This window comes from Schistocerca nitens, chromosome 6 (assembly GCF_023898315.1).
Source record: "Schistocerca nitens isolate TAMUIC-IGC-003100 chromosome 6, iqSchNite1.1, whole genome shotgun sequence".
NCBI classification, from domain to species: domain Eukaryota; kingdom Metazoa; phylum Arthropoda; class Insecta; order Orthoptera; family Acrididae; genus Schistocerca; species Schistocerca nitens.
This window is the reverse complement of record NC_064619.1, coordinates 193,485,121-193,629,299: the sequence shown is the minus strand read 5'-3', so window position 1 is coordinate 193,629,299 and position 144,179 is coordinate 193,485,121. Positions and strand designations below refer to the sequence as shown.

At 42.7% G+C, this 144,179-nt stretch overlaps 1 non-coding gene across 1 annotated transcript; it reads left to right on the top strand.

Annotated features, from left to right (window-relative positions):
• The first annotated feature begins 53,285 nt into the window (after window positions 1-53,285).
• Trnas-cga (transfer RNA serine (anticodon CGA)) lies at window positions 53,286-53,360 on the top strand. Its single transcript has one exon. It is a non-coding gene; the product is annotated as a tRNA-Ser (tRNA).
• The last annotated feature ends 90,819 nt before the right edge of the window (window positions 53,361-144,179 follow it).

The window sequence follows — 144,179 nt, the reverse complement described above, 5'->3', positions numbered from 1 at the left end:
GCATTGTGCTGCCACCTACTGCCAGGTACTCCATATCACTTACCTCAGTAGTCATTCGACATCGTGAGAGAGCAGAATGGGGCGCTCCGCGGAACTCAAGGACTTCGAACGTGGTCAGGTGATTGGGTGTCACTTGTGTCACACGTCTGTACGCGAGATTTCCACACTTCTAAACATCCCTAGGTCCACTGTTTCCGATATCATAGTGAAGCTGAAACGTGAAGGGACACGTACAACACAAAACCATACGGGCCGTCCTCGTCTGTTCACTGACAGAGACCGCCGATAGTTGAAGAGGGTCGTAATGTGTAATGGGCAGACATCTATCCAGACCGTCACACAGGAATTCCGAACTGCACCATGATCCACTCCAAGTACTATGACAGTTAGGTGGTAGGTGAGAAAATTTGGATTTCATCATCGAGCGACTGCTCATAATCCACACATCACGCCGGTAAATGCCAAACGACGCCTCGCTTGGTGTAAAGAGTATAAACATTGGACTTTTGAATAGTGTAAAACCGTTGTGTGGAGTGACGAATCACGGTACATAATGTGGCGATCCTATGGGAACGGTCTGAGGCGCTGCAGTCATGGACTGTGCGGCTGGTCCCGGCTGAAGTTCGACTCCTCCCTCAGGCATGGGTGTGTGTGTTTGTCCTTAGAATAATTTAGGTTAAGTAGCGTGTAAGCTTTGGGACTGATGACCTTAGCAGTTAAGTCCCTTAGGATGTTACATAAATTTGATTTTTCCTTAATTCTGAGAACATCTACTGTTTTTGACTCGATGTTTGCTATATGAGTAACACGGCGTTCAAATATACCTCTGCAAAAGATAATTCTGAATAGGAAGACGTGATTAATACTGTTTCATTAGTACTGCCCCCCAAGATGAAACATAAAAGCCCGCGCCATAAGAAAAGAAGGTGAAGAAGAACAATTTTCGGGAAGGAGGACGTTATAAGAGGTAAAACAGAAACAGAAATCATCACCTAACTGATTCCTTTGTCAATATGGCTCAAATGGTCGAAATTATCCCACCAGATTTAAATCAAAAGAAGGGTATCTGAAGTAACAAACAGATCATGAGGAAAGGGCCGCATATGTCCATACATTTCTCTGTTATATAATACATAAAATGCAATCACTGAAAATTTCGTAGACTGATAAAATAAGGAATGAGGATGGTCTCTGCGGAATCGGCGAAGAACGAAACATAAGGAAAATATTGACAAGAAGGGATAGGATTATAGGACATATGTTAAAGCACAAGGGAATAACTTCAATGGTACTATAAGAACCTGCAGAGCTTAAGAGCTGTAAAAGAAGACAGAGATTGGAATTCATAAAATAATTAGGACGTGGGTTGCAAGTGCTACGTTGAGATGGAGAGGTTGGCAGAGGAGATGAATTTGTGACGGGCACGTGAGAAGACTGATGACTGAAAAGAAAAGAAAAAAGAAAGAAAACAAGGAAGAAAGGAATTTCTTTCAAGTAATGTGTCATGGACTCCGTATTTACATTTAAACAATATTTTAAGATCAACGCCATATTTATTTTTTCATTAAGTTTTTCGTTTTCGGTCCTGTCCACCACAGATTCCTCAAATCGTTCATCGGTTTATACAGAATGATTTTTAAAAAATAATTATGGGTAACAAGAGCAATGATGATAATTGACAAGAAAAGTGAAGTCAACTTTTATACGAATCGATGCGACAGTTGCGACCAGTAACATCACGAATCTGCCTTCAGATCAGCTCAACAATGAACCAAACGCTACTCCAGAGATTGTACCGTTGGCTTGCCTTCCATGTTTTCCAATTACGAACAGTTCTTTTCCGCATGCGATCTATCAAATATGCAGGCACCAATCGATGCCTCTCAGCCCCCAGTCCCGGACTTACGTGGCCTGTACGAAAAGCGGGTTCTCAATGAGGATTGCTAAAGGTTCATCAGAATCCTTTTCAGTGAAGGGGCAGGTGGTGGATATAAAGAATAGAAAGTAGTTTCTGTAGCGACACATGTATCGTACGCTACTCACTGCCCATTGTAAAACTAAATACTGTAAATCATTTACGTATAAAGTGAGTTAAATTAAAAATTTATTACGGTGCTACTTGTTCAAAGTAAAATATAATTATTATGTTACAACAGATGTGTGTCCTTTAAAGTAACTAACACTCGCCCCTTTGGTCCAGAAACCTCTCTAAACGAAGTGTTTTATCTGTTTATATCGGGCAAAGCTAAGAACATGCCAAAATTTCTTTTGAGTGATCAGCTCATTTTCTATGACATTTCGTAAATAGCATATGACACTCTCCATGATTAGGTATTTCGCTGCAGATGTTCTGCCTACAGATCTTTTCGCAGTCTTTGCATCTTTTTCTCCTCTCAAGGAGCACACGAGTAACAATAATTTATTCGGTATCGCTCAATTTTTCTGCACTGTCACACAAGGTTTGGCAAAAGACTAATGGTTACGTTTAGATTTGAACTGTACATGGAGAGAACGCGACGCGACGCTAGCTTGCTTGCTTCATTGTTGTTGCTGCTACCTGCTGCTGATTGCAGGATTAAATAGTGTGTGTTTTGCAACGTGCGTCAGAGATAGTTTCTGTAAATATTCAATGGACTGACGCCTGTGATATAAGCCTATAGCTGTGTGCATCACAGTCTGAGAAGTACGATTTTGCCAGTGGACTTTGGATAACTGGTCCTATAAAAATATGGAGTTCCTCTGTATAGTACGTATAGAGGATACAGATATCCCAGAAGTCCAGTTGCGGTTTCTCTGTTTAACGACTGTAGCCAACTTTCTGTTCTTCGATCGCTTCTCTCAGTATCTGTTACTGCAACATCTGTTCTGATTGGAAGCAGAATCTTGCGACAATCTTCTGGACTGAAATAATTAGGGGACAGGAAATAATTAGGGGATAGGAAGACAGTAATTAGACATTCTCTGTATCGTATTTCGTTTCGCTTTATATTTTATCGGAAATTTCTTTTATCGATTTACTAATCATACTTAGCATCGGTATTTGGAATCTGTCGTCACATCTGTAGGAAAAGCAGACTTTTTCATTCACTGTACGCTTCTCACATTGCTCTCTTTGGGTACATTTGGTTTCGTTCAGTTTCCGTGTACCAACAAGGATTTCACTTAAGCATATTTTCTAACAAGGCAATGGAACCACGGAGTTTCTTACCTGTCCCTCACACTGTGTGACAAATACACTTAATAATAAGAATCAGATATAAGGAACACGTTTGGGATCACGAATATTACATTCATATGCACATTTTCAGTGTGCCTAATACAGAAATTACACAGCTAACGTGTGACCAGACCATCATCTAACCCTCTGCTCAGTGTGATAATAAAAAGATGCATGGCAAGTGGGAGACTGAACCAATGTGTTATTTCAGTGAACATACGGACTTTTACCCAGAATTAAAATCTTGACAGCAAACAGTAGGTAAAATAATACATTTTAATTTTAAGCAGTAATTCTTTCATTCTGTAGCTGTTGTAACCTATGAAATCCCTTTCATCTCTGGGTAATCACTGCAACCTCCAGAGGGTGGACAAAACACGAGAAACATAACACTTTACCCAGCCTGATACGGTGCAGGAAGACTTTTGGCACTCGAAACAGCTTCCAGTCTTCTCGGAGTGAATAAATACAGATCCTGTATAGTTTACAAGGAAATCTTATACCGTTCTTCCCGCAAAATATTGACAGATTCGGGAAGGAATGACGGAGGAACAGACCGATCACGCACCCTTTTCTTCAAAGCGGACGACTAAGATCTGGTAACTGTGGTAGCCAGGAGAGATGCCACACTTCATCCTCGTGTTCACAAAACCACTGTTGGATCACGCGAGCTATGTGAACAGGGGCCATGTTGTCTTGGAACACAGCACCACCACCGAGGAGCGAACATGGTACCGTGAGATGTACCTGATCGGCCAAACACTCACATAATCCTTGGCAGTAATACGACCTGAGAGAGTATGTCTGAGTCTTGTTGAATACCACGATATGTCTTCCCAAACCGTCACCAAACTCTCGCCGTGTTTCACTCTTATCTTGGCGAGAAGTTGGAAATAGACTCATTCGACTAAATGACTTCCTTCCATTGCTCCACAGTCCACATTTTATCCTATGGCACCACATTTTCCTGTTACGGGCATTTTCATCACTGATGAGTGATTTGGAATTCCAGCTCGCCACGTAGTTCCATCCGTCTGGAACTTCCTTCACGTTGTATCCAGTCTGACATACAGTTCTGCAGTGATTATTGTCGTGACTGTCGTAGTATTACTTTTCGTCACAATCCTCTTCAGTGACCGACCGTCACGATCGCTCAAGACACGCTTTCATCCACACTGTGCTTTGTGGACAATGGTTCCCCACTTACCATATGTGTGGTATAAATCTTCGATGCGGTACCCCTTGAAACACCAAACACTTTGTATCCTTTGGCTACAGAAGGACCCACCATATGACCACCTGCAACCTGACCTCTGTTGAATTCACTTAACCCGGACATAACGCACTCACAACTGCACAGAACACTGCTGTGACCATGACTGTCACTTGTAACGTACTGGGGACATTGCATAGGTGCTATTCGTGGTCAAATATAACAGTGCAACTTGCAGGCTTGGCCAGCATCTACACACACCAAAAAAAGTTTTGCATCACCACGGGTTCCCAGAACACCTGAAGATAAATGTTGACTGTGGATATTATATCACAGACACAGTCCCTAAAACAATGTTGACTGTGGATATTGTATCACAGACACAATCCCCTTGACTGTTCAGAGATGTCACTAAATCCGTCCAAAGATGTAAACAATCATGCATGAGCAGCGCCTATTAGACGCAGTGTAACTGGGTGACCTCTTTTGATGCTAGTCAATTGTCAGGATGAGCATTACAGCAAAGGGCATTTGATTCTGAAGCATTATGTCAGGGTGAAAAACACTAAATAAATTACTTTTTCTCTCTTAACAACATGTGGGCGGGGTGGGTTCTTCCTTGGCTCGGGTATGAGGTAGAATGAAACAGCATTTTTACGTAAGATAACTTTTATTGAAAGAATTGTACAATGGTTTCGTTACTGGATTGTTCTGGCTGGGAGAGCGGCAGCTGTGTCGTTTGTGAAGCCTTCTGCTGCATGAGCAGTGTCATCTGATTTTCACCTGGCAGTGTGTATCTCGTGTTGCTGTTTCGCCCAGTTGACTGGAGATGCGCATCGTGAGGTGGCCCGTTTAATTATTGAGAACGAAGTCGTGAATCGGACGGTGATACCTTGGATGTGGCGTCCCAGTGTTTCTCTTCTTTATGCGGTCGCGTGTGGCAGTGTTGAGCGTCGGCCAGTGGAGCGGCGTGGCGGGGGAAGGCCAGTGTCCCGGACTCGAACAACGGACTCCAGCTTGCCAGCCTTCGGCTGTCAGATTTTCATCACCAGTTCACAGGTGACTGCCGATGTGAGGCCGCCTCCTTCCCATCCTGACGAGTCACCCGGGTACGTGAAAATCAGTCTTCAAATGCCTTCTAACTTCTGTCTTCAGGCGGTGAGGTTGCTGCTTGTTCCATTACAGCGGCGACTTGGTGCGTCTGTGTACGATGTAGTCTCTTCCTGCATGACGGTCTTCAGCACCGACTGAACTGTACTGGAACTGAACTCGAACCGAAACTGAACTGAAAACTACTGTCGGGTCCACTGCGTCTCGCGTATTTATTTACTTCAGTTCACTGGCGGTGAGCGACTTCACAGACATTGCCTCTTCTGTCACGTTGAAAAGCTTCTCGAAGAATCTTCTTAATGTTGGTCATTGGCTCTTGGAATGTAGGCGAGGGCCTTTGATCACATGTGACAATTAAGAAACACGTGAGTCAGTCGGGCGATGCCCTGATGGCTGAATCGACAGCTTCCGCTTATGTGGGAAGTGCGATGGTTTCTCCTGAACGTGCTGACTTGCAAGCGCCGGCCGTTGCCATTGCTGCCCTGCCTGCTGTTTGCCAGGGTGTAACTCTTCTAAACTAAACTAAGTTTTTCATTTACTTTCTAATTTCTACTTCACTTCACATTGATTTTACTAATTTACCACTCACCGCAGGGGGTCCGACAGCCCATCACTTAAAGCCGTTCCACCAAGAACGAGGTACATGGCTGGTGTTGTCTGTAGTTCAACAATGCCTCGACGCTCAATACCGAAGTTCTCTCGCATCTGCATTGTTGCTTTGTGCCAGGAAGGGCTCTCAACAAGGGAAGTGTCCAGGAGTCTCAGAGTGAACCAAAGTGAGGTTGCTCGGAGATGGAGGAGATATAGAGAGACAGGAACTGCCGATGAGATGTTTCACTCAGGTGAGGTCCATCTTTGCAACCACGGCACCATGAACCGCGGTACATTTGGGCTCAACAACATGCCGAATGGACCTCTCAAGATTCTCTTCACAGATGAGTGTCGCATATGTCGGACACGTGTCTGGGGGCAACCCGGTCAGGCTAAACGCCTCGGACACATAGTCCAGCTAGTGCAGCAAGGTGGAGGTAGCCTGCTGTTTTAGAGTGGCGTTATGTGGGGCCGAGGTATGCTGCTGGTGGTCATGGGAGGCGCCGTAATGGTTGTACAATACGTCAATGGCATCCTCCGACCGATAGTGCAACCATATCAGCAGCATACTGGCGAGGCATTCGTCTTAATGGACGACTATTTGCGGCCCCATCGTGCACATCTTGTGAATGACTTCCTTCAGGTCAACGACATCGCTAGACTAGAGTGGCCAGCATGTTCTCCAGATCTGAACCCTATCGAACATCCCTGATTGAATAGGGCTGTTTATGGACGACGTTACCCGCCAACCACTCGGAGAGATATACAACGAATCGCCGTTGAGGAGAGGGAGAATATAGGTCAACAGTGCCTCGATGAACTTGTGGATAGTATATCACGACGAATACAGGCATGCAACAAATGCAAGAGGACGTGCTACTGGGTATTAGAGGTACCGGTGTGTTCAGCCGTCTGCACCTCTGAAGGTCTCGCTGTATGGTGGTACAACATGCAATGTGAGGTTTTCATGAGCAATATAAAGGGGGGAATTGATGTTTATGTTGATCTCTATTCCGATTTTTTGTACAGGTTCCGGAACTCTCGGAACCGAGGTGATGCCAAGCTTTTTTTGTTGTGTGTACATTTATCTTCAAGCAAGAATTTCTCCTAGCGTTCCAAATTGCTGCCGAAACCTGTGCATTCCTGTGACACAGTTTACTGCATTCATCACTTCGTTTTCCTCTAGAATTTTTAAGCGCAACACGACTTCCTTATCAAACAGACGATTCCTTGTTGTTTCAGGATGTGTCTGATCCCTTCTTTTAGTGAAGTTGTGCCATGAATTTCGTTTTCTCCAGTTCGAATTAGTACCTTCCCACTAGTTACTTGAGCTACTCATCTAATCTTCAGTATTATTCTGTTGCATCGCAATCCAAAAGCTATTTCGTTCTTGTCTGAACGTTCAACTTCAGTTCAAGGCTGCACTCGAGACAACTAACTTCAGAAAAGGCCCCATACATTTAAATTTATAATCGCTGTTAAGAAAACCTCTTTTTCAGGATTGCATTTATTCCTACTGAAGGTCTCCATTTTATATTCTCTCTACTTCGAACACCATCAGTTATTTTCCTGCCCAAATAGCACAGCAAATTCACTACTTTTTGTGTCTTAATGCATAATCGAAGTTTTTCATCGGTATCTGATTTAATTCCACTACATTCCGTTAACCTTGTTTTACTTAATACTACTGTAGAGCTCTGTGTGTTAGTATACACGGATTTTCAGTAACATTTTAGGACATGAACATATAGTTTGAGAGTTCCCTGTTTTTATAATGACTTCGCTGACGTATGAGAAAGCGATGGGACACGTTGTGTTGCAAAATAGCTAGGCAAGGAACTGAAAACCATATGTCAATACTATTAGAGCTAAATGAAGAGCTACAGAACGGGCCAAGATAGTAAGTACATACTTTCGATTGTATGTGGGTACAGGTTTCTTTTTCGACGAAGCACTAAATGCTTTGTAAATATAATGACACAAACTGCATCGTCGCAACAAAAACTAATGTAGCAGCAGTTGTGACTAACAAAGTTTAACTTCGTAATGAAATGTGCTTCACTTTTTTACCTTGTATGAGCTTGTTGATAATAGATATTGCAGGTATTTTAAAATTCCAACAGGCCAGAACTGGTCTGTGATGTACTACCTTGTTCAGTGAAGTTAATAGCATAAAAATTTTTGGCAGCCTACAGTGGGCATTCAGGAATAAGATGAGGGTATGTACCCACACATGAGGAAACTATTTGTTTTATTTCTTGGTTACCACAAGTTTTCATGACTCTTCTTTGATAACACAATCTGAGCAGAGGCACTGTACGGGACGAGAGCATTCAACACTCATCGGATGTAATTAGGATTCGACGAAGCAGCTTTGCACAAGACCTCTTTGTCATAAGACGTTCCGTTGTTTTAATATTAGCATTCTAACTGCACGTGAATCCAATGCAAACAGATTAGGAAGGATGCCTATTAAGATATCCATTTGATGAGCTCACATGCAAGTATGGTATGACCGAAATGAAAACGGATTGATGATTGACCACATCAGGCCTTCGTAGGACATTTCCATATTTGCCTCGTTATAGGAGGGGATACAAAACAATCAATGAAAAAAGAAAAGAATGTTTAACTCTCCAGCAACAGTGAATCACTATTTCAGTGGATCCACACCAGCTGATATGCAATAAGAAAAGAAAATATATCTGCGGGAATCATAAAACTGGACAGAGTTCTAAATTTCAAAGCTTTGGCTTTGAGTGAGGCAAAAGAGTAGCCGTCTATGAACGCCGAAAATAAACGATGAAGAATTATTCGCGAGTATAACGCCTCCTTGGAAATGAAGCACTATAAAAGGGCGGTAAGGCGTTGCAGAAACGCATTGCAGGAGGAAGCGAAGAAGGATAAGAAAGAAATGAGTTGTTGCAAAAGAAAGGGCCTGGTACTCCACAAAAGCGTGTTCGAGTGGCTCCAAACAATAGCAAGAAAATCTGTTCCTCCTTGGAACACTGAGCGAAATTCGGTAGAGAAGAACAAGATGCCGTAATTAGAGCAACAAAAGGAATGCAGCTACTTCCCGGAAGGCTGCTGATTAAAAAATTCCTCGCCGTTTTTTTTATAATCTCGGCTTTTTGCGTACGGTTCATTCGGGCCATACAAAATGTTTGCAAATTCGGAAGAGTTTCTTACAGTACACGTCCGCGAAATTCCAAAGGCTACTAATAAGCGAACACTAATATCCACGCCAGTTAAATCGGAGCCATAAAATAAATTCGGCCATCCAAATGAGGCGACCACCAAGGGAAACATTCACAAAATTCATGACATGGCAATGCAAGACAAGAAAACGGTGAAATTGTTGAAACTGTAGGCATTTCAGCTGAGCGAGTGCATAACATTTTGCCAGGGGAACTGGCAATGAAGGAGATGTGTGCGAGGTGGTTGCTGTGATTGCCCACAATCCACCAAAAATGCATCCGACACAACATTTCAACACAATGTCTTAATGTCTGGCGATGTTTAATCACAAACCGCAAGACTTTTTCCACCGATTTGTAACTGTTGATGAAGTCTGAATCTGTCATTACACGCCAGTCAAAACAGCAGTAAAAACCATGGGCAAAGGCTGGTGCAAGTGCACCAAAGAAGACAAAGATCATTTTGTCGGATGGCAAGGTGATTTCCACTGCTTTTTGGGATTCCCTAGGTGTAGTCCTCAGATAGTATCTGGAAAATGGCAGAACTATTACTGAAACTTGCATTGGTCGATAATAGATCAAGGTTGGGAAGCAAGCAACAGCTCCTTCAACAGGGTAATGCATTATCCCATACATCAGCGTTAACAATGGCACAAGTGCATTAGTTCGGCTTTAAACTGGTTGCTAAACCATCCTATCTATCAGACTTGGTCCAGACTGACTTGTTCATCTTCCGTAACTTGAAACTTTGACTTGCTTGGGAAGGAATTTTCATCAAGTGAGTGAGTGGTAGTTGCAGTCAGCGAGTATTCTGCAGTACTTCAGAGAAATTATTTTTCCCATGGGGTGACAAAAGCTGTAGGATTACTGTTGTATCCCACATGGGAGACTATGTAGAGATGTAAGGTGAGTTATATACAAACTAAACTTTTTCCTTGCATTTTTAACAGACTTAGAAACCAACACTCGGACAATGAATTTTTTTTTTTAATGTATTCTTGAAGTTGAAGGCTTGGGTCAAAAATTTCGTTTGGAGGAAATTCAGGCAGAATCCAGTCACTAAGCACTCTTCTGCAACAACATCCATGCGTCAGTGAGTTTTCAGTGCAGCTGTTCTGAGGCTCGAGCCGTTAGGCGGTTGTACGACAGGGGCTTTTATACACTCCAGATGTATGAAGTCCCAGATCATCTCGTAAGTAGCTCCACAGGAATCTGGTTATATTTGACGGGCAGCAATTTCAGGGGGGCGCCAAATTCATACACTCGAAGAAAGAAGAAACTTGTTTTACAAAGCGCCTACCATGCAGTGCACGTTGATCTATCGATTATTCCTATGATTTTGAAACGCATTCCTGTTTTTTTTTGAACATTTTTGAACACATTCTAATTTGATTCCTGAACTAATCATAAGTTGATTTTTGAATACGTGGATAATGTACACAATGTCTCTGTCAGGGTAACTTCTATCGCATCAAGAAATAAAAAGCTTCCCGCAGACAAAATGGGACGGGGCTATACGAGCTGAGCCGAATAAATCCGAACGGGTAAATGCCAGTCGCTGCTTTTTTGTGTGGTTGATTGGGTGTGCGAATGATAAGCGTTGTTATAAGTACGAGAGTGAGTTAAATGAAAACCTTAAATTTGTAATAACAAATCGAAATTTCATGTCGTTATCCTGTAAGTTGGTAAGTTTACTACAAACAGCGTGCAGAATGGCCTGTAGGTGGCAGCATAGTGCAGATGCACACATAGCCGGCCGCGGTGGCCGTGCGGTTCTGGCGCTGCAGTCCGGAACCGCGGGACTGCTACGGTCGCAGGTTCGAATCCTGCCTCGGGCATGGGTGTGTGTGATGTCCTTAGGTTAGTTAGGTTTAAGTAGTTCTAAGTTCTAGGGGACTTATGACCTAAGATGTTGAGTCCCATACTGCTAAGAGCCATTTGAACCAAGATGCACACATACCGTCGCAGTATCAGTATAAAGATGGCCGTCCCACTTGCGACTTGCACAAGGGAAGAATAGCGTTCTATTATTCGGTTGTTGCGTAGTGAAGGTGTAAACCTATTGAAATTCATCGAAGAATGAAAGTTCAATACGGTGATGCATTGTTTGTCACAGCAGTAAGTCTACGAATGGAGTAGGAAGTTCGCAAAAGGCGTGACTTCCAGGTCAGGCACAACGAGTTGTGACCACAGAATATTGCAGCAGCTGAAGCCATAGTGAAGGAAAACCGCCGAGTGACACTGAATGACATTGCAGCATGTTTACAGATTAGTTCAAAAATGGCTCTGAGCTCTATGGGACTTAACATCTGTCATCAGTCCCCTAGGACTTAGAAGTACTTAAACCTAACTAACCTAAGGACATCCCACACATCCATGCCCGAGGCAGGATTCGAACCTGCGACCGTAGCGGTCGCGCTGTTCCAGACTGAAGCGCCTAGAACCGCGTGGCCACACCGGCTGGCTGCAGATTAGTCATGGGTCAGCAGACTACATTGTGCATGATGTGCTCCAGTTTCACAAAGTGTCTGCAAGATGGGTGCCACAGCAGCTGACTCCTGAAATGAGAGAACGACGTGTTGTTGCTTGTGAAGAACTTCTTCGGCTCTTTGAACGAGAAGGTGATGGCTTCCTTGCAAGAATCGTTACTGGGGACGAAACCTGGGTTCACTTCCACCAACCGGAAACGAAGAGAGCGAGCAACCCAGACCTTGCCCCAAGTGATTTCCATATGTTTGGACCACTCAAAGACACAATGGGAGGAAAAAAGTTCCGTTCTGATGAAGACGTACGTCACGCGGTGCATGAGTGTTTGCGCGGACTACCAAAAGAATTTTTTTTCCTAAAGGAATTTATGCACTTTGTAAGCGCTGGAGGACTTGCATTGAACGTGGGGGAGATTATGTTGAAAAGTTATACAGCTTTGTACCACTTCTGCACAGTAAATAAGATTTTTTAAAATATTTAAGGTTTTAATTTGACTCACCCTCATATTATCGAAATCAATAGATACAGACTCCCTGAGGGGGGGGGGGGGGATAAACGACTAACAAGGATAACAGGTAAGAAAGATTACATTATATTCTCGGTGTATCCAAGAAAATGAAATTTTGAGAGAAAATTTAGCGAGAACGCTAGAGTCCTAAGGGCCATTAGTATGGTCCCCGGTTAGCAGCAACTAAGTTCTACTCTTGAAATAGCGCGGAAAACGCGTTGTGCGAACACGTAGTAGCGCCTAACCAGAAAATAAAAGCAGGATAACTGAACTGATGATTCTGGCAGGGTTAGGCGAACTTAACCCAAGAACAAGCTTCTACAATGACAGGAATAGTTACAGAATTAGTGTAGACGAGATTGTTCGTTAGAACGAGGAAGGGGAGGAAACGGGACATCGCACAAATTATATGGAAGAAAATGACGATTCCCGATTTATATAAAAATTTAGTACTACTACTACTATTTTTCGATCTCGTGCTTGAGAAACTGGAGCCTGTGACTGAAATGTGAAACTATTTCCTAAAATTAAGAATTTTGCTTGAAGTAGGCCTCGAGTGAATTTGATATTGGCACTTCGTGAATTATATTTTATCGTATTATTTATGTAAATGAGGTGAGTAAAAATAACCACGTGTGCCAAACTAGTCTCGCTTATTTGGCGTGTGTTTCAATTGCTGCAATACTGGGAAGGCCTATTTCGTTTTATGTAGCAGACAGTGACAAAATAGACGTATTCAAATCGAGAAACCACACTAGTCTTGGGTACTATTCGTTGTTTTCAGTATTAGCCAACGACTTGTTGATTTTTAATGTAGAAAAAAGTTTGACGAATTTTGGTGAGGTAATAGACTCTTTCACAGAAAGGAAAGAGCGCCGTGTAAAGCTTTAGCAAGATTAGAGAGAAAGATATCCTGGGACCTTAGGATTGAAGAAATGTATACTGTCTTGCTTGTCTTTTGTTTTTACTTGTTTTATGTTCCCCATATTTAACTTTACGTCAAACAAAAGAGAATGTTATTAGCTAATAGACAATAGAGAGTGCAAATTTTCTGAAGAATTATTATTCTCCTGGTCACAAATAATCCCACCCAGTATTAACTGCGAGATTTTTTTAGGGGGGTATAGGAAAGGTCCCACAGTACATTAATTTCCACTGTCCTAAATAAAGTTTGACGACTTCCATTACAAAATACGGAAGTTTGAATTACACAGGGCAAAATACAGTTGCGTGAGATAGGGGAATACTGTGTGAAAAAGCATGACACTGTATAGCCAATTACCAAAATGAAAAAAGAACCGACACATGCCTAAGGCTCAGGAAGGAAAATGGGCCCTCACAACTTCCCCGCGGAACAGTTCTCGAAGACCGTATCCCCAGTGATACTTTGGCACTCTTAGCCCAAATAACATGTCTTACATTTTCTCGAACATATATTATTTATATATTAAACTGTTCAGAAAGATGTGCGTTACAAAATGAAGATATTTTAGAAAAATCGATATTTTCTCAAAATTTTTATGTCCTCCCTGAAACGCTCGAGTGGGAGATGGGGGTGGAGGGGATGGGGGCTGTAGGGCACCCCTGTCAAGTTTTTGCTCCAGTTCGCAAACAACGTAGAAACGGCGCTGATTAAAATTAACATATATCAAAACCGCGTCGAGCGGTACCTCTCGTCTATTTTCTTTGCATCTTTTTACAGACCAGAAGTTAAGTCAGCTTTCAGAGTTGCACAGGAAGCGGGCAGTTAATCACGTTATATGTAACACGATTGCTTTGTCTGCCAATTTTAAAATTCCCACGTAGAAAGGGTAGCTAATAGACTGGGCCAAGCACACCAGCTGCACGTACCTTGGCTTGAAGCTCGGTTACTTACACGTTATTGATGTTAGCTCATGAGCTTATATTTCTTAGTATTCTGGTGGAATTCACTCAAGTGTCTACTTACCACCGTCGTAATTACGTTGGGCAAAGTAAGCTCTGCTGTTCTTCTCCTGCTCTACTATTTTAAGATGTGTAATCAGGTAGCATTTTTATCGGATTTCATGTACCTAAACTTCATATAAAAGAAGGAAGTTCATTCAGGGCACATTCTCTCATGGACTCCGAAGAAAAAGAAAAACAGGAGGCTTAAAATTTGACAAACCGTAGTATCGCATTTTTTAAAAATTTTTTGGTAAGTTTCTATGGGACTGAACTGCTCAGGTCATCGGTTGCTAGGCTTACTCACTACTTATTCTTACTTTAACTAACTTACGTTAAGGACAACACACACACCCATGCCCAAGGGAGGACACGAACCTCCGACGGGGGGAGCCGCTCGAAACGTGACAAGATTTCGTAGCAGTACTTTGAGGTTTCCTTAATGAGCGAAATACAGTTTTTCGTTTTCTGCTTTGGTTACACTTTGGCTGTACAAAAGAAAGCAAACAACGCACCACACAGGATACAAACAAATCAATAAAATTCATTCTGTTCATCACTATGCATCATTTCTGATATAATAAATGTGCTAGAGCAAAAACGTGGCAGCTAGAAAACTGCATGAAGTATTTTCAGTGAAAAATTTACCGTCGATAATTGTATGTACCTATAGAACGAAGTTCTAATCATGGAGCTAAGTGTCCGCTATTTGAAACTTTCTCTCATTGAGCTGCCTACGCACGACTGACGCATGGCCCGCCACACACTAACAGTTCTGCCACGTGTCTCTCTCTCTCACTTATAACGAGAACAGACGGCAATCGCACATTTGTAATTTTTTCATATTTATGGTATGTGAAGTTCGGAAATCAAATATCAATATCCCAAAGCAGTTCACTGCAACTTTCATAAATTCTGGAGGAAATCAGGTTCGACATTTTTCGAGCGTCTTTAATACATTGAGGTAAGGGTAAAATTTCAACATGCTGCGTGACTCTCTGGTAGAGTGCTGGGTTCGAATCCCAGCAGAAGTAAATTTTTAAACAAAGGTGCATGTTCTATACCCATTTTTATGACGAGTAAAATACGTAAATATGAACATAAATATTTTTTCATTTTAAACAATCTTTAATAAACCTCTCTATATATAAAACGGAAGGTCCTAACTGACTGACTCATCATCGACCAGCCCAGACCGCTGAGGACAGAGACTGGAAATTTGGAGAGTGTGATGATCTTATATCGGAGGCGCCGTTAAAAAAGGGGTTTCTCGAAATTCCATATCTAAGTGGGTGAAATAGTGTATTAAATATTTTTGGAAAAATGTCACTATTACGGAAATTTGAAGATAAAACTACCAAATTTTGTATTTCCCGCTCAGAAATAAAGAAATACGTGTTTCAGCAATTTTGGAAATTTTAACCCTATGGAGAAATAGTGGATGAATCTTTTCTTAAAAATAAATCATTATTAAAGCACTACGAATGCAGTTTTCGAGCTACATCTTTCAAAATTGGCAATTAACTTCTCGAATAGAAGTAAAAACAGAAGCGTTTTAGTGGGTTTAGAAATTCCACCTCTCGGGAGGTAAAATAAGGGATGAATGTTTTTAAGGAAATATATCGTTACGAAAACCTTTTTGCAACTAAATCAATGAAAATTGGTATTTGGACTCTCAGTTAGAAATATACACACATGAAAAAAGTTTTGCATCACCTCGGTTCCGAGAGTTCCGTAACCTGTACAGAAATTTGGAACGGAGATCAACATAAACTTTATTTCCGCCATTTTTATTGCTCATGAAAACCACACATCGCATTGCGGGACCTTTAGAGGTGGTGGTCCAGATTGCTGTATACATCGGTACCTCTAATACCCACTAGCACGTCCTCTTGAATTGATGTATGCCTGTGTTCGTCCTGACATACTATTCATAAGTTCATCAAGGCACTGTTGGTCCAGACTGTCCCACTCCTCAACGGTGATTGGGCGTAGATTCCTTAGAGTGGCTGGTGGGTCAAGTCGGCCATAAAAAATCCTTTTCAATCTATCCACTCTATTCGAGCGATGTCGTTATTCTGAAGGAAGCCATTCACAAGATGGGCACGATGGGGGCGCGAATTGGCGTCCATGATGACGAATGCCTCGCCAATATGCTGCCGATATGGTTGCACCATCGGTGGGAGGATGGCATTCACGTATCGTAGAGCCGTTACGGTGCGATCCGTGACCACCAACGGCGTATGTCGGCCCCACATAATGCCACCCCAAAACAGCAGGGAACCTCCACCTTGCTGCACTCGCTGGACAGTGTGTCTAAGGCGTTCAGCCTGACCGGCTTGCCTATAAACACGTCTCCGGCGATTGTTTGGTTGAAGGCATATGCGACACTCTTCGGTGAAGTGAACGTGATGCCAGTCCTGAGCGGTCCATTCGGCATGTTGTTGGGCCCATCTGTACCGCGCTGCATGGTGTCGTGGTTGTAAAGAACGTTAGGAGTTAAGTGTCGCATCATGCAGCCTACTGCACACAGTTTGAGTCGTGAAATGACGTCCTATGGCTGCACGAAAAGCATTATTCAACGTGGTGGCGTTGCTGCCAGGGAATCTCCGAGCCATAATCCGTAGGTAGCGGTCATTCACTGCAGTATGAGCCCTTGGGCAGCCTGAGCGTGACATGTAATCGACAGTTCCTGTCTCTCTCTGTATCTCCTCCATGTCCGAACAACATCACTTTTGTTCACTCCGAGACTGCTGGACACTTCCCTTGTTGAGAGCCCTTTCTGACACAAAGTAACAACGCGGACGCGATCGAACCGCGGCATTGACCGTCTAGGCAGGGTTGCACTACAGACAACCTGAGCCGTGTACCTCATTTCTGGTAGAATGACTGAAACCGATCAGCTGTCGGACCCCCTGCGTCTAATAATCTCCGCTCACTTATGGTTGTTTACATATTTGGGCATGATTAGTGACATCTCTGAACAGTCAAAGGTACTACGTCTGTGATACAATATCCACAGTCAACGTCTGTCTTCAGGAGTTCTCTGAACCTTGGTAATGCAAAACTTTTTTCCAGTGGGTTTGGAAATTCAAACACTAAGGAATTAAAATAGGAGATGAATGTCTTATGGAAATATTCCACTACTAATGCATTTTTGAAACAAAATTTCTGAAAATTGGTATTTAACTTTATTGTTGGAAATTTAAAAAGTACTTGTTTCAGCGTTTTACGAAAATTCAACACCTTAGGGAGTGAAGTAAGGGATAAAAATTGTTATGATACTGTTTCTTGGTATTAAAACACATTTATAGCTAAATCTATGAAAATTCGTATTTGACATTAAAGAAAAATGTGCATCACAAGAATTCAAAAGAAAGTATTGACAAAGACCTCAGACTGCAGCTACAAGAATCGCTGTTTGGTCAGAAGTACATTCGGAAAATACCGTGTTCCTTTGGCTTTAATTAACGTGAAAAACTTAGACAAACCAATTAGTGAACATCAAAATTCCATTAATGAAAAATAATAAAAATCTGTGCATGCCGTACAGTCTATGCGAGCGAAGCGTATGCCACTAAGCTAGTCTTTGGTCAAAAATCGGTAAGTACGAATTCCTATTAGCAATCAAAACTGGAGTTTTGTGTGGAATATATATTTAGAAATAAGAAGGCGTACGTTTTCCTTAAAAAATTCTTGAAACAGTCATCCAGCACTTACCAGTTTGGAGTGCTACCGATTTTTTTCCATCTCTGTTTCTTTATGATGTATGGATATGCTCGTAGAACGTACAGCTTTGTTAAAAAATTAGCATCAGCCGGGAATCCAACCAAGGTGACAGCTTCACCAGAAAGGTAAGCAGCGTTTTAGAATTTTGGCCTTACTTTAGAGTATTAAAGACGCTCGGGAAACCTCAAAGCTGATTAAGTCGACAATTTCTGTGAGTTTTATATAAGTGCTTTGGCTTATTGATATGCACACTATAAATATAAAAAAATACAGAAATCCATTTGTCGTGTGGTCTCCGTGTCAGCAAATATACAGATCTCTCCTGTAAATATCTTTAGCAAATTTCGCAGTATTTATCCAGTATTTCATGCTAGATTAACACTCCTGGAACTGAGAAATAGCTACGTGCAGAGTTCAAACTTAGGGTCCATCGTGTGTGATGCGGTGACAGCACTGATGTAAGACTTGTTGTCCGTAAAAGGCAAGATTCTGGCTTCGCTTCACGGTAAAGTAAATAGTCTTAATACGGTAGCAAATTTTGTAAGATTCTGTTTCCAAAGAATATTTTACAGAAAATGTCTGGAGAAGATAATTTTGCATCAACAGCAGTGAATCATACTTGTGTGAAAGTAAAAGGAAGATGTAGTTTTCTGAAGGTGATGACTTCAAAGCATTTTAATGCAGGTCTGCAGTAAATGCTGACGTAAGAATTGCGCTTTGTAGAGCGTAAAGACAGTTAACTCACTTTCATACTGACTGAACAATTAGGACTGGTAGTCTTAAGTGTATCACTTGAAGACAATAAATGAATAAAGTGTCGATAGTGGAGATAGTACCTGAATGAGGTTTGCCTGAGCGTCGCCAACGTTCCACTATAACTGCACTCGAAAATTGCTTTTATTTCTCTCGTAAATAACAAAAACGATATAAAATTCATTCCGAGCTTTTTTGTTTTTCACTGCAGAGAGCGAAAACGAATACCGAAAATCGGGACGCAATGGCGTATTATGCGCGGCACACGAAAAACGTTTTTCTGTCAAACAAATGGAATGATCGGAGGGCGCGCTATTTGGGGTAAAATTTTAAATCAGCTGCCCATTGTTTCGGTGACCGTTCAAAATAATGCGGCGAAAATCCAGTGCGTGCGGATCAGTTCACATGCAAAGAAACAAACAGCCCTGAAATAATTTACTGTGCCTATTTATGGAGAGTTGCCAATATTTTGCCGAACTTTGGCGCTAATGAGATTCGCTCGCCAGCGTTGGTTCCAGTCGGCCGCATTCCAGCCGATACCGGCCGAGGGCTCGACTATATTCGCGGCGCCTCTGATGTGGCAGTATTCCGCCTAAAATGGTCCGTTATGGCTTTTAATTAAGCATTTGGAGCGATATATGCAGCGTGTATTGGCTCCTCAAATCTGAAAACAGGTGAAGTGATGCGTAGGTGTTGACATCATTTTCATGAGATACAACGGGTTAACAGAAGTGAATATTATTTGGCACAATGATTTGTTATTGAATACAATGGATTTCTTTAAAATTTTCTTTTAGTACGAACGTCCCCGCAAATCATTAGCGTAACTGTGACTGCAGCGTCATGTCGAACGCGACAGAGGTAACCGTTACTACAATCACTTTACGCAAATTATCTAAATGGTTGTCTTTCTCGAAGGAATAAAAGATGTTTACAAGACCTCGGAAAAAGGTCCAAAGGGGTTACAAGTTCAGTACAAGCAAAGCAATAAGCAGTTCTTCACCTATCGTCTGTGGCGAATATTGTTCATTAAGGTAATATTGTATCGGCATGCCGCGCGGGATTAGCCGAGCGGTCTTAGGCGCTGCAGTCATGGACTGTGCGGCAGATCCCGGCGGAGGTTCTAGTCCTTTCTCGGGCATGGGTGTGTTTGTTTGTCCTTATGGTAATTTAGGTTAAGTAGTGTGTAAGTTTAGGGACTGATGATCTCAGCAATTAAGTCCCATAAGATTTCACACACATTGGAACATTTTTTTTTTCCATCGGTGGGTTATGTGGTTGATAAACAGTTTGATAGCAATTTATGTAAAAGATAACGGTCGCAGGAAGTTCAGATAGTGGTCCTTCATAATGCTTTTTTCCAATGGTACAGGGTTCTAGTACGTGTATTTCATTGTACTTTGCGCCAGTGTTTAACTTCCTTCCCCGTCTGAAATTAAAGATAAATTATTATGACTGAATAATATCAAGTTACTTGAATGAAAACTTTTGGGCGACGGAAGTCGCTTCCCCAGTATTTTCGCATAATTATATCACGCTCTTCCAGTGAGTGTTACTCCACCTGCAATAAAGTCTCTGTGGCTCTATTGAATTCCGGCGATCGTCGACTCTGAAAATTCTTAAAATAATCGGAGGCACAGTCTTACGCCGTGGGGAAGCCATCTTGGGTGCCATGACGTACTCATTCTGCAGAACGGGAATCAGTGTCCCAGTTGTGTATCAGGATAAAGTCCGAAACTTAATGTCTTAAAATAGAGCTTACACGGTTGTGGAGCCGACTCTACTGATTTTCCAGGATACAAAGTTCCCTACTAGTTATGCCACACAAAATAATGTTCCGAGCCACAAACAAGGGAGAAGTTAAAATAACAAATGAGTTGAATGTATCTTTCCCATTCATTAAATTATAGTTTTCCATAAACGATTTTCCTGGCCACATTTCAGTTCACGTGATCCTCTTGAGTGTGATGAAATGTTATCACAACTGATCAAATTTCATTCCGTATTCAGATAGCAGCTTACAACAATGCGAGCCTACTCTCCCAATTCTCAGTCAGAAGTAAGTCCATTATAGACGTAGTGTTCCACAATATATCCACAGAGTTTTTATATCACGAGTCAGAGATAATCGGTCTCTCGCAGTCGTAGTAAGTCAGTCAGCAATATAAATTACTTGTAAGTAGTATACGTCAATATAGTTTCATCCACTATTACTCTCCACGATAAAGTAATTCCGGATTCGCCTTATTTAGAAGGTCTAGTCGCCATTTGCTACGATGGGACGTCCTTGCAGCTGCACTCATTATGTTACTAGTTCCCTCGTTGGGTTTAAAGTAATTCCGAATTCGCCTTATTTAGAAGGTCTAGTTGCCATTTGCTACGATGGGACGTCCTTGCAGCTGCACTCATTATGTTACTAGTTCCCTCGTTGGGTTTCTAATGCTTTGCCACCAACCCAATATTATATCAAAATTTTTGACAAGCACTACACTTCTCTGCCCCAATACTTAAACTGTGTTCACAAGACTGCTGCCGCAGTAAATCTTAGCCGTAATGAGAGCGCATGATGAGAATGACATATGTGTGTGTGATAATTGTGCCGTCTCTAATAACGCCGAAGTCGACAGGACGTTAAACCCTAAAACTCACAAGAAGTGAGTGATCATGTATCAATTTAAATTTATTTTTGTTTTGATTACCGCAGCACATTATGCTGATTACTAATTTATTTCGTGTTTTACGTGGCAAGACTTGGAATATTTACAGTTTTTGACATTCGAACCAACCACAAAGCTGACGACCGTTTTACGTTACACTGAGGTCATGCGATACCAATATGCACCTATTCATACAGCTGTAGTACAGCATACGTAAGGTATAAAAATGTAGTGCATTGGCGGAGCTGTTATTTGTAGTCAAGTGATTCACGTAAGGATGTTTCCGACGTGCTTATGACCGCGGGACGGGAGTTAACAGACTTTGTTCGTGGAGTAGTAGTTGGAGCTAGACGCGTGGGACATTCCTATACGGAAATGGTTAGGGAATTAAATATTCCGTGATCTACAGAGGCAAGAGTGTGACGAGAATACCAAATTTCAGCCATTACCTCTCACTGCATACAACGCATCGGTAGAAGCGGAGTTTGAATAGAGTTGTCACTGCTAACAGAAAGCATCACTGCGTGAAATAACCGCAGAAGTCAATGTGGGACACACGACGAACCTATCTGTTAGAACAGTGAGGCGGAATTTGACGTTAATTGGCTACAGCAGCAGACGAGCGACTCGAATGCCTTGCTAATTGCACGGCTCGTCTCCTCTTCTCGTGACTATATCGAATGGACCCTAGACGATCGAAAACCCACGGCCTGGTCAGATGAATCCCGATTTTGATTGGTAACAGCAGATGATAGGGTTCGAGTGTGGCGAAGCTATGGACCCTAGCGATCAATAAGGCACTGTGCAAGCTGGTAGTGGCTACATAACGGTGACGGCTATGTTTACTTGTATGCACTGGGCATCTGGTACCACTGAACCGATCATTGCCTGAAAACGGTTACGTTCGGCTACTTGGGGGCCATCCGCATCCATTCATGGATTTCATGTTCCCAAACAACGATGGAGTTTTTGTGGATGAAAGTGCGCCAGGTCACCAGGTCACAATCGCTTGCGATTGTTTTGAAGAACATTCCGGACAATTCAAGCGTGTGGTTTCTCCATCAAGATCGCCCGAAATGAATCCAATCTAACATTTATAATCGAAGGGTCATGAATCCCATCTAACATTTATAATCGAAGGGTCAGTTCATGCACAAAATGCTACAGCTGCAACACTTTGGTAATATTAGAGGCAGAAGGTGAAATATATTTGCAGGGTACCTCCGACAACTTGTTGAGTCGAGATGCTGCTCTAACGCCGGGCGAAAGGAGGCCCGACACGTTATTGTGAGGCATTCTGCGACTTCTGTCATCTCAGTGGATATTGCCTGTGTGGTAGTTAAAACACAGCCTCGAGTAATGCCCCTTCTGTATGTAATGGCACCTAACACACCCAGGGTTGTAACTACTGTGCAGCCAACCCCAGTAGCCGCAGGCAACGTTACGTAAGCAAAGCGTCTCGGCATCTGCGAGACTTTTACACACAGAACTTCCGCGAGTCGACTGCCGGGACACTGATCAACCTTCAGGAAGCTTTTCAAAAAATGACTCTGAGCTCTATGGGACTTACCTTCTGTGGTCATCAGTCCCGTAGAACTTAGAACTACTTAAACCTAAGTAACCTAAGGACATCACACACATCCATGCCCGAAGCAGGATTCGAACCTGCGACCGTAGCGGTCACGCGGTTCCAGACTGAAGCGCCTTTAACCGCACGGCCACACCGGCCGGCCAGGAAGCTTTTGCGGTACGGCCCACTGGCGTATGGCAACAGCCAGACCTGAGTCACTGGTCCCTTTTCCAGACATTTCCACGTTACCCAGAAACACGATTTCTTCTGCGGGGTAAGCAGCATACAGAGTCATATAAACCTGCAGGATCAGCCGATCACCATCAGTACAGCTGGACCACACATGACGCTCAATCGGAGTCATTCGGGAGTGCACTTAGGATGCAGATGCTACCACCATCCCCAGGTCGCGAACTACCGACCTCTGTCCTTGTCTCTTGGCAGCCAGTCCTCCATGGCTCCCACGTGGTCCGATACACGAAGTGAGATCCGGACAGCACAGCGCCGCTGCTCTGCAGTCTGTGGATCCGTGTTCAACACGACGGGTAGACCCGCTGTTCGAGCTTCCCTATTTATGGTCACCGGTCGTCACGTCCCTGCCCCGCCATCGTAATTTTGCAAGTAGCCGCCTGCCGCTATGCAGAGGCAGCTAAGCTGTACGCTACTGACCGCGAGGAACACCTGCCTGCTCGCATCTATGCCAGAATGCTCGAGCCTAAGAGTCAATGATGCTACTTGCGATCTGCTACTACTATGATTCTTCATAAATGGTTTTAGCAATAGATGGGTTGCCCAAGTCGTCTGCACCACCACCCTCCTACAGCAGGGAGCCACTCGCCCACAGTTTCCTGTCGACACCTGCTACAAATAATATGAAATCACTTTTTTCCGAACGTCAACGGCTTTGGCGTTGTGGTAACAACGGTTCCCGTCAGGTTAACGAAGGGAAGCGCTGTCGGGCTTGGTATGATTGGGGTGGACGACCGTCCAGGCCCGCCAAGCGCTGTTGGCGAGTGGGGTGCACACAGCCCTTGTGAGGCCAATTGAGGAGATACTTGACATGAGCCGTAGCGGCTCCCGTCATGAAAACGAACAACGAAGAGACATCAGTGTGCTGACCACGTGATCCAACAAATCCACATCCAGTGACGCCCCACCGTCTGACTATGACAGCGGTCGGTCGGTACCGTTGTGCCCTCCGAGACCTGTTCGGAAGGACATAATTTTCCAAATATTTTACGGATATTAGAACAATAGGTGCATATTATACAAAGTGCTCCTTAGCAAACGCGAATCCACAATTTATTGCCCACTTGGCAATCAATTGGAATGCTTATAGTAGATATCAACTCTTCCGCAGTTTTGTCACGGACTTCCGTGATGAAATAAATTCGATTGTTGTTTCGTCCGGAGCAATAAAGAAACCGGCGCACCAGCCTTTTACGTGATTCGCCTCAAATCCCTTTCGTGCAGCAGCTAAAGTGCATAAGGGGAGTCTCGATTATTTATTGCTTCCATTTCCGAAACTGTCTTATATCACCTACGTCTAAATCTGTAAAACGCAATCCAACATATGGTGTGTGGCGGAGGGTACTTTGTGAGCCACTCACTCCCTACCTCGCTTGTTCCAGTTGCGAATGGTACGCGGGAGTAACAGTCGTTTGCAAGTCTTCGTGTAAGCTCGAATCTCTCTAACTTTGATTTAATACCCTTGTTGGGGCCGGTCGTTGTGGCCGAGTTGTTCTAGGCGCTTCTGTCCGGAACCGCGCTCCTGCTACTGTCGTAGGTTCGAATCCTGCCTCGGGCATGGATGTTTGTGATGTCATTAGGTTAGTTAGGTGTAACTCGTTCTAAGTTCTAGCGGACTAATGACCTCAGCAGTTGAGTCCCATAGAGCTCAGAGCCATTTTTTGACTGATGACCTCAGATGTTAAGTCCCATAGTGCTTAGAGCCATTTGAATCTTGTTGTGGTATATTCGTAGGAGCGAGCAATACTGACTCTTCTTAGATCGTGCTTTCTCGGCATTTCAGCAATAAATCACACCGTGATGTGCAGTACACTCTGCCACTGCAGTTGGTTGAGCGTCCCATAACACTTTCGCGTTTAGTAAAGGAACCTGAACAGGAACGCACAGAAGTTTTTTTGGATTTCTTCTATCAGTCCTTTCTGGTACGGACTGCAGACATACGAGCGATAGTGAGGTATTCGGCGAACGATTGTTTTGTAAGCTTCCTCTTTGTGGATGTACTGCGCTTAAAAGGATTCTTCCAATGATCCTGTCAGGAGGCATCTGCTTTATCTGCGATTAGTTTTATATGCTCGTTCCACCTTAAATCGCGTACCTCCAGATATTTAATTGATGAAGTGCTTCGTGTGATTGTTCTGCAGTCGTTAATCATATACTAATGGGTATATCTGCCTTTTATGCACATTAGATTAAAACTGTGTATACTGAGGTTTAACTGCCAATTCCTGTACAAGGGACCGATCCTCTACAGGTCTTCCTGCAGTTCTCTAGCATTTCATCGCTTTGTGACTTCTCTACATGCAACAGTAGCGCCCGCGAAAAGACTCACGCAACTTCCTACGATATCCGCTAGATCGCTGAAATGTAAAGTAAAAGATAATGTATCTATAACACTTGCTCGGGATAGCATCGAACTTACTTTTACTTCTTAAGATTGCTCTCTATGTTTGCTAGGAGCTACAGAATTCAACCACAAAGCACGTAACCGAGCGAGGTGGCGCAGGGGTTAGTACACTGAACTCGCATTCTGGAGGACGACTGCTCAAACCTACGTCCTGCCACCCAGATTTAGAATTTCCTTGATTTCCTTAAATAGCTCCCGACAAATTCCGGAAGCAAGGCCGATTTTCTTTCCCACCCTTGACACAATCCGATCTTGTGCTCTGTCTCTAATGAAGTCGAGGGGACGTTAAAACCAGTCTTCCTTCCTCCACAAAACTTGTCTGATATTCCGTAATCTCGTATTTTGTTCATTAGGCAACAGTGCTGGAAACCAAGGAACGTGGCGTCAAATTGCACGCCTTCTGGGTAATGTGGAGAGGCAGAATGAGATGGATATGTCAAGGCCGTTTTTACTGAGTTCATGTTGAGACCCACCAAGGACTTTTCGCTCTTCAGAAACGTCATAATGCGTGGACATTATGTGTTCCCAAAATTATACAATACGCTTACATAACAGTTAGAAGCCCGTAGTCGTGTGCATCCATTCGACGACCCTTCGCTCCTCATATACTAGATACTAGATACTAGAAGAGGAGACAGTTCTTTCGCGTACCCTATTTAGAATCTTATGGGTATCTTGTGGCCCTTGGTCACTTATTTCGATACCTGTCATTCTGACGCTCTTGGAACTATTTAGAGGAACCACTGGACTTCGATCCTCCTCAGTGAACAGATCTGAACAAATGCATTTGGAATGCAGTGACATCTATGTCATCCTCCGTCCATTTCCGAACAAGTGAATCGCCACATTATTAGGATTTGGTGGAACGAAGACGCACACAAGCTTAATTGTAGGTGTGGCCTAACGCACTATTGAGTGACTAGCCCACTATTCTTCCCAGAGAAATCCGTAATAGGAAGTGTTTACCTGCACATGATCGAAGAGCTGCAGCCGTCCATTATCTTCCAGCGTGATGACGTAACTCCCCTCCCCCCCCCCCCCCCCACACACACAAACTGGAGTTTGAACGTCGGAGGTGTACTGAATGACATTTCCTGAGAGGTATATAGGTCTTAACAGCCCGCACTCGGCCGATGTCACACCACTAGACTAGGAGTTATGTCAAGGATCGCGTGTGCATAAGAACAGACGGTACCACCTTTCGTTTACAAATTAGTGGAGCAATCAGAAATGTTGCTGCCTCAATTCTGAACCATACATGGCCGGAGCTCAGATATCGCGTTTATATACGAGAGGCACACAATGCAGTTCTGGCATAACAGAAGAAAAAACAAAAACTTACAGATCTGCTAAACATTTGACAGCAAATCACGGTGCTCAACCTCTAATAGTTTCCAAGTTGTGATTTTTCGAAATGATAGCTAGGCTTCGTAGGCACGTAAGTAGAAAGTAGTGGTATGCTAACTTTTTACTTTCTTATCTACTTTCAAGAGAAATTGTCATTTCTGCTTGGAAAGTAGCTATTTACTGTTGTCCATTGAAAATACTTGTTTCCTCTTCAGAGGAGATGCTCTGCAGGAATAAAATGTGCAGCTCAAAAAGCCAATAATGCAGCAATAATTTGAAGGTATTATATTTAAAGTACCGCAAGATTACAATTCAGATATCAGCTAGACGAAATGATATTGCGTAATATTAATATACTTAGCCGCTAATGAATGAAAGAGCACATGTAATGATCGTATCTCCTCTGTATGTACACTGAGTCAACCTTGACATCCACTATGAAAAGCTTTTCCTTTCCCGGTAAAAAGAAATGCGAATACCCTGATTAGGAGCACGTGGATTTCTGCTGTAACTCCCGCCGGTACGGATTGCATTGCGGACTTCAAAGAAAATCCTCGACTGCACTCAATATTATTCAGCTCGCGACCGGTAGCTGCAAGAGATCCGTGCAATAACTCTAAATGCTTCTCTTGAAAGCATTGCAAAAGACTCACTACTGTACATGTACGGAATGGAATGGTCTACTTTACCAAAGAGGCCTACGCACAGTTTGACAGATATTAGCTTGAAATCACTTCAGCTCTAAATTCTTCCTTTAGAAACACTTGATTCCGTATAAGATTGTAAATTTTTAAACTTTACTCGCACTATTTTGTGCTACTCGTGGTTTTCGGTGAGAGGCTGCTTAATTTTTTCGAAAGGTAGTTTATATAACTTCGTCTCTAGTGTTATTTTGTCTTAGAAGGCGTCTCTCTAAATAGCCCGAGGCACCTACCAGGATTGATTCCTTTCTCCTGCCGCCTTCCTCATCCTCCACATCTGTCTCCAATTACGCTAATGTTCAGTCTTTCATTGCATCACTGTTGATAAGCTAAAACCTGAAATCCTTTCATTCGCAGTGTTTCATATTTTTAGACAACAGGCAGTTTTTGTGAACCTCCGATGGAGAGTATGTGTATCCTCTGAGCTCCGTCTACAGACTGATGACTGTATGAATAACTGCTGTGAAAAATATTGAAATTCACTAAACAAAATGTCACATTTGTGGTACCCTGGCACTGACATTACGCTGAGTTTTAGTAATGACACGGACATCAATAAAGCTTATGTCCAACAAGACATACGAAATAGTACGGTTTCTTACTAATTCTTTCATCTGTAATTAACCGGTAGCTTTGATGTCCTCCATTTATTTCTATGTTTCACAAGTCTTTTCAATTCTAGATATTTAAACTACTATTTTTAAGTCACTAGCTTCTTTTGCAATTTGCTCTTTCACCCGATGTAGTTAGGCATTTAATCTTCAGAGAGGTTTTATCATCCTCAGTTAATTAACTTCCTGTGTAGCTGACGAAGCTCATTTGTTTCATGTTCTCCATTCTCATTTAAAATCGTAACTGACATTTTGAAGTATACCTAGGGTTACGTTTTCTTCCTTATTTATTTTGCAAACCTATACATTTTATAAATTAAGTCCCCTGCGCGGTTTCTATCTGTAAGTGATTTCTGTCTACTCGTGAAGGTTAATCCACCGGAATAGCACAGGGATTTTCATACGGTTTTCACTAATGTAGAGTGACTCACGACGAAGGTTTTTCTACGCAATGAATTACCGCTGTGCAACCCAAGTCGTTCGGCCGTAGATATTTGGTGCTACCCGTGCAAAGCCGGGTCGCTTGTTTAATGTATTTGTGTAGGAAGTTTTGACCCATTATGAAATTGTCATTTGTAACAGGACATTATCTGGCGTTATTATTTCACATTCTTTTACCTCTTCGACATTCAGTTATTCGAGATAACTCCTTTTGAACAGGCCTTGAAGGCCCAACGATACTGACCGACTGACCGGCCGCCGTGTCATCATCAGCCCATAGGCGTCACTGGATGCGGATATGGAGGGGCATGTGGTTAGCACACTGCTATCCCGGTGTGAGACCGGAGCCGCTACTTCTCAGTCAAGTAGCTCCTCAGTTTACATCACAAGGGCTGAGAGCACCCCGCTTGCCAACAGCGCCCGGTAGACCGGATGGTCACCCATCCAAGTGCTAGCCCAGGTCGACAGCGCTTAACTTCGGTGATCTAACGGGAACCACTGCGGCAAGGCCGTTGTCCTCAGTCCTTCGAGAGGGGAAATTAATGGTTGCTGACGATTCCTCTCTTACATGCAATGATATATTTTCTTGTATTCCTCATCGTCCAATCCTTATAAAAGTATTTCAGTTTTATATCATACGATCGAAATAAAGACACGTAGTTTCGCTAATGATGTCTTTGCTGCAGAAAGTGATGGCAGTTGCTGCCATCTCACACACTATAACTGTTAACAGGAGGACGTGGATGATGAATGCATACACGTAAACGCCCTGGAACTGAGACCATTCTCAACAGCACTAGTGTAACAATTAACAGTTAAAGTGTGTGAGTCACTGGTGTTCTGCCTACTGCAATTAATGTACGTGAGTGTTTCTAGAGTCTGGAAACGTGAAGCTGACTGCATGAAAGCAGTGCTCCTGGAAATAGGCCACCTGTGAAGGTTACGATCACACCGCGCTCATCATAGCCTGTAGCTCCAATGGTGGGCTGTCCAAATAGGGAGCACAAATAGGTCATATTGCTTTATGGCATACAATTAGCCTTAGGCCTCGTTTGACCAGCTTGATCAGTTATGGCGAACTATGCTCTACTTGAAGTTTATTTTTAGACACAAGTTTTTTAACGTCTTTTGAAATTGGTACTGAAATGTAAATCTGTTTGTTTCACATCAATGACTGTTGGTCAAGCCTTTTGGCTTAGTGGTAAAGTGCGTCCCTGGAAATCGCGATGTCGCGGGCTAGCACTCCTGTTGGTCGAAGAAAATCTTCACTCTGCCTTTCATCTAGCCTTTGTGGGGTGTCTGTTGTGCTGTTTAGCATACCCATAGATGACATAGTCCAATCTCTGCTGACCTACAGAGAAGGGAAGCACCCAATATGATCATGCAAATTAATTTTAAGGAAATGATAATGTCACGCGAACAGAAACGTATTACTGAAATGATAAGTAATATGGGCTACCCAATGAAGCATGAAAGTATGGGTACCACACCACACACAGACATATTTACGACAGGAGGAAACATTTAACTATGACACGAGGAAATGGTCACTATGACAAAAAGGTTTACTATCGTAAACATTAACATATGAATTACCCCCTGAAACAGCTCACTGAACATCTAATAACTGGACAGGAGATTATAACGGTAAAATCTAATTACGATAGAAGCATAATTTCGAAAATGATTCACTGTTTCGACCAATGATTGTAAGAGTAGTTAGTTGTTTGCAGATAGAATGCAGAAAAATACGCACCAACAGCGCAAAAATCACCGAAACGCATAACGAAGCAACTAAATCAGTGGTTCCCAACCTGGGGTAATGTTTTGCAGTGAACACATAGTGCGTAGTGGGGCGAAAACTCTGTTGTACAAATAATTCAAAAGCCAAGATCGCTTAAATACTGTTTACTTGATAACCGGTTTCAACACACTAAAGGTGCCATCATCGGATCTGAATGTAGATTAACATTTAAAAACCATTAGGATATAACGATACATGAGGCACATGATTTTGTATCAGCTGGTCTGCCTCATGTTCGTTATATCCAAATGGTTTATAAATGTTAATCTACTTTCAGATCCGATGATGGCACCTTTAGTGTGTTGAAACCGGTTATCCAGTAAACAGTATTTACGCGATCTCGGCTTTTGAATTATCTCTAGAATATATTAACATTTTCGACGCATAATCCACTCACTGTATGCGTATTTTGTGCTTTGTACCACGCACCTACGACAGTAAAATTGAGACATGTAGATCTACATATGCTTGAAAATCTCTTGAAAATGCCTTCTCCAATTTTAGGTAGTTTCTGCAACGATCCAGAAATTGCTTCATTATTCGCTCTGCAACAGATAAACGAACTAATTGATAGTACAACATAACCGTAACCGTGTAATGGCTACTGTAGTATTGTAGGGCCTACATATTAATGTTATTATTACTATTATTATTCTTAGCAGATGTGGTCAGAAATGAAGCATTTACAGTGGAAGTGTTTCCGTTTTCGTCATTTAAGAAGTAAGGAGTCCAGCCATCAAGTAAATTGCAAGTAATGAGTATAGTGCACGTATCTTAACATGGTTAATTTTAAGAGTGGGTACAGATTATGGGTGAAGTATGTGTCAGCAGAGAGAGGAGTGATGGAGAGGAAGCATGTTTTGTAGCAGATTGTTACAAACATGCAGTACCAATTGTCTCATTAACTTATTTGTTTGTGGGTTAGTAATCTACAACAAATATACATATATTAACTTTCATGTTGAAAGCAAAAGTGTTCAAAGAATATTGTTTTTGCTTCTAATTTTTAGTAAGGCGTTAATGTTGACGATGGTGGAGGGGAGCGTGGGAGACGGTCAGGGGGGGGGGGGGGGTTAAGGAGGTACTGACAAATTTCTGGTTACACTCACTGGCAATCGTCTAAGAAAGGTTGGGAAGCAGTGAACTAGATGGTTGTTGTTGTTGTTGTTGTGGTCTGAATCTGCTTAGTGTATTGATCTCTTGGTCTCCCTCTACGATTTTTACCCTCCACGCTGCCCTCCAATGCTAAATTTGTGATCCCTTGATGCCTCAAAACATGTCCTACCAACCGATCCCTTCTTCTAGTCAAGTTGTGCCACAAACTTCTCTTCTCCCCAATCCTATTCAATACCTCCTCATTAGTTACGTGATCTACCCACCTTATCTTCAGCATTCTTCTGTAGCACCACATTTCGAAAGCTTCTATTCTCTTCTTGTCCAAACTGGTTATCGTCCATGTTTCACTTCCATACATGGCTACACTCCATACAAATACTTTCAGAAACGACTTCCTGACACTTAAATCTATACTCGATGTTAACAAATTTCTCTTCTTCAGAAACGATTTCCTTGCCATTGCCAGTCTACATTTTATATCCTCTCTACTTCGACCATCATCAGTTATTTTACTCCCTAAATAGCAAAACTCCTTTACTACTTTAAGTGTCTCATTTCCTAATCTAATCCCCTCAGCATCACCCGATTTAATTTGACTACATTCCATTATCCTCGTTTTGCTTTTGTTGATGTTCATCTTATATCCTCCTTTCAAGACACTGTCCATTCCGTTCAACTGCTCTTCCAAGTCCTTTGCTGTCTCTGACAGAATTACAATGTCATCGGCGAACCTCAAAGTTTTTACTTCTTCTCCATGAATTTTAATACCTACTCCGAATTTTTGTTTCCTTTACTGCTTGCTCAATATACAGATTGAATAACATCGGGGAGAGGCTACAACCCTGTCTCACTCCTTTCCCAACCACTGCTTCCCTTTCATGCCCCTCGACTCTTATAATTGCCATCTGGTTTCTGTACAAATTGTAAATAGCCTTTCGCTCCCTGTATTTTACCCCTGCCACCTTCAGAATTTGAAAGCTTTCTCTAAGTCTACAAATGCTAGAAACGTAGGTTTGCCTTTTCTTAATCTTTCTTCTAAGTCGTAAGATGGTTGCGAAACGTTATAACCTAACGAATGGCCCCTTAAAGCAGTCAACTGATTCTGCGTTCCTATCGCTTCGGCGTTTGAAACGCTGGCCTACCTTACCAAGCTCGTGTAGTGTGAATGCAGAAAGCAGCAGCAGTACCGGCTGCGACTGTCCTCGGTACCCATAAGATAACAAGACGTCATCTGGAAATAAGTCTACTCTTCCATCTCCCACTGCCGAGAATTGTCTTCTGTACCCTAACAGCAAGTGTTCTCTGTATTAACGCAGCAAGTGCCGTCTCTCTTAACGCCCTGTCAGAGCAGGACTCGAGAGGCCCAATAGAAACAGATGTTGTGGATTACGCCCAGTAAAATTTTAGTAGCGTTAAACAAACTGCTACTCTTGAGGATTTCATTATTACTGATTAATAACATTGAGCGGTGAGGAGGCATCCAGGAGACTTCTCCATGATACGATTCTGTAGTTTGCAGATAGGAGAGCTTACACATAGTTACACACAAAAAAGTGTGCTCTCTGCAGAAAATAACAGTATGGACCAAGAGAAATGCTTGATTCAGAAATTTAAACACAATTTTATTTCGCAGTGCAGCAACTGAGGTATTGGTGATTTTCACACTGCGCTCTGGAAAGCGGCACCTGGCAGAATTTTTCTTTTTCTAAAAGTATTCTTCCCACAAAATTGTTTCTTCGGGAGATATCTGTACCCGTGAACCGCCGAGAGTGAGTGGAGTGGGGAATGCAGATGCTGTCTCGGCTACCTGAAGATGAAACTCAGTCCTGAACTAACAAGTTTACGACCCTGCTTGTGCCTTTTAAAAAAACTTTTATTATTCCCAGTCAGCTCGAAGGCTTTCAACCCTGCCAGCGCCTCACCGTAGTAAAAGAGAAGCGAATAGAAGGCAATAAACAGGAGTCACTGGTGCTACTGAATACGCCTGCAGTTAAGACACTATAAGACAATAATAACGAAATTCTCAGAAGAAGGATTTTGTTTAACCTGATTGCTAAACTGAAATGTGTTGCTTGACAGTGTAACAGGAAACCTGTCGCTGGACACCTTCACCTCTCAGTTACGTGAGGGGTCGCTACAAACGATACCTGCTTCATATTTTCATTAAACTCAGGTCCTCTTTCTCCAGTTTGATGAATGGGGTAACTTAGGGACACACAAATCGCCCAAGTGGCAGAAAATTGAAAGACTTGCACATTGCCATTGAGCCACACGAAATTATTATTCCAATAGCTGTGATTCAGTGCAAGGACATTCAATGAATCGTACAGCTTCAGGCGCTGCTTCCGCACAAACAGTGCTAAGTGGCACTTTTACTAACGAAATTGCCATAAAAAGTGAGTGTAGTGTTGTTATAATGAATCTGCATTATTAAGTTAAAATCTTCTGGGTTGTTAGGCCAAGTAATATTTCCTTCTAAAATAATCGAAAATTCGACTTCTCTGCTGAGACCTTCTTCAGGATCTTTCGGTGTCCACTACTGTTAGCACACAATAGTTGTAGCAACAGTGGACACCGAAACATCCTGGAGAAGATCCCAGTAGAGGGATCGAAACATCGATTATCTTAGAAGGATATGTGACGCTGCCTAACAACCCAGAAGATTTTAACTTTGGTGACAATGACCACGAAAGCCTGCAGACTTACGTAAATCTGTATTGTGTTAAAACCACTCAGTTACTTGTAAGCAAAAGCCAGGTGTGGCAACAATAGGTTACGTTAGGCTAGGTTTTATTGTACTTTATATCCTGTAATGTGCTTTGCATTAAAGTTACGCATAATGAGCAAGATATGAGCGGAATTATGAACCAATAAAAACATACAAATTAGTTGTTATTCGAAGAAAACTTGATTGTGACTGATATATTACGGTGGCGGGCCATAGCGAACCACGCCTGATAAGGCCACGCATGTTCCTGCGAAACAAGCAACAATCCGAGCTCTAATTAGGACTACAAACTTGTTGAGGCCTTCGTGGCCAGTTGCTCACGTATTAAGCTGATGTTTGCTTCGTGACTGCTCGTCTGTTTTGCCGGACCAAGAGGCTGGCGTCTCCAAAAATTCCTCCCTCCACTGCTGATCCGCACTGGGGAATAAATCTTTGAGAAAACCACCCGTTGCAGCGAAACATAGGAGAAACCATTAAACGTCACCTGAAGATCCCGAGACAAAAGTCAGTAGGCGGAACTACGATTGGCTGGGGTTGGTGCCTATTGCTCGACTCACTGAAGCATCAATTATGTTGAAATATTTTGCGGACGAAAACTAGGAGGGTAATCCCAAAAGTAAGGTCTCCTACTTTTTGTAAGTACATAGATCTGGTTATTTCTTCAATCGTTTACATCAGTTTACAGCTTCAAAAAGGTTCAAATGGCTCTGAACACTATGGGACTTAACTTCTGAGGTCATCAGTTCCCTAGAACTTAGAACTACTTAAACCTAACTAAACTAAGGACATCACACACATCCATGCCCGAGGCAGGATTCGAACCTGCGACCGTATCGGTCGCGCGGTTCCAAACTGAAGCGCCTAGAACCGCTCGGCCACTCCGGCCGGCTTACAGCTTGAACATTTATCTATTTTTCGTCATAATCACCATTTCTGTCGATGCATTTTTGTAGACTCTGTGGCAGTTTTTGTATGCCCATGTCATACCAGCTCGCCGCCATGCCGTTCAGGAAGTTATAAACCTCTTCTTTCACCTCGTCGTCGGAGCTGAATCGCTTTCCGGCCAAATGTTCTTTTAACCTAGGGAACAGGTGATAGTCGCTGGGCGCCAAGTCAGGACTATAGGGTGGGTGGGTGATCGTGTTCTACTCAAACTGTTGCAGGAGAACAACGGTTTGCTGAGCGATGTATTGGCGAGCGTTGTCATGGAGAGTGTGTACGCCGTTGCTCAACATTCCTCTTCTCCAGTTCCAAATTGCCCGTTTGAGTTTTTTCAGAGTCTCAGAGTACCTGTCAGCGATAATTGCGGTCCCAGCGATTCAGCTCCGGCGACGAGATCAAAGAAGAGGTTCATAACTTTCTGAACACCATGGCGGCGAGCTGGTATGACATGGGCATACAAAAACTGCCACAGCGTCTAGAAAAATGCATCGACAGAAATGGTGATTATGTCGAAGAATAGCTAAATGTTCAAGCTGTAAACTGATGTAAACCATTCTGGAAATAAATAGGTCTATGTACTTATAAAAAAAATAGGAGACCTCACTTTTGGGATTACCCTCGTATATAGCGGATAGTGACTCGAACCTGGAACCTAGTCTTCCGAAGGCAATTCTATTAGCGACTAATCTACCCGGACACGACTCACTCCATGCCCTCAAAGCTACAGCTCTAACTGACCCTGTCTGATACTTTGCAAACCTCACAGAAGTTCTCTGGCATACGCAGCGGCACTAGCATTGTTTGGAGAAGGAAGGAAGCTTTTGTGAAGTATCAAAAGCAGGTGAGAGGTACCTTCTGGATAGAACAGTCGATCCGAGAAAATGCAAGGTTTCAGGTTAGAATCCCTGACTAGAACACAGCATCAAACCAGCGCATACTGTGTTACAGAGTGACAGCTGGAGTTTGATCGAAGTACAATAATTCTCTTTAAGATTGGGTACTGTCGTAAAGACGCAGCTACTTTTTCGTCACGATTTTGGACCACATATTTACATCCTGTACTTCCCCAGCCTTAGGAAAATACGCGTGGTAAATACTTTTCTTCTATTTTTGGGTCATAAGTCTTCTGACTGATTTGATGCAGCCTACCTCCTGTGACAACCTCTCAATCTTGGAGTAGTACTTGACACTAACGTCTTCAATATTATCTGTTCGACATTTTCCAGTCTTTACCTTCCCCAGAGTTTTACCAAAATCTGCCTCAAGAACCAGGGAAGTTATTTCTTCGTGTCTTAATACACATGCTATTATCCAATTTTTCCCACATACTCCTCTCCGTGCCAGTTCTTTGGAGAAACTTTGAATTCTTATCAGGCCACCTAATTTTTAGCAGCCTTCTGTAATACAACGCCTCAAACGCTTAGATTTTGTTCGTCTCCGACTTTCCCTGAATGTCGTGATTCACTGCCATACGACACTCTGCTCCAAATGTACATTCGCGGGTATTTCTTCCTCAACTCAAGGGTGATATTCAGATGTAATTGGCTTCGCTTGGCCAGGAATTCCTGGTTTGCCTGCGCTGTTCTGATTTTTAGTCATCCTTGCCACTCCAGTGATGTGTTATTTTGTTCCCAGGGTAGCAGAATTCCTCCTCTTCGTACCGGACTCCAATTATGGTACTAAGTTTATCAGTAACATCACTCCTGCTACTGCTTATTACCTTTGTCTATTCTTTAGTTGTACTTTCAGTCACATCACATCTACACCTATCCGTGCTATTAGGATACTTACTTCGTGGTGCCCCGACATTTTTTTCTTAGAGTGTATTATGCAGACATTCGTTTGACAGTATCAGTTGCTGTGTAAATAGCGACTGCTAAGTCGCAGCTAAATCTTTGGAGTAGAACTTGTGGAACTGTACTCGACAGCGCAATTTCGGGAACTGTACTGAGCTGGCTGCAGGCACTGAACTGCGTCGTTTGATTGCAAGATCGGAACTGTGAGAATTTCTGCAGCGTGTCCTCTTTCCTGGCTTCGGCGAAAGGATTTCCATCTCTCCCGGTACTAGGCGAAAGCAGTGTGGTCACCGGTTGACAGCACTTTCTCTGGTGGCTGGCAACGGTATCGGCGGTCGAGTACGATACAGTGGTGGGCGTGGCACCGAAGCAGAAAGCGGTCAGCGTGGCATCTGGAGACTGCTGTGCAGTACAGAGGTGCCAAGAGAGTGGCTGTGTCGGTGCACTGGTGGACTACCGTGGTGTTTGTAAAGAGCCTCTGGAGCCCAGTACACTAAATGGTGCATAGCGGAGGCTACTAATCATTTCTTTTCGTTTTATTCGAAAATGGAGGAAAAACGGCAGTCTATATGCCTCCACACCCGCCTTCTTGTCTCTTAAAATCTCTGCCGACCGCCGTGGACGAGCGGCTCTAGGCGCTTCAGTCCGGAACCGCGCTGCTGCTACGGTCGCAGGTTCGAATCCTGCCTCGGGCGTGGATGTGTGTGATGTCCTTATGTTAGTTGGGTTTAAGTAGTTCTAAGTCTCTTGGACTGATGACCTCAGTTGTTAAGTCCCGTAGTAATTAGAGCCACTTGAACCATTAAAATGTCTTCGCGGACCTTCCGTCAAATATACGTTGGCTGACAGTAGGTCTTCTTTTTCGACGGTCAGCTACAAACGCTGGAATCCCCATTTGAGTTCACAAAGCTTCTTTTAATACTTCCGTGTTGGTCCAACCTATGGTAACAAATGTAGCAGCCTGCTCTTGAATGCTTCAGATCTTACCTGCTGTGGATCCAAAATAGCCAAGCAGTACTCAAGAGCGGGTCACATTACTGTACTATATGCTATTTCCTTTGTAGATGAGCTACAATTTCCTAAAATTCTCTCAACTGACAAAAGTCGACCATTCCTACTACTTACGTTATGTGCTCGTTTTATTTCGTACCGCTCTGCAACGTTACTCCTAAAAAATGCGCTCTTGTAATGTTAAAATACAGCTTTAGTCAACGTTACTCCTAGATAACTTTGACTAAAGCTGTATTTGAACATTACAAGAGCGCTTTTTTTTTTTTTTTTTGTTGAGTCATTAGTCTTCCGACTTGTCTGATGCACAAATTCCTCTCCAGTCCCAAACATTTCATCTCACAGTAGCAGTACTTTTTATCCTCCACGTCTCCCTCTAGTACCACGGAAGTCATTCCCTAATGTCTTAACATATGTCGTAAGACCCTGTCCCTTCTTCTTACCAATGTTGTCTATGTATTTCTTTCCTCACCACTTCTGCGGAGAACCTCAACATTCCTTAACTTATCAGTCCACATGATTTTCAGCATTCTTTTGTAGCACCGGATCTCAAATGCTTCGATCATCTTCCGTTGTTCCGTTTATACCACACTCAACGTTTACTATCAAACAATGATGTGGTCTAAACGTATATTCTCATAAATTTCTTCCTTAAACTTAGGCCAATGTTATATATTAGCAGACTTCTCTTGGCCAGTGATGCCATTTTTTGCCAGTGGCAGTCTGCTTTTTATGTTATCCATGCTCTGTCCACCATGGTTTATTTTCCTGAGTAGGTAGCAGATTTCCTTAACTTCGTCTCCTCCTTATTCGTCTTCCTTCGATCTACTCTCAGTCCATATTCTGTCGTCATTAGGCCGTCCGTTCCTTTCAAGAGATTCTGTGACACTTCGTAACGTTCACTGAGAAGCCAATGACAACAGCGAATCTCATCATTTAAATCCTCTCACCTTGAACCCTTCTTCTACTTCCGTCACTGCTCATTCGATGTATAGGTTAAACACTAAGGCTGAAAGATTACATACCTATTTTACACTACTTTTAATCCGAGCGTTCTCGGTCTCCCAATCTTATGGTTCTCCCATGGTTCTTTTCCAACTCATCTGAATATTTCGACAATTAGAGGAAGCTGACATTTATTGCACGAATTACAAAATCTTTGTAATTAACCGTGTATCTTCTACAGCTGCTCGAATTTTTTGGTAGACTTAAAATTTCTATTATTAATTACGCAATGTAGTACTGTTTTTTATGTTCATTTCTGGATTAATTTATAAAATAATAATCCAGACTACTAGAAATTCATTTGTCAAGAAAAATTGGAAACCCTTTGGAATATTGTTATTAGAGAAGCAGCAGCAATTGTATAATAAGCTGTAAATTAATTTAGTCTTTGTTTTTTGTTCACGTGCTTCTGCAAGGAAGTGAAAGGTACGTGTGCATTTTACTGTGTAGACTAGTGGTTAGGAAATTAATCGTAGTTTTTGTTGGTGCATAGGTCTTGTGAATATCCTTGTTTAGGGCGGCTTCCTAGCGTAAATTTTCCGCATAGAGAAATTTATTTCTGTTTAGTAGCTTTCAGTCTCAGAGTACAGTGAGAAATTTGAACACCAACTTTTAGTTTTACTTTATTCTCCTTTGGTATATTTTCGAACTCAGTAGCGCCATTTGAGACCTATATCTATTTTATACACAAAGCGATATGGCTAGGGACTGTGCTTGTTGTGAGCGGACACAGGGAGAGTTGGCTGCTATCCGTAAACAGCTGGAAGCTGCGTTGGCTACCGTCGATAAGCTTCTAGCTATTCGACGCCTTTGGTGTCACTGGAATCCCCTGGTGTCCCGGACGTCGTTGCGGTTTCCGATACGCAACATCTGACCGGTCCGTCCTCACTCCGGAGTGGGTGTCAGACAGTGGTGGGTTCGCGTGCCACTGGGCGGAAGGCGAAAGAGGGAGCAGGCCGTGCGGCCTGCAATAGGTACAATGTGCTTCCCAGTGTTGATGATAACCCTGAGCCCGCACGGGATGCTTCTCCTGTTGGGCCAGCCGTCGGTTTTCATGCCCACTCCGGACAAATACAGAGGGTGGGTATGCTAGTCATTGGGAGCTCCAATGTTAGGCTAGTGATGGAGGCCTTCAGGGAGATAGCAGGCAAGGCGGGTAAGAATTCCAGTGTGCATTCGATATGTTTGCCGGGAGGTCTCATCCGCGATGTGGAGGAGGCCCTGCCGGCGGCTATCGATCGCACTGGGTTCAACCGGCTGCATGTACTGGCACATGTCGGCACGAATGACGCCTGCCGCTTGGGTTCTGAGGCCATCCTCGACTCCTTTCGGCGGCTGGCTATTGGTGATGGCAACTTCCAACGCACGCGGGTTGTAGCCTAAATTTATTTGTACCATCGTACCCAGGGTTTATAGCGGTCGTCTGGTTTGGAGCCTGCTGCTTGGGTTCTACGGTCATCCTAGGCTCTTTTCGGCGGCTGGCTGATTTGGTGAAGGCAACTACCTACACACGCGGAGTGCAGGCTGTCTATTTGTAGCGTAGTACCCAGGGCTGATCGCGGTCCTCTGGCTTGATGCAGAGTGGAGGGTCCAAACCAGAGGCCCAGATGGCTCTGCGACGGTATTGGATGTGAATTTCTCGACCTCCGCTATCGGGTGCAGAATTGTAGTGTTCCCCTTAAGAGGTCAGGCGTGCAGTACACGCAGGAAGCGGCTACTAGAGTAGCGGAGTACATATGGCGTGTACATGGGCTGTTTTAGGTTAAAGGACCCCTCCATTGGGAGCAAAAACGATTTGCCTATTAAACCAGCCACAGCGACCTAAGAGAATCTTGGTCCTCGCAGATCAGAGATAGAAAAGATTAATATGATTTTGGTAAACATTAGGTGCATCCGAGGAAAGGACCCACAATTAGCATCGCTTACTGAACGTTATAATGCACAGATAGTATTGGAAACAGAAAGCTGGTTAAAGCCACACGTCAATGACAACGAAACCCTAAGTTCAGACTGGATTGTTTATCGTAAGGATAGGTTAATCGCCAATGGTGGCGGCGTGTTTATTGCAGTAAAAAATTCGATAAAATCTAGCGAGGATATCACGGATTTCGAATGTGAATTAATCGGGGTGAAATTGAGTATCAAAGAACAGTCAAAAATGGTGATCGAATGTTTTTATAGATCACGTGGTTCAAATGGTTCAAATGGCTCTGTGCACTATGGGACTTAACTTATGAGGTCATCAGTCCCGTAGAACTAAGAACTATTTAAACCTAACTAACCTAAGGACATCACACACATCCATGCCCAAGGCAGGATTCGAACCAGTGACCGTAGCTGTTGCGCGGTTCCAGATTGAAGTGCCTGGAACCGCTCTGCCACAACGGCCGGCTAGACCACTAGGGTCAGGATCTGTAATAGTAGTGCGCTTCAGACAGAACTGGCAGAATATCATTAGTAATTTTCCTGATCATGCCGCTGTAATAGGGGGTGACTTCAACTTGCCAGGTATAGATTGAGAATGTTACGACATCAAAACTGGTGCCACAGACAGGGAATCGTACTGCATTGTTCTGAATGTCTTGTCCGAAAATTATCTTGAGCAGACAGAGAACCAACGTATTAGACGTCCTGTCGACAATCAGTTAACGTAGAGGGATATATCAGTGATCATAAGGATGTGACAGCATCTATGACGACGAGTCCTACAAGGTTGGGTTGTTTGGGGGAAGAGACCAAACTGCGAGGCCATTGGTCTCATCGGATTAGGGAAGGTTGGGGAAGGAAGTCGGCCGTGCCCTTTCAAATGAAACATCCCGTCATTTGTCTGGAGTGAATTAGGGAAATCACGGAAAGCCTAAATCAGGATGGTCGGACGCGGGATTGAATCGTCGTCCTCCTACAAGGAATGTTCAGAAAGGTAGGAAGATATATTTTCTCAGCAACGGTGATAGGACACAAATTTCAGAATATCTCAGCATTCAGCATCAAATATTCGGTGACGAGGACGAAGATGCCGAGAACAAATGGAAGAAATTCAAAGCCATCGTTAAATACGCACTAGACAAATATGTTCCGAGAAATGTGTTAAAGGCTGGGAAAGATCCACCATGGTTTAATAGGCGTGTTAGAAAAGCGCTACGTAAACAAAGAGCACTTCAGCTCACATTCCAGAGAAGTACAATCCTAGCTGACAAAAAAAAAAGCTGAACGAAGCGAAAATGAGCGTAAGGATAGCACTGAGAGAAGACGCTGTCAATCGACCCATAGTAAAAATCGTAAGAGATTTTGGTCGTATGTAAAATCAGTAAGTGGGTGACCACACCGGCACCGCAACGGAAGATAACAGAGAGAAGGCCAAAATACTGAATTCGGTCTTCCAAAGTCGTATCACCGCGGAAGACTGTAACAGTGTAACATCCTTACAATCGTCGAGCGGACGTCGGAATGGCAGATACTGAGATAACCGATCGTGGAATTGAAATGCAGCTACAATCACTTACAAGGGAACCTCCCCATCGCAACCCCCTCACATTTAGTTATAAGTTGGCACAGTGGATAGTCTTTGAAAAACAGAACACAGATCAATCGAGAAAACAGGAAGAAGCTGTGTGGAACTATGAAAAAAATAAGCAAAATATACAAACTGAGTAGTCCATGCGGAAGACAGGCAACATGAAGGACAACGCAAGCTCAGGAGCGCCGTGGTCCCGTGGTTAGCGTGAGCAGCTACGGAACGAGAGGTCCTTGGTTCAAGTCTTCCCTCTAGTGAAATGTTTACTTTTTTTCCGCAAAGTTATCATCTGTCCGTTCGTTCATTGACGCCTCTGGTCACTGTAATAAGTTTAGTGTCTGTGTTTTGCGACCGCAGCGCAAAACCGTGCGATTAGTAGACGAAAGGACGTGCCTCTCCAATGGGAACCGAAAACATTTGATCACAAGGTCATAGGTGAACCGATTCCTCCACAGGAAAACACGTCTGATATATTCTATACGACACTGGTGACGGCATGTGCGTCACATGACAGGAATATGTTGTCGACCCACCTAACTCGTACACTTGGCGAATGGGTAAAAAGATTCTTCCACCTTGTCCGATTTAGGTTTTCTTGTGGATGGATCACTCCCAAAAAAGTGATGAAAACATAAGAGTTTGTCACATAAACTGCAACAAATGAATGCAACAGTTTCACAGTCGCACAGTTTTCCATGTGCTCTGTCAAAACATATGTTTTTAACGTTTTCAAATTTTTCCGTGTGTAGACCGTCAAATCCTGCAAATGTCCAAGCAAATCTGAACATGTCCTGGAATTTTGGAGGGCGAAGTTGATTATGTGTGAGTGCCTGAACTTGATAATTGTCTGAAAATAAAAAATTAAAATTTTCACTTGAGGGAAGACTTGAACCAAGGACTTCTCGTTCCGCAGCTGCTCACGCTAACCACTTTTTTTTAAATTTTTTTTATACAAATGGATAAAAGGAAGGCCGTTCCTCTTCGGCTACATAAACAGAATAATGGGAAGTCGTCCCGTTACGACAAACGATGCTCCATACTATAGCCCGCTGCGAATTTTTCGATGACTGTCTTCTCGTTGCTGTGTTGTTTCCGTTGTTTGTTCAATCTCATAAAAAAAAAAAGGAACTGGGAAGAGGTGCTATGGTTATCTTCTCATGTCATCGATAATCCAGGTGCGAGGCGGATTATGGAATGCGCTCCAAAGAAAATTAGAAAAATATTGCCTATATTTAGGGTTCTTGACGATCGCACAATGTCGTTCGTTGAGGTAATACCAAAAATCGGGTACCGTCTTTTCGCCATTACCGAATAGGTAGTGAACAGCGTGGCCGCTGATCCACGTCACAGAGTTCGTTTTTGCTCTTGGGAAATAAATCTTATCGGGGAAAAGAAGTGATCGGGTAGTTATCCTGTCGGGAGTCGTGCGTGTGAGAAAAGACAATATCTGACGCACCAAATACCAAACTTCCTTTGCCGACCCGCATTCGAAACGATGTTCATTCGTGTCAATCACTTGGCATGTGGCACACAAGGGTGAAGCAGCTAGGTGGATGTGATGTAGGCGGGACTGGCACAACTGTTTCCCATTAACAGTTACGTACCATGCAGACTGCACGTCAGTATCAAGGGCATTCACTGCCCGCCACACCGCGCGCCACTTGGTGTTGGGGTGTTTGCTTTCAATCACATTCGGCATCCTGTTCATTTGCATGGCAGCATATACCGCCCTCGTCATCATCAAGCGTGTGGGTAGTAGTGCGGTGCGGATGTAGCTTAATTCAAGGAAGAACTGGCTAATGTAGAAGAAAAATGCTGGGATGTCCGATATCATCACAGGGGGTGCGAGTGAGATTGGTTGTAAGGGTTCCAGTAAGAGACTTGTGAGGCACGTCGGACTTCGTCGCCACAGTTGCAGGTGACAGCTGACGAACAGGGCCTTCGCTCTGTTCTGAACATGACGAAGGCCTAAACCCCCTCTGCTCCTCGGGAGGGTTAGGGACTCGTAACGAATCTTAAATAACATGCCCGTATTAACAAAGGATCCCAAAACCGCCAACATGCGGTGAGCCAGTGTAGGTGGTACGGGGAGTATCTGTGCAAAATGGGGGATACGTGACGCCAAATAGACGTTAGCATATCGTGTCCGTTGCAGGAGGTCTAGATGTCGCAGACGGTGGTCACTTATTCCTGCTCTCATCTGATTCAATAAACGCCTGTAGTTAAGGGCTGTTGAACGCTTCATGTCAGATGTGAAATCAATGCCAAGACAGCGGATTGTGTCACTGATTCTTAGCGGTGCGACACTCTCGTCGGGTAGGCCTCTGCCTATAGACAGGGCGTGTGATTTGTGGAGATTGAGATGGCTCCCCGATGCCGCGCCGTAGGTCGCCACCCACGCCAGTGCTGCACGAACTTTGTCATTATTGCGAAGAATGAGTACCAGATCATCCGCATAGGCAGTGCAGCAAAAAGTGTGTCCACCAAGGGATATTCCAGTCAGGCGTTGTCGGAGGCCGCAGAGGAGTGGTTCCAAGACGAGGGTGTACAATATCGCCGAAAGAGGGCAGCCTTGTCGCACCGATCGCTGGATCTGTATCGGCGGCGTAAGACGGCCATTATATAACACCTTGGACGTCACACCGCGTAGGAGACGCATCAGTACATTAACTATGACGTCCGGATACCCCATGTGTCGCAGTACCTCCATCAAAAATGTGTGGTCGACTCTGTCAAAGGCCTGGCTAAAGCCGAGTGAGGCCAAAACTCCTGGCAGTTGGCGAGCTTTGGCTAGCGCGATCATATCTCTATACCGGCACAATGCAGTGCGAATATTATGGTCACCACCTAAAGATGCCTGGTCCTGCGACACATCTTACTGATCGCTTTAGGCGTGCCGCCAGAAGCCGGGTGAAAATCTTCAAGTCACTGTTGAGTAAGGTCAAGGGCCGATAGTCACTGATCCTGGATCCGCCTCGTGGTTTGTGTATAGGCACAATCAGTCCTTCTAGGAAGGCCCCAGGTATCTGCGTCGTGGGAGACATAAGATCGCGGCAAATATCAGTCCATGCTGGTGCCAGCAATTGTTTATACGTCCGGTAAAATTCCAGAGGAAGGCCATCAGGTCCCGGGGACTTATGAGCAGCCCCAGCCTGTATTGCTTCAATGATTTCCTCTTCCGTTACATCTGCAGTCAAATCCGCCGCCGCTGTCGGAGAGATCGAGCCATAAGTGAGTTGAGAGACTTCGGCGATCACCTCTGGGGGATGTCGATGTTCCGAGTACAGCCTAGTGTAGTGAGCATGAAGGGCGTTTCCTATGTCGCGCTGGGTATCAAGGCGTCGTCCGTCTTCCGTCGTGATAGCGCGGATCAGTGTCCTGCGTCGGCGCCGTCGTTCTGCAATGACGTGGTACATAGACGGTTCCTCCTGGGCCACTCTGTCGTGAGTGCGCGCTCTGACGATCGCACCCTCAAGGTGGCAACGTGTTAATCTGATGATCTGTGCCTTGGCACGGTTCACCGTCATCTGCCGTGCAGGTGAGTACGGCAGTGTTGTACATTCCCTTAAGATGCTGTAGTAAAAGTCCATGGTATGTCTCTTCCATGCTGCAACATCTCGGCCGTAGCCTATCAAGGTCTTCCGGAGGGCTGGTTTGGCGCAGAGTAACCACCACGACAGTGTAGACCGGTAGGTACCACGCCGGTGGCTACAAGAGTCCCACGTGTTCTCTATAAGGCGGCGACATTCCTGAGAAGCGAGGTGGGCGGCGTTCAACTTCCAAGGACCACGGCTGTGCCATACCTTCTGGCGGCCGAGGGTAATAGCGCAGATGTAGGCCTCGTGGTCAGAAAAAGCTGTGGGCCAAACTTCGGCAGCTCTTGTCTCCACAGCTATGGAGCGCGAGATGTAAAACCGGTCGATGCGGCTGGAGGAATGGCTGGTGTAGTGAGTAAATCCGGGCCGATCGCCACAAACATGTTCCCACGAGTCCACCAATTGAAGATTATTAATAATTGTCGTAAGTTCTGCGCAGGGAGAATGATGTGGTAACTGATCCTTAGGTGCTTGGCTACAGTTAAAGTCCCCTCCCATTATCAAGGCATCCTGACGGCCCATAAAGAGGGGCGTGATTGTATGAGCGAAAAAGGTGGATCGTTCCCGACGCCGACCAGATCCTGACGGTGCATAGATGTTAATAAGTTTGACTCCTTGGATAGTAAGAGCCATGCCTCTGGCGTCAGGGAGATACTCGACGTCGTCTGCGGATATTCCTTCGCGGAGGAGGATCGCCACACCACTGCCATTTGCAGACGCATGTGAGACCCAAGTCTTGTAGCCATAGGGTCCCTTGAAGTCTGTGACATACACCTCTTGAAGGAGCGCAATGTCGATGTCTGCTGCGTTGAGCAGGTCCTGTAGCATCTGTAGTTTATGTCGGGCAGGTATGTTGTTGATGTTAATCGTCGCTAGACGGTACGTTTGGTCAGCCAGGTCGGCAACTGGGTTGTGCAGGAGGCCAAGTGTGGGCGGCAGGGGCGGCCCCACAGAGGCTGACGATACAGCCGTAGTCACTGTTGTTGGTCGGTGCTGGGTACAGCCGCGGGAGCATCTCTGCCTTCGGCATCCTCCTGGTGCTGTGGCTCATCCTCGACATCATCCGCCCAAGAATCAGATGCAGCAATTGGTAACTGTTGATGAGTGCTGTCAGTAGAGCACTCGCGCGCATGTTCAGTAGCAGAAGTGATGTTGTCAGACTGAGGCTCAGAAATTGTATCCGCCGTAGCATCGTGACGGGAAGGGTGAGTTGTGGTGGTAGAGTCCTGATTGTCGTCCGACGCCGGATGTTCGTCCGAGTCACACATCCGAAGCAGGCAATCATCGGATGGCGTATGGCGCCGTTTCTTGCGTTTGCGAGGGGACCGTTGTTTCCGGACATGTTGTTCTGTGTCAGAGTGCGGGCGACAATCATCTGATGCGGTCTCCATTGGTAGGAAGGCAGAGGTCGGGACAATTTCAGTTTCTACTTCCATCTTCTCTTTAGGCTCGTCTTGGAGGCACAATTGATCACCGTCTTGAGGCAAGTCTGCCGATGACGTCGTAGAGGGGGATATGCTGTCCGCCACACTGTCATCGACCACTGACTGCAATAAGGTGTTACGATCCTGGGCAGGAACAGCTGTTGCGGTTGCAGCCGCTGCATAAGTGATAGGGAGTGAAGTAGGCGTCGCCGGGGATGGAACTTCACCAACCGGTGTCTGAGTCAGTCGGCGTTGAATGCGGGCCGATCGAACATGTCCTTCCTGGCCACAGCCGGCGCAAGTACGCGGTTGTCCGTCGTACATGACAATGGCTCTGCAGCCGCCAATTACTAAATAGGATGGCACATGCTTCGTCAGTGCAATCTTAATTTGTCGCACTCCATTTAAGACGGGGTACGTTTCAAACGTTTGCCATTTTTCAGCCAAGTGGCTTAGCACGTTGCCGTATGGTTTGAAAGCTGTCACCACAACATCTGGCGGGACTTCGAATGGCAGCTCGAAGACCCTCAGAGTGCGAAGGCCTAATCCAGCGTGGTCGATCGTGACAGTTCCTATGTGACCATCAGAATGCTTGAATTTAAGTCCATGAGCGTGTCGACACACAACATCAGTGCACGCCGTTTCATTGATCATTTTTATGTAGACGACACTCTGTGTTATAGAAAAGTGGATCCCAGTGATGTCGTGAGGTGCAATATGAAGTTCTTCCCGGATGAAACGTTCAATGTCAAGTGCTCGAGGTCTTGCATAGTCCGCTTGAAATGTGATCTTAATGGTGGACTTGCGATACGAGTGCGCCATGGCGCTACCGAGACACGGACGCGTGACACTCGCCGCAGCGGAAGGTAAACGTAAACACTCGCGCGCGCGGTGCGCTAACAGGGGGACACAGGCACGACGACCTCGCCCCACCGCTGCTAACAGCGGACTGCGAACACTGGACCACGACGCTCCTGAGCCTATACTGTCCTTAATGCTCCTTTTCTTGCGCATGAACTACTCAGTTTGTATATTTTGCTTTATTTTTTTTCATAGTTCCACACGACTTCTTCCTGTTTTCTAGACTGATCTGTGTTCAGTTTTTCAAGGCCTATCCACGGTGCCTACTTATAACTAAATTTGAGGGGGGTGCGATGGGGAGGTTCCCTTGTTAGTAGTGGAAAGGCTTCAGGACCAGATGAGACACCTATAAGATTCAATAAAGATTATACGAAAGAACTTGCTCCCGTTCTAGTAGTAATTTATCGTGGATCGTTTGAGCAACGAAAGGTACCTAACGAATGGAAAAAAGCGCAGGTCATTCCCGTTCTTAAGAAAGGCCGTACGACAGATCCACACAATTATAGACCTATGTCGTTGACGTCCATCTGTTGTAGAATTATGGAACATGATTTATGCTTAAAAATTATGATATCTTGGAAAATGAACATCTCCTCGATTAAAATCAACATGGATTCCGCAAACAGAAATCCTGCGAAATTCAGCTCTCTCTGTTCCTCCATGAGATCCACGGCGCAGTGGACGACGGCACTCAGGTTGACCTAGGGTTCCTTGATTGCTGTAAGGCATTTGACTCCGTCCCGCATTGCCGTTTAATGAAAAAAATACCAGCTTACGAAGTATCGGAGCAGGCCTACGATTGGATTCAAGGCTTTCTTGTGCATAGAACTCACCACGTCGCTGTTAATGGAACTAAATCGGCAGATGTAAAGGTAATATCCGGAGTACAACAGGGAAGTGTGATGGGACCGTTGCTGTTAACAGCATGTATAAGTGATCTAGCAGAAATCGTCGGATGCTCTTTAAGGCTATTCGCAGATGATGCAGTTGTTTATACCTAAGTAGCAACGCCAGAAGATAATAAGAATTTGCGGAACGACCTGCAGAGAATTGATGATTGGTGCAGACTCTGGCAGTTGACCCTGCACGTAAATAAATGTAACATATTGCGCATACATAGGAAAAGAAATCGACTACTGTACAGCTACACTATCGATGACACACAGCTGAAGACAGCGCCTGCGGTAAAATATCTAGGCGTAACTATCCACAGCGACCTTAAGCGGAATGACCATATAAAACAGATAATGGGAAAAGCAGACACCAGACACATTCATCGGAAGAATCTTAAGGAAATCCACGAAAGTAGTGGCTTATAAGGCGCCTCTTCACCTGATTCTTGAGTATTGTTAATCTATCTGGTATTCTTATCTGGTAGGACTGATAGAGGAGATAGAGAAGATCCAACGAAGAGTGGTGCGTTTCGTCATAGATCGTTTAGATGGCGAGAGAGCGTTATGGAGAAGCTAAACATACTCCACTGGCAGATGCTATAAGAGAAGCGTTGTGCATCACAGAGAGATTTACTATTGAAATTTCGGGGCAGCACTTTTCAGGGTAAGTCAAAAAACATATTACTTCTCCCTACCTACATCTCCCATATTGTGGACGAGGAGAAAATTCGAGAAATTAGAGCCAATGCAGAGGCTTAACGACAATCTTTCTCGACAAGCACTACTCACGAGTGGAAGAGGGTTGGAGTGATCAGATAGTGCTACCGAAAGTAGCCTCCGCCACACACCGTTAGGTGGCTTGCGGAGTATGATGTAGATATAGAGAGTGAAGTTGTAGTAAGCATGCCTTTGATGTGGTAGGAGGTATTTTTCTATTTTGGACGAACAATGTAATTTCAGCTTTGTCAATGTGAAAATTGAAAAAGACAGTGTGACATAGTACAAGGTGAGACAATTACTTATTGTGAAAACGAACATTCCCCAACGACATTCTTCAATATCATTTAGATCAATTGAACCATGAGAACCAAAAATGTGAGAATTTCAGCTTCAAGGCTCAGACCCCTAGACATGAAGAACTGGAGCCAAATGTGCGAGAAAAGACAGGTAAAAAGTTTATTGTAAATCTTACTGCTCTCGAATCTTCGAAACAGGTTTTACCATAGTGGACAGTAGCAACAACAGCAAAGGATGGAGGGGAGTACATTACTGGCGTCATCAACAAACAGTCTGATTGCTGCTCGTTCTATCCGTCACTTAATCCTCTCTGCGGAAGTACACTACTGGCCATTAAAACTGCTACACCACGAAGATGACGTGCTACAGACGCGAAATTTAACCGAAAGGAAGAAGATGCTGTGATAAGCAAATGATTAGCTTTTCAGAGCATTCACACAAGGTTGGCGCCGGTGGCGACACCTACAACGTGCTGACATGAGGAAAGTTTCCAACCGATTTCTCATACACAAATAGCAGTTGACCGGCGTTGCCTGGTGAAACGTTGTTGTGATGCCTCGTGTAAGGAGGAGAAATGCGTACCATCACGTTCCCGACTTTGATAAAGGTCTGATTGTAACTTATCGCGTTTGCGGTTTATCGTATCGCGATATTGCTGCTCGCGTTGGTCGAGATCCAATGACTGTTAGCAGAATATGGAATCGGTGGATTCAGGAGGCTAATACGGAACGCCGTGCTGGATCCCAACGGCCTCGTATCAAAGGCAGTCGAGATGACAGACATCTTATCCGCATGGCTGTAACGGATCGTGCATCGACGTCTCGATTCCTGAGTCAACAGATGGGGACATTTGCTAGATAACAACCATCTACACGAACAGTTCGACGACGTTTGCAGCAGCATGGACTATCAGCTTGGAGACCATGGCTGTGGTTACCCTTGACGCAGACAGGAGCGCCTGCGATGGTGTACTCAACGACGAGCCTCTGTGCTCTAATGGCAAAACGCCATCTTTTCGGATGAATCCAAGTTCTGTTTACAGTATCATGATGGTCGCATCCGTGTTTGGCAACATCGCGGTGAACGCACATTGGAAGCGTGTATTCGTCTTCGCCATACTGGCGTATCACCCGGCGTGATGGTATGGGGTGCCACTGGTTACACGTCTCGGTTACCTCTTGTTCGCACTGACGGCACTTTGAATAGTGGACGTTACATTTCAGATGTGTTACGACCCGTGGCTCTACCCTTCATTTGATCCCAGCGAAACTCTACATTTCAGCAGGATAATGCACGACCGCATGTTGCAAGTCCTGTACGGGCCTTTCCGGATACAGAGACTGTTCGACTGCTGCCCTGGCCAGCACGCTCTCCAGATCTCTCACCAACTGAAAACGTCTGGTCAATGGTGGCCGAGCAAGTGTCTCGTCACAATACACCAGTCACTACTCTTGATGAACTGTGGTATCGTGTTGAAGCTGTACCTGTGCACCCTATCCAAGCTCTGTTTCACTCAATGCGCATGCGTATCAAGGCCGTTATCACGGCCAGAGGTGGTTGTTCCGGGTACTGAATTCTCAGGATCTATGCACCCAAATTGCGTGACAAGGTAATCACATGTCAGTCTTAGTATATTTGTCCTATGAGTACCCGCTTCTCATCTGCATTTGTTCTTGGTGTAGCAATTTTAATGGCCAGTAGTGTAGTGTTAATAATAAAAATAATAATAATATGACTGTGAGTCAGACAGTGTGACCCAGATGAGTGGGGCATTGAAGAAGTAGAGCAGCTACAGTACTCGTAGTCTCCAGTGCTGACATCAGCCGCGCCTGGCAGAGGGGCCGGGCTGGCTTTGGCGACCAGAAGGGCCCGGCGTTGAGTCGGCCGGCGCGGCGCGAGGACTGCAGCCGATCGGCGGGAATCCAATTAACGTCATCAAACAAAAGGCGGCTGTCTGCGCGCCTCATTTGCAGCGGGGCAGGGCAGGGCAGCGCCTCGCCGTGGGGCCCGCTTTGTGCGAGAGCCCACTGCCTACTGCCAAATCCAGAGCGACCGGGCGTGGGGACTCCTCCTCTGGCCGGGAGCGCTCTTTGCACGGCGGGAGTGCTGCGCTTTGTCGAACCGAGTAGAAAATTTCTGTATTTCCTGGCAGTCGCCGGAAACGGAGAGACCGCGGTGGAGGACTCGCGGAGCGGGGTGCCAGTACAGATTCCAGCGTGTTTTGTCGTCGACAGCCTTAAGATACACAGAGCTTCTGCTTCAAGAAGGAAAAGTTTCATCGTCAATGCGGACTTAGTTGGCGAATCTGCGGGTTGCCTAGCAACAGCAAAAATCGTAGCAATTAATCATTTACTAAACTTCCGATTTTTTATGGGTGCTTCTTGACGTATTTTCCGTTGATTTCTGTCTTGGGATCTTGCGTCGAATTTGGTTCACTGGTTTTTCTGAAGTTTCGCCACCGCGACTTGGTAGCACTGACAGAGATCCACTGTTCATCCTCCACTACTGGTGGCGGATCGTTCGTTGGTAAATTCCATGCAAGCATCCAGAATGAGATTTTCACTCTGCAGCGGAGTGTGCGCTGATATGAAACTTCCTGGCAGATTATAACTGTGTGCCGGACCGAGACTCATACTCGGGACCTTTGGCTTTCGCGGGCTAGTGCTCTACCGACTGAGCTACCCAAAGCACGACTCAGCCCCGTCCGCACAGCCTTACTACTGCCAGTACCTCGTCTCCTACCTTCCAAACTTTACAGAAGCTCTCCTGCGAACCTTGCAGAACTAGCACTCCTGAAAGAGCTTCTGTAAAGTTTGTAAGGTAGGAGACGAGGTACTGGCAGAAGTAGAGCTGTGAGGATGGGGCGTGAGTCGTGCTTGGGTAGCTCAGTTGGTAGAGCACTTGTCCGCGAAAGGCAAAGGTCCCGAGTTCGAGTCTCGGCCCGGCACACAGTTTTAATCTGCCAGGAAGTTCCATTCAAGTAGTTAATCTGCAGAGTTTCAGAGAACATTTCAGCCGAATATGACACCCTGAGACATCACTGCATTGTTAAAATCTCAAAATTGCTTTTTCGTTCGTACGATACACGTCGACGACAGTTAAACGGTGCAGCTACATTAAATTTGTGATAAAACAATTTGTTCAACCTATTTTTTAAAATAGAAATTGATCTTATCCGTATGTTTTGATCTGAACTTGCCTTATATGTACAGTTGTAAAATTACCGTAGTCTGCTGCAGACTTCATAAGTAACGGTAGACTATGGTAATTTTCCTAGTACTTTTGGTCAGTTAAGAATGTAACCACGTTACCTGTATGTTAGGTGTGTTGTATCCCTATTGGACGTTACCGCATTTCCATCGCTTTGTTTACGTATGCGATCAGTGTCATACTCGATTCCCCTAGATACCGGAAACAGTGACCTTATAGAAACTAAATGAGGTCGTATAAAAGCCATCGTAAGTTACGGAAATTTTTGTTCTGCGTAGTTATCCTCTTGTTTCTTACTGAAAATTAGACAGTATTTACAACAAAATTGAAACTGTCAGTGTGTCATTCAGGTTTTATTGGTAAAATCTCTGATTTGTAATGTGAAACAGAGGGATGCTGCAGTAAAAATAATTAAAAAATACAGATTTATAATCAGAGCTAGAAAACACAGTTTCCTCAAAAGAAGTTAAAATTTACAAAACCGAAAAACGCACATCGATCAGCATTTCAACGCTTCGTCGAGATCATGTAAAACATGTTTCTGTTATCTAAGAGAACTTTCACATTTATCAGTTTTAGCAGGAAACTCTTGCCTTAGATCATGATGAAAAATGTTCTGCTGAGTACAAAATAACAACAATAATTATCAATAATTTTTTGTGTTTGTTCTTGTAAAATGTACTTGCACCAAAACTAATTGCTCTGGTTACGTACCAGCGAATTAATTTCGGAATAAGCTAATTTTTATTACTGTAAAATGCAAATGTAAAATACACAATGGATTAATAATGAACGATGTGTGGTTCTAATTATGTGCATAGCAAACAAAGAAACAAAAATCAATAATTCGTCTACTCCCAGTTTCTCTCTCACACGTTCTTCTATCTTTTTCTCCCTAACAATGCTACCAATACTGTCGATAACATTACCATTTGCTACGCCATTTATGTACTGTGCCAAAAGTACCAAATCGTTGTTCTTATAGAACGCAACTCTTGAATGTAATGATTTTGTTTAAATTTGTTAAATAAGAAATGATTTAAATCTCTAAATATGATCAACAAATTGGATTTAATTCGCTTTTGAACTTCTGTGCTGACCCTTCCCTCTTTCCGAAACCCAAACACAGCTAACTATGAAATTAGACAGACCAAAATTCTTAAATTTATGCTTCATTTGTTTGTCTATAGAATTTTTCACGATTAGTACCAGATAAAATAATTTAAAATACCAAAATTTCAGTAGAATACGACACAACATTCACGATGTTGCCAAAATAGCACACGTATTCATCAGGAGTCCAGTTTATTTCGCTAACACCAGCAGTTCGTGGCCAGTCAGAAATAAGCCAGAGGATATAGTAGCTCTGCACGCACACCGAATAATTAGTAACTAACATTGTTCATGAGAGAGCTTAGTCCTTTACTAAGAGAGGTAGATGGCAAGGTTTGTTGCACGCAAACTCGCATCGCAGTCTAAACAACACCATGAGTTATTGTGCCAAGCAGTCCACTGCCATAATCTCTGGGCTTGCAGTGCGTTGTGTCATAGTTGTGTCTCAAAGCGTTGTACTGAGAGTGGTCGGTGGAGTTGGTAGTAGTCGAGCTTAAATTGAAGCTGATAACTTCAAGTTCATTATTTGTCAACTATAGCCGGCGTTCCGACTAATTTTTCAGTTATGGTTGATATATAATATTTCACTACGCAGATGTACACGACATGAACGAATGCCCTCATAGCTGACAAGACGTTCTGCGCAAGACGTGTTACATGTTTCATTCGCAGTGTCTTATAGAACTTTCTTTCTCCTTCTTTTTTCGTTCTCTAACCCAAGGAGTAGAGCAGGCCGTTTTAGATGCGGTCTGGTTTAGATTCGCTGGTCTCTTCAGCCAATACAAAACGAATTGTTAGTGCCAACAAATGCCGGAGGGATTTACCAGCTTCATTTGCCATTTGACAACCATACTAAATCTTCTAAAATTAATGGGCAGAACTTAGAGTTTGAATTTGTTTCTATTTGACCCTGAAACAGTGTCATTATTTCTCAGACAAAAGTTAAAGTTTGTATCTCGTGAATGTGTGTTGTGAATGTGCGTGTATGTTACTTTATAGAGTGATTCTTTCGCGCACTTGATATTCGTTTCACGCACTCATTCTTTCGAGCTAGCACTTAACGCCCACAGTACTCGCTAGAAGGTCTTTGAAGATTGCGTCAGACGTCACTGCACATCCAGTACCTGTCCACTAAAGGAAAGCGTTAGTTTACTTCACGCGCTATTATCCACAACCGAATCACGCAACACGTGAAAAACGTCACTACGAACACCAGCACTCACGTTACAGCCACTTCCGCACTTCACGCTCCAACTTAACTGTTTTCGATAATCCATCTCGACTTTTCAAGCTCACATTAGAACTACGTTTCTTCATTCCTTATAGTCTATTATTTAGACATACTTTTGGAATTACAAAAATATGCTGGTACTAATAATTGGAAATTTTGAAAATAAGAAAATAAAAATTAAAGGTAAATAATAACAATCTTCCGCTTGGTTGCCTTTCGGCCTAGAAGGTCTGGGCAAACGGGTGTTGAACGCCATTCCTACCACAGATAAATATAAAACAGGCTTTATTACAATGACAAAGCTCCTGGACAAATATATGTATAAGTTAACTATAAAATGAAAAATGTCAGTTAAGTCAGACGAAGTAAGGTCCAATTCCGGCATACCGACTAATCGGAACGCTTTACATGCTAGACTGGTCAAGGAACTGAGGCAACACTTCATTCCAAAACACAGACGCAAAGTAAAGTTAAAGTGTGTGTGATAACAACTGATCAAATTTACACCTTACGTACTGCCATTAACCACAAGAATCCCTTTTTTTCTAAAACATTTAAATTTCAATTGAATGCAATCAACTCCGGTAACTTCTAATAGTGCGTGTGTGCTCGAACCGGTGAGCGAAACTCGCACTGCAAGATAATTGCCAACAAAAATCAAGTGGTACGAATGGACAAACAACAAAATGTTCGCGATCTAGGGGCTAGCGTTGCTGCCTCTGGATCACGGGATCCCAGGCTCGATTCCCGGCCGGGTTGGGAATTTTATCTGCCCGGGGACTGGGCAGATAAAATCCCATTACGTCAAAATTACAAGCTATATTCAACTTCTATTGCAGGCCTGGACAGAGCCGAAAGTCTGAGCAGTGTCTCGAGATGCAACCCCCTCGCCTAATGCGTTGGTATAAATAACTTACTGTCGCTACGAAGGTGAAAAGTTTTTAACAAGCAACATAAGCAACACCTAACGTGGTGGATTAAAAGTAATGAGAAATGTGCAAGTCTCAAATTTAAGTACATAATATTCTTATGAACTCTCACTTGATGATTGTAGACTTGGAAAAAAGAATCAAATGGCAACATTTGATCAGTGGAATATGAATGAGATTTTTCTAGTAACTAATGTGGTGGAAGGTAGCCCCTGGTCGAAACCAGGGGTTGGAAATGTTTTATTTCTGCGACTACGTGTTGGCCTCTGATTGATGGATGATATGTATGAAAGAGAACAGGACGGAAGAAAAATTAGAAACTAACATTCGATCGTCTTTGAGGTAATTAGAAAGAGGGCACCAGCTCAGATTGAGGAAGGATGCGTAAAGATATCGGCTATGCTCGTGCAAAGGAACCATCCTGGCATTCGCTTCCATTGATTTTGGGAAATAAAAGGGAAAGCAGCTCTGGAATTACCAGACGGGTATTTGAACAGCCACACTTCTGAACAGGGGTCCACTGTACCTCCTTGATAGGGAAGGAACAGGAGTATTAAAGATTGTTCTGCTGTCTTTGAAATATGACTGCATGACGAAAATTGGTTGTTATATTGGAGCTTTCAATATTTAATTTTCTATTCGCGCAACACAATTATATCGTATACTATTTTCCGCAGACTTCCTGCGAAAACGCAGTTCTGTACTTAGTGTCGATCTCGAACAATTTAGTTGTCTTTGATTTAGTCTGTGAGCTAGTAGGGAAGAATTCTTTGAGTTCGGGCTATGCCTGCCAACCAACTCACTCTTGTCAGCCTCGTTGGGAATGCTGGGGCATTTTGAAGAAGGCACTCGGCTAGCCTAGGAGATCGGTCATGTTTTGGAGTCGGATGCCGGTGGATGCTGTTTTGGTGTACGGTGACGTGGTGAAATGTAGCTTGGTGATGTGCAACCTGAGCGCACTTACAATACGGTTTCGCGTCGCGAAATTAATTGCGTGGGTTTAAGCTCGTCACACATGTGGAGATTCTGTTTTCATGAGTAGAGTATGTTTTGAAGTTCGGTACACAATATGTTTGCTATTAAGTAATCTGAATCGTGATTCAGTCAGTTTTCTCATACTCCCTGTGAATGGGCCTGTGTCAATGCTTTGTGACTTGTAAGGATTATACTTTGATTTTCTTATGTAATAGAACTCAGTGTGGCACATGTTTCATGGGCAATTATATGACATGTTCCATTGTAACAGAACAACTTTGTGGAATTCAATTATATTATTTTACGTTCAAATATTCTTTCAAATGAAATTTCCCTGCCACTCAATTTCTTGTTGACACGAATTATGTAGTCTTCGGCTTCAGGAATTGGTAGAACCATTAGAGATTTCTTAGTACAGTCAGAGTAGTAATAACCAGTAATCTTATATTTCACATTCTTTGCACGATTTTCAGCAGAAGATGAAGGTGTTGGTGTTAATGCTGCACGCAGAGAAGCAGATCTCTACTCAATAGAAAATGTGCTTGTTTGACGTGATGTATCCGCGATGTTATGCAAAATGGCTCAAAATGTTCGAAATTCTGTGAAGAATAGTGGTAAGCTGCAGGGAAACAAGGAAATTGCAAAATACGTATTAGAACCCAGGGGCAACAATAAGACTGGAAGAGCAAGAACGAAGTACTCAGACTAAAAATGGGATAAGACAGGGATGTAACCTGTCGCCTCTACTGTTCAATCTATACATCGAAAAGCAAAGAAAATGTCAAGAGTGGGATAGAAATTCAAGATGAAAGGAAATCGAAGATAAGCTGATGACATTGCTCTCGTCAGTGAAAGTGAAGGAGAGTTACATGATGTGTTGCGGGGACTGAACAGTCTAATATGGACTGAGAGTAAATCACAGAAAGATGAAAGCAATGAGAAGCAGCAGAAATTAGGACAGCGAGAAATTTAACATCATAATTAGTGATCACGAAGTAGAAGTGAAAGAACTGTGCTACGTAGCCAGCAAAATAACGAATGACAGCTGGAGCAAGGAGGACATAAAAGGCAAACTAGCAGTGGCAAAAAGCGCATTCCACGCTGAGAGAAGTCTACAAGTATCAAACACACGCCTTAACTTGAAGAAGTACTTTCTGACAATGTACGTTTGGAGCATAGCACTGTATGATAGTGAAACACAGACGATGAGAAAACTGGAACCGAGAGAATCGAAGCATTTGAGTCGAAGTGCTACAGAAGAACGTTGAAAATTAGGTGGACTCATAAGGTGAGGAATGAGTACGTTCTGCGTAAAATCGGCGAGGAAAGTAATCTATAGAAAAAGTAACAAGAAGAAGGGGCAGGATGAAATCTGTTAAGATATTAGGGAACAAGTTCCATGGTACTACAGGGAGCCGTAGAGGGTAAAAACCAAACTATAAGGGAAGATAGAGACTGGAATTCAGTCAGCAAATAATTGAGTACGTAGGTTGCAAGTGCTGCACTCAGGTGAAAAGTTTGGCACAGGCGAGGAAATCCTGGCGCTCCCCATCAAATCAGTCGTAAGACTGATGTCATAATAATAAAATAAAAAACCATGACTGAGATGGATTTTCATTCACATAAACCAAAATTCTGTGAGTTGTCCTCAAGCCTACTGGACTCCACAGAGCTGTGAGCGGCGTTGCTTTACACAAGTTTATACTTGCTGAGAATTTTGTTCCTACTTCTCATGTTCGTTCAAGTTCAGTTTCCTTTTGCTATGACCAACGCAAATTGCTGCGCAAAAAAAAGTGAGTGTTCAATGCCTAGGTAATTTTCTGCATACTCTTTGCAGTCAGGTGACGTTACTACTTTGATTCGTGGGTACAAATACTAGTTAAAGGAGCATTTATTCTTAATTCAGTACATAACTGAAATTACTTTCATAGGTAGACACTCATCAAAATTCCGCAGGAATCTTACAACACTGTTTCCAAAGTGCGTGGTAAGTCTGGAGCCGTCTGGCGCAAGACGAATACAAAGCAATTTGTAGTGCAAGTTTAATTAAATACGGACATAAACTTTCGTAGAAATGAGACATGTACTGGTGTAATATTTGACATTATGTAGTGGATTTTTTAGTTACTTTTAGTCTCAAACGCACTTTCGGATTACCGAGCTTAGTTCGAAAGTCTCTCGCATGAAAGTTACGGAACAAACAGACTGGGACAGTGGCTTGTAGCGAACAGTTCAGCCATTTGCTGAGCTTCTGTGTCGTCGGGATTTGCGGTGTCGGCGTTTCCATACATCACGCATTCGAGGCAGCTGTGTTCCACCAGCGCGCTCCCACGTGCTGAATGTTAAAAGGGAAGTGGCGAATGTACGGGATGTTGACACTGCAGTAAAAGTAATTGGAGCGGCGAGTCGTCGTAATAAGTTCTGCGGAGTCTGTGCCAAGTCTCGGGCGCAGCTGCGAAGACGTTGCCTCAGTCACGTTTCTCCAGAAGCATTTACGTTTCAAAGAGCGCTCGTGGCTTGATGACGCCAGAACTCGCCAATTTCGAGCCCACACAGAAATTTCTGACTTTATAGTTTTCCTCTCACCCACCTTCCCAGTTAAATTCTTATTTCTTCCGTAACTCGTTTCGAGCTACACTTAATCAATGTAAAAAAAAAAAAAGTTTTTCGGGCTGAAAAGAGAGAAGTTTACATGCGGAATACTAAAGAATTAAATTGTTACATTCGTCTAGGGACTCATGTTACCTACTGAGAACGATTATTTCCTGGTTTGAGTGTTTCAGTACAAACTTGCATCTCTGTTTGTATGCGATCTCTCACGTGTATCAACCAATAAACCAATAACGCCCCACTCACAAGAGGGTATTTGCTTACAACGTTTCAGGGAGGTAAGGTAATACGCTTTTCCTGCAGAAGTGGGTCATTCACAAAGATTTTCGATCTACTCATGGCTATCGCTATCCACTCAAGATGGTGTGTATTCACAGCAGAGATTACCCAGTAAACATTTGACTCTTTTGGGCGTGTCACACGGTCACTACGCACGTGTCATTTCTGCAGGCCGAAGGGATTTTCAACACAGCTAAAACAGCGTACAGTGCATTATTGGTCAATGTGATATTTGTGCCTAGACAACTACACGGCTGTGACAATTTTGCCACAAATTTATTTATAACAATAATTGTGTAATTGAAATTGAAAATTCAAGAATATGTGGCATCTCCCTTGAGGCGCTTGTGTAAAAACAGCTTTCGATACACTATTTACTGAAGCATATTTTTATTTGTTTGTGTAAATTATTCAGTTAACATTCTGAATTGTTCGCTTGAGTTCTTCGTGTTTCAGAACGGAAAAAAATGTTCAGCACAAATACATCTACAGCTGCATAGACACTCCGCAAGCCACAGTACGGCGCGTGTTGGAGGGTACACTGTATCACTACTAGTCAATTCTTTTTCTGAAACTTCCTGGCAGATTAAAACTGTGTGCCCGACCGAGACTCGAACTCGGGTGTTCGAGTCTCGGTCGCGCACACAGTTTTAATCTGCCAGGAAGTTTCATATCAGCGCACACTCCGCTGCAGAGTGAAAATCTCATTCTGGAAACATCCCCCAGGCTGTGGCTAAGCCATGTCTCCGCAATATCCTTTCTTTCAGGAGTGCTAGTTCTGCTAGGTTCGCAGGAGAGCTTCTGTAAAGTTTGGAAGGTAGGAGACGAGGTACTGGCAGAAGTAAAGCTGTGAGTACCGGGCGTGAGTCGTGCTTCGGTAGCTCAGTTGGTAGAGCACTTGCCCGCGAAAGGCAAAGGTCCCGAGTTCGAGTCTCGGTCGGGCACACAGTTTTAATCTGCCAGGAAGTTTCATATCAGCGCACACTCCGCTGCAGAGTGAAAATCTCATTCTGGAATTCTTTTTCTGTTCCACTTGCAAATAGAGCAAGGGGAAAACGACTGTCTATATGCCTCCTTATGAGCGCTAGTTTCTCGTATCTTATCTTCGTGGTCCTCACGCGCAACGTATGTTGGCGGTAGTAGAATCGTTAGGCAGTCAGCTTCAAATGCCGGGTCCCTAAATTTTCTCAATAGTATTTCTTGAAAAGAACGTCGCCTTCAAATGGCTCTGAGCACTGTGGGACTTAACATCTGTGGTCATCAGTCCCATAGAACTTAGAACTACTTAAACCTAACTAACCTAAGGACATCACACACATCCATGCCCGAGGCAGGATTCGAACCTGCGACCGTAGCAGTCGCGCGGTTCCGGACTGAGCGCCTAGAGCCGCTAGACCACCGCGGCCGGCGAACGTCGCCTTCCCTCCACGCCCATTTGAGTACCCGAAGCATCTCCGTAATACGTGTTGTTCAAACCTACCGGTAATAAATCTAGCACCCCGCCTCTCAATGGCTTCGATGTTTTCCTTCAATCCGACCAGGTAGGCATCAAACACTTGAACAGTACTCAAGAACAGGTCCCGCCAGCTTCCTACATGCGGTCTCCTTGACAAGTGAACCTATAAAATTCTCCCTATAAACCGAATTGGACTATCCACCTTCCCTGCCACAGTTCTCCCATATTCGTTCCACCTCATATCGGTCTACAACGTTACGCCCAGATATTTAAACGACTCTACTGTGTCAAGCAGAACACTAGTAATACTGTATCCGAAAAATACAGGTTTGATCTTCCTACTCATACGCAATAACTTAAATTTTTCCACATCACACCATCTGGAAATTTTGTCTAGTTGTCTTGTATCTTCCTACAGTCACGCAGCTTCGACACCTTACCGTACACCATAGCGACATCAACAAACAACCACACCTTGTCCGCCAAATCGTTTATGTATATAGAGAACAACAGAGACCCTGTCACACTTGCCTGGGTCACTCCTGACGGTACCCTTGTCTCGGATGAACACTCGCCGTCGAGGATCACATACTTGGTTCTGTCACTTAAGAAGTCTTCGGGTGACACACACATCTGAGAGAGGGGTGTATGAGAGGAAAAGCAAAAATACAATTAAGCAGTACAAAAAAGTGTGATGGTGTAGTACACAGGTTAATGGTACGGGGCATACAATACAATAAACATCTGCGTCAAATGTTCAATACCACTCAAGATCTAACTACTTTCCGTACTTCATTTCATTTGTGTGTTCCAAATATGCATACATGTACTGCCTAATAAAAAATGGAGGCACCAAACAGAATCATTTTCGCAACCGAGTTCTTGAAGACATTACGGTGGGGACATTTCTTCCAGGCATCGCTGCCGTGGGTCAGTAGGTGTTTTAGAATAGCAGAGCTTGGTCTAGACGGTCTGCTACTACACTTCACTTTGGCGTATATTATGTGCTCTGCTGTTGTATTATTTTTCCATGCACAAAGTCACTTTACACTGATACGCCAGAATATTGTGACCGGCTGCGCAGTACATAGTAGATTCTGGAGGCCAATACATTAACGTGAGTTCAGTATTATTCTTCTCAAACCACTGTGCCAGGAGTCTGGCGTTGTGAATCGGATAGCTATCCTCCGGCAGATGGCTTCGTTGCCGCGGATTGCGTCGACCATGAAGGGATGCAGGCAAAAACGTTCAGATGTGTGCGAAATTTTATGGGACTTAACTGCTAAGGTCATCAGTCCCTTAGCTTACACACTACTTAACCTAAATTACCCTAAGGACAAACACACACAACCATGCCCGCGGGTGGACTCGAACCTCCGCCGGGATGCAAGCGCTTAGCCATATGTTAACGCAGTCTACGGCAGTTAGTTGGATTGGAATTAAGGGACTAAACATAGAGGCCATCAGTCCCACGTCAGGGGGTAGTTCATCTGGAGTTCGTGACGTCCGCCAAAATTTAAATCAGTCTGTTGATCCATTGTGGACGTGGGACAACAGCTGGCCAGATATTTAACTGGAAATTTGCCATAGTGTCTTACAAATTGAGAAGTTTTTTTATTTTATTTCCGATAAAAGTTTGGGGAATACAATATCGGCCCCAATCCACCTCTTTGAAATTATCGATATTGGCATACTGGGGCCATCTGTTTCTGGATGTCGTGGATTTTCAAGTGCTTCCTTCGAAGACTTGACTCTTGCAGTTACAGTCAAGTCTTCGAGGGAAGCAATAGGAGTGCGGGTTAGCTACTACAAACAGCATAGTGAACGCATTATTGTGGCCAAGATAGACACAAAGCCCATGCCTACTACAGTAGTACAAGTTTATATGCCAACTAGCTCTGCAGATGAGGAAGAAGTAAAAACTTTGAGGTTCGCCGATGACATTGTAATTCTGTCAGAGACAGCAAAGGACTAGGGAGAACAGTTCAACGGAATGGACAGTGTCTTGAAAGGAGGATATAAGATGAACATCAACAAAAGCAAAACGAGGATAATGGAATGTAGTCAAATTAAATCGGGTGATGCTGAGGGAATTAGATTAGGAAATGAGACACTTAAAGTAGTAAAGGAGTTTTGCTATTTAGGGAGTAAAATAACTGACGATGGTCGAAGTAGAGAGGATATAAAATGTAGACTGGCAATGGCAAGGAAGTCGTTTCTGAAGAAGAGAAATTTGTTAACGTCGAGTATAGATTTAAGTGTCAGGAAGTCGTTTCTGAAAGTATTTGTGTGGAGTGTAGCCATGTATGGAAGTGAAACATGGACGATAACTAGTTTGGACAAGAAGAGAATAGAAGCTTTCGAAATGTGGTGCTACAGAAGAATGCTGAAGATAAGGTGGGTAGATCACGTAACTAATGATGAGGTATTGAATAGGATTGGGGAGAAGAGAAGTTTGTGGCACAACTTGACTAGAAGAAGGGATCGGTTGGTAGGACATGTTTTGAGGCATCAAGGGATCACAAATTTAGCATTGGAGGACAGCGTGGAGGGTAAAAATCGTAGAGGGAGACCAAGAGATGAATACACTAAGCAGATTCAGAAGGATGTAGGTTGCAGTAGGTACTGGGAGTTGAAGAAGCTTGCACAGGATACAGCAGCATGGAGAGCTGCATCAAACCAGTCTCAGGACTGAAGACCACAACAACAACAACTTGAGAATTCACGACATCCAGAAACAGATGGCTCCATTATGCCAATGTCAAAATGGTTCAAATGGCTCTGAGCACTATGGGACTTAACTGCTGAAGTCATCAGTCCCCTAGAACTTAGAACTACTTAAACCTAACTAACTTAAGGACATCACACACATCCATGGCCGAGGCAGGATTCGAACCTGCGAACGTAGCGGTCTCGCGTTTCCAGACTGAAGGGCCTAGAACCGCTCGGCCACTCCGGCCGGCATGTCAATCTCGATAACTTTTTTGAGGTGCATACGGGACCAGAGATGACATAGAATTTTTGAAACTGGTAGCAAAAATAAAATAGCTTCTTATTTTATACTACTGTTTGATGAACTTCCTTGTTTAAAAAATTAAATCGGCTGGAATGGTGATATGAAGATAACATCGATGCCAGGTCTGAGAAACAGGTAACTTCTTTGTTCGTGGATCGGCCAGGTACGTAGATCAGAACAGACGAGGGGCAGACCGACTAGAGGCAAAGAAAATGACAGAGCAACTAATGTAAAAACGCAGTCCAGCTGGGAAGAGATTCGTAATAATGAAATTGAGAAGACTGAAAACTTAATAGACATCTTGGACAGACAATAATAAAACAAGGCATAATAAATAAGGGCGATGTACTTGAGGACAATATTATGGAAATGGAAGAGGATGTAGATGAAGATGAAATGGGAGATACGATACTGCGTGAAGAGTTTGACAGAGCACTGAAAGACCTGAGTCGAAACAAGGCCCCCGGAGTAGACAACATTCCATTGGAACTACTGACGGCCTTGGGAGAGCCAGTCCTGACAAAACTCTACCATCTGGTGAGCAAGATGTATGAAACAGGCGAAATACCCTCAGAATTCAAGAACAATATAATAATTCCAATCGCAAAGAAAGCAGGTGTTGACAGATGTGAGAATTACCGAACAATCAGTTTAATAAGCCACAGCTGCAAAATACTAACACGAATTCTTTACAGACGAATGGAAAAACTAGTAGAAGCCGACTATGGGGAAGATCAGTTTGGATTCCGTAGAAATACTGGAACACGTGAGGCAATACTGACCTTACAACTTATCTTAGAAGAAAGATTAAGGAAAGGCAAACCTACGTTTCTAGCATTTGTGGACTTAGAGAAAGCTTTTGACAATGTTGACTGGAATACTCTCTTTCAAATTCTCAAGGTGGCAGGGGTAAAATACAGGGAGCGAAAGGCTATTTACAATTTGTACAGAAACCAGATGGCAGTTATAAGAGTCGAGGGGTATGAAAGGGAAGCAGTGGTTGGGAAGGGAGTATGACAGGGTTGTAGCCTCTCCCCGATGTTATTCAATCTGTATATTGAGCAAGCAGTAAAGGAAACAAAAGAAAAATTCGGAGTAGGTATTAAAATCCATGGAGAAGAAATAAAAACTTTGAGGTTCGCCGATGACATTGTAATTCTGTCAGAGACAGCAAAGGACTTGGAAGAGCAGTTGAACGGAATGGATGGTGTCTTGAAGGGAGGATATAAGATGAACATCAACAAAAGAAAAACGAGGATAATGGAATGTAGTCGAATTAAGTCGGGTGATGTTGAGGGTATTAGATTAGGAAATGAGACACTTAAAGTAGTAAAGGAGTTTTGCTATTTGGGGAGCAAAATAACTGATGATGGTCGAAGTAGAGAGGATATGAAATGTAGACTGGCAATGGCAAGGAAAGCGTTTCTGAAGAAGAGAAATTTGTTAACATCGAGTATAGATTTAAGTGTCAGGAAGTCATTTCTGAAAGTATTTGTATGGAGTGTAGCCACGTATGGAAGTGAAACATGGACGGTAAATAGTTTGGACAAGAAGAGAATAGAAGCTTTCGAAATGTGGTGCTACAGAAGAATGCTGAAGATTAGATGGGTAGATCCCATAACTAATGAGGAGGTAGTCAATAGGATTGTGGAGAAGAGGAGTTTGTGGCACAACTTGACCAGAAGAAGGGATCGGTTGGTAGGACATGTTCTGAGGCATCAAGGGATCACCAATTTAGTATTGGAGGGCAGCGTGGAGGGTAAAAATCGTAGGGGGAGACCAAGAGATGAGTACATTAAGCAGATTCAGAAGGATGTAGGTTGCAGTAGGTACTGGGAGATGAAGAAGCTTGCACAGGATAGAGTAGCATGGAGAGCTGCATCAAACCAGTCTCAGGACTGAAGACCACAACAACAACAATAAATAATCCGGTCTGTAGGTGGGTTAAACTGGTGTAAGCAATGCGGAGGCGACATAGGATGAAAGTTTCCTTCTACGGGGAATGGAAGGCCACCATCACAACGCTTTCTATTTAGTAAACACGTATTATTCCCCTTGAAAAGAAAATTCTATTCTTAGAATACATCTACTACACGGACAAGTTTTGTGTAATATTTTAAGTTTGTAAGTAGGCTGTTTAGGTTTTTTTATTGGTAACGCCACCTCTGTATAAAAATCACTGGCTGTGCTGTGTGCAGTCTGTGGCTGCTTTGCATTGTTGTAATACTCGCCATTGTAGTGTTAGGCAGCTGGCTGTGAACAGCACGTAGCGTTGCGCAGTTGGAGGTGAGCCGCCAGCAGTGGTGGATGTGGGGAGAGAGATGGCGGAGTTTTGTAATTTGTCATGAACTGCTATATATATTATGACTATTAAGGTAAATACATTGTTTGTTCTCTATTAAAAAATCTTTCTTTTGCTAACTATGCCTATCAGTAGTTAGTGCCTTCAGTACTTTAAATCTTTTATTTAGCTGGCAGTAGTGGCGCTTGCTGTATTGCAGTAGTTCGAGTAACCAAGATTTTTGTGAGGTAAGCGATTTGTGAAATGCATAGGTTAATGTTAGTCAGGGCCATTCTTTTGTAGAGATTTTTGAAAGTCAGATTGCGTTGCGAAAAAAAAAAATATTGTGTATCAGGTTAAGCACAGTCTTGTAAAATTGTTCTAAGGGGACGTTTCACATGGCGCAGAGCATTTCACTTTTGTTTATCATGAGGTAAGTACATTGACTTCTGCAGAACTTAGTTTTCGGAGGAAGATAACTACGACACTTCCACAGAGATTATCTTACAACAAGATGCACAGTTTAGCGCTACAGCACACGTATTTGAGTGATTAATTTTGTACTTTATTTTTAAAGATATTTGAAGTACAATGATACAAAGGTTTTCCGTGATACATTTCATTCCATTGCTATAATCTGTAACACCTGAGGGTATAATTACATTAATCCTCAGGGGGGTACACACCTACTTTGTGTACCATGTGTGTGGCAAGCTCAAGGAGCCCTAGCTAATATGGTATTTGCTTATACAACTTTACACATCAGTACCATATTTCTCTAAGACAGAATTACACAGCTATCTGATTATTTACCTGAGAGAGACAAGCATTTATTTTACTACATCAGTGACAGACGTTTACGTAATTACACCGTTCGATAACTTCACACTTATGAAATTGTATGTTGTTTGTACTTCGTGAACTGTTCATATTTTTTCAGAACCATTGTGATATTATGAGAGCTTTGAATGATATATTTGGTATGGGATCATGATTTTTAAAGTACGTTTGAGGTAGATGACACTATTGAAATGAGCAGAGAATTTTTTTTTAGGTTTTGAAATTATTGTCGAAAGCTACGACGTTTTTGAGATTTGACTGAGGTGTTATGATGTTATTATTACGACGACGATGTGTATTATGCTGCTGAGGTATGTTTATGATCAATAAGCTGATGCTATATGAGTTATATGAGTATGCTACGTATCTGTTATCATAAAATATTGAAGAAGTGTCGACGAATAAGGTAAGGAATAATGAGTAGTGGTTAGGGACTCACTCTGGTTTGTGAAACAGGTTGTTGGAAACCAAGAATCGTACTTTAAGAGTTATGAAATGTATGTAAATGCGTGAATGTATTACAATGCCGACGAAAACTTTTTGGACACTGTTATATCAATAGGATTTTGTTTCTACAGATTTGTAACGCAAATTCTTGACCTGTGAAATATTTTTATACGAGACTGCCACTGTAGCGGAATCTGTTGTCGTAAATATTTCGGTAAGAAAGGTAAGTGACCTTGACGTAATGCGTCTTGAGCGGCCACCTGTGCCAGCCACCTGGAGAAACAGCCATTAGGTGAAAAAAAAAAGAGGCCATTAACCTCGCTATTGACATTCCTTTGTAGAAAGCATCGCAAAAACGACACTGTCGAACTTGAAAACATATGATTATACTGTGGAGCTCTTAATTTATGATATTTACTAAAATGCCTAATGAAACGATGAGAAACATTTCACGGCTATTGTCGTGCTAGTTGAGAGAAATGCCATGTGGCTTGCTTTATGGATTTATAACTCATTTCGTTTAATATCTAGTTTCTAGCTGCACTGCAGCATTGGTTAAAATAAAATTTTATAGATGTACTGATATAAATATTTTCTGTCTACAGATCGAGTAAATAATAATTTTTTTCAAAAAAAAAGTGAGGGAGCACAAAAAGACATTTACCTTCACAGGAACTGCAATCATAATTTTCTTTTCAAGTACTTGGTAATTTCTTTTGTGGAATAAATCGTGATGCATCACTCTAGTGTTAAGATGTGACATAGGTATTAGACATGGCCATTTTTAGTGTAATATTTTTATCTGCTTGAGGTCTAGGTTTAAATTTTATTTGCTGCTGCTGTTTGCCAGGCATAGTGCTACTGAATTTTAATTTGTGTTACTCTGCTATGCCAGATTTATTTTTCTTGTTTGCTGCGCATTGCCTCATATTAGTTGTAATGTGAATTGCTTGGTACTTTAGATTTGCTGTAGCTTGCTTTGCAAATTTCCATTTTTTTGTCATTGCTGTTTGTGTTAATTGTTTTGTGCTGCTGCATTGCCTCATCCCTTAGTTATGCATCCGAGCTCAGTAGATTTAAGTTAGCTTAAGAGGGGGTAGACTATACAAGAAACTGACTATGGACAATAGGGAAAGAATGCATTGAGAAGTTATATTAAAAATATTTGGGCCAAAATGAGTATTGTACACTGAATAATAATTATTTTGAAAGAAATATGAATAGAATACAGAAAGCAGGTATAGATAACACGTTTTGGGAATAATGATGAATGAAGGGAGATCTCCAAGAAGTAAAGAAAGTTTTGTTTGCAAAATACTGCAGTAAAACAAACCCTGTCCTTTCCTTTTGTATTATCCCACTATATGTTTGTGTACCCTTGTGTATTTGTGTTTTTCCTGTCTTTATGTGTTTAGCTGATGAGAGCTATGTTGTAGAATTTTTCTAATACTATGTTATTTACTTTGTAAAGATGTTGAGACATTATTTATTCTGTTTTGTTGCTCATGTGTGAAGTTGATGTTTCAAAAGTTATTCTGATCTTTATGTATGTACTTACGTCATTATTTTTGTAACACTGATGTATATGTTTATTTCTATTCTTTTGTAAAGCCCCTATTACTACAAATGTTATCTGTATTATTGTGTTTTTAATGACGTATTTTGCACCTTTGTAATTGTATTCTTATGTTATAAAATTGTAATTGACACCAGTTCATCATATTATTAACTTGTAAGTTACATTTCACTGCACACGTTTCTGTTGGTCATAGTATATGGACAATATGTGAGAAGTAGGGACTGTTAGTGTTTGCACGTGTGTTAATAATTCAGCAAGGGACTGGATAACAGCATTGCTGGTTCTAAGGACAATTCCAAGAACTTTGTGAGTGCACAAGTTTATGGACTTGCTATATTATCTGCAAGACTCTTCAATGGTGATTGTGCACCTGCACAGTCACAACAGATGGCTGCTGGCTGTCTCTACAAGGACTACAGTGGGTCTGCATCTTTGATGACCCAACAGTACCATTATCTCCACAAGGACTACAGTGGGTCTGCATCTTTGATGATCCATCAGTACCATTATTTCTACAAGGACTGCAGTGGGTCTGCACCTCTGGTGGCCCACCAATACCGTAATCTCTACCAGGACTGCAGTGGGTCTGCTCTGTGATGACCTACCAAACGATATTCTTCAAAACTTCGATTGACTCCGCTGTGGGTTTGCTCTGTTGTGGCCCATTACCTGTCAGCATGTCAAGAGTCAGCACTGTCTTTCCGTTGGAAGGACAACACTACTTCTTCAAGACTGCATGGAAATCCACTACTTCTGTGTGCAATTTCTTTTACTAATGAGACTTTGTGAAAAAAAACTGTAATTACTATTATGATGAATGATCAGGACTATCTTTATGGACTGTGAGAAAATTTTAGCTTTTGACCAACATTGTATCAATAAGTGTGTGCATTTGATTTCTTTGTTATTGTAATTACGATTATGAAAAATTTTAACAAATATGTATTGCCCAGTGCCCAAAACAATTTGTAAAATTTTTTGTGGGGAGCATGGGGGCTATGTAAGTAGGCTGTTTAGGTTTTTTTATTGGTAACGCCACCTCTGTATAAAAATCACTGGCTGTGCTGTGTGCAGTCTGTGGCTGCTTTGCATTGTTGTAATACTCGCCATTGTAGTGTTAGGCAGCTGGCTGTGAACAGCACGTAGCGTTGCGCAGTTGGAGGTGAGCCGCCAGCAGTGGTGGATGTGGGGAGAGAGATGGCGGAGTTTTGTAATTTGTCATGAACTGCTATATATATTATGACTATTAAGGTAAATAAATTGTTTGTTCTCTATTAAAAATCTTTCTTTTGCTAACTATGCCTATCAGTAGTTAGTGCCTTCAGTACTTTGAATCTTTTATTTAGCTGGCAGTAGTGGCGCTCGCTGTATTGCAGTAGTTCGAGTAACCAAGATTTTTGTGAGGTAAGCGATTTGTGAAATGCATAGGTTAATGTTAGTCAGGGCCATTCTTTTGTAGAGATTTTTGAAAGTCAGATTGCGTTGCGCTAAAAAAATATTGTGTATCAGGTTAAGCACAGTCTTGTAAAATTGTTCTAAGGGGACGTTTCAAGTTTGCCCTTTCGATTGTTCATAATGTGAATATAGAAACTGACATATTACAAATAATTTATGTCTCTCCTGTGCAGTACTTTGGATCATGCTGTAACTGCCGGCGACTAACTTTTGTGCACTGTACTTTCGTTGCACGATGAGAAACAGATCTACGAGAACCGGGAGCTCCATTAGTGAGCACAGAGTACACGAGATAAGAGAGACAATTCTAAATAAGTATTGAAGTACTATTACTTTCTGTAAAATTTATTGCCGGAACAGGGGAAATGTTAGTGACGTTTACTTCGGAAAGATACTATTTGCATGGATAAAGCAACAGAATCATCTAGCAGATGGTACGGATATACTTTCGCGATATGAGATTTCAGGAAACAGAGGCTTCATACAAACTATCTGATCAATAATATACCAACAAACCTCTGTGTAATGTCGAACTGATCAGTAAACGCCACGAGAGACGAATCCAGCACTACGAAAGGAGGCTGGAAGTCTTGTGTTTTTGGTAGAGAAGCAATGACGCTTGAAAGGGTCGGTCAGAAGAGTTAAGTGACTTCGAAGGTGGACCAGTTATTGGATGTCACCTGAGTAACAGATCCGCCAGGGACATTTCTATCTTCCTAAAGCTTTCGAAATCGACTGCTGGTGGTGTCACTCGAGGTGGGAACACGAAGAAACAAGCACAGCTGTGCTAAGAACAGACTAACCTAAGGTAATGGTGCACGGAGACCGTGCAATGTCGCTTGAATTTACCGTGTAACTTATTTTTACAAATTAATTCTTTGTAATACTTAGTAAAATTATTCTGCTTTGTATGGAATACATTGAATCATGGAGAGACTGCGGGGTGGATACAAAACTTGAATTATTGCATAGCGTGTTGTAAGTGCAAGCGGTGTACTTACTCTGTGTTATTGTTAGCAAAACCTTATACGATCTGATTGGACATTGAACTCCCAATACCAATAAAGAAATACATCACTGCAAAATACTTTAGTCCCTTAGGCACTGAATCCTCTGGCCCTGTTCGAAACTGATAATTTTGGTCCCTATGCACATAACAAATAAACTGAATTGTCTTACTTCTAAAGCAGCAACGGTGGAACGCGATATACTGTCCTGGTCTCTCATTAAAAAAATATGCTAGCTACAGGCTCAGCAGTGTGCAGTGCTGGCCATAATTCCTTGAAATGTAAATGAAATTCTTTTGGCTGCTAAATGAAAATATTTAAGAAAAATCCAACTTCTTTGACAAACGTACGACCTGGACAGGGAGGCGGTACTGATTGTGGTGAATTACTAACACTCTTTTTTAGCAAAATTGTATTGTAAGTTAAATTTGTCTTTCTAAAATCATCTACAATGGAAGTTATATTGGTTGGAATAATATATCATATTTACTAATTGATCTAGAAACAACGAGATTTATACAGCAAGTAATATCCAACCTCGCTAAACCAGCATAAATGCAAATCATCAAAAATGGTTCAAATGGCTCTGAGCACTATGGGACTTAACTGCTGAGGTCATCAGTCCCCTAGAACTTAGAACTACTTAAACCTAACTAACCTAAGGACATCACACACATCCATGCCCCAGGCAGGATTCGAACCTGCGACCGTAGCGGTCACGCGGTTCCAGACTGTAGCGCCTAGAACTGCTCGGCCACTCCGGCCGGCTGCAAATCATCAAAATGCATATAGCTCTCTTAACAAATCATAGAAACATTGCAAAAGGGAAATATCTAACTATCCTTTTTATCGAATAGGTTTACGTATATTCTGGGGTTACTTAACAATGACAGATTATCAGCCAACTCATCTGTTCTTACGCCCTGGAAAAACAAAAATAATAATTGTTTAACATCTTTACTCCGCTTGTGAGAGGACTTCTACTTACATGTTCTTGCAATTCCTACACTAATGTAACAGTTGGTGGCTTCACACAGCACACCACAAAAACTGCCTACTCTATCGTCTTTCGCTCACAGACAGCTACCTGCAGCTATGCGCCCACAGCTCTCTTACTCCAACACTACAATCTCAGACCAGAAACAGTATCTTTGGCTCTACGGTCGTGCAGAGTCAGCGATCCGCTCTATAAAGCCTACCATAGACGTACATAGTTTACAATATCATAGTTTCAGCTGGGTTTACATTAATATTCTTATCTTATTCGGGTTCCACATACAAGTGTACACCAGTAGACTCCTTTCAAGCGCTACCATCGTACTGAGCTAGCACAATGAATGTGCGCAGGGAGCTAAATGAATGGGCTATTATGGTCGTGCAGCTCCCTATAAACCACAAATTTATGTCGTCCATGCTAAGCGAAGCTTGAAATGGCGTAAAGATAGTGGATCGTTTCCTACGTTCTTTTCTGGTTGTTACGTGTCCAACTGGCACTTTTATTTGTATGGGTTTTACTAATATCCGGTTTGGCGCAAGAGATGGTTAGGTCCGCTAGCCTGTTATCGTCATCAGCAGTGGCTGGAGAGGTATACTAACTACTCTTCGCGAAGACTCCCAAGGGCTCCGAGAAGCCTACGGCAGTAGTTCATATGTGAACTTCAGTCGGTGTGCATTTAACGACGCCCGAAAGTCGAAATAAAGTTAACGAGAGGTTGTAGTGTCCATCAGACCATTCGTTTCCAAAGAAAATGTCTACCAACGTCAAACATATTTACTAACTTCTTCAACTGAACTTTCCGTGCAATATGTCAGTCACCTCTAATTGTACAGCACAGAGTAGGAGGTCCGATTGGGCACTCACTTCCGTCTTGGAATCTGAAGCATAGACTTTTCATTAATTCTAAACTCTCACCCATTTCTAGAAATGATCACCTGAGGTTATAATAAACGGTAGATTTAATATCGTCAATGTCAATGGAAAGTACCAGATGGCATACATTCGGAGAAATGTTTCAAACTTAGGTGCTGAGCACTGCGTTAGTCCAGTCCTAGGCCTTTAAAACTCTTTGAAAGTAGCTACTCGAGGTTTCACACAATTACCTTAGCGAATGTTGGCCCTGGATTAAAATATACCCGAAAAGAGACGAAAAGTTAAAAAATATTTGGATCACCTTTCATTTCAATAGTCAGCATTAAACAATGGAAGCAATTAAAACAATTTACTCTGTACATCCATTAACATGATCAGATCTGAAGTTTCGTAAGCAAACGAAGTGTTAAATACGCCACCAAAGTTAACCAAAAGTGTTTTGAAGTTCATTTACCTCATTATAACTTTTGAGAGGCATTAACACGGCATTATTAGCTTTTTTAATTTTTTTTATATTTCAATATTCAAGAGGGTTTTTCAATCGTTCTGACCGTTTTCTCAGTTTCAGAATTATAATTTTCACTGTCAACGTAATATTCCTGTTATATGAAAAAAGTATACATTTTGTAACTAGTTTGGTGGATATCCTGGATTTAGTTGTAGGAAGCATGTAATACCAAGTCACTGAATTAAAAAGTCAGCAATCGTGAACGCATTAGTATTATAAAAAGGTGTACATTATATATGAAAGAAGGAACTACCAAAATGTTCAGGGAAATTCAGGAATACAGAAATGAAAATCGCTGAGGTATGAAATAAACAGGAATTGCAGGGAAGCTAAGGCGAAATGGCTGTATGGAAAATGTGAAGAAATCGAAAAAGAAATGATTGTCGGAAGTACTGATTCAACACAACAACATTCGGTGAAATTTAAAAGTAAGGGTGGTAACATTAAAAGTGCAACGGGAATTCCACTATTAAATGCAGAAGAAACTGCAGATGGGTAGAATATTTGTCTGCTGTGATAGAAGAAGAGACAGTGTAACACCACAGCTCTTATGCTGTATGGATTTTTTTTTTTTTGCTTTATTTAATGTTACATTGTTGATCGTCTGTAAATGTGTTTGAATCGATAACATAAAATTGTGTACTCTTTTCTTTGTCAAGCCTTTGATGTCGTGATTTGATTCTATGCAAAGTAGTGTATCTGTAATTTAAAATTCTTTGCCCCACTTGGAGGGAACAAAACTTACTGTATATAATTGCAATTCGGTGTGAATAATTTTTTGTAGAAGTGTCAATATGTGAAAATGTTGTGTGTTATTTAATGTGTTTGTTTGCTGTTATGTAAACTGCTGACCTTCACTTAGGGCTCTTAGTGATTCTGTATGTAAAAGGTGTAGTGGTTCCCCTCGGGAACGGAACTGTGTAGCGCGCGCAAATTGTGGTTGGCTTAGGTGGAAAAGATGGAACTGATAGTCAGTCGGGGACGAGCAGTCAGTCGGGGACGAGCCAGCAGTCAGAGATGAGCTACGAGTCCGTGCACTGCCGTGTAAAAGTTGCATAGTGCTGGTTTCTAGAGAGGCTTTTCTGTTATTTTCCAATGCCTCGGATGGATGGATAAATAGCTGGGCTATTCTGGAATTTGTATCTATCATCGCCTCCAAGAAATGACAGAGTCCATCAATTCTGCTTGCAATTCCACCTACCAACATGCAGCTGCCACCACATTGCGCAATCATTGCAACGTAACACTATAATGATGTACAGTGAAGGATCAGCTTAATGGATGTGTTATTGTGCTGAAATATAAGGTAATTTATATCTGAATTTATGTACCTACCTTGACTTTTCTCCTCATCATAATACCTCTCAGGGTCCTCTCCGTTTGAACTAAAGTGATTACCGAGTGTCCTTACTGAAAGTACGTTAAAAATCCAGTTTTCTAATTAATGCCTCTTGAACATAGTAAAGGGAAAGTTAAAGTTAATGTGGCAAGAGGGTGAGTTAGAGTTAATGATGCTTGCTGAAAATTACATTCTTAGTAAAAATGCTTATTAATGTGTTGTTGCCAACTTCAAATTAAAATCTCTCAAGACTGAGGCTTATAGAGTTTTGCTTAGTAAATGATCACATTATTGCCTGTTGTTGATCTCAGAAAGTGGGTCAGTGTCTTACATTAATGTTAATTTTATGTCTCACGGTAGTAAAAGTAGAAATCTGCATAGTAGGAAATTATATGTTCATGATTACTAAGTGCTTGTCTCTCTTGTGTGCATATTAACAGTATAAAGACCACTCAGTTTGTGTAAGCCCTGAAAGTGATAGTGTTTTTCTGTACCTGTTATAATTTTGCAAATAGTTTGTGCTGCTCCAGTTGTTAGCTTCAATCTTAAAACATATGTGTGTCAGAGTTCACTGCATTCGCGTGTGGCCAAGTCTAGATTGTGTTTGTCCATTAGAGTTACTAATAACTACTTTCTTGAACGAGAATGTTAATCATTCTCTTGCCTAGTTAGGCTGGCGGCCGATTTCTTTATCCGTTGAACAGTGCAGATAAACAAAATTTTGTTTGGTACTGTTCAAATATTTACGTAATTCTGACTTTCATTTCCGATAAGCCACCTCCGTTAGGGACAACACGGTTACATAACAAAATTCCTCTCAGAGGGTAACACTGATCTGTTGCTTTGTACCATAACTGCTTTTACAAAATAGTTTTATGTCACAACCTGTTTCTAGCACTGAGGTTATGGTATAACGGTAGCAGACGGGAGTGTTATAACAGGAGTCCATTTAGAAAAGATTGGGGATCCAGTATTAAAATCAGAATTTAAGAGAGCTTTGGAGAACTTAAAGTTCAAATAAGGCAGAAGGGATAGGTAACATTCCATTAGAAATTCAAACATCATTAGCGGATTGGCAACAAACCGACTATTCAAGTTGGTGTGTAGAGTGTATGAGTCTGGCGACATACCATCTGACTTTCGAAAAAATATCATCCACACCATTCCGAAGACTGCAAGAGCTGACAACTTAGAGAATTATCGGGAAATTACCTTAACAGCTCATGTATCCAAGTTGCTAACAAGAATAATATACAGAAGAACGGAAAAGAAAATTTAGGATGCTTTAGATGGCTACCAGTTTGGCTTTAGAAAAGGTCAAGGCACCGGGGAGGCAATTCTAATTTAGCGATAGATAATGGGGCAAAACTAAAGAAAAATCTACGCTCGTTCGTAGGATTGGTATATCTGGAAAAGGCGTTCGACAATGTAAAATGGCGCTAGATGTTCGAAATAAAGCGAAAAAGTGGGGTACGCTATAGGGAGGGAAGGATAAAGAGTGGACGACCAAGAACGAAATGCTCGCATTAAAGTCGATCTTAGAAAGGGATGTAGTTTTTCACCCCTACTGTTCAGACTGTACATCGAAAAGGCGATGATAGAAATAAAAGAAAGATTCATGAGTGGAATTAAAATTTAAGGTCAAGGGATACGATTCGCTGATGACATTGTTATCCTGAGTGAAACCGTAGAAGAATGACATGATCTGCTGAATGGAATGAACAGAGTACAGAACATCTAATGAGAGTAAATCGAAGAAAGACGAAAGTACTGAGAAGTAGCAGAAATGAGAAGAGCGAGGAACCTAGCATCAGGATTGATGGTCATGAACTAGATGAATTTAAAGAATTCTGCTACGTATGCAGCAAAGTAACCAACGAGCAAGGAGGACATCAAAAGCAGGCTAGTGCTGTAAAAAAGGGCATTCGTGGCCAAGAGAAGTCTGCTAGTATCAAACATAGGACTTAATTTGAAGAAGAAATTTCTGAAAATGGGTGTTTGGGGCACAGCATTGTATGGCCGTGAAACATGGACTGTGGATAAATCTGAACAGAAGAGAATCGAAGCATTTGAGATGTGGTGTTACAGAAAAATGTTGAAAATTATGTGAAGTGGTGAGGTACGGATTGAGGAGGTTCTGCGCAGAGTCGAAGAGGAAAGGAATATGTGGAAAACACTGACAAGGAGGAGGAACAGAATGATATTACATGTTAAGACATCAGGGAATGACTTGCATGGTACTAGACTGAGCTGTAGCGGGCAAAAACTGTAAAGGAAGGCAGAGATTGGCATACATAAAGCAAATAACTGAGGACAAGTGGCAAGTGGTACTCTGAGATGAAGAGTGGCGGACCGCATAAAGCCATTCAGAAGCCTGATGACAAAAATAAATAAAAAATATCCATATACTAGTGAAATTTACGTAGCATTTACGTAAGCTGATCATAGATGTTGAAAAAACTAATAGGATACGAGTCAGTTGTTGGAGACTCAAGAAGTTTTGTGTACAAGTTTTCGGTCATGATAATCTGTTGGTTAAATTGAGAAATGGCCCTTTTTTAAGCACACTCCCTCTTAGATAAATCTCTGTTGATGTGCGTAGTACTACATATAGCACAAACATAAAGCTGTTAATGAATCTCTTTCGACTGTGTATAATTCATCTAGAACATCAAACTCCCTTATATGGATCATATTCTCAACTTCCTCTAGTGCGTCTACCTTCATATACTTAATGCAGATCGAGGCCGACAACTGTTTCTAGAGCTACTGAGGAAATATTTATGCACCACTGTCTTCGATCGAGCGATCAGCATCAGGTAAAATAAGTATATGAACATAAATATGTAGGGAGGTGGTATTACTGTGCTATCAAAAGATAAAAAAAATACTGATCGGCGTCACTCAAACTGCTTTCAAGAGCAAAATGTATTTATGCAGCGAACAGTAAAATGCGTTACCACAGTTACATGATCTTACGACACTGTCTACGTACATTTTTCCAGGCTGCTGAAAAATTTTTGCCGTAACAGATAGTAATCGGCTGATGGAAAGTGGTAATTATTGCATCGCCCACTGTTGGTGGTTCTTAAATGTGACTTTCTTCAAACGTCCTTATTTTTCTTAGTGTACCATCGGTGTGTAGAATAGTTAAATATTCTTCGATTCTGTAAAAAATGTTGCCTGTTGCATACAGACGCTTCACCACGCCTGTTTAGCTATAACCAAGCGAAAATGCTGTTTTACGACATTTGTTCCTTTTAAAAGGTCTGTTCAGGTATATTATTCAGAAATTTTGTATGATTATATCAGTAAGACCTCATCCGCCATATTCGCCGCAAGAGAATAATAAGTATTTTGACACGTAAAAAATTTCAATATATATCGTTCATTTTTAGTTGTAGTTGCAATTTTTTTCTTACAGTATGACCAAGTCTATACTTGGTTTTACTTTGGTGATCCAATGAGATCAAAACTATACTGTCTATTGTTTTACGAAAAGTAGTTAAGTATTATACTTAAATGTCGAATTTGTCTGTTTAGTTGCGTCATATCTTTACTTTTCATAAATTTGGTGTAAGTTACTATAACGTTTTATTGAATGTAAATGCATGAAATTCGTAATATATCTCTGCTCCCCCTTCTGCATTATTTCCCCTCTCACAATTACCTGGCTCCTTTTCCCTCTCCCCCCTTTTCCCATCTCTCCCCTCCCTTTTCCAGTTACCTATTTAAAACATGGGCGACAGCAGCAAACTATACTATTCTGATGTGTTTTGATACACACACAACCGGTTGTTGGCGGAGGTGCCTAGAAAAATTCGACATTTACGTAAAAAGCTTTTCTGCTCTATGTAAAATAATAGACAGTACTCATTCAGTTAAATGTTCAGTTTAACTTTGTTTCAGAGCTGAAGTTGATAGATCGGAGCTCGTCTTACTGTACAAAAAATATGTGCAATTGATCGTAAAAAATAAATGTATCAAAATCGTTTTAAATTTCACAAACACTGTATTTCGACTGCTTAGATAGGAATATAGAATCCGCTTGACAATTACGTCCCCACCTAAAGACGGGCCTAAATCTGAAACTAGTTAGAGCTAAACAAACCATTCATTAGATGAAATATTTGTCACTTAGAATATTGTGACTTTTTCTTCTCTTTTCCGAACAGTCAGTTTACTCTAACAAGTGCTTAAGAAATAATATTTATTGCAACAGATAGCAGCCTAATAGCTTTAAAATGACACGACAAGGACAGTGAATTTTCCTGTTTCGCAACGAGAGGATACTCTCAACAAGTAATCGAGTTTGCTTATCTTATGCACGGATGTTGTACATACTTACATGTAAAAAATGCTGCTCTTGTACGCTGGACTTCGCTATTTATCGATGTTTTAATGCGAGTATCACAGTGAAGGCATTCTCTTGCTCGTTATGCAGAAACTGTTTGTCCGACAATAAAAAATAACAGAACACATTTTTAGGAAATTTGTTGTTAAATTTCGTAAAAGTATGTGTTTTCGCAAATTTTCGAATTATTCGAGAAGAGAGTACAAAAGTAACCTTCATATGAGTTTCTCTTGAATAACTCTAAAACTGTAGCCTCCAGCGAAAATGTGTCCCTGTACTAAATTTAACTACATCAAATATCCTAGAAAAGGGTACTACTCTATTTTTTATCATTTTTATAGTTTTTTTTAGGATTTTGGATTGCACATAGTGAGCTACAAAATAATAAAATCTCGCACGTGGTTTTTGAAGGTGTTGCAGGTTGCATAAAACACTTAGGCATGGAAACTAAGTCACCCTGTATAATGCCGCTGCTCGGTGTCCAGTATTCCTGTACAGTATTCAACAGATTCTTAAAAAAAAAAAAAAAACATCGAAGCTCGTTATCCCAAAAATGCTTGGGAGGGGAACTCTACTAGAGCACCATTCATTACATCTTGGTCTGTATTATAATACCACGAAAGGTGAGCAAATTGAGTGAACCGTTTCGTGTCCGCATCCCCTCTGAGGTTTGAAACGTGAGCAGCCGCAAAGTGGCTACCGCAGCGAGTGCCTCAGTGGCCGTTGGGGAGTCCCTGCGGTGCGGCGTGGCGGCCGCGGTTTGGGGTCAGTTGCCCCAGCCTGGGTCAGCCAAGGCCAGAGGCGGCGTCGGCAGCGTCGGCATGGGCGCGCCGTCTCCCTCCAGCCGTTTGCCGGCGACTCCGCTTGCAAGCGCTATGAGAGCCACGCCGTCACACCTCGCCACCCAGCACCACCCCTGCAGACACCGACTTGGACCCTACGTCACCGCCCACGTGACGCGACAGCCGAGCAGGCAACCGTCACTGGCTGGGCAGCCGCGTCCGCCCGTGCAGATCGGAGCAGACGAGTAGACCACTGTACACGACAGTGTCCAACACTTCGGGTCATCAGTCTGCTAACTGGTTTGATGCAGTCCGTCATAAACTTCTCTCTTAAGCCAGCAGCTTCCCTCGATAACAGCAAAAGATCGATTAGGGGAAAAAAGTCCTCTAGACGAAAATTTCTGCCCGGTACTGGGAAGGAGTATGCTGAACAACATACCAAAATCCCTGAGTGGTAGGGCGTGAGCGTTATAGTAGGGGAAAGGGAATTAGCCACCTTTTTTACTTTTTTCCTCTAACAATTCTATAATCGCGACTTCTAGTGAAATTCTTTCCCAGTAAAAATTTAAACTACAGTAAATTTCCTAGAAAAGAGTTCACTTTCAATTATTTTTCTAAGACTTGCAGGGGTTGAAAAACCATTGATCATTAAAGATATTTTTTCGGAAGCTCTGTTCCTATTTGAACTAGGAACATGGGGTCAAAAGTTTTTGGCTTAGTCCATACAAGCGGCCGTCTGAATAGTCGTTCGAAGACCTGTCTAATTGTAGCTATATTACAGTATATTAACCAAGGTTTGAATGACCTGGTGCCCAGTCAAATTGTGCGAATCGATTAACTCCTTTTGCAAAAGATTTTTAATTGGGCTGCAATTAATACTTAGTTAATGACACCATTTATATCTGCACCGTTCGGATTTTACGTGCGAAACAGTGACTCTTAAATTGACTCCGGACTGGAGCGAAACTGACGGTTCGAACTTGGTCCACCGGTGTATCGGACATTTGTCTAAGATTAGTTTTAACAGTTTGAAAAAAAATCTTGCTTTTCGCATTGTACGAGAAAAAAACACTTTTTTTCTGAAAGTCTTTTGATGCATGTAACTTCTGACCTTCAAATTCGTACTACTCGTTTCAGACTTTGCACGCGGAGTAGATAAGTGAATAAAATCAAAACGTAATTTTCTTATATAACAAATTTTATCCGTTGTCCAGATGCGATGATTTAAACTTGAGGTACGAATAGCACGTCAAATTCATTCTTACGTGAATTGAATACACGAAAACTGTTTAAAGTGAATTACTTAAAATTGAAAACTCTTTCAAAAATATGCTTCATTCCAATTTTATGAAAAACATGTTTTTGTGAGGTTTCTTATACGAGCCACTTCTATGTTTCATACTTGTGCGAATCGGCTCAAATTTTGTTACAAAGCGGACGAGTACATCTAAGTAGTGCTCGTCCTGTTGTTTTGTGAAATATGTATTCGTTGCCACGATATGAGCAACATGGATCGAAATACAATAAAGCAAAACCTGTACTGGATCAGTCGTCTCCCAAATCAAGAACATCCTAAGTCGGTTGCCAAGCTATGGCGCTCTACCGTCAAAATTACGGTTTAAGTTGGGAACTAGAATAAAAAATGCTCCTATCGCAGTACAAAAAGATGTATATGTCCTTGGCAGAGTCAGGAATGTAAAAGAAGCTTTTCGACTTATTGGTAGCATAAAAGCCATTTAAATTAATACATACATATTTGCGATTATTTACGAGTTAACCCCGCAGTGAGCTCTCTTAGACGCACCCCGTGATACATGTATGGTGAGGAATGTAAGAACAAGCACATTTATGTGCTTCTATGGAGTGGAATAAATCTACAATAGGAATCATCCCAGAATCGGGGTGCATTTGGAACAGGAAGTACACCGGAGTTGGGATGCATGAACCCTAAACTTTAATGACACGTTGTTTAATATCGCACGACAGCAAAAATGCTTTCTTGGACGATATAATGGCCTATATCTTGTTATACGACGCGAGTTCATGTCTAGGTTACTTTACTTGACACAAAGAATAACATTGGATGACATGGATACTAATACTATGAATGAAAAAGCGCGAATATGTCAATATGTTTTCATTTACATCTCTTTGAAGCTACCAGATAAGCTGGAAAGCTTCTTTCATGTTGCTAACTCTGCCTCGGACATAGTCGCCTTTTTGTGTTACAACAGGAACATTTATCATCAGGGAAAATTTAATGTTTATCCTTAAATCAAGCAGGTTAGAAACAAATACTGAATTCGTGTACAGCATCTAAGTGTAGAAGAGACTTCCCGTTTACAGGCAGGTTGTGTCTTCCCAGTATTTTCCATTCTTTTCTCTTATGTGAAAAGACAAAGTAGCTTCCCTGAACTCGTTATGGTTCAAATGGCTCTGAGCTCTATGGGACTTAACACCTATGGTCATCAGTCCCCTAGAACTTAGAACTACTTAAACCTAACCAACCTAAGGACATCACACAACACTCAGTCATCACGAGGTAGAGGAAATCCATGACCCCGCCGGGAATCGAACCCGGGAACCCGGGAGCGGGCAGCGAGAACGCTAGCGCACGACCACGGGCTACGGATAACTCGTTATGTATAGGGGTTTTATTTTATGTTTATTGAACAACTTCTTATTTGCTAATATAATTGCGTAGGCTTCCGCGGCCAGAGTCAGTCGACATAAAAGTTTTCTGGGTTTGGTACCGCCTCCTAACGTAAAAACTACTTCTGCTGGAGAAAATCCAACGTTTCGCCCACGATTGCAGCGGCCTTCTTCTGGGTATAATGGTGCGTTCTAGCTATGCAGTGTTCTTTATATTTTGTTGTTAGTGTTCACTGCGCATGGCATTACGTTATAATTTTAAAAAGGTAGTTAGTTTCATTCGTCACTTACGGAAGAAGGAGAGGGAACTTTATTTTTAATAGGTTATTACGGTGGAGGGGGAACGTGACCTCTGTTGTCCATTGGCTCCTGTGTCATGTACCATGGTTGGTGGCCAGAGTCGAATGAGAAGTTTGCTGCTGTTTACCAACTGCTGGACGTCGGCCGCGCGGCGGCAGTTGCTCGCCGGTGGTGCTCGTGCCTCGTGTTGACAGTGCGGTCTGCTGGGCTCTGATTGCTGGCAGCCAAGATGGGGCAAGCCTGAGTCCATCCTCCCTGTTCATGTTGTTAGGGTGTTTAAGTATTTCGATGGCCTCTCTGATTTTTCGTTTCGTCATAATTGGCTGCTTGGCCAACACACAGGCTTAGCTGAATTTTATTTCTTTTCCTCAGTCTTGGTGATGTCCTGCCACTGCGGATTTGTTGTGTTGCGCTAGACGAATACAACGCTCGTGTTCCCGAATGCGCGTTGCTATTGGCCTACCAGTCTCGCCGATGTATGCCTCTCCACATTCGCATAAAATTCCCTCTCCTTCTTCCTTAAGTGACCAATGAAACTAACTCCCGTTTTAAAATTATGACGTAATGGCATGCGCAGTGAACACTAACAACAAAATATAAAGAACACTTCATAGCTAGAACGTACCATTAGACCCAGAAGAAGGTCGCTGCAATCGTGGGCGAAACGTTGGTTTTTCTCCAGCAGCAGTAGTTTTTACATTATGACGCGGTACCAAACCCAGAAAACTTTTATGTCGACTTCTTATTTGCTGTTTCTAAGTAACTTTTTACGTAAAATACGTTTCTTTGTGCTTAATTTGTTGTCAATGGCCTTGGTGTGAAAGGGATGGGATTGGCATAAGAGGCACCTTGATGCTGTCTATCGTGGACAGTGTTTCGTAAAAAATTGTATTTGTGTTGCAGACTGTTGCTGGCGAATTAATGAGTGACCAAAAAGTTACTATACTTCTCTAGCCATTAACTGAGTCACTTTTCCATTCAGAAATTGCTGGCACGAGTAGAGTGCGCTGCGCCGAGTGGAGTCGTTTTCCAAACACCCACAGTGTATCTCTCAAGGTGAGTGTGGATATGCCCGATGGAATGGGACTGATCGTGTTCAAGTCTGAAAGAATAGTCTGCCGTAATGCATTGTTGGAACAACTCAAGTGTTATAATACCTAGGTGACATAATTATGTTACAGAGATAGCTGGAGCGATGAATTTGATACACCTCATGCTGTGAAAACTATTCCAAGTAATGGTAGTGGAGACAGTGAAAGCGACATTGTTGAATACATATTGATAGCGTGTAGCACTTTGAGCGGACTCTTCAGTGTCGCAGACTGTTGACAGCTACCTCTGTTGAACTTCTTTACTTTACAGCTTACTTAACAAGTGTAAATAAGTACCCACTTAATAAACTGAAAATAGATTCATTCAATAAACGCGAGCAGAACGAAGTTATTTTGTCTACTAAGATAAGAGAACTGGATAGAAGCGGAGATATAGTCTGTCCGTAAACTGAGAAGCGAAAACCGCTTATGAAGGGGAATGCTACCTTTCCCGGAGGAACGCTACAGCTAGCGCACAGGATGACCAAGATTCAATTTCGCCTCTAGCACTGAGCAGATATTTAGGGAGATACACACCATACGCAGGGCAACAGTTTTTGAACTTTACGAAATATAATCGTCTCAACTTCTGAACGGTTTGCATTAGGACGTTCAAACTGCACCGTTGGACGCTGGGCATGATGGGAATTAGTATGCGCATGAGCCTGGTTAAATGACGAAGCCCACTTTCATTTGTATGGGTTCGCCAATAAGCAAAATTTTTGATTTTGGAGGACTGAGAATCCGCATTTCGCTTCGAGAAGTCTCTTCATCCTCAACGGGTGACTGTGTGGTGTGCAATTCCCAGTCACGGAATAATCTGTGCGATATTCCTTGATGGTACGTGGACCACCAAGCGGTACGTTTTGGAAGATGATTTGATCGCCATTATCCAAAGAGACCCTGATTTAGACAAGACGTGCTTCATGCAAAACGGAGCTCTAAATGTGTGTGAATTCCTATGGAACCAAACTGCTAAGTTCATCGGTCCCTAGAGTTACACACTACTTAAACTAACTTATGCGAAGAACAACACACACACCCGCCCAGACACACACACACACACACACACACACACACACACACACACACACACATGCCCATGCCCGAGGGAGGACTCGAACTTCCGGCGGGAGGGGCTGCGCAATCACTGACATGGCGCCTCTAACCGCGCGGCCACTCCGCGAGGCCAATCGGAGATGGATTACCCAGAGGCCACTGCTATGGGCCTCGATTGGTCGCCATATTCTCCGGATCTGAACACATGCGACTCTTTTCTGTGGGGCTATATTAAAGATGTACGGCAATAGCCTTTGCTGAGTTGAAAACAACCATTCAGGACAGCATCGACATTTCGACCCTTCAGCGGGTCATGCAGAATTTCGCTATTCGACTGCGCCACATCATTGCCTATAATGGCAGACATATCGAACCTGTCATAACCTAAATCAGAATATCTGTAGTGACGTTCACATGTTGAAGAAAGTGCGTGCAAGCCGTTGTTCCACTAATTTACGTTTCTCTTCATATAGTTCTATAATTGTCACTCTATACATTTGTTCTGTTAGTGTTATTAGTTACTCATATCAGCATTCCATGTAGAGTTAACGCATTTTGTGCAAAATAAATACTCCCCGGGCATTTCTGCCCACTGCATCGACAATGGTTCATAAAGTGCGCTGTAGAGGGTCTGTATATATTTGTGAAACACCATGGCCGTAATTACTTCTTGTGACATATTGAGGTAGACAGAATGGGCAGTCACTTGCTCGACCTCCAGATTGCAGAGCTATGAAGGTGAGGAAGGGAAGTGCACGGTCACAGTCCGGCCCTCCACCTACCCTCTCACTTCTCTCACACACACCTTCCCCCTTCCACGCCTTTACACCCCCGGAACACAGTGTATTCCTTAATACGCTCTATTGCACTTTGATGTGGTACACATGTTTAACATTTGTTTTTTACCCACTTCATTTAGGGATAAACTTTAATTTTGTACCTTTAGAACCACATATTTTATGACCTGCGTTTCTTCCATCTCCTGCAACGCGGAAACTATTAGTCCTAGAGAAAAATATGTACGATCTATTTTTGTAAGAAATTTATTTTAGTTTAGCTGTGTACTGGGAAACATTTTCGCTAGGCGCTGCGTTTTCCGAGATATTCGAGTAATATATAAAGGACGCGGAAGCTATTAGTCCTAGAGAAAAGGAAGTACGATCTATTTTTGTAGGAAATTTATTATAGTTTAGCTTTGTACTGGGAAACATTTTCGCTAGGAGCTGCGTTTTCCGAGATATTCGAGTAATATATAAAGGACGCGGAAAATATTAGTCCCAGAGAAAAATAAGTACGACCTATTTTTGTAGGAAATTTATTATAGTTTAACTTTGTACCGCGAAATATATTCGTTAGGACCTGCGCTTTCCGAGATATACGAGTAATACATAAAGGAGTGATCTTTTAACGATCGCCTCCCCCCTCCCCCACTCCAACGTTTACACTCTATTAGCCATACCCTTTAGTCGTTGCCTACCACTGTGACAAAACTTGCGGCTACACGACTTTTTCCCCTAATTTTCCTTCGTTGACTGTACTAACTTGCGCCCTACACCCTACGTCCTCCATCTGTTGGGTCCGTTCTAGTCTTCGTCTTCCTCGAGAGCTTTTACACTCAACAGCTCCCCATACTGCCAGGAAAATTATTCCCCGAAGTAACCCAAGTCCTCCTTCTTGGCAATGTTTCCCGAAAGTTCCTCTCCTCACCGATCCTGTGGTGTCACTCCTGATTCCTTATCAGTTCACCTTTCAACTACGTTTTTGTAACACATCTCAAACTCTTCCTCTATCTTCTTTCCCGGCCTCCTGACAGCCCGTAATTTCTTTCCATAGAGTGCTCTGCTCGGACATCTCAGAAATTTCTTCCTCACATTTAGGCGAATGTATGTCTCTGAATTTCCATTAGCCAGAAATGCTCTCTTCGCTGTCTTAGTCTGCTGTTTATTTCATGCTTGTTTCGTCCGTCACACGTTACTTGTCTCGAAGGTAGCATAATATGTTCGCCTACTTCGTGGTCCCCAATTTTGATGTTAAATTTATACCTAATCTCATTTCTGCTACACCTCATTACTTTTGTTTTCTTTCGTTTTACTCTCTCTCCATATTATGTGCTTAGTAGACTGTTCATTACATTCGGTGATTCCGGTAATTTATTTTCAGTTTCGCCGAGTTTAGCAATGCCACCAGCAGATGCCACTGAATATTGTTATTCAGGTCGAGTTTTAACACCACTCTTAAATCTTTCTTTTACTTCCATCATTTTTTTCCTCGACATATAGACTGAACACCATGGGCGAAAGACTGTATCCCTGCCTTACCTTTTTAATCCGTACATATAATTCTGGGTTTTAAATTCTTATTTTCTCTCTTTGTTATTGTACATATTTTGTTTTACCCATCTTTCCCTACACCATTCTCCTATTTTTTCCAGCATTTCATACGTCTTTCACCTTTTTACATTGTCGGGCGCTTTTTTCTAGATCGAACAATCCTATGAACATTTCCTGATTTGCCTTGCTTCCATTATTTAGCGTAGCAACAGAATTGCCTCTCTTGTGCCCTAAGCTATTCTCAACCCACACACATATCGGTGTTTAACACATCGTCATTTTTTCAAAACCTATAAAATATTATTTAGCGTCAGATGCTCAGGAATGCAAGATGTTGAGCAACACATTCAGTTCCAGATGGCACTGCCATGTCCTCCATTAGCACATAGAATTCAGAGCTGCAGGAGCCACTCCGCCTCTAGTAAATCAGAACGTTGCTATGAAAGAGGCACAAATCAATCCTGGGGTCGAAGGTAGGTACACTGCACATATTGAGCAGACGAAAGTCATCAATTTTACTAAAACACACACACGCAGACACACACAAAGCAAACACACACACATCCCCTTCTTGTAACCTACATCTGACTACACCTTTAAGCGTTTCACTGTTGCATTTTGTCGGATATGGAAAATTTTATTTTATTATTTAACTGTTGACTGATATCATTCCTGGTGCCAGGGTCGTCAAGGTAGCCTACGGGAGACAAATCATCTGGGCCTTCTGTCTGTAGGTCATGCAGACTTCTGTTGTATGTGTCATCGTATTTTAAATGTTGGGATACCGTATTCTTTGAGGTTGAATTTTGGTGCTAACCCCCCATTTCCACGGACGAGCGTGGGAAACTGCCTAAACACCCGTCCCAGGCCAGCCGGTGCACCATAGTCGTTATGCGGCAGGGCGGATTCGATTCGATTTACTACCCTGTCCCACAAATTAACACGGTGCGCGTCACGCTATACGAATTGGTCAAAGGGCTGCTCATTCTCTCTTCCTTCAAGATTAGTCTTCCGTTTGAAACTTCCTGGTAGATAGCGACTGGGAGGGGGTGGGGGGGGGGGGGGGCGAAGTTCGAATCTGAGACCTTTTACCTTTCGCTACCTACTGAGCCGTACAAGAACGACTCACTGCAAGTCCTGAGAACTCAACTTCCGCCGGTACAGTAGAGCACTTACCAGCGAAAGGCGGAGGTCCCGGGTAGCAGACCCGACCGGCAAACAGTTTTATCTGCCATGGAGTTTCAAACCAGAGCAGAATCTGCTGCAGTGTGAAAATTCATTGTAGACTCTTTCTTTTGGGTGGAAGATTACGACCCCGATCTATTAAAAGCTACTTTCTTCATTTCTGAATAATTAGAGCCCACTGAATTATGTGTAACTTCTTTTTAATGCCATTCGTTGCCTCCCTCTGGCTACTTTCCTGTTCCTTCCCTGACATTTACAAGGAAATGGCTACGTGATATTATAAGGCTAATCCACTCTGTTCTTCGTTGGGCTATTCTCGTAAATGGCCTATCTTCGCCAGTTCTTTGTAAGACTTCCTGTGTTTGTATCTGATCACTTTCTCTTTGACATGGTCTCCAGCACCATATATCAAATGCTTCACAGGATTTCATTTCATTTTCGCTGGTTGTCCATGTGTCACGAATATAGTGTGCTATGCTCCAAAAGCAGCTCTCAACCACGTTTTCCTCACTTCGATATTTATGTCGTTTAGACAAAGAATTTTACTTTTAATCATGAACAATGCCTTTACTTCCCTAATTCCTTGTTGTATGTTATCTTCGCATATTCCAGTATCTTACTTCCTAAATACATTTTTATAAATTTGTTTTAATTCCTCTATTTATGTTTGTTTCAGCTTGTTCCTCGGTGCACACGAGTATTTCTGTCTATTTTGAGTTAATTTCCATTATGCAGTATTCCCTTAGTTCCATTTGCACAATTTATAAGATTCTTCGCAGATTTCTTTCAGCTGGAGCTATCACAGCTGTGCTGCCCGCTGCCCGCTGCCCATTTATTCTAATAAGTGTACGTTATTCCTTGGAATTTAATGCATGTAGGGATTTTGATACAGTTTTCTCTAATGGACTGAGGCAGGTGGAAGGTTTGTGTATATCACTAAACATTGTAAACAAGTCATCCGGCCCTGGATACCCGTGCGAAGGTGGGGTAGGTTGCTAGTAACGTGTAATTACTTGAATTACTTTTAAAAAAGTAGCCATTTTGGTTTAGCTTCATGTTATCTAAAGACGCGTTTCGGGGTTTGACCCATGTGGCGTAAGCTACGCTACTTCTGTGTTTCAATAAGCCTGTAAGTGCTGTACGTATAAAGACGAAATAGGAAACATAAATTTAAGAACCAAAGAGCGGCTGCAGTATTCAATACGCAGTCTATCTCCATAAGTGTATTACCAAACGTAAGCATGGGTGGGAGCCCGAAAAGCGCACTTGCATTACAAAGCGACACGTAGAAGTTTATGGTTGCTGTAATTTTTTTTTCAATTAATTCAGTTCTCAAGCACGGAAGTGAACCGCCATTAATAAGAGATCAAACAAATATTAGATGTATCTTACTAGTTTCATTCTTCCTTTCAATCATTTTGAGGCGCGTATGCACTATTGTGTAACAGCGAAAGATTGTCGTTAAATGCTGGCCGGGGTGGCCGAAAGGTTCTAGGCGCTACAGCCCGGAACCGCGCGACCGCTACGATCGCAGGTTCGAATCCTGCCTCGGGCATGGATGTGTGTGATGTCCTTAGGTTCGTGTGATGTCCTGAAGTTCTAGGGGACTGATGACCTCAGAAGTTAAGTCCCATAGTGCTCAGAGCCATTTGAACCATTTTCTTGTCGTTAAATTTGATGAGGACGTTTCATGTGCGGTTTACTGATTTACACAAAATGTGGAAACATGTGTTTTACCTGAAGCCTACGCCTTTAACAATCCAAATTTTCGGTTTGAAGGAGGAGTAGCAAAAGAACTGTATTCATCGTGTGTCTGTTGACTAGTTCACTGGAAGCGTAGTACAAGGTGGGTCCGCAGAGGGACGAGGAAGGGCACCAACCGCGTACTTTTCAGAAAAACCACCCTACCAAACGCCTGGAGTGGTTTAGGGAAACCTAAATGTGGATGACCGCACGTTTAGCTAAGCACCGCTCCTCTTGTACGCGATTTCGGTGTCCTAAGCACATACTCGGTGATGGGGTGAAGAGCCGGCCAACCTGCGAAATGATACGTAATGGAAAAATGATAATATTAAGAATATCGCAGGAAATAAGTAATAATGATGGCAAAAAAGGATATGTCATTACCTTTTTCTAGAATTGTCGTTGAAGAGATTCACAAAATAAGATATCTATATTTGTGACGTCGGTCTATTGAGGATTCTAGAGCGTAATTTATAAATTTTGGCATTTCTGGAGCCCGCAGACAACTTCAGGAGGGATCTACACGGGTTCCGGAAACAATGACAGCGAGAGACCCTGCCCGCTCTGTTTGTCTCTGAAATGCAGAAAATAGTAGATGCAGCCACCCAAGTTGATGTCACGTTCCTTGACTTCCAGAAAGCGTTCGACACAGTTCCACACTGCCTCCTAATAAACAGAACACGAACGTACGGGAAGCCAGATCTACTGTGAGATTGCACTGAAGAGTTGGTAGCAAAGAGAACACAGTATGTCATTTCCAACAGAGAGATATCTTCAAACGTAAAAGCTACTTCGGGCGTATTCCAAGGGAGTGTTATAGCAGCATTAGTTTTCATAACGTATACAAACAACGTAGTGGCTGACGTCGGAAGTTGCATGAGGCTTACGATACAATATGACAACGGTGTGGCAGCGCCTTTGTTGTGCGGAATTACGATGCAGGCGCTGCGGCTACTAAGGCGTTACGCAGTACGTGAAATGTACTCGTAGTTGCGAATACCGACAACCACCAGCTCTATAATGAAATGTCAACAGTGAAAACTCAAACCCGGATTTCTCGCTTATGGCGAACGGTCGCCTTACCATTTTTTTTAAATCTCATTTTGTTCGTTTTCGTTAGTTGCATCTGCTAGTGGCGGACGTCATTCCACGATACACGGCTCGTGTTCAACCATGCCTAGACGGTCAGTGTCGCGGTTCAATCGCGTCAGCATTGTTATTTTGTGCCGGGAAGGCCTCTCAACAGACGAAGTGTCCAGGATCCGCGGAGTGAGTTGTTCGGACATGGAGGAATACAGAGAGACAGGAACATTCGATGACATGCCTCGCTCAGGCAACCCAAGGGCTACTACTGCAATGCATGACCCCACTCACGGATTATTGCTCGGAGGAACCCTGACAGTAACACCACCACGTTGAATAATGCTTTCCGTTCAGCCACAGGACGTCGTCTTATGACTCAGACTGCGTGCAATAGGCTGCATGATGCGCAACTGCACTGTCGACGTCCATGGCGAGGACCATCTTTGTAACCACGACGCAATGAAGCGCGGTACAGATGGGTCCAACAACATGCCGAATGGACCGCTGAGAATTGGCATCACGTTCTCTTTACCGATCAGTGTCGCATATGCCAACCTGACAATTGTCGGAGACGTTTCTCGAGGCAACCCGGTCAGGCTGAACGCCTTAGACACACTGTCCAGGGAGCGCAACAAGGTAAGGTTACCTACTGTTTTGGGGTGGCATTATGTGGGGCCAACGTACGTCGCTGGTGGTCATGGAAGGCACCGTAACGGCTGTACGATACGTGAATGCCGTCCTCCGTCCTCTGACCGATAGTGCTACCACATCGGCAGCATACTGGCGAGGCATTCGTCTTCATGGACGACAATTCGCGCCCCCATCGTGCACATCTGGTTTATGACTTCCTTCAGGATAACGACATCGTTCGACTTGTGTTGCCTATAGAACATGCCTGGGTTAGATTTAAAGTGGCAGTTTATGGACGACTTGACCCACCAAGCACTGTGAGAGATCTACGCCGAGTGACTGTTGAGGAGTGGGACAGACTGGACCAACAGTGCCTTGATGAACTTCTGGATAGTATGCCACGACGAATACAGGCATTCATCACTGTAAGAAGACGTGCTATTGGGTTCAGGTGTGTATATCTATCTTTACCACCACTCCTGAAGGTCTTGGAGTATGGTGGTACAACATGCAATGTGTGGTTTTCATGAGCAATAAAAAGGGCGGAAATGATGTTTATGTTGATCTCTATTCCAATTTTCTGTATAGGTTCCGGAATTCTCGGAACCGAGGTGATGCAAAAGTTTTTTTTATGACTGTAGAACATGCAAACAGTGCACTTTATTATAGGTTCATTTAATAAAAGCGAAAGAGTCTTGGTGATGGCCACGCAACTTGAGTGGCATACTCTCCCACATTCTGCATCACTATTTGGATTACAGATTAAAATTGAGAGAGCGTATGTCTCTAGACAAGTCAGCCATTATTTTGATTCCACCTACGTATGTCTCGCGAAAAGATCAGGGAGGTAAAATTTTACTGACATTCGAGCTCACACGTAGGCATATCAAATATCGTTTTTCCCCTGAACCATTCGTGATTGGAATAGAAAGAGCGCGGAATCTCAGTGGTAAACAAAGTGCTCTCTGTCACTCACCATAAGGCTGGTTGTGGAATTTAGATGCAGATATGAGCATCGTTTCAGAAGATCTGCACTCAGACCGGAGCGTAGACCGTTATGAAAGTTCCTCATCATAATAATCATAAACTAAAGGCTATGCCTCGTCGATTTAGCCACATCCCTCTTTCCATTGTAATCCTCTTCAATTATTCATACGATTTTATCCCCATATCTTCTTTGATGTTATTAAAATACGTTGCTCTTGGCCTGACTCTTTGTTTTTTCCCTAAAACTTTTCCTTCAAACACAATCTTTAGGAACTGGTTGTGTCTCATTATGTGCCCTATCATTTTTGATTTTCTTCTCCGTATATAATTTAGCAGCGTTCTGTTCTCATTCACTTGTCTTAAGACCTGTTCATTACTTTTTCTATCTACCCAGCTTGTTTTCGTCATTCTTATCCATATCCACATTTCCGCTGCTTCCAGTCTCTTTTTCTCTGCCTTTCCCAGAGTCCACGCCTCACATACGTACGTTAAGACACTCCAGACATAAGTTTTGGCAAACTTTTTCCTACTTTCTAGGCTTATATGATTTTCTGTTAGTAAATTCCTTTTATTTTAGAAAGCTTTCTTTGCCAAGGCTACTCTTCTCTTTATATCTGTGATACATTTATTGCTGTCAGTGATTGTGCTCCCCAAATAACAGGAGTTCTCAACCTGCTCTAGAACATCATCTCCTAATTTAATATTAACTTTACCATTTTCTTTTGTCTTCCCTACTACCATTGTTTTTGTTTTCTTCTTATCTATTTTTAAATTAAATTCTCTTTTGGCAAATTTTAGCAACATAAACTCCATTTCCTTTACTGAGTCGGAGTTACAGTGAAAGTTCCTAGCAAATTTGTGAGCCGGACCGAGACTCGAACTCGGCACCCCTGCCTTTCACGGCGGCATGTGTTCCATGAACTGCTCTGCAAGTTTTGCAGTAGAGCTTCCGTGACGTTTGGAAGGTAGGAGGGGTACTGGTGGAAGCAGAGCTGAGAACGGGGCGTGAGTTGTGCTTGGGTAGACCAGTTGGTACAGCACATGTCCGCAAAAGGCAGAGACGCTAAATTCGAGCATCGGTCTGACACACAGATTTAGTTTGCAAAGAAGATTCGAGAGTATCGTTACTTTATATCCACTACTACAGAGGTCACTGTGGCCGAGCGGTTCTAGGCGCTTTAGTCCGGAACCTCGCTGCTGCTACGTTCTCAGTTTCGAATCCTGCCTCAGGCATGGATGTATGTGATGTCCTTAGGTTAGTTAGGTTTAAGTAGTCATAAGTCTGTAGGACTAATGACCTCAGATGTTAAGTCCCATAGTGCTTAGAGCCATTTGAACCATACTACAGAGGAAAAGCTGGCACGTAGTACTTATTTCTTTGTTTACACTTCTTAGATAAACCACTCCTCAAGTCTTTTAGGTACAGCAACCACATTACTCATCGTGCATGGAAACCATTTACCTGTCACGCTGATTTCGTGGTCGAGTGAAAGCTACGCTCACTGTCGGATTCGTGTCGAAAGCGCCCTACGCAGTGAGAGTTTGTAACGGCGAAAATTCCAGAGGAGGCGCGGCAGTTGACCTCCCAGATAACATCAGGGAGTCTGCTCATTCCCCCATTCTGAGATCACGCGCCTCTTTAGCCGACTGACGCGTCGTAACAATTTACGCGTAAGTAAAACAGCAAGATAGCTCTTTTCCCACTTATCCTCTAGTCACGTTTCAATGTTACACTTTCCTTTTCGCTCCAGTGCAGATGAGGGTTGGGGGGGGGGGGGGAGAAAGGTGGGAACTGCGACTTGTTAGCTGGTTATGAATGTAGGTCACAAATAACTGTTCCATTTTACAACTTTAACATATAAACAATTGTTCATGATTTCCATGTGCTCTGTCGTCTGTCATTGTCTAAAATGCCCCGTGCTTCATATTTGTAGCTTATAACACCTGATTAGTTACTCAGGTTTAACTGCGAATCATTTCTGTTGCGGGAAGCTGTGTTTTGGTCAATGAACAAGTGTTGCATGGTTTAAGTCACACGGTGACGTCCTTGAGGTTACCATTCAAACCCCCATGGATCAACAGAATAACTAGTAACATAACTGATAACCTATGAATCCACATGAGACTGTTACTGAAAGATGGTGTTGTATTTAGACTAGTTTCAACGCTGGGAAAATCTAGCGAAGTGGGTGAAGACCTAAGGAGCCTACAGAGAATGGAAGTTTGGTGCAGGGATTCGCAGCTGACAAACAGATACGTAAAATAGTGTTCATAAACAGCTGGAAACTCGTTAGTGTATGATTTGCTGGAATGTCACTGGAAGAACACGCCTGTGGAACGGTTTAAAGTGGGCCGACCACGTAAAACTACTCGTAGGATGGGTACTGTAGATGCCAGACAGTCATGAGAGAATACCTAGATATTAAAACCCACCCACGAGCGTTGTGACGTACAAAACATTTATTCATTCTGCCTTGTCTGTAGGGAACCGTTGCGAGGCATAGTTCTCAGAGGAAACAGTAAAATCCCAAAGAAGAACAGCGCGTTTCATCACAGGTTCGTATAGCAAGCGCTAAAGCATAACGCAGAGGCTCACACAGTTTCAATGGCCGACGGTAGAGGAGAGGTGTTTTACATTACTGTGTGGTCGCATGCACATGCACCCACCGACACACACACACACACACACACACACACACACACACACACACACAAACCACATATATGTATATACAGGGTGAGTCACCTAACATTGCCGCTGGATATATTTCGTAAACCACATCAAATACTGACGAATCGATTCCACAGACTGAACGTGAGCAGAGGGGCTAGAGTAATTGATTAATACAAACCATAAAAAAATGCACGGAAGTATGTTTTCTAACACAAACCTACGTTTTTTAAATGGAACCCTGTTAGTTTTGTTAGTACATCTGAACATATAAACAAATACGTTATCAGTGCCGTTTGTTGCACTTTAAAATGTTAATTACATCCGGTGATATTGTAACCTAAAGTTGACGCTTGGGTACCGCTCCTCCGCTGTTCGATCGTGTGTATCGGAGAGCACCGAATTACGTAGAGATCCAAAGGGAACGGTGATGGACCTTAGGTACAGAAGAGACTGGAACAGCACATTACGTCCACATGCTAACACCTTTTTATTGGTCTTTTTCACTGACGCACATGTAAATTACCATGGGGGGTGAAGTACACGTTCTCACGTGGTATCCGTTTTCAATTACGGAGTGGAATAGAGTGTGTCCCGACATGTCAGGCCAATAGATGTTCAATGTGGTGGCCATCATTTGCTGTAAACAATTGCAATCTCTGGCATAATAAATGTCGTACACGCCGCAGTACATCTGGTGTAATGTCGCCGCAGGCTCCCACAATACGTTGTTTCATATCCTCTGGGGTTGTAGGCACATCACGGTACACATTCTCCTTTAACGTACCCCACAGAAAGAAGTCCAGAGGTGTAAGATCAGAAGAACGGGCTGGCCAATTTATGCGTCCTCCACGTCCTATGAAACGCCCGTCGAACATCCTGTCAAGGGTCAGCCTAGTGTTAATTGCGGAATGTGCAGGTGCACCATCATGCTGATACCAAATACGTCGACGCGTTTCCAGTGGGACATTTTCGAGCAACGTTGGCAGATCATTCTGTAGAAACGCGATGTATGTTGCAGCTGTATGGGCCCGTGCAATGAAGTGAGGACCAATGAGGTGGTCGCCAATGATTCCACACCATACATTTACAGTCCACGGTCTCTGTCGCTCTACCTGTCGGAGCCAGCGAGGATTGTCCACGGACCAGTAATGCATGTTCCGTAGATTCACTGCCCCGTGGTTTGTGAAATCCGCTTCATCGGTAAACGGGTAGAACTGCAACATATTCTCTGTTAATGCCCATTGACAGAATTGCACTCGATGATTATAGTCATCACCACGTAATTGCTGATGTAGCGACACATGAAACGGGTGAACGCGGTGACGATGCAGTATGCGCATGACATTACTTTGACTCAGTCCACCGGCTCTCGCACTGTCCCGTATACTCATGTGTGGGTTCATGGCAACAGCAGCTAACACACCAACTGCACCCGCTTCTCCTGTGACGGGCCTGTTACGGATCCGTTTGCGTGCTACGACCATACCTGTTGCATACAGTTGGCGGTAGATGTTTTGCAATGTGCGGCACGTTGGATGCTCTCTGTCCGGGTACCGTTCTGCATACACCCTGCAGCCCCTCTCCTCACGTTCAGTCTGTGGAATCGGTTCGCCAGTATTTGATGTGGTTTACGAAATATATCCAGCTGTAACGCGAACGAAAGCGCTGGCAGGTCGATAGACACACAAACAAACACAAACACACACACAAAATTCAAGCTTTCGCAACAAACTGTTGCCTCATCAGGAAAGAGGGGAAGGAGAGGGAAAGACGAAAGGATGTGGGTTTTAAGGGAGAGGGTAAGGAGTCATTTCCGCTCCCGGGATTGGAATGACTCCTTACCCTATCCCTTAAAACCCACATCCTTTCGTCTTTCCCTCTCCTTCCCCTCTTTCCTGATGAGGCAACGGTTTGTTCCGAAAGCTTGAATTTTGTGTGTGTGTTTGTGTTTGTTTGTGTGTCTATCGACCTGCCAGCGCTTTCGTTCGGTAAGTCACATCATCTTTGTTTTTACATATATTTTTCCCACGTGGAATGTTTCCCTCTCTCTCTCTCTCTCTCTCTCTCTCTCTCTCTCTCTCTCTATATATATATATATATATATATATATATATATATATATATATATATATATGTGTGGGTGTCGGTGGGTGGATGTTCACGCCGTCACGCCGAGATCGAGATCAAGGAATCTGTTCCTTTTTTTTACCAACCACCTGGCGAAATTTGCACATGTTTGTTAAGGCACGCACACACTGAGATTCGTAGGAGTCCAATCGGGTGTGAAGGTAAGTGTAACCGTGAAAGGTAAACAATCACTGCTAACAACAGTCAAATATTTCCCACCACCCATAATAAAGTGATATGAGAAAGATACGAGCACTCATCGAGGTTAACCGATGAACATTCGTCCCGAGCACTGTTCGCTAGTGGAACACGAAATTGGGGAAACTGAAATGATACACGATGTATCCACAACACGCCAAAAAATTGGTTACGGTGTACAGATGTTGATGGATCAAACCTAAAAAGACGTATTTAAGTATGCTTTCTTTGGAGCAAGCTTTCTTTGCTGCCTAGCGCTAGTAAAAAAATTGATTGGTATTTTCCTTACGAATAAAGAATTTGGTTTCGTTGTCTCATTTCTGTTGTAATATACTTCGGTATATTGTAAAAGTAACCACCGGTAGGACAGATTCGTTAACGAACCGAAAGTCAACCACAAACGCCTGAAAAATATTGCCCCCTAATTATTTCAAACCAACTTCAAACAATATTATTTTAAACCATATATGTAAGGGAAAACGAAATATCGCCAATTCCGACATTTATCTGTAGAGGAGAATTTTCGCCTTCGTCTGTTACAATAGAGTTACATACGTTGTAATTGTAGGTGTACGTAGTCAAATATTATGTTTCTGCGGCGGACAACGAGTTAGCGAAAGAAATTAAGGTTGAAAAATATTCTCACTCATTCGTTTGCGGGCTTCAACTCGTGTTCACGTGCGCTGCGTAGGATGTTAAAATGAAATATTTACTTTCCTACTACAAATATTAGAGTTGTTTTGAAACTAACGGCATTTATTTATCTTCAGCTATTTTCACAATGTTTGCGTCACCGTAGTGGTCAGCAGCAGGTAGAGGGACTATAAAGAACGATGTTACTTGCACAGTATCTACCCTGTCTGAAATCAAAATAACGGTGCGCACAGCGTAAACCGTTTGGCATGAAACAGAATTCTCTATAGGCAACACGAAATTGTTCAATCAATTGTACAAGATTTGGCTTATAAAACCAAAATTCTTCCAACACTAATACGGCGGCTGCATAGTTGATTTTATTGCCATAAAATGTCAGTGCCAAGTAGTCGATGCGATCCTGTGTAGTAGGAACTAGGAAGGCGATGTAAGCGTAAAGGAACTGTCACCTTTTGAATAAATATTATTGTTACAGCTCATGTCTGCGTTGGAGTTCTTTTATTCTAATTGGGAACATATCCGAAATTACCCGGACGATCTTCGCATCGCCTTCCTAGTTCCTACTACACAGGATCGCATCGACGACTTGGCACTGACATTTTATGGCAATAAAATCAACTATGCAGCCGCCGTATTAGTGTTGGAAGAATTGTGGTTTTATAAGCCAAATCTTGTACAATTGATTGAACAATTTCGTGTTGCCTATAGAGAATTCTGTTTCATGCCAAACGGTTTACGCTGTGCGCACCGTTATTTTGATTTCAGACAGGGTAGATACAGACCTCTATGGTATTTCGGGACAGAATTTTCTCCACAAGAGTAGACTTGCCAATATTCGTATCGCCATACAGATATAGTTGTTTCTTCCTTACCCTTTTATGGCAATAAAATCAACTATGCAGCCGCCGTATTAGTGTTGGAAGAATTGTGGTTTTATAAGCCAAATCTTGTACAATTGATTGAACAATTTCGTGTTGCGTATAGAGAATTCTGTTTCATGCCAAACGGTTTACGCTGTGCGCACCGTTATTTTGATTTCAGACAGGGTAGATACAGACCTCTATGGTATACATATTAGAAACACAGTAGTAATCTCACAGCCCTTCTCAGACACACAGCCGTAGGCCATCCTATGAAATGGCCTCACGGGTAGTGAGGTCTCCTTGTCAGGGTAGAGAAAAATTTAGGCTTGTGAACAAGTTGTCGGAAGAGAAAAAGAAGTGGCATTGTTTATGTAAACAAGAACTTTGTGAACACTACCGTGCACAAACAATTACTAGGTTATATTATTTTTTGGATATTGCAGGATGGCGTACCACCTGCGTCCCGCTGTGGGATACCGTCGAGCAGTGCATGAAGATGCTTCCGGTGGTGTACAATCAACCCAAAATCAAGAACATAACACAACTGCTATTACACAGGGAGGATTGTAGAAGAGGATTGTACATAACTACAGTTTCGCATGATGAATTCTACGGAACAAGGTAACGTTAATGTTACCTTTCTGAGACTTGTGTGATTTCACTTAGCTTCTGTTCAACAGTTCGCAAGTTCCCTCCACAGAAGCATTTTCAATTAATAGAGGCTTCACAAATACTTTTCTAATTGGTAGATTATTTTTAAGCTTTCCGGTTCACACTAAAAATTTTGCCAAAATGAACTCTTTCCTTCTCATATATGTAGTAGACGTAACGGTACCTAGTCAAAAGCTTACGAGATCTGTTGTCATCGAATTGTAGTGTTGTGCAGTACAAGGCACATTACGTCACACTCCTTTCGTACAAACGAAATAAGTTGTACTTTACTTTCCATAAACTACGTAAAATCATTTAAGGAGACATGAAACCATACTCTCAAACATTTAATGTGTTCTTACTTCAGTAGCACTGCATAAAATATTTTGAACATTCAGTCATCTGACTTTTTAATCCTACTCGGCACGATTTCGTAACTTGTGTTAATCACATCTTGTAGTAGCAACAACAACAAACGTTCTCAATTCTTTGTTATATTGATTCTAATCTCTTTCTTGTCCTACAATTTTTGTCCTGTACGACAATCTCTAGCATAATGGAAGATACTCCCAGATGTCTTAATGACATTTCCACCATCCAGTTCCCTCTACGAAGGTGGCCCAAAAAGTAATGCACCGCATTTTTTTCTTCAACAATTCTCGAAAGATTAGTGATTTAGTACACACCCTATTTTTCCACGTAATCTCCATCCCGTTATATGGTCTTTCTCCACCCCAAAACAAGGGCGTGTATACCTTGTCGGTACCAATCCTTGTCCTAGTAGCGGAGCCAGTGCTTCACTGTGTGAATCACCTCCTCATCGTCTTCAAAATGTCTTCCTCGAATGACATCCTTTCTGCGTCTGAGGACATCAGTTCGCTGCAACATGTCAGGTGTGACAATTGTGGATGGTCTCCCCGACCACTGCAAATCTTGGAGCTAAGCCGAAGCTCCTGATGACCTCACCCTCCTTGCCCGGCGACTAACTGTACTTCTGTCGACAGCAGATGCTCCATAGACTTTTCACAAGCGTTGGTGAATATTCCCCACCGTTTCTTTCTCTGCAGTGAGAGATTCAATTACGGCACGTTGCTTGTAACGTACATCACCTACAGACGCCATTTTTAAGCTGTCCTGCAGCTTCGCTATCCGTACGAAGTGACGAAAACTTGGTGCGCTCACTCAGGAGACTTCAAATAATACATATGTAACGTTTCGCATATGTAGCATTGTTTTCGGCTGAGAAAAAATGCGGTGCATTACTTTCTGGGCACCCCGGTACTCATAGTCATTGCTTTCCGCATTAAAATTTCTCCGCCGATTATGCGGAATACCTCGTGTCTTATCACTCTACTCAAAAATGAGCATTCTTCTACACAATAATATCCCAGGCGTTTCGATTCACTTCTTTTCCGGTTTCACCACAGTTCATCGTTAACATCCATATAGTGCTGTGCTCCAGACATACGTTCTCAGAAATTTCTTCTTGAAGCTAAGAAACTATGTTTGCTGCCAGCAGAATTCTTCTGGTGAGAAATTCTCTCTTTTGCTTTCCTAGTTAGCTTTTAATATCGTCCTTGGTTCATCCATCTTATTTTATTATTCTTCCAAGATGAGATTCCTTCACTAAGTTAATTACGTCATCCCAAAGTTTGTTTCATCATGTGTCACCGATCTCCTATTTTTCAATACTTCCCACATTCTTGGCTCATCTTGTATGCTGTGTCCATAGTGGTCATTCCATTCAACGGGTCCCACAGTTCTTACACACAAATCTTCCTCGTGTAATCCGCTTTTATCACGTGCACTTCACTGGAATTTACAGGTCAGCAGGCTCTTTTATATGATAGATTTTCTTGTCTCAGTTGACTACCTGAGACAATTGGATCTACTGCTAAGCCCCAGGTGTTTTATTCCTGTACTGAAGCTCGTGTGATCGTTTTCGTTCACGCGTCAGAGACAAACTTCCGTCTGTTGGAACAGCTGTCTGTTGTGCAGTTTGGAGCCGGAACTTGAAAGTGAGGATGCGAGCGACATTACCTTTTACGAAAATAATCTACACTCCTGGAAATGGAAAAAAGAACACATTGACGCCGGTGTGTCAGACCCACCATACTTGCTCCGGACACTGCGAGAGGGCTGTACAAGCAATGATCACACGCACGGCACAGCGGACACACCAGGAACCGCGGTGTTGGCCGTCGAATGGCGCTAGCTGCGCAGCATTTGTGCACCGCCGCCGTCAGTGTCCGCCAGTTTGCCGTGGCATACGGAGCTCCATCGCAGTCTTTAACACTGGTAGCATGCCGCGACAGCGTGGACGTGAACCGTATGTGCAGTTGACGGACTTTGAGCGAGGGCGTATAGTGGGCATGCGGGAGGCCGGGTGGACGTACCGCCGAATTGCTCAACACGTGGGGCGTGAGGTCTCCACAGTACATCGATGTTGTCGCCAGTGGTCGGCGGAAGGTGCACGTGCCCGTCGACCTGGGACCGGACCGCAGCGACGCACGGATGCACGCCAAGACCGTAGGATCCTACGCAGTGCCGTAGGGGACCGCACCGCCACTTCCCAGCAAATTAGGGACACTGTTGCTCCTGGGGTATCGGCGAGGACCATTCGCAACCGTCTCCATGAAGCTGGGCTACGGTCCCGCACACCGTTAGGCCGTCTTCCGCTCACGCCCCAACATCGTGCAGCCCGCCTCCAGTGGTGTCGCGACAGGCGTGAATGGAGGGACGAATGGAGACGTGTCGTCTTCAGCGATGAGAGTCGCTTCTGCCTTGGTGCCAATGATGGTCGTATGCGTGTTTGGCGCCGTGCAGGTGAGCGCCACAATCAGGACTGCATACGACCGAGGCACACAGGGCCAACACCCGGCCTCATGGTGTGGGGAGCGATCTCCTACACTGGCCGTACACCACTGGTGATCGTCGAGGGGACACTGAATAGTGCACGGTACATCCAAACCGTCATCGAACCCATCGTTCTACCATTCCTAGACCGGCAAGGGAACTTGCTGTTCCAACAGGACATTGCACGTCCGCATGTATCCCGTGCCACCCAACGTGCTCTAGAAGGTGTAAGTCAACTACCCTGGCCAGCAAGATCTCCGGATCTGTCCCCCATTGAGCATGTTTGGGACTGGATGAAGCGTCGTCTCACGCGGTCTGCACGTCCAGCACGAACGCTGGTCCAACTGAGGCGCCAGGTGGAAATGGCATGGCAAGCCGTTCCACAGGACTACATCCAGCATCTCTACGATCGTCTCCATGGGAGAATAGCAGCCTGCATTGCTGCGAAAGGTGGATATACACTGTACTAGAGCCGACATTGTGCATGCTCTGTTGCCTGTGTCTATGTGCCTGTGGTTCTGTCAGTGTGATCATGTGATGTATCTGACCCCAGGAATGTGTCAATAAAGTTTCCCCTTCCTGGGACAATGAATTCACGGTGTTCTTATTTCAATTTCCAGGAGTGTATTTAATTATCCGTTTACCAAGCACGTTGTTAACAGGGGAAGGGCTCGAGATGAGGTAGGTCGCAGACAACTGATCTACGCAGCAATAGCCATAAAACCAGGCATGCTTATGAACATGTTTCGATATCTGTCGAGATACAAACGCTGGCCACACTGAACTGGGTCGACATACATAAGAATGTTGGAGGTCCTGTGTAATTGTTGGAAGATAAAGTTATAAACGTTATTAGGTACTGAAATGCAAGCAAATGATTTTGTATGCCTCCAGCCCGGGCATCCTGTACAGCAAAGAAATGTATTAACAAACAATGATTAGAGAGTTTATATGAATGAGTGCCGTCTGTTAGGAAATTTCCGAAACGACAAACACCACTCGGAATCCGCAGTTGTGATACATTATATGTAAATTGAAGGTGGGCGGGGAGAAAGGAAAAGACAGGGAACGAACTGTTGATGGCAGCTGCATCGGGACTTCATGCGGTATCAACTGCGGCGAGTGAAAACGTGTGCCGGACCGCGATTCAAATTGGGGACCTCCTGCTTAGTAGACGGTTGTGTTAACCACGGCGCGAACCGGATGGCGTGTTAGCTGCAACTGCGCAGACCATCTCGGCCGCCCCACATTCCCACCTAGTGTGAGCTATCCGCAATCCCTGTCCACGTCTTCCATGCCCTCTACTGTGAGGTTCCCGCATGAGGTCAGAGGAAATCGTGCATCCGCATTGAAGAAGGCGTATCCGTTGCCCATCGTGGCAAATCAATTATAGAAATACATGATGTGTGTTTTTTCAGACATTTCCGTAGAAACAGACATCACATGAAATCCGCAGCTGTGATACATTATATATAAATTGGAGAGGGGTGGGGGAAGGTGGAGGAGGGTGGGAATCGCAGGTTCGAATCCCGGTCAGGCACACATTTACACACACCGCAGCAGAGTCACAATTGAGCTGACATCAATAGCCCTTCCCTTTCTTTTCATATGTTCCCCCTCCATCTTCCATGTACATACGACAGTTTATTAATGGCCAAGTCAAAATTCGTAGTGTTAAAGTCACTACACACCTAATAATTGAAAGAATACTTGAAGTGTCATTCAAACAATTGTGGACTTATACATTTATCTGCTCGAAAAAAACATGTACTGTACTTGCAGGCGTCACCCAACATCTAGAGCACAATAAATGGTGTCTTTTTACTTAATGCTTTCTATCTTGTTTTTTTTTGCTGAGTGCCAAATTACACTGAAAATTATTGGTTGGTTTGTTGATTTGCGGGAGGGTACCAAGCAGCGAGGTCATCGGTCTTATCGGATTAGGATGAGGAAGGAAGTCGGCCGTGCCCTTTCAAAGGAGCCATCGCGGCATCTGCCTGAAGCGATTCAGGGAAATCACGGGAAACCTAAATCAGGATGGCCGGACGCGGGTTAGAACCGTCGCCTCCGGGATGCGAGTCCAACGTGCTAAGATAATTATTAATCTTTTCTAATGAGTCTGACTACCTCACTCTTGAAGTAATTTTTACTAAAACAAGTTTATCTATTCACATTTTCATATATGCATAGTGTAAGTTTTTCTCTATAAAACTTGAATATCGTTTTGGTATCAGAAATTTCGTTTGTCTTGTATGTGAACACTAGTAGGAAAAATATCAAGACCTGACTTCGCATGTTAGCAGACGCCGCCTAAGTTCCATATTTCTGCACATGTGCTGTGTGCAGCGTCCTCGGAAATGTAGGACAGCACGCTCTGCCTAGTCTATAGATCACGATCATCATAGACACACTCGAAACGTGGTTGGCTCCTGATTTACGCGCAGCCACGAGAGGTGCACCCACTTAGGGTAATACATTTTAACCAGAAAATCGCTCGTGTAAAGTGTAGAGCAGCAGAGATTCTATGACTCAGAAGAAGACAATTTCATCAGCCAAGAAGGTCGAACTGCTCGGGGTTTTACACAACCAGTCTGTATTTATGACCCACGGGTAACACGAATGCCTGTCTGATTCAAAGATCACCAGGTGGGTAGATGTTAGAGCTTCGGATGTTCATAGTGTGCATCGGGAATATCTAGATACTGGCTAATTTTTTCCTTCGGGCCAATGCATGAGGGAAGTCTTTCTGTAACCTAAGGTGGGAGACTCTTTTGAAGATTATATTCCTCCACTGTTTGGTGGTTCGATGTAGTTGTTACCGACTCTACTATAAACTGCCCAGTTTCCGCACTGCTGTGGGCGGGACGGCCACTGCGGGACATCTGGTATGCAAACCAGCTGCCGCGATACTCCAAGAGACAGCTTTGTGAACACTGCGACTCCTGGAGCAGTTGTAAAATTGTTCGAAAGATGCGTGACAGAACCAGTGCATACATTTCGCTGACAGTATGCTGCTTGCGACCAAGTTGGGACATCAAGTGGTACCGTAACATATCATTGCCAGCCGCACGTGTGGGTTCTTGTGGTGGTTTCCGTTCAAATGGTTCAAATGGCTCTGAGCACTATGGGACTTAACATCTATGGTCATCAGTCCCCCAGAACTTAGAACTACTTAAACCTAACTAACCTAAGGACATCACACAACACCCAGTCATCATAAGGCAGAGAAAATCCCTAACCCCGCCGGTAATCGAACCCGGGAACCCGGGCGCGGGAAGCGAGAACGCTACCGCACGACCACGAGCTGCGGACGTGGTTTCCGTTACCCGGACTTTCGTCTAGCCTGGAGATTTACTGGTCAGACGTTCCACAATCGTCCTAAATGGGCTGATGTTGTGACCGACTAAATTGCTTGATAGCTAATGAGATTTCCTTGATGGCAGGTGTGGTCCAATAAATTACAGAAACAGAGTTTTAGAAGTCCCGGTAGGAGGCAGAACTTTCCAAAGCAACTTTATTAGTTGAAGACTGCAATCAGCAAAGACAGGATTGCATTCTGGATTTGAGGATGACTGTCGACTCAAAATTCCGTTACTTGTGTTAGTGGCTCTACCTGCGATAGGCTTCAGTAAGTAATGCAACATGTTTTTCTTCTGAAAGCATACTGGTTTTATTTTGGATTCCAACAAACCATACTATGCAGCAGTCTTTCGGCTACAAAACCCTATTATTCAATATAACCTCCGTTCGACACGAAGGCCTCACACCACCTTATTGTAGGGCGTCTATGCCCGCACGATATCCCACTACCGGTCCATGTCGGCACCATCGTTTTGCCGCAACAATAACATCCCCATTATTCACGTACTGTTTCCCAGGGAGTACACCCTTCGTTCGGCCAAATAGACGGAAGTCGCAAGGCGCTAGATCTGGATAGTAGGAAGAACAGTCCAATGAAGCTTTGTGAGCTGCTCTCGGGTGCACAGAACTGTGTGACATCGTGTGTTTCATTTTTGTAGCGACGAAAACGCTGAAGTCGTTTCTCCACCAGTTGATCGATGAATCATTATGGAGGAAATCAAACAAAGTAACCCCTTCAGAGTCCCAGAAGACCATCAGTATGACTTTACCGGCTGAGTGTGCGGCTTTAACGTTTTCTATGGTGGACAGTTGGTGTGGCGCCACTCCAACAATTGCCACTTTGTTTGCGGTTCGAAGTGATGAACCATATTACATCGCCTGTGACGATGTTCGAAAAAAATTGTTATGGACAGCCTCGTAATGCCTAAGCAGTTCCGCACAGATGGTCCATCGTTGCTCTTTACGTGAGGCAACGAAGAAACCCAGAGGGCACATGCCTTTCCGTACCCCAAATGTTAGACGGGTATGTCGGCACTACCTACAAGGACCTCCAGCTGTGCATAGAAGTGTTTGATTGTGATTCGCCCATCACCTCGATTGAGAGTATCCCGAACGCTCCAAAAGTGCGTGCGGCCGGCCGGTACGTGCGAAATCAGAAAGGTTTGGACGATCTTGTTGCTGTGGTGATAGACGCCTCACCCACCGACTCACCGTACTTTTGTTCACTGTCAGGTATCCGTAGATATACGGCAAGCGCCTATGAATATCGGCAATGCTCTGGGTTTCCGCGAAAAGAAACTCAATGATAGTTCCCTGCTTGGTACGCACCTGCGTTACAGACATCATTCTGCAGGCTACGTATGGCGCCGGCACGTATTGGAAACTGATGAGACTATGGGAGCTGAAGCGAGAATATTCTACAATGTCCCACAACAAATTCTGCATTTTTCAACCGAAATTGCCCGAGGAAAGAAAATGTGTTGCATTACTTATTGAAGTATATTTTCAACTTCAATGGCTAAGTCTACATACCACTAGATTTTGAATTTCGATCTGTAAACGAATGTGTCATTGCGGAAAAGTCATTTTTAGTTGGGAACTGAGATATATAATCATTTACCGTATCCATGCACATAGATACACCCTATGCTTAGAAAGGTGCCTATGTCCTTGATATCGTAGGGGAAAATAAACTGCACTGCACAAAGGTTTCTGATTCACTGCCTGGAGTACTTGTCTGCTTTCCCAGGCGTGAGCGCTAGTATCGCCAAAACATTCACAGAACTGTGAAGTTGCGGAAAACGCTACTGTGCTTGATATTTCTCCGAAGAAAAGGAAGAAGGGTGTTGTGAGAAGTGAAGAATATAAAGGAAACGCTATTATGAAAGCACGTGTAAGTGGTGAAGCACACATTTCCTACAGTGACAACATGGTACTACACCGAGAAATAGCCTCAAAACACAGGTAAATATTATGAAGTCTGAGTTACTTACTTACAGTTTTAAAATGTGGATGCAACAATCTACCTCTCACTCTAAATAATTCCTAATTCTGCAATAGGTAACTGCGAGACATCGTTCAAAGGCAGACTTTTCAGGGTGTTGTAAGGGTAGAGTTGTTTGTATGCCTTTTATATGTATAACAATGTTTAATTATCAATATCAGCATTGGCATTCAATACTTAAATTTAGAAAGATACTAAATTTGATTTCTTTCCGCCATGAACAACTTGTTGCTTCACCTTTCCTGTTGTAGTGATTTTATAGGATTGTATTTAGTTTCTTAACTTACAGGTGCCGTAAGAAATGTTCTGGGATTTTCACTGAAGAGGAACAGGAAGAAATATGGGCCCAAAGGATGAACAGCATCTTCATCTACAACGAATGACTGAAGTGGTGGATCCAGCACAACATGGACCACGCAGAGGAGAGCCAACTCTGAAAGACAAAGCACTTAAATACAATGTATTTTTGCGTGAGAAGAGAGTGCATGTTTCCAGGGAAGCCTTCTTCTCCTTGTACAGAGTGTCTGATAAAACGCATAAGAAGATTTCGCGGACTGCTACTTCTGGGACAGTCATCACATGATGCAAGGGGCAAGGAATCAATTTTTGTCGCTTTGGTCACCATCTGTCTGCTGTCAGTGTAATTACTGGAAGCAATTCCATAATTTATATTTATGAAAGAGATTGTTAAAAACCCTAGAGGGTGGCTTTTTCAAAAGCCATGTCGCCCTGAACCACTACTCGGCTCTTTTACCTATGTCGTGCAGTCAAAGTGCTAGTATTGCTGTACATCATTTCCCGTCCTTGTGTCAATGGGCCATAATACTTTTATCTTGTTACAATTTTCGATATCATATTCTCTTGGCAATTATGGTTTCCTGTGATATATTATTTTAAGGTATGTATGGCTCGTGATACAGCTATTATACTTTCTTGCCGTTGATGATAGTTCAGAACCAAAGCAGCAGCAAAATAAAACAACATTATTGCAGACAGAAGAGTGTTACAGTGTTACGCATTTTTTAAAAATTATTAAATTTACATATTGACTCACTGTATATATTGTGAATGACAGCTGTAAATTTTAATACTAATACAAGTTAAGATGTTCGCGCTGTTACCTTCATATAAAATAAAGTTTTCTTAGAAAATTAAACTGCAGAATTATCAGCAACATGTGAGTTAACGAGCACTGCGCTCTCATTTAAATATACGGCCGAAAGGGTCAGCCTACAGGAATTGTGAAACGAACCCTGTCGTCCAAGACCGTGTGCCACAAAACGCACAGATTCACCATAAGATGGGGAAGCTCACGGGTGTCTATTGCGTATTGAGGCTTAAGCGCTGTTGTGTGCGAGTGAGACAGACGAGAACCTACATCATAGGGAAACCCAGTAGAAGGCGTTTGTGGCCAGGGAGACGTAGCATCTTTAAATATGGCGGACCTAAGATCGGCCATAAAGGGAAACACTTATGAAACCTATTTACTTCTGAAGTACTGCAGGGAATGAAGCCACAGTAATTTTAACCTACCATCCTTCATAAAACTTCATGGTGATCCCAATAAAACCTGACTGTTCATCATATCTATAATAGTTTAGGATTTACTGTTAAAGTGAAATTAACAAGTTTTGTGACAAAGACCTGAATAATAAAATCTGATCGCTTTGGTCGATCGTAACGATCGATATTTCATATAGAAGCCCATCATTAAAACGAAAGATGTTGTGAATATCAACACGGTAACTTCATTTGTCTAAAAGATATAGTAAATTTAAATTATCAGATGATCATTTCCTCTCACAAAACGCATTGGACGAAGACAGCATGACACCTTATTGAATTATTAAGTAATAAAATTTTTATTGTAAAGCTTAGTGCATAATAGTTGCTTTTGTTCTTTATTTGTTTATTTATCAGAAACCACATTGGTGCAAGGCTACTGGCAGTGAAATTCAAAGCTAAGAAGGAAATTTTATTGGTTTTATGTAAAAGAATTTAACGTTTATTATGTAATGGGTATTATGGTTACTTTATTTAGAACCTGAAAGTGGTCAAGCTTTGATTATTTAAATATGTTAAAATGTGTAATAATGTAGAATAAGCTGTACACAATCAGATGGACCGCTTCAGGAAAGCGGACAGGTCGGCTGGAGACACCAAAGGGTACAGTTCGGATTGATATGCGATAGCGGGCAGTCGGTCTTTAGGCAGCTAGGAAGTGAAACGACTTAGAAAATTTTGCGTTGTACGGTATCGGGGCAATTCGTCCCTGAGCGGTGAGCAGCTGCGCGCCTGGTGTGAATTCCCACTTTTTGAGTAAATATCGAGGAGCAGTATTGGACTTTTGTTTCACGATGAGATTGTGAATGATCGAACTGTGTCCAATGGTATGCGCTCGACTGTAATAGTAGTTCTAAATACGACGACTTTCGCTATTAGTTTTCTTTCTGAATAAACATTATTCTAATCAAATCGCAACTGTGTGGACTACATCACTTATGGATCGTTAATTTAGTTCCCGATATTATTATTACTGTTATTAAGTGTTACATTTATTTTGTTTCATACAATTTCGCAAAGTTGCTATCAGCAAGACAATTTAACCAAAGGGTCACTAGTGTCTAATTTAGGGCGTGTAATGTGACAAATGCAGTTCAGCCCCTAGACGAGTTTTAGCCATTTCGACGAAGAGGAGCCGCATGTGAGCCCGAACATCTTTGGGGTGTTAGCTCACCAACAGTAAATATTATTACCAGCAGAATAGGTTCCCATTTCTCGACCGAACTGCTACAACATCATGAATTTTATTCCATGTTTATTGGTGGCCTTCTTTATTTGTTACGCCATAACAACTAGCCCCAGTAAACATCTAACAAATTTCCCCACATACAGCCATTTTTACTTTCGGTTATACGCAAGCATCAGTTTTCAATCATACAAAAATTTTTAACATTTTTTCACTCACCACAGGCTAAGACTTTCACACGATACACACTTAGACATGTATCCATAAGTGGTACGTTGCTATTAGAGAAGAAGATATTTTGAGACGAAAACAGTACAAGCAGATGGAGAAACATGGGCAGTTGTTACATGTTACAGTGTAACAACTAGCTCCAACAAAACTGAAACAAAGTACCCCATACATCAGTATTTTGTATTAGGTTACAGATAAACATCAATTTCTTACACAGTAACAACTACCCCAACGAAACTGTAACAAATTCCACCAGGCATCGCCATTTTATATGTGGTGACAGACAAGCACCAATTTGTTACAAGATAACAAATGGTTCAAATGGCTCTGAGCACTATGGGACTTAACATCTGTGGTCATCAGTCCCCTAGAACATAGAACTACTTAAACCTAACTAACCTAAGGACATCACACACATCCATGCCCGAGGCAGGTTTCGAACCTGCGACCGTAGCAGTCGCGCGGTTCCGGACTGAGCGCCTAGAACCGCGAGACCACCGCGGCCGGCTACAAGATAACAACTTGCCCCAATGAAATGTAACTAATTGATCCACATATCGGTATTTTATGTTGGGTTACTGTTTAGCAGCAACTGCTTATTGTGATGCTGCACATGCACGCTAGAGTTTGAACTAGGGGCATCACTTTACAATCCCAATATGCTTGGCTTCAGCCCATATGAATCTGTTTAATACTATTATCCACTTTTAGCGACTAACAGGACATTCATTCTTGTGGTGTGATCGAAAGTTTGGGATAATAAAACGTGCTATAATAAGAGAGAGACGTTTTATACATATTGCGAGTTTATTGTTGCGTCTTACATTTAATTTGAAAATTGTTGAAGGTAACGGTATTACTTACTTCTAAAGAGAGAAAACAGCACATCAGTGTATCCCAGTTTAGTTACTGCAAGTATTCGCCGGAAATGAAAGGGTGTGTTGTAACAAGCGCCTGGATTTGTGGATTTATCGAACACACTTTTCATCTGACTCAATCAGGAAGAGATGTTCCTTGCTCATTTCCCAGTGAAGCCTTATATAAATACGACAAAGGTCCTATAAAGCTGAGTAAGATAGAGTATATTCGGAAAATCCTACGATATACCCCTGAATGAAGTATTAACTTTTATCAACAGATTTTTATCCTGCCCACATTTTGACACTTGAACATATTACAAATGACAAGAACAGATATTAGGTTCAGTACGAGTAAAATGTTATCAAGACATTACGAAGCCTACTTATTTAAATTTGATTTCACGTGTATAGCAAATTGAAATAATGTTTTTTGAAATTGTGTTTTACTACCTGTTCTTCTATTAATGTGTATGGGTGACAACGATGTTCTTCAGATAATAAAGCCAATCTGCCAAAATAACATTTTTGAATAGAAACAAATACTTACAATGCAAAAAAGAACCCAAGAGCTCTCGATCTTGTATATTTTTGTACACTAAACCATTTTACTAACGATTACTAGCTACACAAGATCTATTTCAATCAGAAAATTATCTAGTATTTTTTCTGTGAATGTATATTCCTTAATTATTGAGATGGACAGCTTTCTTTGTTGTTCCTTAAAATTTGCTTCAAGCGACTTTCTGCAACGATACATTCAAATGTAACTTACCACGACAGTTCCTACGTCACTATAAGAAGTAGCGCAGACATATTACTTCCCTGGCCAGGCGCATTTCCAAAAACAGTCGTGTGTGATCACTCAAGTTGAAGAAATGCTTCGCATATTGTGGATGGATCGCACAATATTCGGATGTATGTACACTACTGCCCATTAAAATTTCTTCACCACAAAGATGACATGCTACAAACGCGGAATTTAACCAACAGGAAGCAGGTGCTGTGATATGCAAATGATTAGCTTTTCTGAGAATTCACACAAGGTTATCACCGGTGGCGACACCTACAACGTGCTGACATGAAGAAAGTTTCCAACCGATTTCTCATACACAAACGGCAGTTGACCGGCGTTGTCTGGTGAAACGTTGTGATGCCTCGTGTATGGAGGATAAATGCGTACCATCACTTTTCTGACTTTGATAAAGGTCGGATTGTAGCCTATCGCGATTGCCGTTTATCGTATCGCGACATTGCTGCTCGCGTTGGTCGAAATCCAATGACTGTTAGCAGAATATGGAATCGGTGGGTTCAGGAGGGTAATACGGAACGCCGTGTTGGATCCCAACGGCCTCGTATCACTAGAAGTCGAGGCATCTCATCCGCATGGCTGTAACGAATCGTGCAGCCACGTCTATATCCATGAGTCAACAGATGTGGACGTTTGCAAGACAACAACCATCTGCACGAACAGTTCGACGACGTTTGCAGCAACATAGACTATTAGCTCGGAGACCATGGCTGCGGTTACCCTTGACGCTGCATCACAGACATGAGCGCCTGCGATGGTGTACTCAACGACGAACCTGGGTGCACGAATGGCAAAACGTCATTTTTTCGGATGAATCCAGGTTCTATTTACAGCATCATGATGGTCGCATCCGTGTTTGGCGACATCGCGGTGAACGCACTTTGGAAGCGTGTATTCTTCATCGACATACTGGCGTATCACCCGGCGTGATGGTATGCGGTGCCAATGGTTTTACGTCTCGGTCACCTTTTGTTCGCATTGACGGCACTTTGAACAGTGGACGTTAGATTTCAGATGTGTTACGACCCGTGGCTCTACCCTTGATTCGATCCCTGCGAAACCCTACATTTCAGCAGGATAATGCACGACCGCGTGTTGCAGGTCCTGTACGGGCCTTTCTGGGTACAGAAAATGATCGAATGCTGCCCTGGCCAGCACATTCTCCAGATCTCTCACCAATTGAAAACGTCTGGTCAATGGCGGACGAGCAACTGGCTCGTCACAATACGTCAGTCACTACTGTTGATGAACTGTGGTATCGTGTTGAAGCTGCGTGGGCAGCTGTACCTGTACACGCCATCCAAGCTCTGTTTGACTCAATGGCCAGGCGTATCGAGGCCGTTATTAGGGCCAGAGTTGGTTGTTCTGGGTACTGATTTCTCAGGATCTCTGCACCCAAATCACGTGAAAATGGAATCACAGGTCAGTTCTAGTATAATATATTTGTCCGATGAAAACCCGTTTACCATCTACATTTCTTCTTGGTGTAGCAATTTTAATGGCCAGTAGTGTAATTTACTGATACAACCGCATCAAAATCCAGTGTTTGATTTGCGTGTTACCTGGTATTTAATCGAGCAGACCAGTAGAAGTGAGGAACGTGCACAGCAGCTATGTTCGGTCATCGTTACTGACGTGAAGCGGAATGACTGTGGTAGACCGAAGACCGTCGAAATGGGCGGAAGAAGCTGTGACACTATACTATAAATGTGCTATCTAAAATTTTTCTCCTTATTTTTATTGTACATATGACGCACTTGTTTTAGTCTGTAAATTTTCATATAACGTGTGTTAATTAGAAACGTGATATGTTATGCAACGTGTATAAATTGTTTTGTGTTACGATGTATACATCTTGGGTTAATGTCATTATGGAGCGTTAACAAGAGTCATGACAATGAACACACAATAGTGGTGTACACTGTCGGGCCTATGGGAGGCGCAATTGTTACTACCGTGGTACCAAGGGGTTGACGAGGGTTGACAGATGTAAGAGGCTCCAACATCATGATCCTGCCCCATTGCATATCAGTGTGTGCCCGCAACATTACGAGGGACATTGAGAGCTTAGTAGGTCACAATTAAGACGATGGTTTAACTTCTGCAGTGAACGGAAAAGTTGTTTTTTTGTTTTTTGTTTTCCACGTTAAAAAATTTTGGGGCGTTACCCTGTAGGACATTCTCAGACAATTTTATTTCAATAATAAGCGCTGTGCGTAAAAACTCTAGATACTTTATTTTGTCATTATCCTGACTCATTGCCACCGACTTGCAGTTACTGACCACCGGAGTGTCGTTGTTTAGAAAGCAAAAAGAAAGGTATTAAAAACATTGCCAACATCTTTTGATTGTTAAAATGATAATTGAAAATAATTAATAATGACGTCTTAAAAGTTATCAGTGTCGTACATAATATTTACAACGTGGTTCTTCGCAACTGAGTAAAATAACAAACATTAAAGTTGTTCCGGCACTCTCCTATGAAAGGAAATAATAAATTTATATATTTTGTATGTGCCTCTATTCCAATGAAGTATTGTGTACTGAATTAGTTCGTATTTCGGCGTCGTCAATCTCTTGACAGCCAACAGTTGTTTACTTGATCCAGTAAATTTTCTCAGTAATTACAATGTATTCGAAGTACTTAACTTACCATGTCCAGGAATTTAGTACACGTAAGTAAACATTAGTCTAAGGTTCTGTAAATTATTGTCGTAGCAAAATAGCTACTTCAAGTCAATCATTTGCTTTTTAATCACGAGTTTAACACACCCTTTTACAAATCTACATGCATGATTTTTAATGATGTCAGACAATTGTTTTCTTTGTTCATTATTATTTCGTTGTGTGTTGTGTTTTGTCCGCAGCTCGTGGTCGTGCGGTAGCGTTCTCGCTTCACGCGCCCGGGTTCCCGGGTTCGATTCCCGGCGGGGTCAGGGATTTTCTCTGCCTCGTGATGACTGGGTGTTGTGTGATGTCCTTAGGTTAGTTAGGTTTAAGTAGTTCTAAGTTCTAGGGGACTGATGACCATAGATGTTAAGTCCCATAGTGCTCAGAGCCATTTGAACCATTTTGTGTTGTGTTGTCAGAAACGTGTCAACACATGTACAGCCAAACGGTTATGTACTCATTACCGTCCACATTATTGATAAGATATTGGACAGATAGTATCCAACTGGGCTAGTGTCCATATCAATTAACTTCTATTTTACTTTAATTTTGCTGTGCAGTCTTTGAGTCATGTCGTACGCATTTTCGTTTCGTATTTTGTGTGAGTATGGTACTGTTTTAAGTATTAAATAATAATTCATTTAGCCGGCCGAGGTGGCCGAGTGGTTCTAGGCGCTACAGTCTGGAACCGCGCGACCGCTACGGTCGCAGGTTCGAACCCTGCCTCGGGCATGGTTGTGTGTGATGTCCTTAGGTTAATTAGCTTTAAGTAGTTCTAAGTTCTAGGGGACTGATGACCACAGAAGTTAAGTCCCATAGTGCTCAGAACCATTGGAGCCAATAATCCATTTAAGTGTATTTTATCCATAGTCGATGCTGTTGATCTGTTCCTTTATAGGGTGTAGAAAAATTTGCGCTACCAGTCCCAATAAAAGATTATATTCCGTCACATGACAGGTTTCGGGTTTGTGCCCATCCTCATGTATTTATACATTCATGTACATGTTTATATTGCAGCTAAATTAAAAACAAAGAAAAACTGAAACATGGACGTAAAAGTGATAATAAATGTGCAACTGAGTGGAACAACTGTCACCACAACATAATTATAATAAGGATGCTTCATTTTTATTGACTTGCGGCAAAATAAACATGTACATGAATGTATAAACACCTGAGGATGGGCACAAGCCCGAAACCGGTCGTGTGACGAATAAATAATCTTTTATTGTGTCTGGTAGAGGAAATTTTTTTACACCCGATAATCCATTTAAGTAGATAGTACAGGAGTGTCTTGTACACTTATCTGCACTAACCAGTCCGATTTTCTTCGGAGACGATAGCCCTATCCAAAATCAAGCTCATTAGGCTTACGCGACCACGGTCATATTATCACAGTAAAATGGTAGGTTAGGAGGTGGTTCACCTACTGAGCAATCTGGCATGGCTGACCCTACCGGGAGCATAGTTCTCGCCAGCATAGCTCTGGGGATCATTGAGACACACACACGTCCTTACCACGTTGTCCATGAGAACGTATGCTGAACCATAGTGTATATCGCTTAGTCGTCTGAAAATATTATAAGACGGATTAGGGCACGAGCAGAGCAATATAGCCAAATATTTCTCGCTCTTTTGATTCGTCAATGGTACACGAAAGAAAACTGTTAACATTGGTACGATGTTTGCTTTCTGAGCTCAGACTGACGGCGAGTGGGCTTCAGCCGTGCGCCGAGCTCTGTCCGTGGCCCGCTGGCAGCTGCGCCCTGCGTACATTAGCACGCAGCCCGCAGGCAGCACCTGCTCGGTCGTCGCAGCCTGCCCGGCGTGGCCTGTGCCACCCGCTAACTCGAGTTAACGCTGCGGCGTGCGCCACCCGCTGCCGGCACGGAGCACTTGTGGAGGCCACAGCGGGGCTGCTACCCAGCAACACGTTGCACGGAACCACTCACTATACACTCATAATATCTTTGCGTCGTCTGTCACCGCCAAGTACTGTTCTTACAACTAAAATTTTACTGCCTAATGTAGTGTCATTTTTGGTCGAATTCGGTGTTATTTTTTTCAGATTCCATGTTTTCTTACCACATTATGTATGGTCTTTTTGCCAAATTCTGTGTTTTTGGAAAATTTGGTGTTTACTGCTTAGTTCTGTGTTTTTTATTTACATGTTTTTTTAGCAAATTCGGCGTTGTTTCGTAAATTCGGTGTTGTTTGCCTTTGCCAAATTTGTTGTTTTGCCTAATTTGGTGCTCTTTTTACGAAATTAGACGTTTCTTGCCACATCCTGCGTGATTTTGGCCAAATTCTATGATGTGTTTTTTTTTCATTTAGGTGTTGTTTTATGTTAGATTCGGTTTTGTTTTCTTAAATTCTGTGTCATTTTTCCAAATTTGGTGTCTTTTTTCAAGTTAAGTGCGTTGTGTTTGTGTTTTTTTTTAAGGAAATTCTTGATATTTCAGCGCCAGTTTGGTGCTTTCTTTTCCAATTCCGCTTTTTTTTTCAAATTACCGTCCGGGAGCCTGTGTGATGGTCAAACGGCGGTATGTTTGCACTCTCCTCCCGCGCGACTGCCGGCTGGGGTGGCCGAGCGGTTCTAGGCGCTACAGTCTGGAACTGCGCGACCGCTACGGTCGCAGGTTCGAATCCTGCTTCGGGCATGGATGTGTGTGATGTCCTTAGGTTAGTTAGGTTTAAGTAGTTCTAAGTTCTAGCGGACTGGTGACCTCAGAAGTTAAGTCCCATAGTGCTCAGAGCCATTTGAACCAACCCGCGCGACTGATTTCTTAAACAGGAAATTTGAAACTTGAGTTTTCCTTTTGCGGTCTTCTATTGCTATGCCAGACTAGTCAACGTGTAACGGGATACAAGCCTTCCACAAGCATAGCAATTTTTACGTAGGGGGATAATTTCCTCGGGTTCTTGACAAGATCTTTTGCTAAGATATGACAGTGTTAGATGTAGTATGCTTGGCGTTTTACAGGCGAATGAAACTCTAATATCTTTTGCCTGTCGTCATTATCGCGTTCTCTGTTGAACCGGGAGTGTAACAGTCTTTATGTTCTCAGAATTTCCGAATTTTGATATTAAACCATAGTCGATCTTTTCCATGCTTAATCCTTCTTAAAAAAAAAAAATGTTCTAATGTGTGTGGAATCTTACGGGACTTAACTGCTAAGGTCATCAGTCCCTACGCTTACACACTACTTAACCTAAATTATCCTAAGGACAAACACACACACCCATGCCCGAGGGAGGACTCGAACCTCCGCCGGGGCCAGCCGTACAGTCCATGGCTGCAGCGCCCTTAGACCGCTCGGTTAATCCCGCGCGGCTTAATCCTTCTTGCTTTATTTATTGACTTTAGTAACGATCGCCGCTATGGGGACGTTATGACAATTCTTGTCTCATTGCTGACACCGTCAATAAGGTCAGGCATCTTTAGGACTACGTGGACTACAATCTTTCCACTACGGGTAGGCTCTCGAACTAACTTCTCAAGACAGTTTTCGGAAAACACGTTCAAAACAGCTGAAGCGGCCTCTTTCATCACGGTAAGTTCATAGGTATTTCGCAGGAGTACCTGTATCGCCCCCACCCCCCGCCCCCTCCGTCTCTGTAAGGAATCCATCTAGCTTCTAGTCTTTGCTCGGTTAGTTACAGTCGTCTCGTACTAATACTGCATTTCCCCGCTACTGAGCGTAGAATTTCTTCGAATGACTATAATTTTCACCGTGGAATCGGGTTTGACCCCAATAGAGACAATATTTTTGCTGACTGCCATGAACGCTCCCTCTCCTATGGCGTCTAATCTGTCTTCCCTATAAACGCTCCATGACGCTAGATTTTTCAGAGCACTCTACTTCGGATTTCAGCCAGCTCTCGATCCTGAGAATAATTTCAGAGCGACAGATTTCCTGAAGGCCATAAATACAGGAACTTCGTTATGAATACTTCGGCATTTTAGTGACAATGTCTTGACTGTCGAAGTGTATTTAATCTGAACGCGGTTTGATTTCGCTATCTGCGTGTCGACTGGCGAGGTTTTGTCATAGTACTTCAAAATACGGCCAAGCAGAAAAAAAAGTATGCATTCCACAAGTATTCTGCTACCCGATCAGCTCCCTACTTTGTGTAGTGCACCTCTGGCCTATCAAGGAAACTGCCACAATTCCCCGCACGGTAACACTAGTCGGAAACCTGCAGCCAAGACCGTCACAAAGTCGCCGGAGCCTTTGGTTAAAAACCACCACTGGGTTCCAAACCAAAAGACCCCGATCAACTTTTGCAGCAATGCCACAAACTGCGAGCTTTACTTGCATCCCATGCGTGAGGCCTGTAGTCTTCACCACTTCCGCCATGCGCCTGTATGAACTGAGGATAACTTCAGAACCCATGTGACAGGTGACGTTGGTCCTGACGTGAGACAGAACCTGCAGGCGACTGCACGCTCTACAACTGACAGCCACAATGATGTCCCCTGGCAGACATACCGAGATACCGAGTGCACGTTGGCTTTCTTTCTGGACCTGAACGCTAATTCCCTAAGGGCCTCCATAACGTGCCTATCATTTGAGCTTCTGATAACTAGCAAAGCCCTACCCGCGTGCCTGCTCGGACCCTGCTGAAGGCGCGACCACATGTACAGCCACAAAGTGAACGGGCGAGGCCCGACAGCCAGTCTCCACGTCGGCTGACCGCCTCGGGCGACGAGAAAGTATTTAATCCCCCACTCACCCTGCAAGGAGTTCAGATCCACCGCAATAGGCACACTGGAAGATGCCTTGACAGAAGAGGCCATGGGTGAAACAAGTGACAGCTGAGGTGTCCCATGCGATGCACCAGATTTACTATCACCGCTACATCCTCAGGCATCTGATCGTAGCCAAAAGCGTTTTTCAGGTGTTCGCGAAGTGTGGACAGGTCCTCCTCTGTTCGCATGCACACATCCTGTCTGTCCTAGAACGACTAACTTAAAAACTAAACTAGAGTGAGATCTAAATAGACCCCTTGGTACACAATTGCCCTGTTACCAGTGGATTCAGACTCCTTACTGAGCTGTGAAGCTGCCCGTCCAAACCAAGTGACAACTGTGCTACACTTAAAAGTTACAAAAACGCGAGATTACACCTCTTAAACAGAAAAACAAGCACCGAATTTAAGGATTCCATACGAAGAAAGCAATGAAAAAGGTAAGTACATAACTCGCAAGTCTTCGGGAGCCAGACTACTAGTTGTGTTCGTAATCCAGTCCAGAGATCACATCTCGGAATTTTCCTGAAAGTAGTTGGATTGATATAGGGCATAAAATTTTTAATTTGCTATAGGAAGATGTGTAACTCTTTCTCCGGGGTATAAGTGAAACTGCTGAGCATTATTTAGTTTGATTTCATAGCATAACAGCGCAGAGAGTTAGCTGAATCTCCCAATAAACGTATCTGAAGAAATGTGAGGAGCAATATTTCGCACAGTTAGTCTAGCGCACCGCACATCGGAAACTAGAGCGAAGCCAGGTAAACTCCGAGGGCAAACGAAAGGTACATTTCAGTAAGAATAATGTAGTGTAATCGTACATCGACTGCATCTTAACGGCACCGACTAACATTGGGGACCCTAGTTTGACTTTTACCGAGTAAGTGTAACGTAAAGTAAAAAGAGATTCTGAGGTACATAAATATCTAACCCCAATTTCCTCAAGAAAAGTAAAATTAAACTTAGTTAAGTGTGCAATGAGACAAAGCTGGCCTTAAGACAACCAGCACTGTAAAGATAAAGCCAATTTTTGGTACAATATTGTGGGAAAGAGCTCTCAGGTTCGACATGCTCTCAAGCAGACGATAATTTTCAGCTAGATAACATTTTGAACAGGTGGTGTTACTTAGTACCACTGCGAAGAAAGGCGCATTTGTCAGTGTCTATCGCCATATGTAGATTAATACATGACTGTGGCATAAATGAAGTAAGTTGCCGTACTCGTTGTGAATATTTCATCAGTTAAATCACTCCCTTCATTCCTCAAAACTATTTTCCTCTTCCACCGTTTGCTCACTTCCAGCAGCCATCTACAGATAGTGTCGAAAGATTTAGGATGACCTAAGAAGAGGTGGGCAGACGATATGTAATGACAGCAAACGATTGAAGCGCAATTCATGAACTGCATAAGAAGATGAAAAAGTTCGGAAGCGTCACGATGCATTCTATGGATACCCTTGCAAGAGTCGATCTGACGCTATATTTGATATTTCCATAGCTTGGGTTGCGCCCACCATTCCTTGGATCAGATTTTGTTTATTCCATCACTGAAGAATGACATGATCTCAAACAGATATATACTAAGAATGGACTGACTGAAACCGTGCACTGGGAAACTACATTCAGGTTTCAGCCGGTACCTGCTATCCGTGTGATTTCTGCGGCTGCTCCTGAAACAAGAGACCGTTCCGGGAAGGTGCTCAGGGCCTACACATTCACCTGATACGCTCTATTAATACCGGCTCTCGACCGCCGGGCGAAAGCGCAGCACGTCCCATGTATACGCGATACGTGTCCCTTTCACTGTACAACTTATGCTGTACCTGTCACGTCCGGTAACTAGATCCCAGATTCGTGATTGTTTCAAATAACTAACACAGACTTCATTCTGAAACAATCTGTTCTACACAAAGTACTCTTTTCTATATGAAGATGCTACGTCTCACACTTGTACGAGAATTACGATACTAATTTGGAGAAACCAGCCCGTAAGAAGTCTTTAATATTTCTTACATATATCATTCTCTTTATTGGACTCACAGAAAGCCACATATCAGTTACAATACATGAAACTGGATTGAACTACAGTGACTGCGAACAGAATATCTTTTTCGTTATGGTGACATTACAAAAAAGAGCCAAAAGAACTTGGTACACGTGCCTAATATCGTGTACGGGCCGCGCGAGCACGCAAAAGTGCCACAACACGAGGTGACATGGACTCGACTAAAGTCTGAAGTAGTGCTGGACGAAACTGACAATACGATACCTGTAGGACTATCCATAAACCCGTAAGAGTATGAGAGGAAGGAGGTCTCTTCTGAACAACACGTTATAAGGCATCCCATATAGGCTCAATAAGGTTCATGTCTGGGAAGTTGTTTGGCCAGCGGAAATGTTTAAACTCAGAAGAGTGTTCCTGACGTCACTCCGTAGCAATTATGGACGTGTCGAGTGTCGCACTGTCCTGCTGGAATTACCCAAGTCCGTCGGAATGCACAATAGACATGAATGGATGCAGATGATCAGACAGGATGCTTACGTACGTGTCACGTGTCAGAGCCGTAGCTAGAAGCGTCATGGGTCCCATATCACTCCAACCGCTCACCCCCCATACCATTAAAACATCCTCCACCAGCTTGAACAGTCTCCTGCTGACATGCAGGATCCATAGATTCCTGAGGTTGTTTCCACACCCTTATACGTCCATCCGCTCCATACAATTTGAAACGAGACTCCTCCGACCAGGCAACAAGTTTACAGTCGTCAAAAGTCCAATGTCGCTGTTGACGGGCCCGGGTGAGGCGTAAAGCTTTGTGTCGTGCAGTTGTTCAGGGTACACTAGTGGGCCTTCGGTTCCGAAAGCACGTATCGATGATGTTTCGTTGAATGGTTCGCACGCTGATACTTGTTGATGACTCAGAATTGAAATTATGTCACGTTGTACGATTCTCTTCAGTCGTCGTTGGTGCCGTTCTTGCAGGATCTTTATCCGGCCCCAGCGATGTCGGAGATTTGATGTTTTACCGGATTTCTGAATTCACGGTACTACCGTAAAAAGGTCGTACGAAAAAAATTCCCACTTAATCGCTACCTCGGAAATGTTGTGTTCCATCGCTCGTGGGCCAACTATAATTCTAACACCAATTAAATCTTGAAAACCTGCCATTGTAGTAGCAGTAACCGATCTAACAACTGCAGCAGACTCTTGTTGTCTTATATGGCCGTTACCGACAGCAGCGCCGTATTGTGTCTGTTTACATATCTCTTTGTATGTATACGCATGCCTTTACCAATTTCTTTGGCGATTCAGTGTATATTCACCCAATTTGTTGCAAAAATGGTCTACAAATCACTCGAATAGACCGATTGTCTTGTTGGTATTGTACTGAATAGATGTACCGCCATTATGATTTTGACATACAAACATAATGAAATCACGCCTTTTCTTTGCGTTGCTTACTGCAGAGACGTTAAAATGATCGATTTGTGAACGAGGTTTAAAATTTGATGCCGTAGCGACATCATTGCTTTTGGAATCAGAGAATGAGGAATGTAACCTACTTGAATACCTAAAACCTAAAAGAAGCTGACGGAATAGAGACTGAATGACAATTTAGCGCAAGTATCCAGACCTACACGCGTCACATACTTAGCCGGTACAGCATTTGCTGCTTGTGATGGACAAGTTTTACAGTATTCAAGAGATGACAGAGATGACTTCAAATCATTAAATTGCTCGTATCTTACGCTTTGGTTTATTTCTACGCAGTATTTTTCTACTTTTTGATCTGGAACTCTTCTTTGAGAGAGCTATGCAAAAATTGTTACCTACCACCACTGTTGCAGAGCTCGTACATACGTTCAGGAACGTATAACGAAAGCGGAATAAAATGAGTAGTTTCGTATGACACACAGCCTGTCTGACAGGGGCCGAGATGGAATTAAAAGACATGTCGGAAAGAAGAAATGTGAGAGCTACTCTAGACCGAAAGAGCAAGGTGATGTATGGTGGGTGAAGCAAAGCAGGTAGCAGAAGTCAATTTCTACAGGTGATTAAAGTTTTTTAAGTAAAAGGTCTGTAATGATAATAGATGTTATGACAAAGAAGTTCCCGAACGTGTACGTCTGGAACACAGCATATGGCGGTGAAACAGGACACATAGTAAATCCGAAGAATAGGTTGGCATTTTTTTCCAGTTTCAAAAAAGGGACACATGTATCAAAGAATGCTAACAATTAGGAACAATACTGTACGAGATGACGAAGTAGTGAAAGGAACAGGCGCGGGAGGACGTCTGCGAGTGAGCCATACGAAAAGAAGAGACAGGCTACTGGGACATCAGCTACGTCACCCATATATGGTTGACATGTGCCTGGAGGAATCGGCAGAAGAGAAAAACAGTACATCATAAAAATATTAGAACATGAAAAATAGATTTTAGAGACTGCTATGTTAACTAGTTATGTGGAGATACAAATGCGAGCACGGAGTGCGAAAAATGGAGAAAAGTTTCAAACAAGGCACCGGCGACTTAAAAAATAGCATCGTATGAGAAGGAATACTTCATCTACATTCACGAATTACGTTCGACGAACCCGTTCTGGCTTCGACTTCTTAGCTTCATCGTTTCCTGCGCTGGCTTATGCTCCTTATTCCTTAGGGCATACAGGGCGACACCATGATGATTTTACAAACTTTCATGTTTGAAGTAGAAGGAAAATATATCAATTGAGGTAAGGGATCGTTGTCCGAAAACGACCGAGTCGAAAGCTATAAGCGAAAATCGTTCCGAAGCCTCTGATAATGGACGTCTTCTACAGCTCTTTGATCTCTGTGTTTTGGTAGGAGGTAACGTGGACCAAAGCAAGCAAAAAAAGGAACAAGTAAACAGGAGCTTTAAAATGCATGCGTTACGAGCAATGAGCACCTGCTCAGTAGCAAAGATGTATTTTGCAGTAGCGAAGATCAACAAGTGCTTTTCGGAACATTGTTTTCTACTTTCGCTCCATACACATCCTTCCAAAATATGGAAATCAAGGAGAATGTTTTGGAAAAAGTCAACTGTCAGAGGTATCAGAAGGATTTTTCACTTATAACTTTCGATCTTGTCGTTTTAGGACCAGGGTCCCTTGCCGAAAATTGATACATTTACCCTTTTCCGTTATCCCTGAAAGTTTGTAACATCATCACGGAATCACCCTGTATACTGGAAACCTTTCTCAGGATATCTGCCCTCTTGGCTTCTGTTTATATCTGCCTTCCATTTCTGCTTACATATATCGATTTTCCCTATTTATGCAAGTACTTTAATTTCATTTCTAGTAGCTTTATTAGTTAATCTGTCATCTAGTGTGCATCTTCAATTGATATGAGGAATTTCATTTAGGCCGTTACTATTCGATTTATGTCTCTCTTGTTTGCTATGTATCCTTGCACATCTTGGCAGTTAGTGTGGTTTGGGGCTGTAGGTTTATCGGATGAGAAAGTGACGCACTGCCAGCCATTTTCCCATATTCGTAGATAAAAACAATTCACCTCTTCTTTTCCTTGATCGTGGAAACGTAAACCCTTGTCTTTTAGAGCAGGGAATTTTATTGCCTGTATAGATGACTTAACTAACGAAGAGAACAGGAGGAAAATTACAAACGAGTAACAGACAGTGAACTGAAATTAAATCAAATATATTCATAATAAAAACTCGTCAATTCCACACCTAATGTGTATCCATAGGACATGTGGCTTGTAACTGAAAAAGTGTAATGATAATTTCTGCATCGGCAAAAGATTGCGGACAAGTCCAGAAAGAACACAACTAAGGGAGAGGTGACTATGAGAAATATATTGAATAACTAAGGAAAGAGTAACGTTCTACGAGTCGGAGCGTGGAATCTCCAAAGTGTGAACGTGGTAGGGACGCTAGAAAATCGGAAAAGAGAAATGCAGAGGCTCATCTAGATATAGTGGTGAATTGACATGGAAAGAAGACAAGGATTTTCGATCAGATAAGTATACGTAATATCAACAGCAGCCGAATATGGTATAACGGGAGTAGGATTAGTTATGAATAAGAAAGTGGGGCAGGAAGTGAATTACTGCGAACAGTTCAGTGATAGGATTGTTCTCATCAGAATCGACAGCAAGCCAACACGGACGACACTCCAGCGATACGTACCGACAACCTAGCCGATGATGAATTGACAGAAAAAGTATATAAATGAAGATGTAAATCTAAGTCTCATGATGGATTGGAATGCAGCGAAAGAGGAACGAGTAGAGGAAAGGATTACGGAGAATGTAGGCTTGGTCCTAGGAATACAGCAAAGGCTAATGGGGTTCTGCAATAAATTTCAGCTAGTAATAGCGAATACTCCGATCAAGAATATTAAGAGGAGGAGGTATACTTGAAGATACAGTAAGATTTCAGTTAGATTACATGTTGGTTAGACAAAGAGTCCGAAATCAAATACTGGATTGTCAGACGTCTCCAGGAGCCGATATAGACTCAGATCACATTGTAGTAGTGATGAAGATTAGGCTGAGGTTTAAGAGACTCATCAGGAAGAATCAGTACGCAAAGAGATGGGATACGGAAGTACGGTTGAAGTTCTCTAAGGCTATAGATACTGCAATAAAGAACAGCTCAGTAAGCAGTGCGGTTGAAGAGGAATGGACATCTCTAAAATGGAAATCACAGTTTCTGTCTCTCTCTCTCTCTCTTGTATTGTTACACTGATAGTGAAGTATCGCTTCTTTGATTAATCGAAGTAAGTGGAAGCTATCATACCAGATGCCTGTCAGGTGCCTTTTCTTCATCCACAAAGGATGCCTTCCTGAATCCGATTGTCGCTGCCAAGGTAGAATTGAAAAACAAACATTACCCACTTTGCAGTTAAGGAGTTGTCGTGCTTCCAATGAATATTTGTCTCATATGGATTACTACTATTCACTTCATTTCTTGACCAAACGACTAGTCAGAGAGTACAAATTACTATGATGTCCTATGGTTATTCTTAGTTACTTAGGAGATGTTCCCGTTTTACCCTTTAATTTATACGCTCTGCTCTTCATAATCTTTTGGTTCTAGTAATCGCAGTTGCATGAGTGTGCCACGAGTCATGCAGCGAAGAATTTTTATCCTTAATAAGATATTGGCCTCATATTGCCAGAACGATGGGTGTGCAGAGTCTACTAATTAAATGAGTCGACTTGAGCTAATTTAGTCGTTGGGATGACGTCAGTACCTCTGATCAGTCCTCTTACCTGATCTGCCTTTGGGAACTATTTGTGAGTGCGTGCTGCGAGGTTGTTAGTTCGCCGGTTATGCACACTTGCACACTGCAGTCACCTACAAGATGCCTCCTACCGCAAGAGTAACAGACCTCATGTTGTTTCAGTTTTTCCCTGTTACCCAGTGCATATCCCCATATATGTGCCCATGCTTCCAGATGTCACTCCTAGCTACTTCGGTAGCTCATCATCTTTCGTCTCGGTGCACATAGAGGAACTACCAGTATTTGAACCGTTTGACAGTAACTTAAATCTTAGTAAAGCATAATATAATACCAAGACAATTTGCAAAGTGTATGAAAAGTAGGTCAGTGACTCACTCTTACAACTATATCCCTACGAAAAGTTAACTGGCCATGCAATTTACTTATCAGCAACATATAACTAGGAATACATAAGTATAAAGTGGAGGACCTAAATAATGAACTATTATATTTTCAAATTATTCTTTTGCGTTTCTCACCGTCATTGGTGGTGTCTACATTTACGTAGGAATGGCAACCTGGGACTTTTCCACTCGGTAGAGCCGTCATACAAATGGTACAATTCGGATACCAGCTTTTTGACAAAGTCTGACCAACCAAGGTTACTGACCACACAAAGTCTCATTTGGTTATCGTTTCCTTGGAGCTTCGGTCGTGCTGCTCCTTTCACAATGCTTCATTTCTCCTGATTCTCCTTAGCCCAGCTGCTGAATTGCTTTCTAGATCCACCGTAGATGAAGAGTGTAAGTTCGCCGCTTCTCTTACTGGCGTGTTTATGGGCCTATCTAACACCTTCTTGATGAAGGAGTAAATAGCTATTTCGTGTACGGGTCTGCTGTTTATTTCTTCAACTTGAGGAATATACTCTTCTCAGTTTGTGTGTTTTGTGTTACAGGGTATCCTTTCCAGCTTTCCTACTTCTCTGGAAGCTGTGAACAGGGGCTGTCCACCTCAATTTACAAATCACTACACATAGCCCGAGGGAAAGTCAGCTGTGGGTGGTGATGTTATAAAGGAATTTTGGTAACGTCAGCTATGTCGAATGTAGGGCCGTGTGGCTGCCAGCATTCAGATTGGTGTCCTACCGCTGTCTGGGACGCATCCAGAGACGTCTTCGGCAAGGAATCTCATTGAATGGTCTACATTAATGAGTCCCGCTTCAAACTAAGCTCTTACGGCCAGCGAAGACGTCTCTGGAGACGCTTCAGACAGTGTTGGGGTACCAACCAGACTTTCGCCCGCCATACAACATTGATTATCTGGGGTTCCATTTCATTTCATAGCAGGACCCATTTAGTTGTCACTCGCGGCACCCTTAAAGCACGACTTTCCACGGCATGTCTTGTTGCCCTTCATGGCAAGCCATCTTCTGCTTTTATTTCAACAAGATAATGACCGTCCTCAGAGGCGTGAGTTTCTACCACTTGTCTTCGTGCTTGCCGAATCATTCGTTACATAGAAATGTCTCCGGACCTCTCCCCAAGAGAGAACGTTGGGAGTACTATGGCGGCGCCTGCCTACCATCTCGACATTAGGACGATATAACCTGCCAGTTGGACAGGATTTGGCACGATATCCCTCAGGGGAACTCCTATAACTCTATTAGTCAATGACAAGCCGAATAACTGCTTGCATCAGAGCCAGAAGTGGATCAACGCGTTAATGACTCGCTCAATTTGTGAAGTTCTCTCTCTTGAATAAACCATGACGTTTTTCTGGAATTATTGTGATTTTGCTCATCTGCTCATGTATATTATATTTCCGTCCCATTCGGAAAATTCCTTTGCGGTATGTCGGTCTTCTTTGTTCAAAAAGTTCAAATGTGCGTAAAATCTTATGGGACTTAACTGCTAAGGTCATCAGTCCTAAGCTTACACACTACTTAACCTAAATTATCCTAAGGACAAACACACACACCCATGCCCCAATGAGGACTCGAACCTACGCCGGGATCAGCCGCACAGTCCATGACTACAGCACCTCAGACCGCTCGGCTAATCCTGCGCGGCTCGGTCTTCTTTTTTTTTTTTTTGCGCAGAGTGTACCTTTAAGTGTGAATATTATTACATGAAATGGAAACTGAACACTTCATTACATTCAGTAAGAACTTAACTTTATGCATTTTACACGAAATTATTGGAAAGCCTACATCTGTGTAAATGAAAATTTAAATAATAAATTCACTACACTATCTTTGATTGCATACTGAATACTTGGTAAGCAGTACTGTCACAGTACCTTTGTGCTATATTACCATTTAACGTAAACAAACAGTGTGAATGGTCTGTTACGTGCGTGAGAATTTCTGCGTGATGAAGAGAGTACAAGACATGTACGTAGACGTTACAAAATGTTACCGTATAACATCAGCTACTAAATTCCAGCGTATTATGTCTTTAGAGTTTAGTGAGATCATAAAAAGACAAAACAGGCACAGAGAAACGCAGAGGCAGACATTGGATTCAAAACTAAGTACGCTTCCACAGCACTCTAAAATTGAAAAGATATCTCCAAACGTACTGTGATATACACGGAAAAACTAAATTTACCCAGTAACTTTCAATATTTCATTTATCACTGGACCGTGGCGGTTCGCTCCGAGTCGATTTCCGCGTAAAGGATGACCTTTGATTGGCTGTCGAACGAGGAAGCTGGGTGTCGCCGGTCGAAATGAGGTCAGCTGGGTCGCAGAGACAAAGGTGGGCGGCAGTCGGTGGAGTGGAATCGACTCTGCGCAAGGAAGACCGGGAATGCGCGTGCTTTGCCGTGCAGTGCGGCGATTGAAGCCGTGTTTCACTGTGGGGCTAGCAGTGCACTGGAGGGCTCACTGTCTGCACGTTGGATTCGTTGCACGTTGCTCTTGTTGCAAGTGTTTTAGTTTCCTTTCGCCTCTCCCGATAGCTGTTTTGGGCAGACATAAAGGTGAAGATTTTTGCTATTTGGAAACCGTGGTGTTACACGAGGGTATAGTCTTTCTCCATGGTTTGTGGCCGTTTCTGCCTGTTGTGCGAGAAAGAAAGTTACCTCTTAATCATTCTCAGAGATTAGCGTCCCGAAATATTTATAAATTTATGTTTTGTATGCCATTACTTCTAAGACTCGTATGTGAGCAGCTTGTCGGCTTCTTAAAGGATTTTGTTTTACGTTAGAAATAGTTCCTTGTCTTACTAAATGAAAATTCCATGCTCTGGTATGCCTAATGTGTATTTTAGTGTGTGTTAGTGTTGCCTACGGAGCTGCTTTAAGACTAACTGCGCACTGCGTCACCGTGACGTTCCGGATATGTTGTTTTGTCTGTGTGTTGGCGGGAGCAAGGCAAAATGTAAGCTAGAGGCACATGCGTCACTCTTCCGAGTTTTTAAACGCTGCCGAATTTCAGTCTATGACGGACGCCTCCACAGGGCTCTGAACTGTCCATAGTTTTAACGTTTTATAACGTTGCTTGTAATTTATAATTGCTAAGGAAAGTGCTAATTTGGAGTTGCCATTCGTACCTTTCTGTGTCCTCCAAGCGAAAAATTTTTAAGAGATGTTGTTGTTTTGTGTTGGTTAGTCGATACATACCGCTAAAGCACTAAATTGAACACGCAGTTGTACCTAGGCAGAGTTGTTTGGCTTCCTTGTTAGCTCGGCTTAAGCACTGTGTACGAAACGTTGTTTCAGTGTCACTGTATATAGACAGTTTTTATGAAGTCTGTATTTTCACTCCTTTGCGACTTATCTGGACAACTGTTCGTAATCAAGAATCGCACAGGATACTGATTGCCTCAGGTGGACACGTAATATCTTCACGTCAGCTTAATAATTCTATCTGTACTTTAGGTGCTCCCGCCATACTTGTTATTCAAAGAACTTGGTAAAGTTTGGCCGGCCACGTGTTTGGCCTGGCCGGATCTTGCTGCCGACTGAGCAGGCACGACTGCCTTCCATAGTGACCGGTCGGTTACACCGGTGCCTTGATATCCGGACAGACAGCCCACACATTGGAAGTGTCAGCCGATATGTAACCGTGGCAGGGGTTGCCAATTCTATAATTATAGCCTAATGCTTTCAATTTGCGACCTCTACAGAGAAGTTAAATTTCATTAAATTTGAAATCTTGGCTAACTGTATGATCTGTGTGTTCGTGTTAATTGTATCATTTTCCTCTGTAAACGAGCCTTTTCCTTTGAAGGCCTTGGCGTACTAGTAGCGGTTGCCAAAAGTTATTGTTGTGATATTTTTCTCTGTATGTTTGGTAATCTTACGTAACAAATGTATTCTGATGCTCCTTACAGAAGAAGAATGCATGAGCGAGCCTTAGTCACGATTTCAAAGCTATTATTTTCTGTTGTTAAGGACAGAAAAAGTTATTCAAGTTCTTAGCTTAATTTCAAGTGGTCTAACCAATTCGTGATTTTGTCTTTAGCTTAAAGGAGTGCGATTATATGCTCAGAATGTTTAGATGCTTTTAAGATTTTCATTGTTACCAAATTTGGACTAGCTAATTGTCATTAGGGCTCTTTTAAATTAGTTCAGCTGTTTAATCTATCATATTTATTTCCGCAGTTTGTTTGGTGGTGTAATAAAGTTCTATTCGAATTTCTTTGGGCGTGAATTCCCCGTTTCAGTAATATTCAATAATATTCTTGCTGCAAGACAAAAATGTGTAGCAGGTCGTTGGGGCAATGACCGCTATTGTGTGGTGGGAGTCGTCTTGGTGCACATCAGCATGTAGTCGACTCCCATCTGTGGGCGTACTGAGCTTTTATGTTCCGAAGGAAGACAGCAGGACGTCGTAGCAGGATGCGGAGAAACAGTCGATGGGCTAAACAGTTCTTTACTACTATATCATACTTGGATAATTATTTAGATGCACCCTCGTCTCTGGCACAGCCTGACATTTTCTCGTAATATTTCCTCTCGGCGCGGCAGGCGAGGTAGTAATACCAAAATGGCTTGAGCCATTCGTACACAGCTGGGAGGCAGGCAGGTTTCATGGAGAATACCGGCTTTGCGGGTCCTGACTTGACAGGGACAATCGGAGCACTTGACACAGCTCAGACGGCGGTGGCCCCGAGACCCAAAGCCTGGACCGTCAGATGACTTGTGGTCTCTGGGGTACAGCAGGGGAGGTTGGGCAGTGGAGCGTTCGCTGTCGAGGACCGAGTCGAGCTGTGGCCGACAGCCCGGGAACAATGGGGGCGGTAGTGTCAGAGGCAAAGGCTTCGTCAGTAGATTTCTTGGAGACGACTACCACGTGGCAGTTGCTGTGCGACGCCCTGCCACACCGATGGCGTACTCAGCTGTCCAGCACTAACTGGGTGCAAGGAGCCGAGATTCTGTGTCACACGGAAGTTTATCGAATACCGGCCAGTGGTAGACGTCCATACGGTATTGGGTCGAATGGCAGGAGCCTCCTGAACGTTACTCAGTGTCTCAGTCTATTGGTTTACGAATGTAAATGGTTGCGAAAACGAACATCAAAACGGGTATAGGGATTAGTGAACATGGGGTTGTCGTAGCGAGATTGAACATTGTAACTCCAAGATATTCCAAAAATAAACGATAAATATAAGTACCTATTTAAAAAAATGATAAAAATTCACTTGACGCCTTCCTGCGAGACAATCTCCTCTACTTCAAAATTAACTATGTAAGTGTATGTACATCAGATGGGGCTTCAATTCTAAGAAATATCATCGGCAGCAATTGAGAGATTTATACCAAGTAGATAACAAACGACGGAGCTGATCCTCCTTGGTACACAAAACGGTTCAGAATACTGTTGCAGAGACAATTAAACACGCGCGCCAAATTTAAACGAACATAAAATCTCCCAGATCGTAAAAATTTTACAGAAGCTCGAAATTTAGCGCTGACTTTCATGCGAGAGTTTATAATAGATTCCACAAAGAAACTTGGTCTCGAAACCTGGCAGAAAATGTAAAGAGATTCTAGTCCTATGTAAAGTGTGCTACCGGCAAGTCACAATCAATGCCTTCTCTGCGCGAGAGCAATGGAAATACCATCGATGACAGTGCTGCCAAAGCAGTATTACTAAACACAACCATCAGAAATTCCTTCGCCAAAGAAGATGAAGTAACATTTCCAGAATTCGAGTAAAGAACATGAGTAACTTAGAAATAGATATCCTCGGAATAGTGAAGTAACTTAAATCACTTAATGAAAGCAAGTCTTCCGGTCCAGACCGTATACCAATTAGGTTCCTTTCAGAGTAAGTTGCAGCAGTAGCTCCGTACTTAAACAATCATATACAACCGCTCGCTCGATGAAAGATCCGTACCCAAAGACTGAAAAGTTGCACAGCTCACACTAATATTCAAGAAAGGCAATAGGAGCAATCCACTAAATTACAGGCCCATATCATTAATGTCAATATGCAGCAGGATTCTGTAACATTATGAATTACTTCGAAGAGAACGGTCTATTGATACACAATCAAAACGGATTTAGAAAACAATGTTTTTGTCAAACACAACTAGCTCTTTACACACACGAAGTGTTGAGTACTTTTGACAAAGGATTTCAAATTGATTCCGCATTTATAGATTTCCAGAAGACTTTTGACACTGTACCTCACAAGCGGCTTGTAGTGAAATTGCGTGTTTATGGAATGTCGTCTTAGTTATGTGATTGAAGTGGTGGTTTCTGTCAGAGAGATCACAGTTCGCAGTAATTAACGAAAAGTCTTCGAGCAAAACAGGAATTTCTGGCGTTCCCCTAGGTGGTGTTATAGGCCCTGTCCTGTTCCTTATCTACGTAAACGATGTACGAGACAATCTGAGCTGCCGTCTTAGGTTGTTTGCAGATGACGCTGCGGTTTATTGTCTAGTGAAATCATCAGAAGATCAAAACAAATTGCGAAGGGATTTAATAAAGATATCTGTATGGTGCGAAAATTGGCAATTGACCTTAAATAATGAAAAGTGTGAGGTCATCCGCTCATGCAGAGCGCTAAAATAAATCCGTTAAACGTCATTTACACGATACACGATAAATCTAAAGGCCATGAATTCAACTAAATACCTAGGAATTACTGTTACGTACAACCTGAATTGAAAAGAACACACAGAAAATGTAGTGTGAAGGCGAACCAAATATTACATTTTATTGGCAACAGATGTACTAAGTAAACTACCTACACTAGGCTTGTCTGTCCTCTGTTGGAGTACTGATGCGTGGTGTGAGATCCTTAACACATAGGTTCAACGGAGTACATCGGGAAAGTTCGAAGTAGGGCAACATGTTTAGTGTTACTGAGAAATAGAGGAAAGAGCGTCACTGACATGATACAGGATTTGCCGTGCGGTTAAAGGCGCTGCAGTCTGGAACCGCAAGACCGCTACGGTTGCAGGTTCGAATCCTGCCTCGGGCATGGATGTTTGTGATGTCCTTAGGTTAGTTAGGTTTAACTAGTTCTAAGTTCTAGGGGACTAATGACCTCAGCAGTTGAGTCCCATAGTGCTCAGAGCCATTTGAACCATTTTTTGATACAGGATTTGAGATGGACATCAATTTTCGTTGCGGCAGAAACTTCTCACGAAATTTCAATCACCAGCTTCATCCTCCGAATACGAAAATATCTTGTTGACGCCAGCATACAAAGGGAGAAACCCTTATCATAATAAAATAATGTAAAGAAGACCTCGCACGGAAAGATATAGGTGTTCGTTTTTACTGTGTGCTGTTCGGATTGGAATCAGAGAGAACTATTGTGAATGTGGTTTGATTAACCCTCTGCCAGACCAAGTGTGATTTGCAGAGCATCCATGTAGATGTAGATGAAGTTTGGTGTCGCTGCTGCTGATCCGGCAGGTAATAACCTGTGGCTGAGGACTCGTGGCGACTGTGGTCTGTGGTTGTGTTCTAGACCATTATAAATGGTTGCAGCAGTTGATTTTTTAAGGCTACATAGAGAAATTCAGTACGTTCACCAAGGGTGGTAGCAGTGGCTCACATGAGTGGGATGAAGCACGCGAATCCAAAAGCCTTTTATGATTGGATGGCGTCGGTGACGTGATGATCTGAGGTACAGTGGCGAGGCGTTAACCACAGGACAGTAAGCGGTTAACATCTGAAAATGACCCAGGAAGAGGGCTCAATCACTGTCAGTTACAAAAAGGCTAAATAGATTAGTTTTAAATAAGGTATTGATTTAGTATCAACAGAATTACATCTAAAAACTCTTTCTTGATATTTAGCAACAACTTCTATTTATTGATTGACACATTTTTCGAATCCTATACCATATTGTGGCAGAAACTGACTGTCGTAACCGAAGATAAAGACACTCATGATGAAACCCTCGAATGCGGGTCGCAAAGGCCCAATGATGTTTATGGCATTATACGCTGCACATATTGTCTACCATGCAATCACAATATTGGTTGCTGATGGCAACAGTGGACGGGCTGGGGGTATCCAAAGGTTAGCACAGCATGAAGCTGAGGGCGTAGTTGAACTACTTAGTCGACGAGTAACTCACAACAGAGCTACCATGCCAGTGTTGCTGACACAAATTAGAGCAATGGCGACGATAAACAAAGCAAAAATTCCATTATATCTACAACAACAATTGCCTAACTTGACATTTCGTCAGAAAGGAACCCAAGCAATTTCGCAGAGTGAGAAAGAAGTGACAGATGAAATATTAGCATTTGTGCAAGATGAGTCAGTGGAACGTGAGGTGTCGTATACGCTCGACTGTGCGGAGAATGTACACGAGAAGTGCAATGATGACGATACGTGCTCCACAAGTGAAAGTGATGTTGAAACAGTTGACGACCGAAGCAGTTCATCATCCTTGTCTGACAGGGAGACACAATTCTAATAGGACAATAGGACAATAAAGGACAAGTGTTGTCGAAGGAGCGGGTCCTAAAAATTATTGAGTACTTGGAAAATCATACACAGAATAGTGAAAAACAATTATTAAAAGATTTCGGGTAAGTCCGCAGCAATAGGACCGTGTAGTGCAAAAGAAAAACTACAGTCATTCAAGGGAGGACAAGGCGCACTTGTTACAAAAACTGGTGTTCGCACGTTTCAAGGATGTTCTGTACTATTTACAGGATGTACATAACATTGACCTATTACATTATGTACGTTAAATAGCGAGCGACATAGATTACAGTGATGTCAAGGGAAGCAGTGGATGGTTGCATAACTTCAAAGAGAGGTACGGAATTGGAAGACCTAAGATGTCGAAATTTCAAACAAAGGGTCAACTTGACGATGCACAACAAACTGCGGAATCAGCTAGAAAATTTGTAGACGGGAAATTTGTTTTCGACTCTGACCAATCGGGATTTTATGAGAAAAACATACGAAAAGAACCCTTGAAATGAGACGTACTAGGAGAGTGTAGTGAAGGGAGACGAAAATTTAATAGTCATGGGTGACTGGAATTCGTCAGTAGGAAAAGGGAGAGAAGGAAACATAGTAGGTGAATATGGATTGGGGGGAAGAAATGAAAGAGGAAGCCGCCTTGTAGAATTTTGCACAGAGCATAACTTAATCATAGCTAACACTTGGTTCAAGAATCATAAAAGAAGGTTGTATACCTGGAAGAATCCTGGAGATACTAATAGGTATCAGATAGATTATATAATGGTAAGACAGAGATTTAGGAACCAGGTTTTAAATTGTAAGACATTTCCAGGGGCAGATGTGGATTCTGACCACAATCTATTGGTTATGAACTGCAGATCGAAACTGAAGAAACTGCAAAAAGGTGGGAATTTAAGGAGATGGGACCTGGATAAACTGAAAGAACCAGAGGTTGTAGAGAGTTTCAGGGAGAGCATAAGGGAACAATTGACAGGAGTGGGGGAAAGAAATACAGTAGAAGAAGAATGGGTAGCTCTGAGGGATGAAGTAGTGAAGGCAGCAGAGGATCAAGTAGGTAAAAAGACGAGGGCTAATAGAAATCCTTGGGTAACAGAAGAAATATTGAATTTAATTGATGAAAGGAGAAAATATAAAAATGCAGTAAATAAAGCAGGCAAAAGGGAATACAAACGTCTCAAAAATGAGATCGACAGAAAGTGCAAAATGGCTAAGCAGGGATGGCTAGAGGACAAATGTAAGGATGTAGAGGCTTGTCTCACTAGGGGTAAGATAGATACTGCCTACAGGAAAAATAAGAGACCTTTGGAGAGAAGAGAACCACTTGTATGAATATCAAGAGCTCAGATGGCAACCCAGTTCTAAGCAAAGAAGGGAAGGCAGAAAGGTGGAAGGAGTATATAGAGGGTTTATACAAGGGAGATGTACTTGAGGACAATATTATGGAAATGGAAGAGGATGTAGATGAAGATGAAATGGGAGATAAGATACTGCGTGAAGAGTTTGACAGAGCACTGAAAGACCTGAGTCGAAACAAGGCCCCGGGAGTAGACAACATTCCATTAGAACTACTGATGGCCTTGGGAGAGCCAGTCATGACAAAACTCTACCATCTGGTGAGCAAGATGTATGAGACAGGCGAAATACCCACAGACTTCAAGAAGAATATAATAATTCCAATACCAAAGAAAGCAGGTGTTGACAGATGTGAAAATTGCCGAACTATCAGTTTAATAAGTCACAGCTTTAAAATACTAACGCGAATTCTTTACAGACGAATGGAAAAACTGGTAGAAGCGGACCTCGGGGAAGATCAGTTTGGATTCCGTAGAAATGTTGGAACTGGTGAGGCAATACTAACCTTACGACTTATCTTAGAAGAAAGATTAAGAAAAGGCAAACCTACGTTTCTAGCATTTATAGACTTAGAGAAAGCTTTTGACAACGTTAACTGGAATACTCTCTTTCAAATTCTGAAGGTGGCAGGGGTAAAATACAGGGAGCGAAAGGCTATTTACAATTTGTACAGAAACCAGATGGCAGTTATAAGAGTGGAGGGGCATGAAAGGGAAGCAGTGGTTGGGAAAGGAGTGAGACAGGGTTGTAGCCTCTCCCCGATGTTATTCAATCTGTAGATTGAGCAAGCAGTAAAGGATACAAAAGAAAAATTCGGAGTAGGTATTAAAATTCATGGAGAAGAAGTAAAAACTTTGAGGTTTGACATTGTAATTCTGTCAGAGACAAAAATGGTTCAAATGGCTCTGAGCACTATGGGACTCAACTGCTGTGGTCATAAGTCCCCTAGAACTTAGAACTACTTAAACCTAACTAACCTAAGGACGGCACACAACACCCAGCCATCACGAGGCAGAGAAAATCCCTGACCCCGCCGGGAATCGAACCCGGGAACCCGGGCGTGGGAAGCGAGAACGCTACCGCACGACCACGTGTCAGAGACAGCAAAGGACTTGGAAGAGCAGTTGAACGGAATGGACAGTGTCTTGAAAGGAGGATATAAGATGAACATCAACAAAAGCAAAACGAGGATAATGGAATGTAGTCTAATTAAATCGGGTGACGCTGAGGGGATTAGATTAGGAAGTGAGACGCTTAAAGTAGTAAAGGAGTTTTGCTATTTAGGTAGTAAAATAACTGATGATGGTCGAAGTAGAGAGGATATAAAATGTAGACTGGCAATGGCAAGGAAATCGTTTCTGAAGAAGAGAAATTTGTTAACATCGAGTATAGATTTAAGTGTCAGGAAGTCGTTTCTGAAAGTATTTGTATGGAGTGTAGCCATGTATGGAAGTGAAACATGGACGATAACCAGTTTGGACAAGAAGAGAATAGAAGCTTTCGAAATGTGGTGCTACAGAAGAATGCTGAAGATAAGGTGGGTAGATCACGTAACTAATGAGGAGGTATTGAATAGGATTGGGGAGAAGAGAAGTTTGTGGCACAACTTGACTAGAAGAAGGGATCGGTTGGTAGGACATGTTTTGAGACATCAAGGGATCACAAATTTAGCATTGGAGGTCAGCGTGGAGGGTAAAAATCGTAGAGGGAGACCAAGAGATGAATACACTAAGCAGATTCAGAAGGATGTAGGTTGCAGTAGGTACTGGGAGATGAAGAAGCTTGCACAGGATAGAGTAGCATGGAGAGCTGCATCAAACCAGTCTCAGGACTGAAGACTACAACAACAACAACAGGAGAGTTGTATCAAAAACAACTAACATCAATGTCTTAACGCATCCGTATGCAATTACGCTGACTGTTAATCTAAAGTAAATTGGGTATTTTGGCCAATAGTTGGTCAAAATAACTTGCTTTTGCTTGACTCCTGGTCTGCGTATAAAAGTAATACTCATTTTACAGCAAACTATTCGTCCGGAGAATTGTGTGACTTTTCACATCATACCACCTGGAACTACTGGACAAATTCAGCCCCTGGGTATTCAGTTTCGTCCGTTCCTATAAATCATATTACTGCGCTTTCCACAGCTAAGCCTTAATGGATTGCAAGTGTCACGTTGACTGCTACGACAGACTGTTTCGCATTCGGTTGTATGCCATCACATTCCATCAGTTCTCACCACACATTCACACCATTATGATTCTATAAGAATTCCTTAAGACTGTATACCTATCTCAACGTCCTGCACGTTTTGAAACTCCCAAAGCGTTCGCCTTTGCTCTTGATAGTGCGAACCTATGGGATACTGTGGGGCACTATTTTTATTCTGCGTTCATGGTCCAAGTTAATGGAATGTTTTGAACATTTCTTGAATATCGAAGAGATCCATTTCATGAAGTGTAATACATACATCGCATATGAGGTTGATGTCTGCACCTCCCGGACACTCATTTTATGTCGCCAGCCGGATGCACATGGTGAGTCATTAACGATACACGGTTTGTACCTGTATTTTTGGTTGATCTTATACATGGTAAAAGTGAAGGTAAAGTCTATGGACCTGCTGCAGGTATATTTCTACCTTTTTATTCGCTGTTGCACTTGGACCCCCAAGGGTGGCAGGCCCTTCGCTCAGGCCACCTTTCACCCCCCTCCCCAGCAAAGATCGCCAGTACCCATCTGTGTGGATCTGAGGTCATCCTGGACGAACTGGAAGGAGGAAAAGTCCCTGCCCCTGTCCGGGATCGAACATAGGAGCACCAGATCTGGAGGCTAGTGCTCCGCCCGCCACAGTTTGTTCTAGCACTTGATCATCAATTATTGTTTTTCCTCTTTCTCCTAACCGTGGAATTCCATTTTATTATTTTTGCCTTTTGATATTAGTCAGTGAAAATGTAACAGATGTGGTAAATGAAATTGCATTTCGTCTTTTAAAGTATAGGCGACAATGTTTTTTATTTAACATGTCTTGACTGTCCTTACCCTATCAGTAGCAACAAATGTTCACTACAACATAGAATCTCAGGGCCTTACAGAAAGTTTAAAATACGTCAAATACAGACCTACATTTTATTAAAAAGAACAATAAAATTTCCCAGATATTAGTCTACTGTAAAAGTAGTATCACACCTTTGGCTTTCAGCTGGAAGTATGGGACGATTTTCAAGCAGTGTGGAAAGTTATATGTAGGGTAATTTCTCAGAACTGAGGCAGTAAAAATGTCTGAACATGAGGTGAAGACTACGAAAGATAGTTTCAGCTTCTTCTGTATGTGAAATCATTCATACAATTTACATTGTGACACATTTCATATAGCTAGGACAGGTAGTGAGATTGTGCATTAGGAAGCATATCTAATAGAATTTCAACTTCATTTTAAATAAAACACTCAATTTCCTCTACTCCCGCTGTAAAAATATGTTTCACTTGTGGATGTATGATGGCATCAGGTAATGAAGGTATAATGAGGTATTTCAGAAATGTATTTTCTGATGATACTGTGAAGATAACACTAAACAACGAGATAGACCTTTTCCTTTTTTCCTGCATTTTCTTTTTCCTTGTTTTCTGTTTTATGTTCGTTATACACTGAAAACGTTATTTCAGTGTAAGTCTTGTAAATTGTTATTTCTCATTTGTTCTGATGCTGTATTTTTTCTCATTTATTAATATATCATTTGAATACATTTACTACGGACAGAATAATATGTAGTTATAGTGTTGTATTGAACTGTAATTCGATGCAATCAGGATGTTTGAAAGCGTTAAGCGGAGCGAGATGTACAAGCTGTGTGGAACCATATCGATAGGTCGACAAAGAAAGGCATCATAAACAGCACGAAGAGAACACACTGAAGGTGATTGTCGTGCCGCTTGAGTGCTAGCTTTCACTGTGTTCGTGGCCGATGTAAGATAATTGTTTGCACGGTGTTACATGTTGCTAACTCGAGATATTTTTCGTGACATCATACAACACGAAATTTACCAATGAGGTCGCTCCACGTTGGCCACCAAAAGCGTAGTGCACTGGACAAATTGTTCGGGGTATCATAAGAAATGAAAATTACCAGTAAAGTCGACCCACTCTGGGAGGAAAAAATTAAGTGACATCAATAATTTAGTGAAATCAGGCAAAAAATATTTTGAGAGTAAGGGGTTAATGTACGAATGGAGCAGATTGCTTAGATGACTGAAACATGAAAAATTATTTGTTTCAGTGCCGTTTGTACAAAACAAAACAAAATCGCAAACCTCAGGGCCGAATTAACTGGATGTGGACACGAATCAGTTATTAAGGGGAGGGAGGAAGGACGAATCGTGCCACGAATATCATTCGGCCTGCAGTGCAGGCGCTGCGTCGGTACGGTGCGATCTCCTCATTTTCTGAACATTGTGGGTTGCGTGGCCAAAGCAGCGATATCGCCGT